Source organism: Callionymus lyra, chromosome 16 (assembly GCF_982586985.1).
Source record: "Callionymus lyra chromosome 16, fCalLyr1.hap1.1, whole genome shotgun sequence".
NCBI classification, from domain to species: domain Eukaryota; kingdom Metazoa; phylum Chordata; class Actinopteri; order Syngnathiformes; family Callionymidae; genus Callionymus; species Callionymus lyra.
In genome coordinates, this window is record NC_141833.1 from 4,411,401 (window position 1) to 4,548,186 (window position 136,786).

Sequence of the window (136,786 nt, forward strand, 5' to 3'; positions counted from 1 at the left end):
CGCTGCAATATCATGGACAATAATTGGCACATACCCCATGTAGATTTATTTATTTATAAAACATGATAAAGGCTCTTGTGTAAGTTTTTTTTTAAAGTCTCTTGTTCGGTGGCCATGTGTAACTTACAGACTTAAACATATAATAAACATTACTGCAACAAAAACGGTTTTAGGTGTATAGAAGTATAACCACATACCATTTATCTTTTTAAATATTGACCGTTAAAGAGTTTATGTCCAAAATAATTCGTACCAAGTATCTATTTTGGCCACATAGCCATCTCAAATGTCATTCAGAGGCGTGTTTGAAAAACTTTATGTACAAAACTGCCCTTGTGGTTGTGAGCGTGTATGCTGCACAGGTTTCAGTGAAAGGAAGTGTCTGCGGTTTTCTATTACTTTTTCTTTTCCACACCACGGACGTCAAGCTTTGTTGTGTTTGACATTACCAACATTAGGTGTGGCACAGTAGCAACATGTGTTCAAGAGTAAAGGCAGCATTTCTGCTCATCCTTCTCTACAGTCAAGGTAATGCTCACCTGTATGCCAACCTTGTAACAACACCTTCAGAGATGTCCACAGTTTACTTAAAACATTTTTATCTGACTAACTTAACATCAAGAGGCCTGGTTTAAAAATATATTTGGTCTTAACCCTGTTATTATGTTTGATTTTCTTTCCCATTTGGTAAAATTGTTGTAAAAAAAGCAATGTCTTTAATCAATATCTGTTCGATTCATATGATGTAATAGAAATACAACTTTAGTTGCTTTCAAAGTTAGTATCTAGAGTAACTGATAGCAGCTTTTCGAGTCACTTGTGGTATCAAAAGGGTTTGGAAAGTTACACTCTACTGTAACGGTGTGAAAACCGTAACCATGATTAATTTGGTGTCTTTTCCATAGTGGTTCACGGTCAGAATCAATTTGGTGGGAATTACAGTCCATCATCTGTGCTGCCAGCGGATCAACAGGGATGATCGGGTGCAACTTCACGTACCCAGAGAGTCCACCTCGGAGAGTTTTCCAGACCTTGTGGTTTCCTATTGATAGGCCAAACAACAATGTTGGTCTGGAGCTTCTGCCGGAGTACAAGGGTCGAGTGGAGCATCACTGCAGTGGAAACAGGTGCACATTGACCATCTCTGATGTGACTCGGGATAACGCCAAAGAATACAGGTTCAGGTTCATCACCAAAAGGAATAAATACACTGTCCCGCATGGAATCAAACTGTCTGTCACAGGTTAGTCACATGTCCTGCAGATGTTGCAGATAAACCATATTACTGGTTTTCAAAATGTGAGACTCTTAAGTGTTTTGAAAGAAAACTAATTCCATGTTGTTTTTTATAAAAGGGTGTGGAGGCAAATATAATGGAAATCTGTCATCACAGTTCTGGTTCAGTCCTCAATACAGTAAACACTTGGGGGATCCATTAGAGCCGGAGGACGTTTGTAAAGACCACCGCTACATCACTTTTGATGTCTACAAAGACAACGGAGAACAAATCTCCACTCTAAAATCACTGACCTGAGAGATAGTTATTGAACTCAGTTTCTATTCAAGTTCACAACTTCAGACTTTGATTGGAGAAGCATGTTACCTGGAATTTCTCTAACCGTGACAGATAAATCCAATGAGCTGATAAAGTTCCATCTTTCTGTACCTCATTCTAATCCGCTCTCATCCTTACAATAATGCCTTGATCCACCCAAATTCTTTCCTACCCATTCATACCAGTGCCATTTCCATTCTTTTTCAAATCTTTCCAATCTAAGACATTTTCCCATCTTTGACAAGAATAAATGCAAATAGTGTCAGTGCCAGTGTGCCAGCAATTTCGCAGCTCTAAACATCTGGGTTTCCTCATAGGCCACCCTAGAAACCCTGTTGGAATAATGTCTACTGATGTGGCTTCTTCTTTGTGGGGCATAGCTTTAAATTTTCTACCCCATTCCTGCAATTAAGCAGGCTCCTTAGGACTTGCCATTTTTGCTTGAAGTTGTATTAGTATTTGGCAGTTGCTGCTTTCTTTGTAGCCCCTTCATGGTTGCCATTTGCTTGTGATGTGCCAAAGTATTTGTAGCTCCTTCACATCCAAGACCAGTTTCATAAAGTGACCAATAGCTCACTCTCCCAGCTTCACTCTCAGAATAATCACTGGTGTGAGGTGACAAGAATTTAACCTAAAGAAAACTTCACTTCAATTACAGGTATGAATTATGTTCCTCAGATCTGCAGGTGCACGTGGAAGGTGTTCCTGACTACAGAAATACTTATACCATAGTGAGCCTGATGTGTCGCAGCAGCTGCAAACCCGCCCGCTGGCACTCGTACATCTGGTTCTTTAACGTATATAAAGTCAACTGGAAGGAACAGTATTATACAGCACATGTACTACCTGGGGATTATATCAAGTGTGGTTTTGAGGGTCACGATCTACACACATCTGCTCCGCGGTGTAAATTCTTATCATCACTCTCACTGAAAGAAACAATTATCACTAACATGTGTCCAAACCGTCACTCAAGACTTTCCATCAAGACCCTCAGTGGTGCAGAGTCCACCGGGTGAGGTCATTCAGGGTCATCCCGTTAATCTGATGTGCATCTTTGGATCAGGCATGGGTTTAAATTATACCTCGTACAAGAAGACAAATATCTCACAGCAGATTTCTGAGGGCGAGGACCTGCTTTTCAGTCCTAGAAAGTATTACTGCTCAGTTGATAATGTGATTGACACAATGAAGTCAATATAATATTAAGTATATTAAGAGTTCACCAAGACAGCATTTCTGCTTTGTACAATAAAACATTTTATGTCCAAAATAAACCTTACAAATTATCTTCTATTCTAAAAATGAAGTCAATACAAAAAAAGTAGTTGAAAAGTGATCACGCTTTTGTAATGAAAGAAACTTGCCTGGTGGTTGTGGATGCTGCACAGGTAACAGTTAAAGGAAGTGTCAGTGGTTTTCTACAGCTTTTTCTTTTCCCCTACACAGATAAGTAACAGTAGATGTACCGGAGCAGCAACATGAGTTCAAGAATCAAGCCAGAATTTCTACTCATCCTTCTCTATATCCAAGGTAACGCTCACATGTATTATTGTTTTAGGATAAAACTCACCTGATCTAGATGTCTTTTAGTAAAAGCGTGTTCTTATCTTTTGTTTCTATTGCCAACCTTTTAAAACCACCTTCACTTGTCTATCCAAAGTTCAATAAGGAAAAAAACAACCTAGATGTTACGTACAGCACCCATAATGCTTTTTAATCCCTCTGTCTATGTTTAAATACTTTACCTAATGCCGTTTCATTGTTTAGGACTTGCCTAAAAATGTGGGAAATCAATCTATCTAAAATGATCCTCATTTACTTCTGACACGTTCGGATCTAATAAATAGAGATCAGGAAGTTATGACTCTCATTCAGTTTCTATATATTCCTCATTCAATGCTTGCATTTTTATTCTCATTTTACTGTCAGTAAAACCTTGTTTTTTAGGGGAGCAGTCTGGTTTTTCGTCCTGGTTATTAACCAGCTTTGATCCACAGAATTGCTCTGAAAGTTCATAGACTCTTACTCAACAACGTTTTTCACAGTCTTTTCATCATTCCTGGAAATAGATGCTTTTTCAATGAGGGTGTACTCTACCAAGGTTGGGGATCTGAATGGTAAAAATATCAATTTGGATTAAAAAATCCAATGGTCAATGGTCAGTAACACCCTGAAGTTTACACTGACTGGTCTGGTGAATCATATACGTTTTCTTTCTCAAACAGCTGAATGTCAATGACTAGAAGAGTATATATGACTACTTGTCCGGATATTATGCTCATATCACTAAAGATATGTCTCAAGCATCTCGGATCTATGATCGTGATGCTCTTTTCAACATCAGAGAGTCGATGGAAGATTATAACCGCGAGCGTTACCAACGTCCGGTGAATATGTTTCCGGCTCCGCTTCTCATCGACTCGGACTCTGTGGAATATCGTTTGATCTCTCGGGTACCGGGCGATTTCCATTTTTTCATTTCCTCTCTTTAATTCGGCTTTTACTACCGAGTTGAACTTCAGTGACAGCTGGTACCCACGTGACCGCTGTTCGCTTCAAAAGATCCCGCTCTGCGCGCCTGTCAGTGACGCGGCGTCGTCAGTGACGTCATCGGTGCTGAATGTGGGACTTCTTAATGTTCGCTCCATTACTAATAAATCCTTTATTCTTAATGATCTTTTCACAAGAGTTAATTTGGATTTATTATGTCTTTCTGAGACTTGGCAGAGAGAGGAAGAGTTTATTCACCTGAACGAACTCTGTCCGGTAGGGAGCGCTGTCCTGGGGAAGCCTCGCCTCTCTGGTCGTGGAGGAGGTCTTGCTACTGTTTTTAGGGAGAGTTGTTCTTGCAAAGTGATTCAGACACAGGAATTCACTTCTTTTGAATCTCAGATGATCTTGGTTGGTTCTACAAGACCTTTCTATTGTGTGTCAATCTACCGTCCGCCTGGTCCGGCAGCGGTGTTCTTGAAAGACTTTAGTGACTTCTTATCTTCCATTATTCAAATGGAATCTGTCCTTATTCTTGGAGACTTTAATCTTCATGTTGATGACGTCACATCTTGTTCTGCTAAAGAACTTTTAACTTTAACAGAAGCCTTTAATTTTGAGCAACATGTTTCTGAACCCACTCATCAAAAAGGCCACATTTTAGACTTAGTTTTTACTCTTGGCCTGGACATTTCTAATGTATCTGTACATGATGTCCATCTGAGTGATCATTCTCTTGTATTGTTTAACCTGGACTTCATCCCTGAACCTAAGCCTTTGAAAGTTAGGTCTCAGAGGCGTGTCATCTCAGCCGATACCGCAGACAGTTTTTCTGCTATGTTTGACCGTCTTTCCTTTGATGACTGTCCAGACGTGGACAGTTTGATTCACTGTTTCACTGATCATTGTGTTGAAATACTGGATCAAGTGGCACCTGTTAAATCGAACTTGAAAATTCAGAAAAAACGGTGCCCTTGGACAAATGAAGATCTCCTGAGTCTGAAGAGACTTTGTCGAGTGTCTCTGGAAGTCCACAAAACTTGAGGTGCATAGACTTCACCTCAGGGACCTGATGACTTCTTACAATCCGATGGTAGAAACTGCTAGATCTGATTACATCAGAAAACTGGTAGCAGCAAATAGGAAAAACCCCAAAGTTTTGTTTGACACGATTAATTCTCTCGTGTCTCCTGCTCCTCAAATCACGCCTGTCTTCTGTGAAGCTGACAGCAATGCATTGTTGAGTTTTTTCATTGACAAAATTAAATTGATCAAAGAGAAAATCTCTGCCCCTTTGTTTGAAACCCCTACTGTCTCCGAGCCCCTCTCCTCCTCTGCTGTATCTTTGGGTGATATTTCGGCACTAGTGAACAAGATGAAACCCTCCTCTTGCTCAGATGACGTCCTTCCTTGTAGGCTTTTTATCAAAGTATTTGATGTAATTGGCCCCTGGGTTACCAATATGGTGAACCTCTCCCTTTCCACAGGGGTTTTTCCCAATGCATTTAAACATGCCATTGTGGAGCCTCTGCTCAAAAAACCAGGCTTAGACCCAACTGACCTCAGTAATTTCAGGCCTATTTCTAAGCTTCCTTTCTTGTCCAAGATCTTGGAGAAGGTGGTGTCTGAGCAGCTGTCTTTGTTCCTGGATCAGAGCGACATCCATGAGAAGTTTCAGTCTGGCTTCCGTAAACATCACTCTACGGAGACAGCCTTACTGAAAGTGTCCAATAACATCATGATGTCGGCTGACTCTGGTAAATTCACTGTTCTGGTTCTCTTGGATCTGTCCTCAGCCTTTGACACAGTTGATCACCAGATCCTGCTGGGAAAGACTGAGGGATGAAGTGGGACTGTCTGGGTCTGTGTTAGAATGGTTCTCATCTTACCTCTCTGGGCGCAGTTTTAGTGTATCTGCCAATCAAATGAGATCTGAATCGGCAGATGGTCAGGCTCCTCCTTACATCACTGATCTGATCCAGCCTTACACCCCAGCTCTGGCTCTGAGGTCTGTGGATCAGAATCTACTTATGGTTCCACGCACACGGTTCTGGACCAGAGGAGAGAAATCTTTTCAGGCTGTTGCTCCTAAGCTTTGGAACGATCTTCCTCTCTCTTTGCGCTTGATGGAGTCTACTGACTCCTTTAAGAAACATCTTAAGACGTTTCTATTTGTTCAGGCTTTTCCTTGAATTTCTCGAACTCCTGTGTTGTTCTCAGTATTATCTTGATCTTTAAAGTATGTACTTTTTTGAGTATTGTTTTGATTGTTTAAGCGCTTTGTGACCCTGGTCTCGAAAAGCGCTATATAAATAAATATTACTTACTTACTTACTTACTTACTTACAAACCACATCTTTTTTCTGTTTCTGTTCTCAGAAAACTAAGTAGGTGAAGTATTCAAGTCACAAAAGATAAATAGGTCAATTATAGAACAAGTTAATACATTCTGACTGAGAAATAAAACGGTTAAAACTGAGTCCGTTTCCATCGCTCCAACACGATGTACTTAATACTTAATACTTTGCTTTATGGAGAAAAGAGGTCAATGCAGAGTGTAACGGGTCGTTTATTCGCCGCTTCAAGTCAAACAAACTTTTAAGATCGATCGAACACACTCTTTGCTGGCAGCTCTATAGGTCAATAGCTCCGGGAAAGACAGTCCAGTATCTTAGAGCATCGCTATATTTAAGGGAAAGTTACCTGTCCAGGAGGTCATCTATTCCGGGGCAGATGGTTCTTTCAAGTTTATCCATGTCTCGGTCACCTGGAGAGAAACTTCCTTGCTACCCTGTTGCGTGGGCGGATGCCTTTGTCTTCCAGCCCCCCTTTTTTGGGTGTGTTCCGCTTCGCTCTTTGTTTCACGCCCCAAGGTGTGAAACGGGCAGACGAATCAGATGTTAAATTAATCGCTGTCATGACTCTAATTCTGTTCCAAGCTTTTCTTGAAACAGTGTATCAGTCTGGAGTGAAATGTTGATTGTGAATGTGTATTCAAACGTTTAAGCTCTTAGATGAAGCTAGTATTTTATACTTTATATTTTGATTATCTTTTAGCATTCATTTAAGTATGGTGTATACGTATAGTGTATAATAATTTTGAATCTAACAGAAACTAGACTGGGCTAAAAACATACTTGGTCTTTAAACTCTTGTAATGTTTGATTTTATTTCCCATCTGGTAAAATCTTTGCAAATTGTGGAAAAAAATGAATAATGTCTTCAATCAATATCTGTTTGCATCGGATTATGCAATAAAGATGCAACGTTTTTTTTTGTCTTTTCTGCAGCGGTTGACGGTCAAAATGTCTTCAGTGGGAGTTGCAGTCCAAACATGTATTGTGCATTAAGAGGATCAACTGTGAAAATGGAGTGCACCTTTACATACCCAGACACGCCACCTCAGACAGTTCTCGAGACCTTGTGGTTTCCTGGTGATCAAAGTAACAATGTTGGTCTGGAGATGATGCCAGAGTACAAGGGTCGAGTGGAGCATCACTGCAGTGGCAACAGGTGCACAATGAAGATTTCTGATGTGACTCAGGATGACGCCAAAGAATACATGTTTAGGTTCATCACCACAGAGGATAAATACACTGTCGGGTCTGGAATCAAACTGTCGGTCACAGGTTAGTTACATGTTCTTGCAAATGTCTTTCTCTTTCATGTTTCAGAAAACCCAGTAAGACAGACCTAGGCATGGTGTGGCCCGGGGGCCACATGCAGCCCTTTGACTGAATTTAAGTGGCCCCCATGAGGTCAAATATTATGTAGAAACTTTTATTTTGTAGGTATTTTAATTATTCATTGCTAGACCTTAGTAGGATTTAATAATATCTGCAAATTAAGATAAGATAAGATATTACTTTATTCCTCCCACAGTAGGAACATTTTTTGTTTTTAGAAGGAGCTTCAGCTTTCTTTCTGTGGTACAAGGGTTTCTCCACTGCTGATGGTTCCTCTAGTCTAGTACCTTCTCTGTTAGTTTCCATTGTATGAGATATTCACTTAGCCCTAGAAGCTAACTTCTTGTAGTAGTAATGGAGATTAGTTTCATGTACAGAAGTGGCTCTGATGCTAACTAATGCTCACTCCCCAACTTTGCACTTTGCTTAAAGTCACTGGATACGGGACTCTTGTGTAAACCCCCCATTGCATGGTGAGAACATTACAGGCTGTAACACCTTTTGACTACCGGCAGGGCTTTTCCTTCATCTTCTTCGTAGGGCATAGCTGAAAATTGCCTGGACTGTGTTTCTCATGTTGCTGGGATATGCCAACGTATTTGAAGCTCTCCTTCACATCTATAATTCTGCCTTCTTGGTGTGTATTGCAATCTGTGTAGACCATCTATCCTTTTATTTGTTACCATTCCTCCATACTTGATGTATCGCTCACTCTTGGAGTACACCCCGGTTCCCTTGACCTGAAAACCTTCACTGACAGGTCTCTAGCCTAGAAATTTTGATTATTGGTTTGAGAGTCTTTAAGACATTAAGATCGGGCAGACAAACTCACAGACACAAATATAAATATTTAATTTCCCACATTTTTACAGTTTCTGGCATCAATAAAATGTAACAGTTTCATATGGTGATCGAAATCCACCCCCTCCAATCTCAGATTAATTATTGATGTGAATTGACAAGCGTTTATTATAAACTTCACCTTATTGCTAAAGAATGATGTTCTTCAGATCTGCAGGTCCATGTGGAAGGTGTTCCAGATGACATTAGTAATTTAACCATAGTGAGTCTGATGTGTCGCAACAGCTGCAAACTTCCCAGCCAGCAGTTGTATGTCTGGTTCTTTAACGGATATAAAGTCAATTGGAAGGAACAGTCTTATAAAGCACATGTACTACCTGGGGACTATATCAAGTGTGGTTTTGAGGGTCAAGATCTACACACATCTGCTCCGCTGTGTAAGTTCTTATCATCACTCTGACTGAAAGAAACAATTATCACTAACATGTGTCCAAACCTTCCCTCCAGACTTTCCATCAAGACCCTCAGTGGTGCAGAGTCCACCGGGTGAGGTCATTCAGGGTCATCCGGTTAATCTGATGTGCATCTTTGGATCGGGCGTGGGTTTAAATTATACCTGGTACAAGAAGACAAATATCTCACAGCAAATTTCTGAGGGCAAAGACCTGCTTTTCAGTGCTGTCGAGTCGTCAGACTCTGGAGAGTATTACTGCTCAGTTGAAACCATGATTGGCACAATCAAAGTCAAAACAAAGTCAAAACCTGTCATCATTGATGTGCAATGTAAGTAAACTTCTTCACTGTCCTCTTAGCAACCTGTTAAATTTCCTGGCAGAAGAAATAGCATCTTTTACAGAGAGCAGGCCTATGGACATACATACATACAAACCTATAAATAGTTAAAAATTTTGATTGATATTCATTGACATTTGTTGGATTTAAAAGGTCTTCAAACATATTCTTCACCAGCCAACATCATTTTCAAACCAATAATAAAAGGAGAAAACAAATCAGGATGCTGCATCTGCAACATGCTTAAAGTTCAATATACAGATTTTTCGTCCAAATGTGAAATCTGGAAAAATCTTCCTCATCGGATTTGTTTCCTTCTCTATTTAGCTATTTTAATCCATTTTATGTCAATTCCCTCAGATGCTCCGATCCTTCTATCAGTGTCTGTGAACTCAAATAAAGTGATGGAGGGAGCCTCGATCAGTCTGACCTGTAGCAGTGATGCCAACCCACAAGCTTACTACACCTGGTTCATGAAAGGAGTAACGACAGCTGTAGCAACCGGAAAAATCTTCACCATCCATGGCATCAGATGTGACCAGGCAGGGAGTTATGTGTGTAGAGCCCAGAACCTCAGAGGACACAGTGAAGCTGTCATGCAGCTCAATGTTGTGTCAGGTATGTTTGAAATTCCATGATTGAAGAATATAATTGCTTCACCAAGATGTCCACACCTTCACCTGCAGAAAACCCAACAGGACCCTTGGTGGTACAAAGTCCTCCCGGTGACGTCATTGAGGGTCATCAAGTAAAGCTGACGTGCAGTTTTTGTCCTGGATTTAAGTTGAACTACACCTGGTACAAGTCGTCGGCGCTCTCACAGCAGATGTTTGTGGACAAAGACCTGCACTTCAGTCCTGTCCTCTCATCAGACTCTGGAGAGTATTCCTGCTCAGTTGATGAGATGTTTTGGAGGAAGAGTTCAGAGTCAGTCATCATTGATGTTCAGTGTGAGTTTACTTGTCTAGGCACATCAGGACTCTCTGGTCAGACTCAGAGGCAACTGTGATGTCACACCACATTCCTTCTGAGCTGTTCTGGAGAACATCAACATATTTTAAATAATGTCCAATTTGGATAAAAACATTTGATCGTGTGTTTTGTTGGAGTGTTCTAAAACGATCAAAACACGGAGTCGCTTCCGTCGCTCCAACACTACGTCATGTCCGTCCCGGGTCTTATACTTCGCTTCGTGGAGAAAGATGAACAATCAAGAGTGTGTCACAGGTCGTTTATTCGCCGCTCCAAGTCAAACAAAATACAAGCTTTACGATCGCGACCGGACACACTTTTTCCCGGCGACTGTACAGGTCAATAGTCCCGGGAGAAAAGGTCCCGATCTGTAGAAACATCGCTATATTTAAGGCAAATTTCCCCCATTGAGAGACATCCTAATTTGTTTTCTTGTAATCTAATCATTCCGTCTTTTAGCCCCCTTTTCCCGAGTGTGTCTTGCTTCTTGCTCTGTTCTTTGATCTAGGATTGAAGGTGTGATTGGCAGATAAACAGATGTTTTAAATTACCGGTGTCATATCTCTAATTCTGATCCAAGTTTGCCTCGAACCAGTGTGAATCAGTCTGAGTGGAATGTTAATTGTGAATGTGTAGTCACGTACCCACTCTTAGATCAGGCGAGTAATTTATACTTCAAATTTTAATTATCTTTTAGCATTAAATTTAAGTATGGCGTATACGTATAGTATATAATAATTTTAATCTAACAGTTCTGATGTGCACTGATGTCAATTATTTTCATCACCAGATGCTCCGAGGCCTCCATCAGTGTCTGTGAGCTCTGATGAAGTGATGGAGGGAGCCTCAGTCAATCTGACCTGTAGCAGTGATGCTAACCCACAAGCTAACTACACCTGGTACATTGAAGCAGACATGACCACTGTAGCAACCGGAGAGATCTTCAATATCACCAACGTCAAACTTGAACAGGCAGGGAGTTATGTGTGTAGAGCCCAGAACCTCAGAGGCCACAGTGAGGCTGTCGTTCAGCTCAATGTTGTGTCAGGTATGTCCGATGGTCTCTAGTAGAGTTTCACAGGACTTCAGTCATTCTGTAGCAACAAGTGCCACACCTCCTTCCATGATTTTGAAATTGCAGCAATGAACGGATGAATTTCATGATTGTTTTAATGAATTTAGCTGATTGCAGGTTCAATGAAAATACCATTTATTTCCATCACTGGTCTTCTCTTCCTGCTTCTACTTTTCACCGGTGTACACATTTTTGGGTAAATTCTCCTATTTTGATCTTGTTTGTATTCCAAATGCTGAATGTAACTATTGATTTGTTTTGATGATCCAGAAGACTCAAGTTCTTTAAACCATCTCCAGAACCTGCAGGGAGAGCTGAGTACCACGCCAAGGTAAAGCACATGTATTGATAATGAGAGGGAGAAACTTGAAGCAGACTCAGACCCATTGATAGTAAGTTTTGTTAGGTGGAGTTGAAAACAGTCTAAACCTAGGACAAATATCTAGTCTCAGGTCACATGTTTTGACACAGACCAGAACACACATCTAGACTTGATCCTTTGGTCTACATCAGTCTTGAACTGCTATTATCTTCATCCTCTAGTCATTTAACTAATACTTGTGATTTGTTTACAGCGAAAGTCGACTCGTGAGTGTAATGATGTAGTAGAGGAGGACGACCATGTATACACTTCCAACAGTTCCTAAAGGGATCTTGCCGTCATTCCGGGACTTCGAGAGGACACAGAGTACGATGTGGTTAAATTTGTGGAGATTTGACAGCATGGTTGTAAGAGTAGAGTTGCAGTAAAGCTTAAGTGCTTCTCCCACTCATTTATTTTCTTTATTTAGCTTTTGTGACAAAGGGATTGACTAATTGGCTCTACTTTTGATGCTGTAATCTTTTAAAATGTCTAGCTCACTTAAATTCTGCTCAGCTGTCTAAAAAAGTCATCTTAAAATAAGAAAATACTTTGAATACTTTGAACAATATCAACTTTTTTCAGGTAATACAAATTCAGCTGTAGCTTAAAACTTGAGTATTCTTTTGATAAAATGAATCCCTAAAGCACGAATTGAATTGTATTTTTTTTTTAAATGTATGACCGATATTGTGGCGTACTAAGATCAGAGTTGACAACAGACTGTTTTCTAGCAATACCTCTTTGAACAATAAAAAAAAAAATCAAACAAGGGTACGTGGATGGGCTCATATTTGAATAAGAAAAATGTTTATGATCTATGAGGTCCCGATCTCAAAAGTAGAGAAGCTGGAAAGAGGAGTCACAGCCTACATCAAAAAGTGTCTCGGAGTTCCACGCTGCCTCAAAACCATAGGCCTCTACTGAGACAGTGTCCTCACCTGCCCCTCAGCAGTCTCGAGGAAGGGTTCAAGCAAGTGCGTCAACACACGACTGTAGATGATACTCAAAAGATGTTGTGATGAGGGAAAATATACCAACCTTGGCCTATAGGCGCAAGTGGAAACCAGCAAAGGCAGTGGAGGAGACAACATCAGCTCTCAGACATGCTGACATCGTAGGGAATGTTCAGCAATGAGAGGAGGAGGCCTTGGGCTAGCAGCTAACCGCCCAGTCTGGAGGAAGGCCAGAAAGATTGTTCCAAAAGAGTCTCTTCACCAAGGAGAAAAGTGAAGTTCTGAAAACAACAGAGAGGAGCTTGAGAACAACACACTCCATGGCACTGTGAACATCTTAAGTTTAATTTGTCCAGAAAGCGGGCATATTGGGCTTCTCTGGATGCCTAGAACATGCCAGCACGATCTGGCATGAAGATCAAACCAGCTAAGTCTCGTAGCATTTCAGTAGTGAAAGGAGTGCTTGTTGACTTGAAGTTCTTCATCGATGATAACCCAATCCTCCCGGTATCAGAACAGCCTATCAAAAGCCTCAGAAGGTGCTATGACACAAGACTGAAAGACAAAGACCATGTGAAACAACTGCATAAGGACATCAATGCTGGTCTACAGGCTATCGACAACACCCATCTTCCTAGGAAGTTAAAGACCTTGTGTTTCCAGTTTGTTTCTACCCCGGGTGCTGTGGCCCCTTGCAATCTATGAGGTCCTACAGTAGAGAAGCTTTGTGACCCTGGTCTAGAGAGGTGCTTTAGAAATAACAATTGCTTACTAACTTACTTACAACAAAAAGTGGCTTGAAGTTCCACGCTGCCTCACAACAATAGACCTCTACAGAGACAGGATCTTCAAGATGCCCCTCACCTGTCTTACAGAGGAGTTTAAGTGCGTCAAAACACAACTACAGATGACACTGAACGAGTCCAAAGACGTCGTGATGAGGGAGAATGCACCAACCATCAGTGGAAGAGGGCTGGTGGCAACTGGCTTCAGGAGGGAGACATGAAAGGTTGGGTGTACCTTAAGTGAGGCTGGCAGTCTGAGTCAGATGCCAGAGGGGTTGATTATCCTTTCAAACTCGAAGTGCCTATTTCTAAGCTCCCTTTCTTGTCCAAGATCTTGGAGAAGGTGGTGTCCGAGCAGCTGTCTTTGTTCTTGGATCAGAGCGACATCCATGAGAAGTTTCAGTCTGGCTTCCGTAAACATCACTCTACGGAGACAGCTTTACTGAAAGTGTCCAGTGACATCATGATGTCGGCTGACTCTGGTAAATTCACTGTTCTGGTTCTCTTGGATCTGTCGTCAGCCTTTGACACAGTTGATCACCAGATCCTGCTGAGAAGACTAAGGGATGAAGTGGGACTGTCTGGGTCTGTGTTAGAATGGTTCTCATCTTACCTTTCTGGGCGCAGTTTTAGTGTATCTGCCAATCAAATGAGGTCTGAATCGGCAGATCTGTTGTGTGGAGTCCCTCAAGGTTCTGTTCTGGGTCCTTTATTGTTTTTGCTGTACTTGATTCCCCTTGGTAAAATCATTCAGAGATTTCCAGATGTTTCTTATCACATTTTTGCTGATGACATCCAGCTCTACTGCTCTTTTGACCCAACTGAGCCCCAAAGGCTGAACAGCTTAGTCAATTGTTTGCTAGAAATCAAACAATGGCTGAGTGAAAACACTTTACAGCTTAATGTGGACAAAACTGAAACTCTGGTGATTGCTCCTGATGATACGATTCCAGGGTTGAGTCAGTACTTGGGTGACTTAGGTCAGTCTGTCAAACTGAGCCTGAGAAACCTGGGTGTTGTATTTGATAAAGACATGTCTCTTGTTCAACACTGTAGAAAACTGACCAGAAACTGTTTCCTTCAACTGAAAAAAATCTCTAAACTTAGGAAAATGCTGTCACAACATGATCTGGAGCTTGTAATCCATGCGTTTGTTTCTTCTCGTCTGGACTATTGTAACAGTTTGTTTTCATGTCTTAACAAGAAGGATGTGTCTCGCCTGCAGTTGATTCAGAACTCTGCAGCGAGAATTCTCTCGAAAAGCGCTATATAAATATATATTACTTACTTACTTACTTACTTACCTTGAGGCGAGTTTCTTGGACTCCACCTGCAGGGTAGGTCTCTGGTGGATAGCCATACCCCATACCTTCTGGCCTGGTTTGTAGGCTGGGGCCGGTGACCGGTGTCTGTCCACCAACCGACGGTAGCGGGTGGCAGTTTGTGACAGGGCTAACCTGATTTGCCTCCAGATTGTGTGGCAGCGTCCTAGGTGGGACTTCACAGAGGGTACCGCGAACTCCCTTTCCTGGGAAGCAAACAGTGGAGTCTGGTATCCGTACGCTACCATAAAAGGGGACATACACAAAGCTGAGGAGATGAGGGAGTTGTGGGCGTATTCAACCCACGGCAGGTGCATACTCCAAGCAGTAGGATGGCGTGCAGAAACGCAACAGAGGGCGGCTTCCAGGTCTTGGTTCACCCGCTCAGACTATCCATTGCATTGCGGATGATACCCAGAGGTTAGACTGGTTGTCTGAGACAACGTCCACAGGGATGCCATGGAGCCTGAACACGTGGGTCACCAGAAGGTCCGCAGACTCCATCACTGATGGCAGTTTAGGAAGGGGAACGAAGTGCACCATCTTCGAGAATTGCTCCACAACAGTAAGAATTACCGTCATACCCTGGGATTGAGGCAAACCCGTGATAAAGTCAACGGAGAGGTGTGACCAGAGATGGCTGGGAACAGGCAGTGGTTGGAGGAGGCCGGCAGGAGGGCGATGCAAGGACTTTCCTCTTCAGCAGACGGAGCAGGCAGCAACAAAGTCTTTCAGATCTTTAGCCATTTCGGGCCACAAGAAACGCTGGCTAAGGAAGCTTAAGGTGCGGGTTATTCCAGGGTGGCATGTTACCTTGGAGGTGTGACCCCATTGAAGGAACTAGGAGCGTGCAGGGTCCGGGACAAAGAGTAGGTTGGTAGGTGAATCTTCCGGTGCCAGGTGATCCTTTTGGTCCTCCAGAACTACCCGTTCAATGTTCCACACGGCTGCCCGAATGAAGCAAGTCTTGGGGAGGATGGTCTCAGTAGAAACCTCTTCTTGCGTGGGTTCAAATTGCAGGGAAAGAGCGTCAGGCTTGATGTTCTTGTTTCCAGGTCTGTACGAAAGTGTAAAGTTGAAACGTGTTAAAAAAAGGGGCCCACCGAGCCTGGCCAGAGTTCAGGCGACGAGCATCCTTCAGGTATGTGAGGTTCTTGTGGTCCGTTAGAACCAGGAAGGGCACTTCCGATCCTTCGTGTCTCCAGTTTGTCTGCCTGCGTATGTTTGCGGGATTAGAAGGCACAGGGGTGTACTCTATTGTCATCGGGGTACCTCTGTGAGAGAACAGCTCCAAAGCCGGAGTCCTAGGCGTCCAACTCGACGATGAATTGTTAAGTAGTGTCAGGATGACTCAGAATGGGAGCTTAGTGGAGGTTAGTTGGGTGAGGGGAGCGGCGACTTTACTATAGTCCCTGATGAATCATCGGTAGAAGTTAGGCAACACAAGGAACTGCTGGAGTTGTTTACGGCTATTGGGGACCGGCCAATTAGCCACTGCCTCAATCTTTGAGGGATCTGGTTGGAGCTGACCCTGCCCTAATATAAAACCTAAAAAGCTAAACATGCTGACACTGAACTCACATTTCTCCGCTTTGACGAATAGTCTGTTCTCTAGCAGTCGCTGTAGTACTAGCCATGTTGAGTGTGTTCCTCAAGAACCTAGACCATAGACAAAAACATTTAGGAATTCAACGAAGCACGTCATTAATTAAAGCTTGGAAGATGGCAGGCACGTTCATAAGTCCAAAAGGCATCACTAAATACTCAAAGTGACCAAAGGGCGTCTTGAAGGCAGTTTTCCACTCATCGCTCTTCCTGATATGAAAAAGGTGATACATGTTGCGTAGGTCTAATTTGGAAAAAAAAAGGCTGCCTTTTTATAAGGCTCGAAGGAAGGGTCGATGAGTGGAAGGGGGTACCGATTCTTGGTAGTGATGTCGTTCAGGCTCCGGAAGTCAATACATGGCCTAAGGGTCTTGTCTTTCTTCTGGACAAAGAAGAAACCTGCCCCGAGTGAGGGCAGCTAGCGACTCCCGGATGTAGGTCTTCATAGCCTCCCTTTCGTGTCGAGCTAAGTTAAGAAAGGGGCTACCTGGGTAAATCGAGCCTGGGATAAGGTCGATAGCCAAGTCATAAGGGCGGTGAGGAGGGAGAGTGAGAGCCCGATCTTTGCTAAAGACCTCGACAAGGTCATGGTACTCCGGCGGAACTGAACCAGGAAGAGACACAGGTAGACGGGGGGTTGTGGAGTGAGCTACAGCAGAGTGAAGGCAGTGAGAGTGACAGAAAGAACTCCACCCAGAAAGAGGAATTAGCCCAGTCAAGGTGAGGGTTGTGACGCCGAAGCCAAGGAAGTCCTAAAACCGCAGGTAAAGATGGGGACTGAATAACTAAAATCCGAATAGTCTCTGAGTGATTACCTGACACCGTAAGTGATACTGAGACAGTTTGGTGAGTAATACTGGGCAAGGAACTACCAACAATAGCACTAATAAGTCTGTGAGAGTCAAGTACTACGAGTGGAATGTCAAGAGTCCGAGCAAAGTCGACGTCAATGAAGTTCTCATCTGCCCCAGAGTCCACTAGTATTTTAACAGGGTTCATAGTGCAGTTGAAGGTAATAAAGGCAGGTACATGAGTACGGTCAGTCGAATCAGCAGTAGTCGAGGTGTGATTTACCTAAGTAGGAGGAGTCTTTGGCCGTACTGGACAGGAGCTGAGGACGTGACGGGAACAACCACAATACAAGCAGAGACCCAGTCTCTGAGCTCTCTCTTCGTCAGTCAGAGGGGTCCTGCCCAGCTGCATGGGTTCGATAGTCTCTGAATCAGTGAGAGTAAGACTAATAGAAGGGTAAGTAGGTGACGGGGTGGTCCTCACCTCCCTAACTAAGGTTCTGGGAGGCTGTAGAAGGCTGTCGATGGAGCAGACGATGCTAAATCAACATCATCGGCATTGCGGGGAATGCTGCATCCTTCATTTCCACTGGGTCCACAGCGCTGATTATGACATCACCTACAGCCGGTGCTTCCCTGCCTCTGTCAAAACAAAACAGAACACAACGACGAACGGAAACAAGGTCTACAAAATAAGATACGAGGAACGAAATAATGACAATGCAGCCATCAAAATTGCATCAGATGCAGCAGATAGGATCAGCCAGTGGCTTTGGCTTTGGAACGACCCCTCTTGGGCCCGCAGCTAGCAAGCAATTCATCCCCGAAACGTTTGCCACATGACAACAAAGCAAGTTAGCTAACTGATTGGGCATGGAACGCAAGCTTGGGCCTGATCAGCCTGTAGCTGGCCGCCTCTGGTAAGGGGGGAATAGTGATAAAGGCTGAAACACCTAATGAGCCAGAGTACTACTAACTACTACTCTACTATTGACGATGTGTCCCACAATTTGATTTACCTACTTACTATCCACCGTCAAGTCCACAAGTTCTTTTTTTGTATGTGCTCACCGAGAAACTTACATCTCATCCTGTGTTCTTTTAATCTGTATTTTAACAATTTTTATACAAATAAATAGTTGTATTGTTGTCTATTACGACTCTTCTAGAATTCCATTTATAACCTTGATAACTAGACATTTTGTTCGGCCGAACACTAAGACAATGTTATTTGTTTTTTATTATTCAATAACACAAAGTTAGTTCAATCAAAAAAATAAAGACATCTATCAAAAATAGTTAATTACTTAAAAAAATGTTCCCCTTTATTTTAAAAAAGACTGAAGAAACTTCTTTGGGATTTAATTATTTAGACACAAGACACTTCTTTATTGGAAATACATTTTTTAGTTGAATTAACTTTTCTTTTTTGATTGAATAAAAAACAACTTATCTACTGCCATACATAAGCCAATGTGTTTGACATCCTTAAATTAAGGCGTCTGGATGTTTTTAAATATACGTTCACTAATATGACCGCCAAAGGTCAGTGTTCTGCAAATGTTGATTATTTAATTTAATTAATATTTCAGGTGTTTGAATCCAAAGCAATAATAAATATTTTGATTTACACGTGAAAAAAAGATTAGGAATTCTTCATCAGTCATCAGACTTCCAATTTAAGAGCTTAATTGAGTACTAGATGAGCCACAATTCATAATATTGATAAATAAACTAAAATATATTTCAGATATTTCTACAACACAAGTGTGTTATTCACCAAATGCATTAGAAGTGTGTGCGTGTGTTCTTAAGAAACTCTTCAGAGGCTGCTCTGTGAGGTAGAAAGAATCGGTTTTATTCTGGATGATTCTGTAAACCCACAGAGGTGGAAAAAACCAGCACTCCATCCCTTAAAGAGGAAAGTGGTCTCAGACATCATCTGGAGCCATTTTTGTATCAGTCCTTCCTAAAGTCAGAGATCTGGATCTACCATCATTGTAGAAGACAGCCGCGCTGGACTCACATGTCAGAATAGATAGATAGATAGATCATGTTGTACTTCCAGGTCGTGATTCTGTCTTCAGCAGCCATGTTGGCCTACTACTGTGAGTTCACCGACACATTCAGCCCAGCGGAGCAGGGCTTCATCTGCAGGGACCCGACACTGTCCAGACCAGATCCAGGACCGGAGCCGACCAGCAGCATCCACCCAGTGACACTGTACTCTGTGCTGAGCGGACTTCCTGTGGTACTGGTAAGTTAAATAAACATATTAGTTATATAAATATTTCAGCTAATAAATCTTACTTTTGATCCCTTACTAGTATTGAGTTATTGAGTTAATTCTTAATGATTGTCTATGAACCAATAGCTTTTTTTTAATCAAATGTATTAGAGTAGAGACATTAACTAAACTTAGAACAGAAAATGTCATTTAGTTTTAGTTTAGTTGTAAATAGAGCTTAACAAAAAACATTGATAACATTTGACTCTAGACTCTAGATTTTTTTTTTTGTTGACAATAAATGAAAGGACAAAATGGATGATTATGATAAAGATAAATTAAAGTGGTATTGGGATGAAAGGTTCTTTGTCACAAGAAGAAAATCAACTTAGTTTAAATGCAATAAAATGCTATGGCACTTCATTTTCTTCATCTGAGACTTTAGAATTGTGCATGGCTGAGCTAATAGACAGGCAGACAATTTATTGATCTCATTGAAACATTTAAGGTCTTATATTTGACAATAAAACGGTTTTATCATTATTTTATTTTTTTTAAGATCTCAGGTGTAGAGCTTTTGATCTTCCTCCTTCACTCTTCCTCCAATGCTTTCCAAGACCAAGAAAAGGTTGTGGTGTTGGCAGACTGTCTGTATGTGAATCCTATGATCCGCAGGACGTCACGATTCCTTGGTGAGTTCAGAATCACACAACCATTTTCAAAACTTTCAAAACTCAATGGCATAAAATCTACTTTTAAAACGAGTTTAAAACATAAGACATCCATGCCAGATTCTTGAATACAAATATGGAACTCTCTTCAGGTGTGTTCTTCTTTGGCTTTTTCACAACCGACATCTTCGTCAACATGGGTCAGCTGGTTTCTGGGAGTCTGGCTCCCTATTTTCTGTCCGTCTGTCGTCCCAATTACACGGCTCTGGGATGTGAGGACGTCATGCTTTTCGTCAACCGACCAGACGTCTGTACTGGTGACCCTGATGACATAATGAGGGCCAGGAAGACGTTCCCCTGCAAAGAGGCAGCTCTGAGTCTGTTCACAGCAGTTTACCTGTCGGTGAGTTTACAGCGAAGATGTCGACTTTAACCACAGGTGTGTAATTCAGTTGTTTGTCTGCAGGTATACGTCCTGTCATGTATCGGAATGAAGGGAGGTCTACTACCTATACCCCTCTTCTGCATCACCATGGTCGGTTCTGCTGCACTGACGGGCATGAATAGAGTCGCTGAGAATCGAAACACCTGGAGTGATGTAGTTACTGGAATGACCACTGGAGGCGCTATTGCTGTGTTTCTAGTAAGTGAACACTTTTTTAAAGACACGTGGAAAATATACATTCATCTGACAGGTTGATTTTATACTTTTCAAGGTTGCATTATTTGGAAATGTACTGTGAAGTTTAGTGCTTCGGTCGATGGACCAAAGGTTTTATTTGTTGGTTCGTTGCTTTATTTAAAGGGCACCTAAAGTCAAAACCCAACTTTCCTGTCCTCCCCACATGTTTCAAATGTTGAGTTCTTCCTCTCCAGGATTCAGGAAGTCCTTCATCATGACCATGTTATGAAATTATTCCTTTATAAAGTTCTCACCAGTCTGACATCTCAGCAAACTAATTGTTACAAGAGCAAAGCCCATTATGATGTAACAATGGGCGTCACTCTTTGTCTATACAATGAGTCTCGTGGAGATGAAGGTGGAGGTGGGTTGACGACATGTGATGACAAACTTAATGCTTGACCAATCACAGCAAAGTGGTTGTGGTTATGGTTAACCATATTTAATCTTCAGAAAAACAAAGAATTTTAAGAAGTCTACAAACTGTAGTTCCGATGATATTGTTAGTATGTTTACTATTGTACAGTGGCCCTGCTAAATTACTGCATGGGGATATTTGCAGTTTGCAATACAAAATAACGAGTTTGAGTACAGATGAAAAGAAACTAGAACTAAAAATATTTACTTTTTTAGTTCTCAGAACTTATTAATACTTTGTGATTCAAATTAATAATATCTCTAGAATTTCGTGAACAATTTCACAATTGACTATACAAAGTAAACAATAAACAATTTGTGATACAACTTACTATTGGTTAAAAAAAATTCACAATACAGATTTACAGCAGTGTTAGTGAAATGTTATTTGTATATTGAATTTTACACACAATTTTAAATTGTGAATGTGGTCACAGATGTCCATTTGTGAAGCAGTTTGTGAGTTTGTATATATGTGTGTGCAATTTCTTTCATTTATAATGTGAAAGGTGAGTATAGAAGAATTGTAAACGTATTTTACACTTCGTCTTTCTGAGCAATGGTGAGCACTAGTGGTCTCGTGTCTCAGGTGTAAAAGCTTTTAACAACTTTTCTGGCTTAAATAAATACATAAGCAGTAGCCGAGGTCAGTGCTGCTGAACCAGAAAAAACACAAGGGATACTACAAACACATTTGGGCAAGTGTTGAGCCTCCATCTGAGAGTAGATCTTTGGTAGATAAACTTGTTAGAAAACAAAATGGCCCAGACAGATAACTCAGTTCAAACTGCTACACAAGCACAAGGCTTCACTGTTATTTGACCGTTGAAAACTGGGTTAATGGACTGAAGAGCTGCAGGCTGTACCTACTCTGGCCCTGCCTCAGTGACTTTACATTTCCCTTCTGCGTGGCAGCCCGTGATGAGAGAGGAGAACCGCCATGTGTTTACGTCAGAAGTGCTTTGTTGGTAACACATCCGACATTAATCTGGATCTTTCGTCGTGAACAGGTGGTCTGTGTGGTGCGGAACTTTAAGAAGAGGCCGGTGATTCCTCGTAGCACCTCAGATGTGGCAACAGTCGACACCAACGAAATCTCCCCGAATATGAACCTGATCATGGCGGCCGGCGACAAATGTCTAACTGACGAGGTAAAAAAAAACAATTGCTACTGGAAATTGTAAAGTGAAGCATATCTGAGTCATTGACTTTTTTTTAACCAGACTCCTGGATCCTGCTCGGAAATCACATGACTATGACCGTCAACCATCTCCTCGTCTTACAGGAAATGGTTTCAAATGAACTTTAAGTAATTTTTGTTAATGCAGTACTATGTCATATCTTCCAAATTTATATCCTGCTATTGTTATCACTGCTGCCTAATGAAGCTGGAGAAGACAACATGAATGAAACTCTTGTTATGGACTGTAACCGTTTAGGTGGATATTTTAGTGTTGAATAACTAACAAGATGACAGACAACCTTTGATTTCCTGCCAGCTATAGAGAATTAAGAGTTGCAACTAAACATGCTAAATATAAGACAAGATTGTGTAACAGATGACAAAACAGAGAAATGGTGAACATTTATGGGGCCCTAAGCAAACGTTTCATTAGGGGTCCCTCATACCATCACTATAGCACCAGATGCTTCGTCATTCCAGAGGCTACACTGTTTTTGTGATGTATATCCGTTATATGTACGACACAACAAGTTAACCAATGCACTTTATTTCGTCGTTATTTCCCGAGAATTGTGCGAAAATTTTTCTCAGTCAACAAAACAAAATGGTTACCATCATGCAAAAATAAGGACAATAAAACAAAGTTAAAGTTAAACACAACAACAAAAGACATGTGGGGAGAAAAAAACTAAACTTTTGGACTTAAAAATATGCAACATCACCTGCCTTCATAACCGTTCTTGGTTGTTTTTTTTGGTCATTCACAGAGATATAATCAATTCAATGTGTTGAGTATATTAAAAAAACGAATTGTCAGAGGATTAAATATAACATTTCTCAAAGAACTGTTCATTAAACTAATTTTGATGTGTGTATCTGTTTAATGATGTGTGTGATTTAATAATAATGATGATGATGTTGCTGATAATAATGATGATGATGATAATAATAATAATAATAAATAAGGAGGTGAATAACACTGTGTTAAGGTGACATGGATGAAACAAATACATGATTAAAGTATTTGTTGCCAAAATATTTTCGATAGGGAAATCCACATATTAGTTTGGAAATCAATCGTTAAAAAATACATGTATTTATTTATTTTTGTTTACATTAAACTTTTCGCTCCGCCGCACTCGTCCTCCTATTGGACCAGAACATCACGTGGGATCGCACCTGCAGCGTTCGAGCTCGTGCCTTCAAGCAGGTCTCGCGCCAGAGCGGGGCGGGACACGCGCGCGGGCAGCTTCACGGTAGGAGACACATTGACACGCGCTCACACCATAGTTCTTCTAACGCAGCTAAAACCTTTAAAACAAAATCGTTTTCTTGAGTTAAAAGACGTGTAAAGTCAGCAGCTTCCTCCAGCGACGGAAGCAGAGAGAGGTGAAGATAATTCTTAATTCGACTTAAGCCTCAGTTTCTCCTCGGAGCTCCTGGTGTGAGCTGGACCTCGAGACTTTAACAAACCTTAGTATGAATCAGTGAGAACACAGTACTAATGCTAAAAACAATAACAATACCCATAAACACGACTTGACACTTGTGCAATACTTTTATATTCATATAAATAATTATATTTTAAAACATGGTACACGTTCCCTATTACTTGACTTGTAGCGTTATGTTTTTCTATTGCCTATTTTGTGTCTACTATAAAAAGTCTATGTTGTATTAATTGTATTAAAGTATATGATTGATATGTATTTAATGTAAATTTTAGGACACCAACCAAGTGTAAATGCAATTTATTTCTGCACTTACCTGATAAAACCTTAGACTTAGAATAGAATAACTTACAGTATTAAATGTAATTGCGTCTCATCAGAAGACCGGTATGTTAGATGGTTAATCACTTCTTAACTACTGACTATAACTTCAATATCCCTCCACATTTATCTCACATGGGTATGCTAGTGTTTCCCGAACACGCTGCTGGCAAGCAGATGGCAGATTACGTGTTAGCCGCATGAGAAGATTAGCACCATCTATTTACCGACTGATCCTTCCAGCTCCACTCGCCTCCTATCTCCATTGTTGTGATCGATCACTGACGGGCCAGTTAGCAATTGAGTTTCTGTGACAACCGAGTGGTTAAACACAGAAGCATGTGGCCGGAGGCGGTTAAACCCCCACATAAGACTGACTGAGTTCCTTAAAGGGACTACAAGTCGTCTCTAAACCTCGTGAGTGGATTGATATCTTTATGAAGAGGGACTTCTGGCCCCCTTTTTTTTTCCTCAATGGCTTCAGATTGCAGGTCAGACCTAGACGTGACCTCATTATTAATTTGCTATGAAGCGTGCCGCTGACCTCAGACTGCTCTGGATGTTTAATATCTACACTTCAACTGATGTCACACACTCCTTAAAGGCAAATTAGATCAAATAAATTGAATAAAATGAATTCTATTTTTCATTCCATGTCATGTGATTTTTTTTAGGATCATCATGGAGGAGCGAAGTCTGCTGAGGGAAAGACTTCAGGCCATCACTGTAAGATTTTTAATCATGTCTCAGAGCATGATCTTCTAAACGACTGATCAAGAAAGAAGTTTGTTTAGATATGTGAATTCTCACTACTGTAGCTTATATTATCGAAGCATATATTATTGTATCAACTCTGTTGATACAAAAGTGTGATTGATAACAATAGATGTTGGATACAGCAGGTGTTCGGCTGGAATGTGTTTACGTTGTGTTTGTTCAGGAGAAGCATCGTGTTCAGGAGGACATCAGACTGAAGAAGCAGAAGCTGGACCAGGAAAAGCTCAAGCTTCAGCATCTAAAGGTTTGAATATAATCACACTTTATCTTAACGGCATGAACATCATATGCCAGTTTTGCCATTTTTATTTCCTGTGAATCTCATTATAGTAAACTAAAGAGTTGACTTAAGTGTCTCTTTATATATTTTGACCTCTATTGTGCTCACCAGTATGTGTCTGTACAAAACTCTCTTTTCATTGAAACATTTATATTAAAAATAATGTGAATAAGCCCCGCCCACTGAAAATGTTTCCTTTTTCTGGAGATGAAATCTTGTTTACTATCACCACACCCACTCTGCTGTGATTGGTCAAGCTCTAATGTTTGAAATTTTGGTTTAATAGATCAAAAGACAAGTCTGTACTGGACCTTGAGTAAAGTTGGATTTTTAAAGTTTGATGTGATACTGTGTAATCCCTTTTTTTATTATTAAAACTAATCCAATTTATTAATTTTAAGATATTCTATTTGCATAAATATGAGGAATTATGAATATACATTTTCCTCATTACTATGTTTCTTCTGGAGCAACCTAAAGACCTTAAATATTATAAAGATATAGATCATACCTTGCTACTTGGTATTATTACTAAATAATATTTTAATTTAGTTATTATATTTATTTCTACTATTCATTAATAGTTTCTAAAAATGTTTTGTTGTGCGACTTTAGTCCTGTACTTTTGTCATTTTTGAGTATTAATTGCTACTCAAAAAGATTGATAAAGTGAGATATTTGGAGAAAAGGTGCTTATATATCAGATGTTTTAATATAAAATTTAGCATAAAATAATATTTTTTAGGACATTTGTCCTGTTTTGTTATTTTTTTAAGTATTGTTTGTCCCTCAAAACTGGTTAATTTGCTATGAAAAGATATTTGGAGTAAAAGGTACTTTTATATCAGTTTTATTTTTAATAAAAGTTCAATCAAACACAATAAAATAATAAGGACTTTTGTCATGTTATTTTTGTGAGTATTAATTGCCACTCAAAAAGTTTTAAAAGTCTGGCCCCGTGGCCCCTGAGATAAGTAATTATAGATTATAGTTTAATTTGCGGATCGACAGTTGCTCCAGATATGACTGAGTGTTGAAACAGTGTAAGTGAGTGACTCCCCTGATTCTGATCTCCACAGAAACGCTGTCTGAGAGAACAGTGGCTCCTCCAGGACGCCACCAATGGGTCGCCACGACAACAGAAACTTCTGTCGGACCAGCAGCAGGCGAGAGCTCTGGAGATGGACATCTTTAGGTGAACTCATGATTATCTGGAGACAAACCTCACTGGTCACAATGTTTTACAGTTTCACAGAGTGTCCAAGTCAAAAGGATCTACCTACTATATAATATACGTATTGGGAATCCTTTGTATGTACAATGTATGTATGTGATGATGTAGTTTGCCTTAACACTTTTAAAGTGGTTTAGTGTGTCGCCTCAATGGGTGGACCTTATGACAAAGAAAGCTGCCCATTGGTTCATTTCTTACTACTGTAGTACTGTAGTACAAACACAGTTTTCTAGGATCATATAGTGCTAATAAAGTTATATATGTCAAAGATTCATCTTGGGATGAGCAAGGACACATCAGTGATGTAACCTGAGGTCATTGGATGTTTCGGGTCTTTCGAAATGAGACTGTGAGTCCCAGCACTCTGAGAACTTTGCAGAGAGACTTGGCCTACAAGTCCTCGGCAGCTTTCCTCTGGAGGTTAGAAGCCTTGATTCCTTCACTCATAGATGTTATTCTGGCTGGAATCTTAAGCCGTTTGCCCAGGTCCACTGCCGATTGACAATCAGTGAGGAGGCCTGACCTTGTCTGTGGTCAAGTCTTGGACTTCTCCCCTGCTTGGTGGACTCTGATGGTCTTAGGGTAGTGTTATGTCTATGGCTTTTCTATCAGCAACTGCTTAAAGCAACTGGTCGTGGCTATATCCATAGAGTCCAGACAAGAATAGTGGGACTGTGATTATGGGTTACATGCCTCATCACTCTCTGGACAGAAAACCTTTACAGCGAGTCCAAGGTTAGTTTCGGAAAAAATGCTGTATCTGGCAACGGCTCAACGGAGACTTTATAGAATTGCGTGTACACTTTTCTGACACTGGAGGGAGTTAGTGGTTATGTTATGGATTTATACTGTAAGTGACCAACATTATGTTTCCAGAATCGAGAAAGATCTGGAGTGTCTGGAGAGGGAGGAGTCTCTCATCTCCACCAACGAGAGTTGCATCCTGAACAGACTGAAGGTGGTGGAGAAGAGTCCAGAGGACATCATCAAGGTCTGTTTACCACTATAGATAAAAAAAGCTGCATTATCTAAGTCATCGTCGTCATGTGTCTCACAGGAGGCCCAGAGCGGTCTTGTGGTGGGTAAGTCACCTTCACGTATCTAGATGTTTGATACCACAGATGATCCTTCAGTTTTGTATCTGTTTAAGATGCAGCACAGTCCAGCAGAGACACCTCACTGGAAAATGGTGATGAAAACTCTCCAGAGAAAGGTTATTTTTAAACATATAATCACTAATAAACATGCATATGAAGTGTTAATGTGTCTGACACTACCTTGTGACTCAGGTGTGGTTGCCATGGAGATCAGTGTTGCCAAAAACCTGCTGACAGGAGAGAGCACGGTGCTCTCTGCCACCAGGGTCGACCCTGAGGTCATTCACCAGAACGGTGGGCAGAAGGTTTATGAAGACTCCAAGAGCTGCGTCTACGCTCTGGACCACCAGGAGGTAAGAAGAGCGATCAGAGTCTGCATCACAGTCGCTGAAGAGAAACTCTCCGCAGGACCCTCCACGTCTGAGCCGGATGTCGGCGCTGTCGTGTGACGAGGTGCAGCAGCTGCTGAGAAATGCAGTGCAGAATAAAGTCAACCACCAACGTTCAGCCTACAGCCACCACAGGGGGGCGCCACATTGTTGTTGTTGCTGCAAGCACAGAGACCCCAGAGAGTTGCTAAACCTGAGCGCTCACAAGACGCCCGAGCGAGACGGCACAGGAAGCAGATCGGCGCTCCGGGTGGAGGAGCTGCGGAGGGCTCAGCAGGAACGACTGAAGGCCCGGGAAGAGAAGAGGAACTCGTGCTTCAGGTGTGGACTCAAGGAACGGCAGAGCAACCTCCAAGGAGGCCGCCATACATGCCGCATCACCAGGAGCTGCAGCGGCGTCAGCCAGTGCCCTCCTCCGAGGTCGCATGACCCCGAGGAGGTGTGCTGCGACCACCCCAGGCTCCGCTACACTCCGGCCAGCCACATCCCTCTCCAGGACTACGTGAGCGTGGACAGGGAGCAGGTCTACTGCTACAACAGAGCTCCCTCCCCGCTGTGTGAAGACGACGCCGCATACACCATCCTGAACTCCCTGGACACCTCGGAGCCCATCACAGCCGTCTTCATGGGCTTCCAGACCGCGGAAGACGACCGGAGCAGGGACTTCGAGGGGTCCCTTAAAGCCGAGCTGATCGTCATCGACGATGGCGCCGATAAAAAACTAGAGCAGCCCCCCCAGGGAGCCGCGGTGAGCAGTTCAATCAACGGAGAAGGTCCAACACAGAATGAGAGTGGGACCAGTGTCAGGAAGATCAAGAAGAAGCACAAAGCCTGTTGCTCTGTTTGCTGACTGCAGTGCGGGCAATATAACGTCTGGCCACTGGAGGTCGCCAAAATCACATCTAGTATTTATTTTCTGCACCGCTTTTTGTTTTCCTTAAGTGACCAGTTCATTATTTATTGTTTACCATAACTATCAGCTATAGTGTTAGCAAAAAAAAATGATTCAATGTTTCATTCTTACCTTGCAGCTTTTATATGACTATTGTTCTTGTAATCTATTTATAAACTTTTCTATGACCTCTTGCTGTGTCTTGGTGTGTGAAAAACAAAGCACAAGATGTTACCAGCGTCACTTTTATTCAGCTTTGCTCTGCAGGTACAGACAAAGTGAGATGTGCAAAGGTGCGACATGAAATCCCTTTTACAACGACCGGTTGAACAGTTGCAGACTAAAATCAACTTAAAAAAAAAAAATGAAAGTCAGCAGGACGAGAGTTAAAACTACAGCAGAACCATCGGCTACATCAGTGCGAGTGAAGAGGTCCGGACTTGTCGAAGCTGTGGTGACACAGTGGGTCGCCGGGGAAGACCAGGAGGAGAGTTACGGACGCCGTCAAGCTGCATCATGGGAGTGACGGCGGCCACAGCGAGAAGGAAGCACATGCTCAGAGACACATCACAACACTGCTGCATAGAGGAACACAAACTGCTGACCTCAGCATATCTTGAGATGCCGAGGGACGTACCAAGAGCCCAACAACTGGCAGCACGAAGGCATTCATAGTTAACTGCTTATTAATGAAGACGCGGACGTGGAGTTTTAATAGTCGTGAGGATCATTATAGCACCAACTGTTATTTTGCAACATTTAGCAATTATCACATCTCAGGGCAATTTCAAATATGCAGAGTGAAAATAACCTCTGTTATTTAAACTATATTATATGATAAAAATCATAATACTTTTGAACTTCTTTTAGGATTTGTCTCAAGTTAAAGTTAAATTGTCGAAGCCCTACAATCCAGACGTCATGCTTGTTCTCTTGTTTCCACCTAAGGTGAGCGTTGGAGGCGTGGCCTACAGGTCGTAGAGGACCTCCAGCACGGTGGCCAGAGACCACGCCTGCGTCTCACAGCTGAAGGGACAGAACTGACCGTTCTCGTTGGTCAGCTCCGGAAGACCCCTCCATGGAGACCTGAGAGAAACAGGATGGAGGTTTTAGATCAGGAATTTTTAAAATGATTGTAATAACAAAAAAGGAAAATGTGTACTTTAAACAAATAACTTTAACAATTTAATTTAAATATGAATAAATGTAAATATACAAATGCTCATGAGGGCCAAACAAAGGCTTCGCTTTGACAAGGCGTGACTGTAGATCAGATAAGGTCAAAGTGTGGCCCTCACAAGTTCATGATTATGAATGTAATAGTTCATTTAATTTCATTAAAGATCTTTGAAGGAGGATTTCCTTTCTTTTTTTTTTTCTTCTTCTTTCGTCTTTGGGCAAGTATTTGTTTTTAATAAAAATTTAAAAAAAAGATAATATATATGATAACTACATAATAAATAGATAAAAGCTTTTTTTTTCCCTCAGGATCTTTAATTAAAACCAGTGAACAATTAGATTAAATACCATTAAATTACATCTTAAGCTTATTTTATAATGTCCTTTTTCATTTTTTTGGTATAGTTTTTCCCATCAAATGAAAGATCCTTACTCTTTCTTATAGCTTGATGGCCCCTTAAAACACTCATAGTATAAAATGTGGCCCCTAAGTAAAAACCTAATTGCCATCCACTGGTGAAGCTGCTCAAATCCCACATTTCTTGAATCACCTCTCCAGATGTGTGTAGTGTCTGGACAGCACGTTCTTCACCAGCGTCACCGTCTTGGCAAACGCTTCAGCGCCCAACTTCTTGGCGAAGAAGAGTTTCGCTCGCAGGAAGTACCCGACGGGCCAGAGCCACTCCTGCAGGAACACACGGGTTAAGGTCAGTCCGGTGAGCGTCACGAACCCTCGTCAGTGACACACTCACCGGTCCTTGGTGGTAGTTGAACCCCCTCGCCAGGTTGTAGTTGTCGTTATCCAGAGCGTTGTCGTACACGCCACAGTACACCATGTCGCTGCAACAACGTCACAAACACCTCGTTATCCAGGGATAACAACATCTTCTTGTGAAAAACACGTTATCACATCTTTTTTAATCCTCCTCCTACTTGTTCACCAATATATAAATTGTACTTTTTACGGACTATAAGGTACACTGGACATACGCATATCGCCGTGTCAGACGTTTTGCGTCTAAAATCGTATTTACCATAACCACACTCACTCTGCTGCGATTGGTCAAGCATCAAGGTTGGTCACCTCACGTCATCAATCCCGGAAGTCTCCACCTCCAAGGGACGTGAATAAAGAAAGAAGCAGCGCATTCTTCGCTGCTGCAGGAGGCCTGAAGCCTATTATTACGTCATTATGGACTCTGCTCTTGTAACTCGTTCGCTGAGATTTCAGAAGTGGGAGAACTTCATAAAGTAATAACCTCAAGTGAGTCAGGAAAGTTGGGTTTTCACATTCGTAAGCCTTAAATATGTGAACTTAAGTTCTGTTAATAACGGCTATAATTCATGTTGATGTTGGTTATAATTCAGTAGATATTTGAAGTGGGTTTTTGTCTGATTACTACTGGAATGGCTCTGATATGATGGGATTGGGAGGTGTTTCTATGGAGGTAGAACTCTCCAGTGCTTATAAGTACATTATAGAAATAGAAAGAGGTCATAAATATCTGTATGCGTACTCTGGGTCGAGCGTTTTCATCCCCAGTGGTCCCAGTAGTTTCTCCTCCGCCACGTCCAGAGCTTTCCATGCTCTCTCTACAGTGAAGAGCTCAGGAGCCTGTCAAACAAACACAAACACGTGACGCCCCGCGGCCCGATCCCAGGCGACCAATCAGGGACAAGTACTGACCACCACCATGGCGATGGTGAAGTTGGGTCGGAGCTGGTAGTCGCACCAGGGGCTGGACGCTCCGTAACTGTCCTTGTAGATGCCCTTCTTGTGAACCAGCTCCGGGTGCTTCTCGTCGGGGTCCCCCGGCTCCCCGGACACCCAGAAGCCACGCTCAAAGGACTGCTGGAGCTGCTGGTTCCACTGGGAGTAGGCGATGAAGACCTCCAGCCCTGGAGCAGAAGTCAGAGTTATCACAAATAAAAGCATAAATACTGACGCTGGTCTGGATGACTCACCGTTTCTCTTGACCTTTGCCCCGTCATATGGAAACAGTCCTTTGGCGTGAAGCTCCACCACCCACCGGACCGCAGACTTGCTCAGACCCACGATCTCAACGGCAGCTCCATCCCTGCACACAAACACACACAAGCGTTACACACACCGCAACACACACTCTCCTCTCCGTTCACGTACCGGGGTGTCGCTGGCATGCCTTTGTTCCGGGCTCTCTCACTCTCCCCCATCTTGTCCATCCACGTCCCACAGTTGAAGCGGTTTCCTCCGCTGACGAAACCCGTCTCCGTGTCCACCTTGGTGGCCACGCTGAACCCTGGGGAGCCGGGACGAGACGGTGTTTTGTCAGTGGTCGCTGAAGACGAGGCAGACGCACTCGGTCCTACCTTCATCTCTCATGTTCATGTCGATCTTAGGCCCAGCGTTCCTCTCTCTGAAGGCGATGCCCTCCAGGTGGCGCTGCAGAGCCTCTTGGATGATGTCGTAGAGCGGTTGCTCCTGGAGACAATAATATGGAACACAACTCGAAATTATAGGTTTGTTATTTAATAGGAGATTTACATGATTTAGTTTCTAACCTTCAGAATATACAAGGATACAAATAGTTAAAGGATGGTAAATCCTAGTGTTAGTTTGGTGTCTCAATAGGGGGCGCACTAGTTTAAAAATGACGTGAAGTTTTAAACAGCTTCTCAAAGAAATAGTTTAAAGAGCAGAAAGCGCCATCTAGTGGGCTCTTAAGTACTTCCATCCTCAGGAAATTCACGTGCTTGAAACCTTGGCTGCTGCAAAAATAAAATTATAAAATAGAAGTAATAGAATTAAGTGTAGACATTTTAAAGTGAAACTGAGGAATTGTATTTTCACGCAAATAACTTTTTTTTTTACCTGGTGTACATTTTTGTTGCAATAAAAACACTTTTTCCTCTAGTTAATTTACAAAAGGAAGATATGGAATAATGGAAATATGTTGTTTGTTTGTAGTTGTTTATAAGTAGGACTTTTTGGAAATTTGCCTATTTTCAATAAAAGGGTGTGCATTTAAAATGACATTTGTATTGTATTTTGCACTTCACTACACTTTCTTTTCAACAATTTCAGGACCTTTTAAGCAGACATAAAATACACCAGTTCCATAGAATGACAAATGATAAATGTAGATAGGTATAAAAAATAAATATTTTCAGGAAATAAAAAACCCATGTTGTTGTTGCTGTGTCACTCACCACCTCTCCGGGTTTGGCCGGCTCACAGTTGTCACTGGGATACATGCGTGTGACGGGGCAGCGAAGGATGTTCTCGCCCTGTGGCACGTGGGTAGCATAGTCCTGGACAGGCAAAGACAAATTTCCAGAAACTGCCTTACAATATTTATATTTGCAGTTCTATAATTTCACCACTAAGGGGCGGTAATGCATAACTTCTACAATGGTTATATGACCAAACACAATCGATTGAAAACCTTACTCTCACATGATTTGCACACAAATATAGACCAATCCAAGTGAGAATAAGAAACACAAACATTACTTTTAAACATTTTTTTTTCTTGAAGTTTGAATCCAAATCCTTATTAAAGAATGCTGGCTAACTCCTGGTACCTGGATGCACTGCAGCCACCACCACACGGCGTCACGGCAGTTGAATCTGGCACATCGACCCTCCCCCAGGAGGTTTGGGATCAAACCATGACGCAGGGTCCCAGCGAAGGCCAGGATGATGTTGCTGTGGAACAACAGATCAGTTCCAGCTACTCATGGCACAAATGGTTTTTTACACTTACCGGGCTTCAATGTGTCTCCCTGTGAGCAGCATGAGTCCTCTCAGCGCAATGAAAGTGTCTCTTCCCCAGCAGCGGAAGATCCCAGAGGAGAAATGAGGGAGACCTGATGGGAACACAAGTTTAAAGCTGCATCCTGGAATCAATGTTCCTGCTCATTTATTTCACATCTGAGCAAACACACCATCTCCCTTGTACTACTGTGAGCAACATCAGGCAAACTGTAGTCGGGCCAGTATCACATCCATTCAATATTAACTTCTGATAATTATTCATTTATATCATGAACCAGTCAATATTATTATTTAATCATAAATTTCTCTAAATTCTACAATTAAATTATATATTTTGTGGGATAGTCCACAACTTCAAGAAGAGATCTTAGCAAGTGTTGATTTATCACATTTAAAATTTGCTATTTAAATGATTGGAAACCTATTAACTGGGTGACAGTTAAAAATTGGTTCTCAATAATAATTTGATAAATTCAAATAAGGAACTAGAAAAAATGATTGGATTATAAGGCAGGTGTAGCTGACGCGCTGCTCTTAATTTGAAAGCTGAAAGTTTATTTACGTCTAAATGACGTTTGGGGAATTTACTGTTAAGTTAATCGATGACACTAGATTAAAGTGCAACTCATGAATGGAGAAACTTGAACAATATATAGCTTGACCGTAGTACGATGTCAGCGCTGTTGTATTAAAATGTTGTTAAGTTACGATGACCAGATCACGCAGGTGTGTTATGAAACAAAGTTAGAGACGCCAGGTTGGATCTTTCTTTTTTGTGCAAAAGCAAGAAATATCTCTGCGCGGGGGGGCATGACTTAGAGGAGCCATTGCCTGGAACATTGTTAGCGTGAAGCGTCTGCTGTACCTGCAGCTAAAGAGACGCAGCACTGTTCCCTCTGACCGCTCACAGGGTTGAGTCGGTATGGAACATCATCCAGATCTGCAGAGAGAGGAGGGAGGGCAGAGAAGCGTCCGACGCCGCACATCTGAAGGGAGCCCAGCGCAAGATGGCGGACAAAGGTGGAACCATCCTGCACAAAGCTGTGGAAGAAATTTTTGAGGATTTCAAAAAGGATTTCACTGATGAACCCTTGAGGTGTTGCGTTACATTTAGAACTCATTGTTTATGAGAGTGAGTCACATATGTCTTTATTTTCACATTATAAGGACATTTTTAGGATTGTTGTGACGGGACATCAATAAGAGAATGAATTGAAGAAAATGAAGATGGGGGAGAAGAAAGTATCATTTGATATTTTATATGATATCAAGCAATACAGCTAAAAAGGAGGCGGGTACATTTATATTATTTAGTTTAATAAAAACATGTATTTGTTTTATAATTTTAGCGAACGAAAAAAAAGAAAAGAAGGATTACATGTTATGTTAGGAGTTTGACTAATACAAATAAGCAAATAATAATATGGATTTAAATAATAAGTACATCATTTTTTAAGGTAGTTGTCTTTATATTTTAAAGGCAGCATAGATGCACCACAGCTGTTTTGGAAAAGTTTAAAATAAACACTTCATTCTTAGTTCTAAAAAAACAAGCATAGGTTTAATTATATTAAAATACATAGACAGAGATAGATTTATGAAGATACTGAAAAGTATTCAAAGAAAATGAGAAATAAATAGACCAGAAATATATTGATTGGTAAAGAAATTTAAATATTGAGCAAAATCCAATATCTCGTTTTGTGAAACAAAATACATAACCTCACATTAAGAAGACCTGAAATGGTCAATCTACTTGTAATGGCCACACGATACAAGAGGGAGATAGACATTCCTCTTTTCAAATGGGAATTAAAACACATCAAGTTACCTGGACATGAGCTTGAAGGTTGCGTCCAGAGTGGTGGTGTACGTAGCCACCATGATGGCATCGAAGTACGAGGGGATGAGGTAGCGTGGGATGTGTTTCAGGTAGTCGAACATGGCCTTTAACCACAGACCCACCTGCACACAAGAAATATTTCAGTTTCATATTTTCACACTCAACTTATGTTGCCAACCCTCACCCGGGCCACACTCAGATCTGCATTAATGCATGTTTCAATTGTTACCACCAAGAGTTAAAAAAACTGCTCACGGAGGCCTCACCTCTGCCAGTGGCCCCTCTCTGTGCACCAGTCGGTTGGAGACAAATTCAATCAGCCAGTCTCCCTGCCTGAGGTTGGAACACACAGGATGACCCAGATCGTTGTTGGGACGGATATCAGCCAGAACCGACATCAAGCCTGCAATTAAACATTCAACACTTAGTCCTTTTTACTACTCAGCCTTAAATAGAAAAACTACTGGATCATGTTGGAAATGGTCATTTAAAATTGGTAAAATATGGAAGAAACATTGTGTCACATGTCATCATTGTTTAATTTAAGAAGGAATATGTGTTGAGGAGATCCCATACGTACCTTGCAGTCCTGCGTACTTGAAGCTCTCCCACCCAGGGATGTCGTAGCATCCTCCACCGTCCTCCTTCTCTTCAGCGTTGCAGCGAAACAGCAGGATGTTCATGTCGGCCAGTGTCAGTTTAGACATCAACCTAAAAGAAACAAAAACAACGCTTGACAGACTAGAGCATCATTTCACATAGATGGAACTTTTCTCTGATTTCCATACATTTCACTACATTATGGAAAAATGTTTAATTTTAAATAAAAAACATATTCCTTTTACTGTTTTGACTTATTGTTTATACATATTTACATTATAAAATGTGCATACAATATGTGTGTTGACAGTATTGATGATCAGAAACAGAATTATTAAGTTCCTTTCTTTGTTTCTGTTCAGGCAGAAGAGTGGAGACCTAGAGGAGTATGCATATGGACTTACTGAGCCAGTGGTTTTTGTAGAGCCTCAGGCGGTTTGTCGTCGGCCACACTTCCCTTTTTGTATTTAGGACTGAACTGGGACAGGTAATGCCTCAGTACACCGACCACCTTCTGGGCTGTGGCATCTAAACTGACCCTGAAGAAAACAAAAATGTATAATGACATTAGCAACAACAACAAATTTGCACGATTAAATCATTCTCATCATGAAGGTCGTGTGTGCTCACCTGAAAGCGATGACACTTCCTGGTGTCAACTTCTGGAAGCTGATTTCTTGCACAAACTCAGATGGGCCTTTCGAGGTCACACCAGCTTGCTTGACCAACGTGCTGTCCTGCAACTGTGTCGTGTAACAAGTTAGCTGCCGTCTTTAACCCCAACATCGTCGGAGGAGACTCACCGGTATGTGTTCCTTTATCTCCACTGTGTAGTTTGGCAGCCCGTTGATGTACTTCTCATCTTTTTTATAACTCCCAGCATTCCTTTCCACTGTCCTGGCTTCCAACACCACCTCCTCGATCTTCCCTGTGGACGGAGGGGGTATGTTTCCACATAAACTTTCCACAGAAATAACCCACCAGGATGTGTGAGCCTCACCAGGTATAAACATAGGGGGGACACTGTTGCTGTATTGGTGAGTTTTGGGGTTCCAGAAGGCTGTTCTACACACTGAAACCACTGACTGGTGAGTCGACGGGCAGTGACGAGTCACAGCTACGATGTCGGCATCAACCTGGTCTACATACACCTGTGAAGAACACATAACATGATAAATCTTTTGATTTATGAGCGTGTATTACCCTTTTCCTGACCAGCACATGGACAACGGTACCTGTATGAATCCTTGTGCAGCCAGTTCCTGGTGTAGCTTGTTGAGGGCCAGTTTTCCTGCCATGATACCGTTCTGGTAACCAACCTCACCGTGTGAGGAGGCTGCTGCGGACGCATTCCACTTGGGGTAAAAACGTTCCTCCTTCACTACAGAGATCTACAAACACACAAAGCATTTACAAAAGAGTATTAGTCAGCTGTCAGGACAAGACAGGAGACAACAATTTAATCCTCTTTGGTTGTTCATGCTTGGCTTCAGGGAGGTTTAATATCCGGCATAATATAAAATGCATTTGCAGAATACAGTGATTACTTAATAGAGTTAATATATCTCAACCTTTATTTAACCACTCAATCATTTTTTGAAATGATCAATGTCTAAAAATGATTCAAAAGAGACTTGCTGCAATACAGGATTACATTACAGTCTATGTGTGTTTTTCCTAATGACCTGATGTGGGACCATCTCGTCGTATCCTCTGGTGGACCCAGTCGCGCAGCAGGCCATTGACACAAGAGCAGAACTGGGCAGAGAGTCCAGGGCTGAACGTAGCTGGAGTACACAAATAAAAGGATGAAACCATCTTGTTCAGCTCAACAGAAATCATTGATTTAAGTCACAAAAAAGTCGACCTCGGATCCGTAAGCTTGTCAGACAACACCCTGGATATTTTAGCTTTTCAAAAAATTGAGTGGATTCATTTATTAAATATAACTTATGCAAGGAAACAACAAAACACCACAGTTCATAACATGACTTGACTGAAAAAGGGTCACGTTTCTAAGGTCTCTGACCTTTGTTTATTCCATCACGATAGGGAAGAATGTGGGAAAGCATCTCAGCAAGGAATAAGTTAAAAACTATATTATTTAATAGGTAGTGGACAAGAAAAAGAAGCATAAGGTTCAACAGTCATCAAGTTTTAGAATCATTGTAGAAAAAAACACACACACCTGTATTGGACACTCGTTGTCGTGCGTGACATCCAGGAACATGGCGTGGGCGATGGTAGGGATGAGCGGGCGCAGACTGGGCTGAACGAATGCTCCCACCGGCTCGCCCCCGTATCGATAGACCAGCCGGCCCTCCTCATGGCTGTCACCAGCTGACATGGCCTCTGACAGGTCAGATAGTAAAGGATGTCTTAATCGTGTCATCAGCTTCACATGAGTCGATTAGCAGGCACACATGCTGAAGCACAAACCGCTGGATATTAAAAATGAGATGCTTTTCATAATATATATCGATTGTTCTGATAAGGAGCTACACTCCTTATCAGAAGGTAAATATGTCTTCATTTTGGATGCAAGAATAAACCAGTAACCATGTAAACCAGAGAAAACAAATTGTATCTGTTTTATTTCTTACCAGGAAAGGCTGAGTATATTGAATAGTAGAGAAAAGTTTGAGTGTTTCTTGGACATAGTCTCTGCCGTACCTCGTATCAATGATGTGATTCCTAGCCTGGTTACGAAGACATTGTCCAGGTCTTCACTGCCGGTGAACAGTTCAGCCACCACATACAGGTTAGGACACACTTTCCTGGCCACATCCAGCAAAAACTGAGCAGCAAGACAAGTGGCCAGAAGCAACAAAGGGGTGATTAGAAGGTGAGGCAGAAGTGCAGATCAGGACGGAGCAGGAAAAGCAGGAGTGGTTGAGAAAAATGGGATGCAGAGAGAGACAAAAAAAGAAGGAAATCCACACAGTTAGTAGATGCTACATAGATGTACCTCGAACCAGACTGCTAATTCCAAGCCGGTTAACAAACACATTGTCAATCAGCTCGCTGCCAGTAAACAGCTCAGCGATCACGTATAGATTGGGTCGGATGCATCTGGCTGCATCCAACATAGCCTGGATGAGACAAACAAACCAACTGTTTACTTAAAGAACAATTAATACCACATTTTAAAGTTGGAGATAATTTCCGAAAAGGGCACAATGTCAAAGTTTGAGAAGAAGATGTTTCCCATGTGGAGGGGATATTCAGAGTCATTATTCACGAGTGGGCAAATAAATCAGCTTTATGTGTATATAATAAAGCCCATCTAATCGAATCTAATATCTTGGTGGAGAAAGAGCTGAGCCAAAAGGAGAAGATCTTAATTTAACTCGATTTATGTTCATACTGTTATTTATCAAGAACTTTAGCTGAGGGCCCAAAGAACTAGAAGTTTTGGTAGAGGAAAGTAGGACCTGTTGAACATTTATGTGAAAAAAATCATTGCAAAACCAACAATCACCACCGCTCAACAAATCGACTGAAAAACTCGGATTTTACATTTCTCACACAGCACACAGCATTGAGCTCACTAACCTCAGCAACATGTAGCGGTGTCGAGTGACAGTTGTCCAGGCGAACCCCGTGGAAGTATTTAGCCGTGATTTCAGTGTATTTCTGCATGTGGGCCCACAGGTACGGACAGTCCTCTGGTCCTTTACCATAGCGAAGCTTGACGCTGTCGCCCCAGCATATCAGCTCCCGGCGCAGGTAGACATTTGAACCTGAAATAGAACAGCAGAAACTGACAGTTAAAACACCATTTTTGTGAACATGTTAAATCTATTTATTTTTGTTTGGCCCGTTACCCACATGCTGGTTAACATACTGTTCTTGTGTCTACCTGGTTCTGCAAAGTTGCGTAGCGGATCGTCACCCATCACCCATCCATTGTGTGCCAGGAAATGGCACATCTTATCCGGCTCATTAAGTAGCAGCATCTCCTGCTCCAGAGTCATGTCCTTGTATGGGAAGGTGAAATACCTGCAGCAGTAATTACTTCAATCAGCTATTTTAAAACATTTATTATACTCACTTGGAGTATGTTTGCATTATTTATTTGAACATACAAGCGATGAGATTATTCTCTTGAGTCAAAATGTCAAACATTATCCAAAAACTAGTGCTTAACACCACTTACAAACTTACTAACAAAGGCTAAGAGTTGCTGACTCACTGTTGCCGCAGTCATGTGACCTTCCGCTCTTGAATAATTGAGGATATGAAGTTGTGAGAGGACGAAGTGTGCCCTAATTGTGATGTGATCTTAACGCCATCGTACATCAGGTGTAAAGGAGGACTGTATAGGGAGGAGTTTTTCACATTAAAAAGTACTATATGCTTACCTGGTAACAATAGGGTTTTTCCTATTAACAGGACCTAGTTTGGGGCCATGTTCAGCCAGACGCTCATATAGAACATTTGCTATTATGCAGTTGGCTGCCTGCAAAAAAAAAGCAGATAAAAAGGTGATGCCAACGATCACTCAGAAAACAAGGAACAAGGTTAAATGTTCTTTTAACATTATTATTTATTTGATCGCATAATTCGAAGGACCTGCTCCTGATGCTGGTGGACGATGTGGTGTTGCTCCTTGTTCAGCTCATTCAGTTTCTGTCTCAGCCAACCACAGCAGTCCTCTATGTGCTGAGGCGAGGAGCTGCACCAAGAGAGACATTCTGAGCATTTATATTCATTCTGAATGTTAGTCATCTTCAATTTCTTCCTCAAGTTTTTTTTTTTAACAAGATTATAGACAGAGGTGCAGAGAAGCTGAACAATTTAAGACCAGCAAAATTGTCAAATATTAATATATTTCTGTGGAATCAAAAATTGAATGCGTTGTAAACACATTGAATCTGCAAAGCCTTAAGAAATTTCATTTAAGGGTTTGCTCTCAAATGACTTGGTCCATGTCTATATGTTTCTATGTGACTATGTGCATTATAATTTTGTATTTGGTAAGTGAAGCTAGACCTGTGAGGTACAAATGTCTCCAGAGCAGAGTCCATGTCCACCGTGTTGCCATGGCGATGGTAGTTTGGGTCCTGAGTTATCTTCAGGCCCTTTTTTCCTCCAGTCTTCTGGTGGTCTGGTTTGCTGCCTAAAAGCAAACAAAGTAACTTCTCAAACAGTAGTCGCGAAGAAGGAAGGGATGTGTAACATGACATGAACAAGTATTTAATGTATCTTGTTAAAAATAAATCTACACAATCTGAGGTACGTATAGATATTGTTAAAATAGATGAACTTTAATCTCTAGCAATGGACTGACCACTTTGGAGAAGGGTTCTGAACTGGTCCACAGCCCTTTCTACTTGGACTTGGAAGAACTCCCACAGTTTGATTTGAGGAAACACATCCTGCCACAACACGCCCCGAATAGCCTGGCAAGCATAAAACAACAGGTTTAAATTCAATATACAATTGAAGAAAATGTATGAATGCCGTTTTTATGGCCGATACATAGTTTGTTGAAAGTTTCATTATAAGTGAAACTACAAGTGTATTAGTATACCATCAACTCGGTTTAAATCACTTAATACATATATATATTTTCTTCCATAGAAGTATAAATGTAGTTTTTCACAATGTTATTTGACAATTGATTTGACTTATATACTCACATTCAGATGGCTTTCATTACTGATATCAGCAGGAAGTCCTCTGTCTTTGTAGAGTCCATCTGAGACATCCTTAGTCAAATGACAGATAGCTCTGTCCAGCACCCAGGCTGGACGCAGGTGCGGAGAGTTGACCATGTTGTAGCCACACTCAGGATGCACTTTGATCCAAGGACTATTTGCAGCTGTCAAGGAAAGAACAATAATATATAAAATATTATATTTATGAGAAAAGCAGGGATTATTAATGTATATCATAACCATTTAATGCAATTATTTGATGAATCAGATATACTTTTCCATTTCTGTGCCCATTTTAAAGATTTTAATTCCAAAATATTATTATTATTATATTATGGAAAGTTTATTGGACATTGACAAATCTATAAATGTTTTCTATGACACATATATATACATTTTTGCATTATTTAATTATATTTTTCAGTCTGTCCCAAATGATTTCATTTTTATAGAAAACAGACATATATTTAATCATTCACATGCTACGAATGATTAAACATGTGGCAAGTTAACCCACATACGACCTGATTTTAGACTCATATTTCAAGTCTGTATGTTTTTCTCTCTACAGCCAGCAGATGGCGAACAACCATCTGTGCTGGTCAATGGTGAGAGATTAGATTTAAATAGCTTGGTGTAGTCTTTGATTCCTACTTGAACTTCAAGCAGCATGTCAAGAAAATTCAGCATATATTTAAATGTAATCTGTCCAATTTAAACATATTAGACCCTTTCTTACTACAGAGTCGGCAAATGCATGCCATTATGTTCAGCCACATAAACTACTGTTATCTCGGACTATCTCACTGATCGACCACAGTATGTCAGGCTGATAGACATCACATCTGACACTGTGCTGTACAGTACAGGAACACCTCAGGGGACATTACTAGCCCCTCTCCTCTTCACCAAATATACTTCAGACTTCTGCTACAACTCTGAGCTTTTAAAAGAAATGGCATATTATTTCAAGTACATTTTCCAGTAAAAAGGGTTGATGCCTCTAATTTCATAAAGGCAAAATTTGACTAGACCCGATTATTTTATTAGTCATGACATTAACTGGATCTATGTCTTTGTTGTTGGACATGATAATGACAGTGATGACCATCTTTAACCCTTGTGTTATCTCAGGGTCAAGGTGACCCGGAATAGTATAACAATTAAAACATCATATTTAAAGCACCAATCAACGTCCTACCTGTGTGATTGTAAACCACATCAGTGATACACAGCATGTTCCACTCTTTCCTCATCTTCTGCACTTGTGCCCCTACGTCTTCCCAGTTGTAGCTGCGTCCAGTAGGACTGAATTCTGGGTTGAAAGCCAGCTGATCGGCCAGGGAGTAGCATGACCGTGACTCTCCGAGAGTCTGCAGAGGCGTAAAGTGGATCATGTTGTAGCCTGGAAGGGGACAGAGCATGAAGAATGGAGGATCCAAAACGGCTGGTGACGGATGAGACACGATGAGACAGACCTGACTCCTTGGCTACCCTCAGACGGTCGGGCCAGTCGTCCAAAAGTCCCAGACATTTGGACAGGTAGGTTTGAATGGTGATGCAGTCTAATGGAAGAACGTGGTTGTCTTCTCCAACATGCAGGAGTGGATCCACAACAATGTAACCTCCACCAGACCTCTGTGTATCTTTGCTAGAAAGAAAATCAAGCTACAGTGTTAGTGAGAAATGTTTTTGATGTAACATTACAACCATTCGTCTGCTGTAACTATTATTTCAAGATGTTTATTCAATATATGACTAAGAATTCCCAACATGATCTTACCCTGATGCAAAGTAGTACTGATAAGATCCTGCAACTTTCAGATTCAGAAAGCAGAATTTGTCAGAGTCGTCTTCACTTCCTGTCGTGTGACTCCATTCCAGAGACCGGAAAGCGTCTCGTTTGAACTCCTTTCCCTCAGGTGGATAGTTAGTGTAGACCGTGACCTTCCTTCCTTGCAGACTTGGACCAAGGCGGAACTGGAGCTCAAAGCCTGCAGGTGGAAGATATATTCACAACTTTATTTAGGTATATATAACTTTCTTTGTTTTTGACTTCTTCAAAAATTCATTGAATGCTCGAACATCTAGTTGAAATTCACTAATCATCTGTGAATCGCAGGAGGTCACAGAAAAGTCATAAACCCCTGCTCAGAAGCCCCAGCACACGAGGGTTACTGTCATATAAATAGGACAGTTAAAGAGCAGGCAAAAAAAATCCATATCAGGTTCAGAGTGCTTTAAATGTCAAGTGGAACAGTTGAACTGTCTGCTCTTTTATCTAGCTCTCATCATCGACTGCATTTAAACAACACAACTTTATATATTTACTTGAAAAGCAATGACAATTCTGAATGCAGAGTCGGCACGATTTTAAATAGATCCCAAAACTATCCATCATGATATTAGTTAGACTGTGACATTTAATATTCCAATTATCAGAGAAAAACTTAAAACTTTGGATGCAAATGGTAGATAGATTACAAAAATGAACATTATCCGCAAATCCAATTGTATTCGATGTTAGCAAAAAGGTTGGTGGATTTATGCCCCTCTTTGTTTCCTAAAGCTTAGTCTGTACCTAAATTCTGTATTTCAAACATAAACAAATAAAATAGAAAGTTGAGTCAAATTCTTTGTGTGCAAACCAATATATTTGTTTTAGGTAAAAATAATTATTATTTCATGAATAAAAATGGAACAACTACTTTTGGTGGGTATCTGTTGCACCTTCAGAATAAAACAAATGAAAATGTTGGATTAAAAAGCATTTAGTAATTCTATGGAGTCTCATGTAAATATAATATGAACGCATACATTATACCTTATAAAGGGTTTATAGAACAAGTTATGGCAGTTTCTAATCAACTATAGCGACTTGTTCTATAACACACTTTATAAAGTATATAAGTGGTGGAATGAGACATTTTAACTGTTTTAACATCTTTATAATACCAAATAAATGTTCTATAATGTCTTCTTTTTATAATGCATACAGTAGACCTCCATAGAAAGTGTGACAGAACATTTTTATTGCATTTACTTTTTTTTTACTCTATAGTTCATTATGTTAAACTATCATTATGTTAGATAAATAATATACAATTTAAATGAATAATGTCATTATAGTATGTAATTACACTAATATCTGTATTCACAACATTGGATCTTTTTTTTTTCACTTATTTTAAGCAGATTTCCTAATCACATTTTTCTTTGTATTGCCCACCACTAGAGTGAACGCTGTTTCTGTGTTGAATGGGCGAGAACACACATGCATTCAAGCCAATTTCTTCCTTCTGATGCAACAGGTAGAAAGTAGAAAAATACAGGTTTAGCGCTATGTATGATGCAGAAATGAGGAACAACAGGCTTTATTTTGAGCAGAGACACAGCCTCAACAAGGATTGTTGTCATATAGTGAGTTTAAAACACTGGCAATACAATTTTCTGATTCTGATTTACAATTAAAGACTCAAATAATGATATACTTTAGTAGTATAAATGTTATGGCTTCGAGCGGGGTTACAATGATGTACCTTGATCAAGTCTGAATAAGGTCCTCTCCAGGTTCTCCTTTTCGTTGAGCATTAGGACTCGGATCTGCCTGAGGTGCTGCGGCAACATCTCTACGCAGAATCACACTTCAACTGATCCCTGATCTGGAAACAGGAAGACAGTGATAGTCACACAAACAGTTGCTCCTCTTGTGTAAGAACCTTTTGAAATGTGTCTGTTCCTTCATCCGTTTGTAGAGGTGTTAATGAGAGTCGCAGGATATTTCAAGGCATTTGAATAATTTGTGAAACGTGCAATGAGACCAAATGCAACTGAAGTCCAGGAACCTCTTTTTAAGATTTTAAACATGCAGAGAAAAGAACATGAGATACAAAAGAACGACAACAACACAATTAAGAGTGTTAATCACAGCAATGTGTCTGGCACAACACTGTTTAATCATATTAATCTGCTCCTCTTCACGTCTACTAACACTTCTGCTCCTGAGAAAATGTGAATACCGAGTCTTAATGTGACTTCACAAATTATGTCAAGTTAAATTTAGCTTGAGGGACTGTTGGATTCATTGTCAAAACAATAATAGTAAAACAAAAAGTAACAGCACATAAAGAAAAATGATCAAACATGGAATCCCACAGCAAACGACCACTTGTAAAATGATATCCTGAATTTTTAACAAAAAATCATGCATACGAGTGAATATCTGCATATAGAAATGCAATATGAAGGAAGCTCATGAATATAATTCACTAAATAATTTTGGGAAACACAAAGTTCTACCTGGGCAGAGCACTCTTTGATTATATGGAATCTTAATGAAGGGTTGAGGAAACAAGATGCAAAAGAGAGAAAAACAAAGCATATAAGGAGGTGGAATCCTCTTTAACATAAGAATTAAAGTTTGCATTATCTAAGTAGCTCTGAAACCCAAAAAAGGAACATTTACTAAAAAGGATATTGAAACACACAAAAAAAACACTTCTTAAGATGCAACATCCAGCATGACAAAAAACTGAAGCACAGAGACGATGCAAATAAAATGCAAAGCGGTCACTTACATATATATCTTAAAAAAAATGAACAATTACTCTGATCTAAACTGTAGCAATGTCAGTATAGTCTGTTCTATCACAGTTGAAAAGCAGGTCCAAAGGGAATATAACTACGTAGACTAGCCCAGCATAACACAGTAATATAATATAACAATATTAGTATTTTTCTTAATCTCCTTTAACTGCCTGTTGATGTCAGTATCTTATGTTTAACTGTTACATTTTTGAATGGTATAACAGAATACTATTTACGGCCCGCTCCCATTGTCAAAAACAATAGATTACTACAATGTAACTGCAACGATCTGGCTTTTCTGTAGCGCTGTTGCCACATATGGGATGTGCATTTGTTTACGAAACAAGATAAAGAATCTTGTTGTGTCAGTTTTATCTTGCAGCTTACTTCAAAGTTTCTCAGTAATTCATTATACCCACTGTAAAGCAGTTTGGTGGTCTTGTGGACACTCACAGACGTCCAGGCAAATGTACTTAGTGAAGAGCATTGTAAAAAAAAAAAAAAGGTAAATGGTATTTCATTACTGAATAAACATGGTTTATTTTCTCATCATTCATGTTTATTGAACAAAATGCAAGTATTCCCACCTATTTCAGAAAAAAAGGGAAAGTGATGGGATGCCAATCTGTAACAGAGTAGTTAATGAATTAATGGTATTAGGGGGCTGATCAAAAACACACAAAGAAATCCAAAAAATGTCATTGACAGTAGCAAGGGGTGAGAGATTTCCTCCAAAGGAAATCAAACATTTATTTATAATAAAACTGTCACTTTGTCTCAAAAGTAAATCCAAATTCCAGTTGTTATGATCAAAGGATGATGGAACTGTATTAACCTTAAGTAATGCCCATTAAAGATGAAGAATATTCTACTTTAAATGTAAAAAAGTCAAATGTGGAAACAAAAGCATTACAATTCTCAACTATGGTTAACAACTACAGATTTTGAAGTTGCAGCATTTAATGAATACTTTATTTAAGTAATGAACAAGTAAATACTGACGATTATTTTAAATCAATATCATTTTGTGTGTATTTAAAAACAAATGGACTTCTTTGCTACTGTCAACACTATTTTTGATGTATGGTCAAATGTGGTCACAGATTGGCATTCCTGAAGTAAGGCTTACTTACAGGACCAACTCATGAAGCCAATACTTCGAAGTGATATCTGCAAGAAGAAGAACCAGGAGGGTAATGCACCCAGAGTCAGTGAACCCCAAACACGCCCCCCACTGAGTCTGCGCACCACTACTCAGGGAGCAGGACAAGGTCAGGGATCTACTCCTTAATGTCACTTTATCTATTTATAAATCCCTTCCCAGTACCGATCAGCTGGCTTGGCATGTCCACTCCCTAACATCTATCAGACATAAACACACATGTTTGCATGTTGACAATGACAGTGAAGATCAGCGCAGAGCTCAGCGGCACAAACACCAGACTCCACTTGAAAAAAACGCATTTTGACAAAGCGTTATCAATATCAGCGCATCGGAACAATGTCGCAAAAATTAAACATGCGTTAAACAATAAACAAACTATATGTTTTCATTCGGAAATCTGTAAATACTTCTGAAAGCTTTCATATCAGAGTAACCCTTAAATGTTATTTATTGTTGGGGTGGCCTTTGCTTGGGGGGCGGTACCGCCAAGTTCAACATTTACTCAGAGTTGTGAATAATAATTGAATGAAACAGACATATAAAGTTCTTAAATGACAGCTCACCGGTTTGTGACGGTATTTAAAGTTAACTTTGTAGAATGTGCTGTCGCCCCCTCGGTCAGGCAAAATGTCTTTCATCTGGACGTACGTGACCACAGTCACGTAAGTGTCATTCCAAACACTGCTGCTAAGCTAGGTTAGCAAGAAGATGTTTTCGTTGTATTGCATCGCTATATTTCACGGTCGTGTGTTTATGTTAGTGTCGTGAAATGCATGAAATTGTGTGGTTCGGTCGCTGTCACCTGTCAATAGAGTCCTGGCCGGAGTCAGCAGAGGCTCCCCTCAGTCAGCAGCACAGGCAGCCTGGAGTGTCAGCTGTAGCCTGGCTAACACCGGGGGGGCGTGGCTTTAGAACTCTACCGTAATTACTCTGGTAAGCCGGCACGCCAATTATTATTTTATGCGTAATATAGATACAACTGGAATTAGAATCACTCTCTTTTTTGCTAGTGTTTTAAACACAAAGCAGAATAAAATAATGAAAACATAACCCTGCACCAAGGAGCCTTTGAAAGATGGATGGATGGATGGATGGTAAGTAAGTAAGTAAGTAATATTTATTTATATAGCGCTTTTCGAGACCAGGGTCACAAAGCGCTTTAACAATCAAAACAATACTCAAAACAGTACATACTTCAAAGATCAAGACAACACCGAGAACAACACAGGAGTTCGAGAAATTCAAGGAAAAGCCTGAACAAATAGAAACGTCTTAAGATGTTTCTTAAAGGAGTCAAACTTTAAGATAAAACTTTATTGATCCCTCTGGAGGTCTCCTTCGGGAAATTGTTTTTCCAGTCAGCACACAGCAACACAGAACAAGAACAAGAAGAAAGTTTCTATAAAAAGATAGTGCAAGATTACACAATCCAAGTCTCAAGATAAAAAAACATAGATCAAAGAAAAAATAACAAAGACAAAGGATACAAAGATTAACACAGAATATCATCATCTTTTCACTCCACTTCTGCCCCCCAAACTCAGAATTAAACACTTTAATAGCACGAGAAATGAATGAGTCCCTGAGTCTATTTGTTTTGCATCTGGGAAAAAACATTTGTCTAAAAGCGCCCAAACAATCAAAAACAATACACAGTTAAAATACATGCTTTAAAAGGCCTAGACACATACGACAAACTCAGCAGCTCCAAGAAAATCAAGAAAAAGCCTGAACAAATAAAAAGGCCTTAAGATGTTTCTTGAAGGAGCCAGTAGACTCCGTCAAACATTAAGGGACAAGGTTAAAGTTAAAGTTCAGCCAAAATTGAAAATCCACTAATTTATCCTCATGTCGATTTAAGGGTTGTGCTTTTTAATCTGTTCCTTATTTGAGTTATACGCAAAAATGTATGTTCATTTTAAACTAGCAACTGGAGCTAAATAAATCCACTTAAAAACATCCAAATACCTCCATGGTGCTCCTCTGTAACGTCCATCTTGTATTGAAGCCTCGACATGGGAGGAATTGTTCCGAAAATAAGTCTACATTAACATGGACATTTCTGTCAACAACTCTAAAAAGGAACAGATTACCCTGAAAATAATCCCAACCCTTAGTCGTCACAAGGGGTAAAAAATTAGTGAAATTTTAATTTCCCTTTAATCTTGACGTATAGCTCAGATGCAAATACAATCGAAAGTTCTTAGATAAACCAAGTGCCCCGCAAAAATGGTGTTGATCGGATAGATATATTACATACAGTGGGTTTAAAATATTCATCCAAACATTTAAATTGTCGTGTAATTCTCCCCAGTAATCGCTGTATTGCTAAGAAAACAGCTAATTTCCAATATGAGAATTTTTTGGGATATTATGTGTGATATTCGCTTATTTAGGGTGATAGAATTAAGGTTTTTCAAAATGCTTTGAAAGCCTTTTCAGAATGGAATGAAATTTCCTAAAGTCGTTTCAACATCAGGTCTCCAAATTGCATAATTCCTCCCGCGGCCCTTTATCTAATCTCTGTAGAAGAGGTGGGTGCAGACAAGCTGGACACATGCATAGAGACACACAGAGAGCGGACTTACATAACAGTGCCCTGCAGTCGACCTCTACACAAACACACACAATAGAACTGAACTGTATCATTACCATTATTACGTCATCTTTTGGCATCAATTGAAACAAAATATAAACTTACGGATTTTGCAGGGATTTTTGTTTGAAGTCAGATTTGCACTGAAATATTTTAACTGAGGAAAAATAAACATTTCATTTTGTCATCATGATGTCCTGATCATGATGTCTACTGTCCGCCTTTAGTGACTTCTTATCTTCCATTATTCAAATGAAATCTTTTCTTATTCTTGGAGTCTTTAATCTTCATGTTGATGATGTCAACCTGTTATTTAACCTGGAATTCATCCCTGAATCTAAGCCCTTAAAAGGTTAGGTCTCAGAAGCTTGTCATCTCAGCCAATACTGCAGACAGTTTTTCTGCTATGTTTGACCCTCTTTCCTTCAATGACTGCTTAAATGTGGACAATGTGATTCATTGTTTCACTAATCATTGTGGCACCTGTTTAATTGAACCTGACAATTCAGAAAAAACGGTGACCTTGGACAAATGAAGATCTCCTGATTCGGAAGAGACTTTGCCGAAAGACTGAGTGTCTCTGGAAGTCCACTAAAATTGAGGTGCACAGACTTCACCTCAGGGATCTGATGTCCTCATACAATGAGATAATGGAAATTGCCTGTTCTGATTACATCAGGAAACAGGTAGCAGCAAATAAGAAAATCCCCAAAGTGTTGTTTGACGCGATCAATTCTCTCGTGTCTCCTGCTCCTCAAATCACGCCTGTGAAGGCGTCTTTGAAGCTGACAGCAATGCATTGTTGAGAGTTTACACTGACCAAATTAAATTGATCAAAGAGAAAATCCCTTCCCCTTTCTGTGTAACCCCTGCCGTTACTGAGCCTGTCTCCTCCTCGTGGTCTTCCTTCAGTGCTGTATCTCTGGGTGACATTTTAGCACTGGTGAACAAGATGAAACCCTCCTCTTGCTCATCCGACGTCCTTCCTTGTAGGCTCTTTATCAAAGTGTTTGATGTAATTGGCACCTGGGTTACCAAAATGGTAAACCTTTCTCTTTCCACAGGGGTTTTTCCCAATGTATTTAAACATGTCATTGTGGAGCCTTTGCTCAAAAAGCCAGGTTTAGACGTGACTGACCTCAGTCATTTCAGGCCTATTTCTTAGCTTCCATTGTTGTCCAAGATCTTGGAGAAGATGGTGTCTGTGCAGCTGTCTTTGTTCCTGGATCAGAGCGACATCCATGAGAAGTTTAAGTCTGCCTTCCGCAAACATCACTCTTCGGAGACGGCCTTACTGAAAGTGTCCAGGGACATCATGATGTCGGCTGATCGGGTTAATACACTGTTCTGGTTCTCTTGGATCTGTCCTCAGCCTTTGACACAGTTGACCACCAGATCTTGCTGAGAAGACTGAGGGATGAAGTGGGACTGTCTGGGTCTGTGTTACAGTGGTTCTCGTCATACCTTTCTGGACGCAGTTTCAGTGTATCTGCCAATCAAATGAGCTCTCTATCGGTGGATCTGTTGTGCATAGTCCTCCAAGGTTCTGTTCTGGGTCATTTATTATTTTCTCTGTACTTGATTCCCCTCGGTAAAATCATTCAGAGATTTCCTGATGTTTCTTACTACATCTTTGCTGATGACATCCAGCTCTTTTGCTCATTTGATCCAACTGAGCCCCAGATGCTGAACAGCTTAGTCAATTGTTTGCTAGAAATCAAAGAATGGCTGAGTGAAATCACTTTGCAGCTAAATGTGGACAAAACTGAAACTCTGGTTATTGCACCTGGTGATAAGGTTCCAGGGTTGAGTCAGTACTTGGGTGACTTAGGTTAGTCTGTCAAACTGAGCCTGAGAAACCTGGGTGTTGTATTTGAGAAAGACATGTCTCTAGTTCAACACTGCAGAAAACTGACCGGAAACTGTTTCCTTCAACTGAGAAAAATCTCTAGGAAATGTTGTTACAACATGATCTGGACCTTATAATCAATGCATTTGTGTCTTCTCGTTTGGACTATTGTAACAGTTTGTTTTCATGTCTTAACAAGAAGGAGCTGTCTCGCCTGCAGTTGACACAGAACTCTCTTTCAGAACACTATCTCTTCACTGGCTGCCAGTTTCTTTCACGATCAACTTTAAAATTCTGGTTCTTACTTTCAGAGATTTCCATTGTCAGGTTTCTCCTTACATCACTGATCTGATCCAGCCTTACACCCCAGCTCGGTCCTTCAAGAAACATCTGAAGACACTTTTATTTGTTCAGGCTTTCCCTTGATTTTCTGAGACGTGTGTGTTTGTCTCTGTGGTGTCTTCACCTTTAAAGTATATATTTTATTGAGTATTGTTTTAATTGTTTAAGCACTTTGTGACCTGGTCTAGAAAAGCGCTATACAAATATTACTTACTTACTTACTTACTTACTTATAAGTAGTGGGTAGTAACAGTGTAACTATGGCCTTCATAGTTTTTGAGTATATTTTTCAATTATATACATTTGGTATGAACCAAGATGTAGTTTTGACACAGAACAACCCAAGATTAGACTTCAAGTGACATGAGAAGTGCATCTCCCAATTTTCCGTTTCAAGCACTTCCATGGAACAAAAAAACATTCAGCGATACAATTTTCTTTCTTTATCCCCTCCTTGATTCAAATGCACTATAAAATACCAGCATGGTGGTTTGTTCAAGCAGATGACGGAATTAGAAATAGTACATTTAGAAATGTCAACATTTCTGACACAAATGTCCTCCAATTAAGAGCTTGAAGCAAAAAAGAATCTCTACTTATTATTGTCCTAGTTGCTGGGTTCAAATGTTTTGAATTGAATTCCCTTTTTCTACCCTTGTCTACATTGACATAACATGAAGCAGCCAGCCGTCCTTAACAATAGTTAGCGTCACAGTCTCCGTAACAATGGATGGTGAAACATTAGGATTAAGAGTGACTTGAACTAATGCTGCTGGTTACTCTTGTCAATAAAGTTACATTTAAGGGGATACTTAAATCAGCACTGTCTCACTGCTTTGATTTGCAACAATGTGTCTTTTCATGTCACTCGATAGTTCAATAAACCACTAAAACAGATCATCAGATTTGATCACTTTAACATAGTGTCATTTCTTATGTACTTTGTAACACAAATATTTGTAGGTCAATTTTGAGCTAATTCACACATATCCTTAGTCAAATAAATGAATTCAAAAATGTTAAGTAACCAAAACCAAAAAAGTTTCCAACAAAAAAATGATAAATATTTTCGATTATTGTTAAAACGGTATGTGCTTTGCAAAACCTGAGCAGTGCCTACAATTGATTAGTGCATCCTATTGGTTCATTATAAACCTGCATTTTTTCGCTTTTTTACCCTTGCACTTTAGGAAGATTGTCCTTCAATATATACTTTTACAGTAAGACAACTAATGTTAAAACCCAACACTGTTTCAAATGTTGAAGTATTCCTTTCCAAGATGCACTAAGTCCCTCATCATGACGATGTTGTGAAGTTATAACTTTATAAAGTTACATTTTTATTCTATTATCACGTAATAATGAGCTTTACTTATCTTTCAGCCAGCTGTAATCACTCCCTCTTTGTCCCTTGGAGGTGGAGACTTCCTGGATTGTTAACGTTCAGTGAGAAACCTCGATGCTTGACACAGCAGAGTGGTTGTGGTTATGGTAAACAAGATTTAATCTCCATAAAAACAAAGTGTTTTCAGTAGGCGGGGCTTAAATTCAATTTAATTACAAGATAGTTTTGTACAAACATACTCATAATGATGAGTACAATAGAGGTCCAAGATCTATTTAAGAGACACTTGAATGAACACATTAGTTTCCCTTTAATAAAAAGCTATGCTTTGTATATTGATGAAAATTCTAGTTTTCTACTTTTAATTCTCTGCCTTCAGAGTCTTTAACTGCCTGCATCTTTGGTTACATTCTTTGTTTCTGCTCCATTTCTGTCATAATCTGCCCTGCTATGGATGTTAATTCTTCACTTCTGTCAGCGTCCTGGGGAGAAACAGCACACATGCAGCTGCTTCATCTACACTTATGTGAAAAGTCCAACAATAATAAGAATCCATCTGTCTCTATACAGCTGTGCACTGCACTGTAATTTACACCATAATTAATACCTACGAAACTACAAATTTCTGACCCATTACAGAACTCATCTTCAGTCTATATTTGACTCAAAGATTTAAACAGGATTTGACTTTGTTTTTAATGAACATGGAAAAAATGTGCATATTTACCATCATTTCAAAACAGGATTTATGTAGTTTACTTTCAGTTTTTTTCTTGTTAAACCCAAGGCCTGAGCTTCAAATTTCTCCCACCAAGACATTTAAGGTAGCCTTGGTCAGATTTGAAATTATATAGTTGGGTCTTAATATAATGGGGTCATAAACACATGTTATGAGGTCAAGTTGATGGTGAATTTTTCTCTTGTGTGACTGAGTTTGACACCATCGATCTACACAAAGAAAAAATAAAGGTTTTTTATCTATATTTATAAAATATTGTGACAAGAATATATCTGTAATATGTATTTAGCCTGCATTTGTACTAATCCAGTGGTGTCTGAACAGACTTGACGTTGAGGATATTAATCACATAAATGTCTATCAACAGCACACAGCTTTTAAATTCAAATTCAAGATCTAAATATATCACACACTTTATAACTCTATTTGTCCCTTTACACTCCTGCCTGTGTTTTGTGTATCATCTTAATTCAGGAAGTCTCAACATAATTTTTTTATCAATAGTGCCTGCCTGTCTGCCCTATCAAGCTGGGATTTGTTCCATTTTCCCAGCCTTTTATTTGAATCATTATTGATTGAATTGATTGCTTTTGTCCTTTTTTTAGAATCCTGCACAAGTTTGGGTCCAGGCCTATGCAACCTTGTGTCTTGACCACTTCAACCCTGCATGGCTGGTCCGCCTGCTTTTACCAAAAAGATCTCTGTGGATTATCCAAAATTCTGCAGTTTGTTTGGACCTCACATGCTTCCACATTGTTCCTCTCACTGAGAGGATCATCTCACTGTGAGAACTCACAGCAGTTAGCTTCATGGCCCCATGGTGCAGCTTCAGAAATGATCTGTTCAAACTTCCATTTATGTAAGACCTGTAGCCATTAGAGCAGGCATCTTGAACTCAATTGGCTTGGGGGCCACCAGAGGTAAATTCTTGCTCTTCAGAGCTGGCTGCAATAGCTAATGAAGTATTACCTATTTTAAAAAACAAACAAAAACAAACTGGTTTATCTTAACCCTTGTGTTATCTCAGGGTCAAATTGACCCGAAGACCTGAAAACAAATGTAATTGTTTTATCCCTCGTGTTGCTCTTGGGTCAAGAAGAACGACCTTCGCCTTCACCTTGACCCTGAGATAACACAAGGGTTAAATGTATAAGCCAGGGGCTGCAATTTTTCTTGCAAGCAGTTTAATATAGGCATGGCAGTTAAAAATAGACATAAAATAGCATGAACACCAAGAAAAGCAAACTTTGAAAAAATAAGTCTTGGATAAAACGGCAAATCAGCAGCAGTCCTGGACTCAATGTAGATTGCTTTTCAAATTTTGACTAGTTTACTTTAATACCTTTTTGTGAAATCTGACTGTATTAGCAAATATTAGTACCAATTTTAAGTCGAGAGAAGTTTTGTATCCATTTGTTTATCTTGTTTTATACTTCATGTACATGCCTAATTATATTTCTGTATAATATATGTATGATAAGAAAATAAAAAAACAGTGCTATGCAAAATGTTGGGCACCCCTGTAAATCTTTAGGATTTTCCTTTATAAATCATTGGTTGTTAGGATAAGAAATGTCAGTAAAATATTTTGTTTAGTAAAATAGTTTATATGCTTTACAGAAAGTGTGCACGATTTATTGAACAGAATAAGGTATGTGCAAAAAAAATTAAATTAATTTTTTGATTTGAATAACATTAGCACTAATTATTGGAACTCAAAGTTGGTTTGGTAACCTTTGGTGACCCTTGACCTCCATACACATCCTGAATCCTATCATGAGAAAATATATATAATGAGGCTTTTTGCATCTTCTCTGAAGAGAGGCAACATGGGAGCCTCAAAACAACTCTCAAATGACCTGAAAACAAAGATTGATCAAAGGGAATAATATAAAAAGATATCTCTGAGATTTAACTCATTGTTTCAACTGTGAGGAACATTTTGAGGAAATGGAAGACAACAGGCACAGTTTTAGTTAAGGCTTAATGTGGCGGACAAAGAAAGATTTCAGGCGAGCAGAGTGAGAACAGTGACTGTACAGTCGACCCACAGACCAGCTCCAAAGACCTTCAACATGATCTGGCTGCAGATGGTGTGACTGAGCGTCGTTCAACTATTCAGCCTACTTTACACAAGGAGATGCTGTATAGAAAAAAAGCCTTCTTTTGCCCCTGCCACAAACAGAGTCACTTGAAGTTTGCTAAAGCACATTTAGACAAGCCAGCTTCATTTGGGAATAAGGTGCTATGTACTATAATGTAGGTTTTTTTTGGGCACAACAAGGGGAGTTATGCCTGGATACCACTCAAGTAAGTAAGTAATTTGTAAAGCGCCTTTCTAGACCAGGGTCACGAAGCACTTTAACAATCAAAACAATACACAGTTAAAATATATACTTTAAAAGGTCAAGATACATAAGACAAACACAGGAGTCCAAAAAAATTGGGGGAAAGCCTGCACAAATAAGAATGTCTTAAGATGTTTCTTGAAGGAGTCAGTAGATCCATCAAGCTCAGAGAGAGAGGAAGATCGTTCCAAGAAGTGTGTTCAGGAACCATCAGTAGATTCTGATCCACAGACCTAAGAGCCCGAGCTGGGGTTTAAGGCTGGATCAGATCAGTGATGTAAGGAGGAGCCTGACCATGAATAGCTCTAAAGGTAAGAACCACAATTTTAAAGTTGACCCTGAAAGAAACTGGCAGCCAGTGAAGACTTTTAAGGATCGGAGAAATGTGAGTTTTTCTAGTAGAGCAGGTCAGATTTCTAACTGCAGAGTTTTGTATTAATTGCAGGCGAGACAGCTCCTTCCTCAAAATCTACTAAGGCCACCTCATTTCACCTGAATATTATTAAAATTTGTGGAGTGATTTTAAGTGGGTTGACCATGCTCGGAACGCATCAAACCTGACCGAACTAGTTTTAAAGAAGAATGGTCCAAAATACCTTCAGCCAGAATCCAAACTCTAATTGGAAGCTTTAGGAAGTGTTTAGAAGCTGCAAAAGTCAGATGCAAAATAATTAGAGTTAATGTTTCTTTGAGTGCCTACATTTATGCACATGCCTAGTTTTGTTTAAATAATTCTTGAACACTTTCTGTCAATCGTATAATCTTTATTTCACATCTCAAATATCACCGTGTTGGTCTCCCCTATTATATATTTAACTGAAATGTATTGTCCAAACAACCAATGTTTGACAGTAATCATAGAGTTGCACAACACTGTATGTCCTAATTACAAATCTTTTAAATGCATTTACAAAATGCTGAGAATGTGGGAGGAAACAGGAGTGCAGGAAATCTGTTATATTATTCTAGTTCAGGAAAGAACTTATTGATACACTTTACCACAATGCTGCCTCTAAGTTAATGGGCATTGTTAACAAACAGAATATTCTTGTTAAATAGCCAAAAATTCAGTCGATCACAACCTTTTTCTACAAAGAGCCAGGACTGGCACTTCATGTTTGTCCTTGGCACTGATTTGTTTATTTATTTATTTCTACTTCATCCTCTGCTGCTATATTTGGATTTCTTTGACTCTTTTTAAGCCCTCTGAATATAAAGAATGTCTTGTCAGATTTGTAAGCTAGAATGTAGAAGAAAAAAATCAGAGTTTACATCAGTGACATTACATAACAGCGCGCTGCATGGTAATGGCTGTGACATCACAGACAGAAGCAGATCCACCGTGTCGGATTGAAGCTGAGAATAACACTGAAGCCGTGAACATACGCAAGTTGACGTGTGACGTTTGTCTGGTTAAACTCTACAGCATTAACCTTCAATAGGTTCACGCACGACAGATGTGTTGTTGAGTTTGTGCGTTTTCTGTATGTGTCCTATAAGTGTGCCAGCATCAGAGCCTAAATATGTGTGTCACTAAAGCTGCAGTTTTCTCATTGGCTGCTCCCACACACTCAATAGTCATGCTGCAGGAACGGCGATGTGTGTGTGTGTGTGTGTGTGTGTGTGTGTGAGAGAGAACATAAAGGGGGAAGACAGAAATAATCCGACACTCGTGGCGGAAGAGAAACATGTTACAGTTTGATCAGTGAAGAGCAGCGGGAGTGACAGAGCGGCCACAGCTGGATGAGCAGGTAGGACTACAACAACTACACAACTCCAGAGTCGAGTCACACTGGGCACTCGTTTTTTCTTGTTTTTATCGTGGGTTTCATGATGACTTTTTCGATCAGACATTTGCAGATGTGCACATGGCTGATCTGGATTAGAGTCCCCACTAATCCATTCTGTGGTAAAAACATGGAGCACCTGCTTCATGAGGGTCGGGATGAGAGTTTAGAGTTTGCATGCTTTCAGTGAGTTCCTCCAATCGTTCTATACATGACAACCTCACTCTCACATCCAGCAGATACATCAGTCTGATTTCATGGTCACTTATCTTGCTGAAAATATGGTCATCGTAAGGCCCCCGGGGGCCACATACCGATGTTTGGACTGAGGACTATTTTTTAATACTTAAAAAAAAATCATATTATTGGTGACAATTCTATCCCCTCATTATCTCATGTTTTCTCAATGAGAGAATTAATATCCTCTCCATTTGTTTTACAGCCTTTAATTAGTGTCTTTGTTGAAAATAATCAACCAAGTGTTTTAAAATGTGTTTTATAGAACATTTTCAAAGTACTACTTTTACTTGTCTTTTATTAGACTTTAACTTCTTTGTTATTTACAAAGAAATGATGTAAAGAATAAGGTTAAAGATGTCTTAAGTATAATTTGCAAATGTCTAACATCCGAAGATCGGACAAGAAGTAGTATACCTTAGTTTAAAACGTATAGTACATATATTTTTCTTCAGTCTGAGTTCGAGCATATTTCATATTCCGCAATAAGTAAATTTTTTTAACATAGATACACTAAATGATACATGGTGCATATTATTTTTCTATGTTTATAATGTTTTAATAATTTGTTATTCAGTTATGTTAGAATGATATGGTTGTTTTTTCTAAATATGTCCCAACAAATATCTGCCGGGTTGTTTTTTATTTCTTGTTTTTTTTATGGTTTAATTTATATATTTATTTGCTAATATACACTTGAGTTAATTACTAGAACATTATAGAATATATATGAATACTTTCCTTTAATATTAAACTTTCAATTAATTTAAAATGGCTTTATATTTACTGAAAAATGTACTCAAATGTTTATATGTATTGTGTCCAAATGTATATGTTTTGATATATTTAGGTTTGTCTTTGATTAAATGTAATTCCACCCTATTTTTATTTAGATTTATTTTAACAAGACTCAACTACTTTTAATTATAAATCTTATTTTTCTTTCCTAGTTTATACCATGTATGTGCTTTAATTAAACAGTAAATATTGTCATTAGTGTCAAAGTGTTTTTTGAAAAATGTACTTTATGAAAAAATGCTTTTTAGCTGCATGAGACACTTATGTATGTATCGATTGAAATGATTTGATTCTAGACGATCAGAGTCTATAGAACGACGGTCGATTGATTCCCCTCTGTGTGACATGTCGGCCGTAGATCCGGCTGCACAAACTCATCCAGACGTGACCTTGACTCTGATCTATCTGAGCAGAGTAATGATCGCCACAGCTGGAAATCCCCTGACATGCTCGGTAATCAAGCGACGTTCAGGACGACGCGACGAAGCGAGTCGGGATTAGTGTGAATGGAAGTGCTTGATTAAAAAAGCAAATATGATCCGGTCCAGCTCCTGCTCTTATGTGATGATGTCACAGGCATTGATTTGAGCAGAACTCCTATGGAGGATTGACTTATTGAGCTTTGACCTCAATACTTTACTCAATACATAAACGTGCTGCAAGACTCTTGTTGTACTGGAATGTATGACTCTGAGACTTAAAAAAAAAATATATATAATTTCAATGATTCCCATTGATTTGAATTGTGTTAATATAGAATGAATGAAGTGGTCATAAATCAATCCTTTTTTAAACTAAATTGTGTCAATATCATTTATTTAACCATCAACAACAGGCTTCAAAAAAGAAAACAAGCCTTCTCTAAATGTGCTAGGAAAGTGGAAAATAAGTGAAAAAGGATTTTTAATTTCATTTAAAAGTGTATTTAGCCCAAAGAATATTCAGATAAATAAATGTAGATTGTGTATGGGTCTGTTTTATTCTAAGCTCTTCTCGTTTGATCTGAGAAAGTTGCTTATACAGGGTCTTTGACATTTTTATTTAATAGTTTCTCTATCTATGATACACTAAGGGGTGTCAAGGTTAAGCTTAACAGACCCTGTCTACAACCAAACAGAGCAAACTAATGATAAATTGTGTAGGAACTTGTCCACTTGAGACCTTGGCTCCTGTAAGCGTTTGAGTGATGTCTTCTGCTGTTTCTGTTGTCACTAAAGAAGCAGCCGGTAAAATTGCAGGATGAGAATTAAGCATTGTATATAAGAAAATATAATGTTAATTTAAAAAACAAAACAATCATATAAAGAAAACATATAATTAAAATGATCATATTAAATCTGTTGGACTTTCTAGACAAACATTTTTGTGAAATCGTGAACCAAAAGACCTGCTTTGTATTATTTTATGATAATATATGACAGAACCTCCCCTTTATACAATGTATATGTTCACCAATAAACTTAAACATGGCAACATTTGATGTGTTGTATGTACATATTGGCTTGATTAGGTGTGTAGTAGCTGTTAGCACTATGGTAGTAAACTATTTCAAACCAAAGTATTATTATTATGAAACACAAAAATGAGCCAGACCCGATCACTGAACGTGAGGAGTTAAGTTGAATTTATTGTTTCTCTGGTCAGTTGTCTGTCACGCTTACACTTGTGTTGTTAAATGTCAGCGGCAGCAGAAGTGTCCTTTTCATCTTATCGGTCAGTTAGAATCCATCACAAGAGCATCCTTAAGTCCCTCATTAAAACTTGGTGATGACACACCGTCAGGGCTGATTTCATATTCTTAATTGAGTTAAATGCTCAGTAAAAAGCATATCCTCAACCTCTTGTCAGTCAGCTCTGACTGGAAAGATGCTTTAAATCTAATTTTACTTCCTGCAGGAAATACTGTGAAAAACCACACAGATCCTTGTGTGATGACGTCAGGGTCAAAAACTTGACCCAAAAAAAACAACAATATTATGTTTGCGCTCAAGAGGAATTTTCTCCAGTGTCTGGAGACACGTTGAAACTACACATCAAGCGAAGCTGCTTGAGGTGGCTTGACACACATACATGATCATATGACACACATAATGTTCATCTGACAAACAATGTTCACATGACACACAAATGTTCAAATGGCACACGTGATGTTCACACAACACACTGATGTTCACATGACACACGTAATGATCACATAATGATCACATTCAACACTTTATGTTCACACAACACACATAAATATTCACATGACATACATAAATGTTCAAATGACAAATATAATGTTCACATGACACACATAATGATCACATGACACATAATACATGACACATATGTTGTTTGCATGGCATCTATACATGTTCACATGACAAACATAATGTTCATCTGACAAACATAATGTTCACATGACACACATAAATAACAACATGACACCCATAATCTCATTACACATATGTTCTTTGCATGGCATCTATAATGTTCACATGACAAACATAATGTTCACATGACAAACATAATGTTCATCTGACAAACATAATGTTCAAGTGAGACACATGATGTTCACATGACACACAGGTGTTCACATGACACAGATAATGTTCACACATCACACTTAATGTTCACATGACATACATAAATAATAACATGACACCCATAATCTCATGACACATATGTTGTTTGCATGACACCTAAATGATCACATGAAAAATAATGTTCATCTGACAAACATAATGTTCACATGACGAATATAAATGATCACATGACAAACATAATGTTCATCTGAAACACACAACAAAAAGCTCATGACACACATTTTTACTGTACATGACACTATGTGACAAAAATATCAAACCCCAAAAATGACAAAAAATATAAATGATCAAAAGTAAATACATCTAATATAAATAAACAAAACATCATTTGAGTATGAAGTTTAAATTCCGCTCAGTGAAATAAAAAAATGTGATTATGGGGCCGAAACAATAACTTTTTTTATGTATAATGTATACAAAACCAAAAGTGTGGATCATTCGAAATGTATACTTTTTTTTAATGTATAAATATACTGTGATCCGATGTAAAGGAAATATTAGACTGAAAATGAGAAAGTTATTAAAATAAAGTTATTGGTATCTGAGATCCAGCCACTGTGACGTAGGAGTGTTGCTAAACAACAACATTTCCTGAACCCACAAGAGAAACACCACCATGACATAAGAGCTCTTCATGTAACATTGTAATATCAAAAGCAGGATGATACAGATACTAAAAGTAACTTGTCACCACTACAGTATTGTTTTTAAACTGTTGCAGTACTATCAGAGAAAGTGTCTGATGAAGTGTCAAACACACACGTCACCATGATTATGAATTCCGGCTGAATTTAGCGAGGAGTCCCAGTGGGCTGCGGCTCCTTCTATAAAAGGCCAGAGCCTGGCGACCGGATGCAACAAGCAGGTGGAGGAGCGTGTGCGCGGAGAGAGAGAGAGACTTTTAACGCGCTGCCAATATCAATTCCTCACTCATGCTCCAATTCACCAGCATCACCACCATCATCGCTGCGGGTTGACGTGTCCGCCGCGCGCACGCTCTCTCCATCCCTGGCTCTCTCTCTCCCAGCAGCAGCAGCAGCAGCCAGGCGGCTCACATGCGTCCATCTCCGCAGCGGCGGGCGGTTGCCTCGCTGCTGGCTCTGCGGTCAGGACGAGGCCGACTGGAGATGATCTCCTTCTGGCTGCTGTGCTGGAAGCTGCTGGTAGGTACACACATCCGCGACCCACCGCACACACCGAGCGTAATCCTCCCGAGTGAAGGGATGCTGAAGCTGACACAGCCTGTGTGTGTTTGGTGTGTGTGTTGCCAGACCTGCATTATATAACTCAAATCCGCCTGAATATTGAAATATATGACAGTGCAGAATATCAGAGTTTGTCTTCACTGACATAATCTGCGTGATAAATGTTTTGAGATGAAGGAGTTTTCAGACCATCTTCCAGCAGGTCTGTGGATCATATCCACAGACCGGCAGTGATCAGGATTATAGCTTGAGAGCCACAAACTATTAAACTCCACAATCCGTCCTCCATATGCCGGGAATGCTTTGAGAAAATGGGACACTTGCTATTTTGAGGCATATAGTGATTAAATGGCCGTGTAAGTGGCTGACAGATGATGATGCTCTGCTCCCTCGTGAATGTATATAAGCCTGAGTGACAGCAGCGTCACATTCTCTCAGGCCTTCTTAGATCCATGTTGTACTCCACGCCACCCACGGATAAATGACTCAGCGTATTAAGCGTTTTATGATTTTGGCAGAGGATGAATTTAAACAAGGCACCGTGGCATCTCGAAAGAGAGATCAAGGGGTCTTACATAACGACTGGATTTTCTTTTGTGTATATTATTTATAATGTGAAGTGTCTTTGCTCAATACTATATGGATATATCCTTACGCTCTTGTGTTAGTTCAGAGTAGATTAGTTTCTTTATATATTCTAGCGAGAAAACAAAGTCAAGATTACTCAACGGTACACTTAACTTATTTAGTTATTGCTAAACTTTATTAGGTGAAATGTTGATCCCCTGACTGTGACGTAGTTTTGTCTAAACCTCATTACATATTCAACTGGACTTGTAATGTTATTTAGCCTCAATAAATCAAAATATGTTCTTGTCATTTCCTTTGTAGTTACAGTTGCATTCAAAGACACCATTCAGTTAAGAAGCAAATCAAGCAAAGTCATTTTTCTCTGCATGTTTAACTGGCTATGCTAAATGTTGGGGGAATTGTCGTCCCTCTTTGCAACTTATTGAAGACATTTTATTTTGGGATAGTTTGTGTTTGCATCGTGCACATAGTGTTCGAATGTTTTTGGAAAATGGTCATATTTGATGACACAAATACAAGCAAAAACCAAACGTTCAAAATAAAAGCTTCCAAATCGTAATCAGGTTATTAAGATTCATTTTAAATTAATTTCAAAAATGTATTTTAAAAATTGTATATGTATTTTACATGTTCTCGTTCATCACACATATTATATCCAAAGGTCTTAACAAGTGCCCTTTACACATACAAGAGAATATGAAAGTTTTTCTGTTCTGAAAAAATATATATATAGAGAGATTTATATAGAATAGAACAAGTAAGAAAAAGATGGACTGATGAGGAAGAGAACTACAGATAATGGTTGGCTGGAAATAGTTGGGGTTCGTGAGACCATTGGTTTGTTTTTTCTTAGGTCCCTGAATGAATGGGTAGTGAAAAAGTGTGGCTTGGATATAGACATCTACAGCAAGAATTAATTGCAACAGAAGTCAAAGATGAACAATGTTAGGATAAGTAAAAGAAAAATTGGATATACCAGAATGGAAATTCATATCGACTTGAACCAAACAAGCCCTTTGACTTGTCAAGTTCTAATGCTTCAGAGAAAATCAGTTATTTTATAAAAAAAAAAAATAATTAAAAAACCCTTCAGACATTATTACAAAATTTTAATGATTTCTTTGTTTTATTTATTTTTGTCCTGGTACCTGGACAGATGTCAGGGATGGCTGATGAAGGTTAAACCATAACTCTTACATGTACAAGGTTTAAAAGTGATTGTTGCATTGAAGCTTTTATTAGCATTTGTTATTGAAGTTTGTCGTGTGCTTGCTTTGAGAGGTTTATAATAAGAGGACACTTAAATCACTCACTTTATGGTTGGAAAAATCTTTGAATCCTTTGCTGGAATCTTACTAAAGAAAAGCTCATAAGCATTCTAGTAATAAAGATCATTATGCACAATTTTAATCTAACTATTATTTCCTAAGAAGATCAGATGATCTTAGCAACCACCACGAAACTAAAAACTGCACTACTTATTTTGCCGCCTACAAGGACAGGTTGGTAGAAACATGTGCAGCCATGTGGTGTATCAGTCCAGTGCTGAGAGAATCACCCACCCCCACAGTTAGAATGAACAAAACAATCTCTCTACAAGTTTGTGGCTGAATAGAGGCGGCCATTTGAAATGACATACACAAATAAGTCCAAAGGCATAGGGTTCATTAGCGGCCCTTGATCATATTTCATGCGGCCCTCATTAGCCTGGTTGATCGAAGAAAACATATCATTCCTGAAATTGGGACTTAAAGTGGGATATAAAGTTCTGCTTCTTATATAATGCTTTAATACCACTTATTTGATGTGTTCAAACAGCTGCAAATGTCACACATACATGCTGAGGTCACAGCTGGATCTCTATGGTTCCTCCAGGACAAATTATCATCTGTCTTAGACTCACAAACAAATTCAATGAACCAACAGAAGCAGCAACAAATGTTATTTTAGTAGGACTCCTGTATCTGAAACCTGAACCTAACTGAGAGAATCATTCTTATCCCTCTCTTAATGGCCTGTAAACAGATTTGCAGGGAGGATTTTCCAGCAGCCGTTATGATGTCAGGAAACGATGGATCATTTCCTAGAAGTTTTTTGGCGGACATTGAATATGTAAAAGCTCTTACCGGTCTTTAATCAGATCTGAACTCTTGCATTTGACACTATGAGAAAATAGAATATATCGTTCATGTTTATTTTAGCTGAAGTTGTAAACTCTTAGTGACATATAGTTTTATCCAAATGTAGCAGACATCAAATTTGTATTGCACAGTTGCCATGGAAACCTTCATAACAACATCCTATTTTCCAATTTGAATTTCCTATTCCAATATCTTTTATCTCACTTATTAACTTTCTTATCAAAGACACTTAGAATACACATGTGTCTGAGGCTCCTCAGCACTCTTCTTTGGATGGGTTTAATGCAGAGCTGGCACTGCTGATCAGGCTTTGGCTGTCTTTTGAAACATATCCACATCATTTTCCTACTGCAGGCTAGATATGTGTAGCGTGAGATTTGATTTACAAATTGATTTAGCCTGGCCAAGTGTCACAAGGGGTCGATGAGTTATGTCAGTTTGTCACACAGAGGAAGCCAGAGTTCAATTCCACTGATGGAGTCCTGCCAACCCTGAACACGAACCCTGGTGTTACAGCAGAGTTCAGTGTAGCATCACGAGTGAATAGTGTCTCAGTTTTTAATTCTTATTAGCATCCTGCCTCCCAGGAATATGTGCCCCTGGGAAATAAAAACGTTTTAATATAGGGTTGATATTGTTGCCAATCTACCACAATTTGTTTTACATATTTGTGAAATATTTTCCGCATTTGTGGACTGCAGTACAGGTACACTTACACATTTGTAAAACCTCTCACACATTTGTTTACAGAGGTACCGTTACACTTACACTTTTATAAAATAATTCACAAATTTGTAGACCGGGGTACAGATAGCCCCAAAAATTAAAACCCCTTACACATATTTCGACCAAAGTACAGATACACTTGCACATTTGTAAAACCTTTTAGACATTTGTGGACTGAGGTACAGATACACTTGCACATATGTAAAAATATTTTAAATATTTGTGGACTGAGGTACAGATTCACTTGCACATTTATAAAAATCTTTTAAATATTTGTGGACTGAGGTACAGATTCACTTGCACATTTGTAAAACCTTTTACACATTTGTGGACTGAGGTACAGATATACTTGCACATTTGTAAAAATCTTTTAAATATTTGTGGACTGAGGTACAGATTCACTTGAACATTTGTAAAACCGTTTACACATTTGTGGACTGAGGTACAGATATACTTGCACATTTGTAAAACCTTTTAAACATTTGTGGACTGAGGTACAGATACACTTGCACATATGTAAAAATCTTTTAAATATTTGTGGACTGAGGTAGAGATTCACTTGCACATTTGTAAAACCTTTTACACATTTGTGGACTGAGGTACAGATATACTTGCACATTTGTAAAACCTTTTACACATTTGTGGACCGAAGTACAGATACACTTACACATGTGTTAAACCTTTCCACATTTGTGGACTGAGGTACAGATACAAGTGCACATTTGTAAAAACCTTTTACACATTTGTGGACTGGGATAAACTACACTTGCACATTTCTGAAACCTTTATATATTTGTGGCCTGAGACATTGGTGAAACTTTTACACATCTTTGGACTGAGGTACAGATACATGTTTGTGACAGTTTGGCCAAAATAATAATAACCAAGCCTCAAACCCTCATTATTCACTGTAAATAATTTTCAGTTTAATAAAAGTTATTACTGTTTTTTGAATAGTGCTTCAGTGTTGCAGATCCTTTGTACTCATCATCATAAAGAAAGCCAACACAAGGTAGAGTAATTCATTATTTAAAGATATTTACCTTGTTTCTTCTTTAATAGAAAATTCCAGTTTGTCCTACTTTGATAGCTATTCTATTTTTAAATCAACATCACTGAGCTGTAAAATACTGTCTTTGTACCAACTTTAGTAACTTGAAGATGCTCCTGCCTCCCACCTCGGTGTGTTTCTATAGCAACAACCTCTGTCTGTCACTTGCACATGCCCTCAATGATAGACCATAATAACCTCCTAACCCACTCATAGGAGTTACCGTGGTAACGGTGGAATGGGTTTCGCTTGGCCCACATTAGTAGGTCATATATGCTACTTTAATCTGCTGCTGGCTGACTTCATCACTTCATCTGTATGTGCGACTAAAAATAAAACACAAGGTGAACATGCTACTGTGGCTGACTATCTGATGGTAAGACTTTTGTGATCACTATTATTCAGAGGAGATTTGTGTAAAATCTCTATTGTGTTCATTTTGTTAATATTTGAAATCATTATTTTAATCTTGTATAATATTTCAAATGTTATAATCATGAAAACATAACAAATTATAATTATTTCTCTAGATTTACAGATTAATATTGACATAAAAACACATTATTCCATCATAATAAATGTATATAACAGATTTTATAAGGGGATTACTTATCTCTTTTTTTTTGTAAGTTCATTTTGCTGCAATAAGTGAAAGTTGGCTTTTTTCAAGCAGCTGACATATATTTAAGTTTCCCATTTATTCAAATACACAAACTTATTTGACTGTAAAATAGTAATTTATCAGCTTTTCGCTCGTTTAATCTGTATTGCCTAAACTGAAGAACAGGGACCCCAATCCTGCCCACTGAGTCACGTGACTTGTTTGAAATGATTGCAAGTTAAATTTAGCCCACAATATATCCCATAGGAGAGAGGTTTTATTTAGGTTAGATTTGATGTTTCCTGCTATAGTTGTGCCAACCATAGACAATAGTTGTGTTTCAGGTAAAATCAAGAACACAAGCAGAGCTGGACATTGAAGTACAGATGGCAAAAATGTCGTAAGATATTTTAGTCACTTTGACATGGACGATCTTGACATTTGTCACCAGTAACTTTCCACTCTTATGAAGTACAAACAAGTAGAACATCTTTGTTGCTCATCAGATGGCACTTATCTTTCTTCCCACAGAGAGCCACGACCGGACTGAGAAGAACAACCGCTGAGCTAACAGACGGTAACCAGGACGACAGTAGCTCAGGCAACAACGACCCTGTCGACAGTTCTCCGTCCCCAACACCGCCAGCAGGTCCAGAAACCATGGAGATCAGCTCGTCGCCACCTGTCCCCGACCTGGAGGGAGATAACTTGGTTGGCCTATGCCAGAATGAGGAATTTTACCCAGAGGCCTGCAGAGTGATGCAAACAATGGAGGATGACAAGGAGGGAGGAAACGGACAAACAAATGGCCTTGAGAGTGTTAATTTAATTCTTCAGAAAGATAACGAAGAAGAGGAAAGAGAAAATGAAAGCGAGAGATTAGAAGAGGAAGATACAGAAATAGACAAGCGAGGAGATGAAGTAGTAGAAAAGCGGGATGAGGAAATAGCGGAGATGACTCAAGACGTCAAGGATGAATATGAAGGAAACAAGGAATCATTGGCAGAAGATGAAGATGACTGGAGGGCAGAGACAATAGAAGAGGTCATAAGTGATGTTCTGTCAGACTCCATCTTGATCCCTCTCAGCTCATCATCCGTCGCGGACCTGCTTCCTCCAGAACAACCTGCTGAGGTGGGCTCTCAGGACGCCTGGTGCCACGATGACACCGACGACTTCAGCAACGATCACCTCAGCGACTGCCTCCAGGCGGAGCTGGCGATCGTCTACTCCGACAGTGACGCCGCCGAGGACCCGTGGGCCTCTTTCACCCAGGGCAACCTCCAGGAGAAGGAAGTCCAAGACGGAGGGTGTGAAGATAAGGAGGAGTCGGACATGGGCCTGAAGGAGCGGACAATAGAGGACATTAACGATGATCACCTGAGAAGAAAGAGAGTCGATGAAGAAGAGGAGATGAGGAAAAGGCGGGATCTTTTCTTAAGCTCCCCCTCTGAGAGTTTTAGCTCCAGCTGTGCAGACTCTGACAGAAAGGTAAGAAGAAATGAATTGTCAATTTAGATGTTGGTAGTTTCAGCCTTGTTGCTTGTGATCCAAGGTACCTGAAGATTACTCCATCACGCAGGACACACAGAGTGAAAATGTCTCCTCTGAGCATTTGGACTTCATGTTGGCTCGGCAACAGTGGAAGAAGATGGAGGAACAGGCCAAGGGCAAACCCATTCCCACACCTGGACTAAGAGTTCAGGAGGGCTTTCAGGGCACTCACTCGTCTCTGTATCCACCGACTCGCAGCCCCAGACTTAAGCGAAAGTAAGTTTTACAAGAGCTTGTCAACATTTCAAGAATATTTGGGGGGAACCTTTGAAGGTGGAAAAAGGGCTTTGCTCAAGTATCTAAGGGGGGGAGGCTTTTCACAAATGTTTTGGTGAAAGTTGCGTAACATAACGTTAATTATGTATGAATCTCTAGCTGTATTTTCATGGTCCTCTTTACTACACAAGTTTCCAGAAAGATAAAATAGTAAACCAACTCAAAAAAAGCAACTTTGCAATGGTAGCAGTGGTGGATTTTTTTTTTACAGTTTAGTAAACTTTAGATCGTCAGCTACTAAAATTGTGGTTATAGAAGATGTAAACTTAAAAATGTTTTTCATGTCAGCCCTCGTAGCAGGACGTGAGAAGGGTAGACATGTTGACATGTTCAAAAGTATGAGGGAGACAGAGTATAAAGTAAGAGGCATGCGGAATATGAGGACATAAATAAGATAGGTGTGACCCGAGGCCATGATCACGATACCTAAAGCTTCTCCATTATCGCCCTTTGCCCCTAAAGGGAAAACCATTCTCGTGGATCCAGGGAAACTCCTCTGTCCTCCATCTTGTCTCCGAGTTCTGAAGACTCAGGCTTGGATGAATTGTCGTTTCGCAGCACACTGGAGGAACCGGAGACGGCAGTCGAAAGAGAGATCCGACTGACATTGGAACGAGAAGCACAGCACCGCAGGGAGACGGGGCTCGGCACACAAAGCTTTGTGCAATCCCGGTAAGTAACCCCTGAACTGTAACTCAGTAGAAAAAATGATGAGGTTAGTTTGTTTGTGGGTAGAGGGGAAGAACGTCTGCAGGAACTGTAACTTAAAAGTGAGTCCGATAAATGTCTTTATAGTGGACAAGTAAAGGTCTAAAGGTTACTTTGGGAATGGAATTGGAAAGTAATGATTGTAGGTTGGTTCATATCGATCTTAAACTCTGGGCCGTAATTATGTTTGACCTAAATTTACGATGAAAACTGGATGAAACAGGACATCAGTTTGGCCTAGATAGGATATAGGCTGCCGATAGAGGCTTGCTTTTTGGTTTGAAACCTATTGTCATCACTGAGAAACTCTGACATTGATGGACAGATCAGTAGTTTAATCTTATCTCTGAATGTTTGCAAACCTAATTTTAACCTCTTTAGACATGAGTTTGTCGGGTTTGTATTTCTTTCTTTCAATGAGTAATTTTATAAGTATTATATGTACCAATACTAACAAACCTACATGTTTTGAAACTAAACTAGGAACTAACATCTATAGAAAGCAAAGTGCAAACATTACTGTGTAAGCATCAAAGTGGGACAGTTGTACATAAATAGACACATTTTCTTCTGAAAGTTCAGATGGAGTTCCAGTATTTGATTGTCTTTTGCTGGTGCTACTGCCATTTTATTTTCAGTGAAAAGTGTAGTGTTTTGATATCACTAGATGGTGTCGGTACTGTCCTTAAGGGTAGTGACCAATAGAATCCATTCTAGGTCATTTTGTTGTTGGCTGTCTTTTGGTAAACGTTTCAATGTGTCTGACTTCTTTTTCTTATCATTCAGTCCGTCCAGCCTGCTAACAGGACAATCGCCGCCTCGCCCCCCCGCCTGTCGTACCCCCACCCTGTCCATCTCTCCCTCCCCGACCTGCTCCTCCTCTCTTCCTCGATCTGCCTACCACGAAATGACGGCTAACAACGTGATCATCCTGGAGCCTGACTCCTCCAGCAACACCTCCAGGAACTGCCTGCTCTCCAACGCCATCGGTGGTCTTCCAGAGTGGTCCACCAACGTAGACGCCAAGCCCTCGGCCAACATCATAGTGGTAGAAACTTCTAATCTGATCATCCGGAGCGCCTCCGAGTTCTGCTTGAGCTCGGCTCCTCTGAGCGTGGAGACCCAGGAGAGCACGTTCACGTCCAATCCCTTCTTCAAGCTGCGCTCCCTGAGCAGCCAGTCGCTGGTGGAGCAGGAGATCCGAGTGGTGAGGCAGAGGGAGGAGGAGTGGAGGCGGCAGAGGGAGGAGATGTGGAGGAGGAAGAGAGAGGAGGAGTGGAGGAGAGGGAGGGAGAGCTACGACACTGTGCTCGTGTCCCCGGGGCTGAATGACAGCAGCCACATAGGTAGGTGTTGCTCACAGGTGGTGTGGGCTTATCGGCCTTTTAAGATTGGAGACTCATTTTTTGGGCTCAGTTAAGAACGACTGCTTCATAGCATCAGAGCAGAACCTGAGGCCATTGAAGACAAAATATTTTTGACTTCATTCTTCTGCATTTTACATTTTTCCAGCGGCAGAGATTCCGGATAAGAGTGTGTCCTCCCCTTCATCACCATCTAGAACCCGCAAAATGGAGCGGTCCAGTATGTCCTGTGATCACAAGGTTGGTGAACATTTCACCATGAGGTCAACGCGATGTGTCGCCTGAACTTCTCCTCATCGTCATGAGTCGACCCAAACATCCATTACATAGTTTTATTATTAACATTAGCAACTGGAGATATGTTATAGTGTTTTCTTGTTAATGATAATTTAAGAAAAAGATGAGAGAAGAGGATCTTTGCCGTAATGAGAAAACAAGTCACATGCTGAGAGGCAATGGGCTGCAGCATTATCATTAAAGACCGAAATAGCAGTAACCATGGTAACCCACAGCATGTTGTACATCGAGTATGGGTCATGTGACTTCAAAGATTTATGTAATGGACTTTTGTTCATTAATGTTTTCATCTGATCATGGTAAGATAATGGTGGTTGTTGATGTTGTTCTACTCATCCGTCTCCTCATTTTTATTATTGTAATATTTAACTGTAAATTATTTTTCAACATTCAACAAACATCCATCCATTTTCTTTTTTTCCATCCAACTAACCAACCTTTTTTCATCTTGTTACCCGTCATTCATCCATCCATCCTTTTTTCAACTTTTTACCCATCAATTGTCCATCCATCTTACTTTTAACTTGTTACCCGTGATAAACCCATTATTTTTTCAACTTGTTACCTTTCATTCATCCATTCATCCTTTTTTCCAACTTGTTAACTGTCAATCATTTATCCTTTTTTTAACTTGTTACCCATCAATTATCCATCCATCTTACTTTCAACTTGTTAACCGTCATTCATCATCCATCTTTTTTCAACTTATTATGCATTGTTCATCCGTCCAACTTTCTTTTTGAACTTGTTACCATCATTCAACCATCCATCCATCTTACTTTCAATTTGTTCCCCATCATTCATTTATCCATCTTTCATATTTAACTTGTTACCCATCATTCATCCATCCTTCATTTTTCAAATTGTTATCCATCATTCATCCGTTAATTTAACTTTCAATTTGGTACCCTTTGTTCATCCTTCCATCCTTTTTTTAAACGTGTTTCCCTATCAACCATCCATCCATATTTCTTTTGTTACCCATCGTTCATCCATCCATGCTTTTATCAAATCTTTACCCATTGTTCATCCGTCCAACCTTCTTCTTTCACTGTGGTACCCATCTTTCATCCATCCATTCACTGTCCTGGCTGTTGCTATCAGAGGTTCATTTAAATCTCCCACCCCCTCTAGTTCCCCCCCTCCTTCTCTTGTTTGCCAAGACGACAGAATGCTATGGCCCAGCGATGGGAGGCGTCTCTACTGGCCAATCAGAAGAAAGAATGAGCCACGCTACCACAACCTCCTGGCTGCTCTAACCCTGAATCACTCATCCAGATGTCTGCGATTCTTGGTCTTACAGATCCACATTGACTTTTGGACACACTGATCGGTCTTGGATGTAACCTTGGAGTCTATGTTTTAAACTCCTATTTAGTCCTGCTATGATGCTCACACAGTAATCTCCCTCATCCTCACTATTCAGCCTTTTACACTTTGCTTTCTATAGATGTAAGTGTAACTATTTATTCATATTTATTGTTTCAAGTATTGTAGTGACATTATGGATTGGTTATATTAATGTGTTTTGGTAGCTATGCAGATCCAGGACATTCTTTTTTTCAAATAGTTAAAGAATCTTGTATTTTGACAACAACCGCTTTTAAAATGAGACAGTGACTTAAGGGATCTCTTATAGACGCGTTCTTACAAGCAAGTCAAAAATAAGTGACAAACAGAATGAAATATAATTCAATATTTTTACATTTTTGTGTCTGTAAGATTCCTGAAAGAAGAGATGTATTGTATTTTTGCTGCCTAAGATATTATAAATCAAGCTTCAAGAGTTTTTGAGCAATAGACAGGAGATCTGCTGGAGATGTTTTATAGGAATAGATTGAATTGTGTGGATGTGCATGTGTGAGTGGTACTTAAGAGGAACATGGCATTACTCTGTCTACAATTAAGCATGTCAGTGCAATAAAGATGTACTTAAGTCTTTTCAGGAACAACTGGATTTATTTTCTGCTCATGACATTATGACCGGTGGACACCTGCTGGTCAATCACTCACATGGCAATTGTTGTACTTTTAGTGGAGGAACTTCCCCAATAAAAAAATAAATAGGATGTTGCGCATGAACTGAACTGATGACCTGAATTTCAACTGTAAACTGTAATCTTTTTACCTGCAAAAAATAGGAATAAAACAATATTTTATAATCATGGCCAAGTCAGAAATGAAACTTTGGAAAAATGCAATTAAAAAGCATGATTTAAGAGACTTAGCCACCCCAAAAATGATGCGATTAATTGACCATTGATGGGTACTGATCCCTGCGGTCTGGTCAGATCCCTGAATCAGCATGTGCCCCACTAGTTCTTTACTCTGAACCAACTAGCTCCTGCGGACTCCCCCTGAAAAATCCAGCCTGCTAGAGCACACGAAGTCAGTTCAAAGAACTATCTTTCCTTCATCAATGTCCAGCAATCCTTGCTACCAGTCCAGAGCATCCTCCGATGGAGGCAAAGGATTCAGCAGATCAAGGACTTGTCCATCCTTAAGTTTTAGAACCGCCTGATTCAAACTCCATCTGCAGCAAAAGAAAATTGTCTCAGCAACAGAAAATAAATATTTATGTGCTCATTTAGTGGTAGTGTTGGTGTTAAACGTGTGTAGCAATCTTAGACTTGCTGTGTGTATTAAGGAGTAACAAGTAGTCTTACATGATGATTATTTTATTTTTATATGCATTTTTACTTTTCACTGATAAACATTGGGAAATTAGCAAAATAATGTTCAAAGTGAATTTTTGAGTTTTTAAATACATAAAAAAGACAAATACAGCTTTCTCTACCCACGTTTTTGTATCAGCATCTCTGGTGGAGGTCGTATACAGATAAGCTCCAGTCTTTGAACCAGTCACAGGAATCTTCAACTGCAACCCAAAAAATAGACCATATATACAACGTATATTGTAAAGGAAAATACTAATAAAGAAAAACAAACAGAAAATAATACCTGTGCAGTTTGTGTATCAACCCGGTTGTAGGGATCAGTCAGTCGTATATTGTAGATTTTTAAAGGGGGTGCTCCGAGCATCTCCATGGCAACCGAGCAAGATTCTAGTTTCTCAATTGCAAATCTGTGGTAGTCTGATCTGACGAAGGCTTCTGGAGACAACAACACATAACAAACGATAAGACCCTCTTAGATTTATTGTAATACAAGCAAGTATTTATTAAGGCATGTTAAGTATTACGATGCTTACTATGCTGAAGATAGTACATGGTTCCAATACCCGTGCCTGTCATCAGAGTTGTGAAGATCGCCAGCTGTCCCAGTTTATGAGTGGAGATCCTCATCACTGCAGTCTGTGATCTGTAACATAGTTCAAGTGCACACAAATGCTTGGTTCCACAAATACAAGACAGCCTGAAAATAAGAATTTAAAAACAAATATGATCAAAACTACAATGACCTTCAACATATATGGTACATTATAAAATATGTTTACTGCTTTTCATAATGAGCACGTGGCTATCACAATGCTGTTTATTTTGTAAGAATATTGAATAAAAAAGCTGAAATTAAAAAATCCTCGATGTATTTACCAAACACCGGTGTTTGCTTCTGTCACTGCTCGCTCTCGTACTTCCGGATACGTCATAGTCGCAGTGAGCCTATCAACTGCGTGTGCGTTTCTTTTAAACAGTGTGTGCGCGGTGTGATGAGGGCGGGCGGAGACTTACGAGAATGCAGGGACGCTCGTTTTCTTCTATTGTTTCTCTTTTTAAACAAGTTTATTGGATTGTTCAAGAAAAAATATGTTTAACGAAAACAATAAATTGCAGAAATAATACTAAAACAAGTACGTTATTGAAGTGTAATGTATTTATACATAAAGAACGTTATACATGTATAACGTATTGTTAAAGAGGCATGAGGAAAATGAAGCGGACCCCTATCTGTTCACTTATCAGTGTGTTACACCCGCTGGGGTGGAACTACTGACCAACTGTCACCGTTTGAAAGAAAGTTTCTCAACTAATATTTATTATCTTTCATAATAATATTGTTAATATAAATTTTATATGTGTGGTAAAAAATGACCCTCTTAAATCCTTAAGTGGACGTTTCGTTCTCTCATAATAAAGCTATTAAAAAGTTGAACTGGGTGTGACGTCATTACGTAGGACGTGTCCGGTGGTTATGACCCTTTGACGAGAGCTCGCTGCTGAAGAGGTTCCCCGGAGATTGATAGAGACGAAGGTAAATTAAATATTTCCTTTCACTCAATGTTATGGTGTTTACGATCCACATTGATAACTTGTCACCTTCGTTATTTTAACAATTAATACATTTGATTATGATCGTCTCTTATGTGATCGTAAGCAGTGTTGCGTAAGTTACTTCAAAATTGTAAAGCATTATCTATTATTCTCATTTAAAATGAAATTATTTACATTACTGTCATGATGCAATATTATTGTATTATTTTAAAGTAAGTATTTAATTTTATTTTTTTTTTTTACATTTAATTTAATTTTTTTAATTATTTAATATCGCTTTCTGTTATATTTCTTTATGTGCACTTTATGTCCTAATATAGTGTGTTTAATCTTTATCGTGTGACTGCTAAAATATTCCTAATGGGGGACGAATAAAGGTATATCGATCAAATAACCCATTTAAATTGTGTTACAGTACTTTTATGTTACTTTTGCATTACTTTCACAAAAAGTATTTTAATGTTTGCTTTCAATTCAGCAATAAGATGCTGCATTTATGGCTCACTGTACAATAAGTGTGACCGAGATACTGTACCTCTGAGAAACAACAAATTAAATTCATCATCAAAGATTTATCATTAGCTACTGAAGAAAAGTGTAAATAAAGATCAAACGAAAACATTTGATCAATACAGACCAGAACATCCTAGTTCAAGAAAGTTCTACCCATCTGCTGTCCAGATCATGAATATTGTTTAATTCAATTTGAATATATTTATTTCAATTATTCATTGTTTAGTTATATGTCATTTTATGTCGACATCTTTTATTTAATTTATATTTATTGTGTTTTATTTTATAAATCTCTTTTTAATGTATATAATTACATTTTTATATTATTTCACATTCTGTAATGTACGCACAAAAAGTCCAGTGTCTGCTTTAAAAGTTTCTAATTCTGATATCTCAACGAGTAAAGAAAAAGGACATGAAGTTCTTTAAATAAAATTATAAAAATGATTTAGTCTCCTGGTGGATTTTAAACAAATATATACATGCAGCCTAACAGCGTCTTCAGATACACTGCAATAAAACTCCTGGAGGCACATAACAAATAACTTCCTTCATCTCTAAAAGGTGCAGGGATTTTGTCGTGGGTCAGAGAAAATGTTCCAGGATGCATTACAGAAGTACATTCATTTAAGTTGCTTTCCCAACACTGATCATCAGTTTTTACTGACTAGGAAAAAAGTCCACTTGTGAAATATGTTGTTCCTTTTCTCTAAAAGTGAACAAGAAGAGGAGAAGCGAAATTGCCAAAAATATCTGTAAACTGTTACAAATCACGGTACTGTAGATAAAATGCTTATCTCAGCCATTTACATTATTTTTTTTTACTGTATTTTACTTAATCGTAAGATAGCACTATCCCCGCATTTAGTTCAAATAAGTTCTAAATGAAATCCTAAATTATGTAAATGTTTTTTTAGTTTCATAATAAATGTTTGTTAACTTAAAACTGAATTGTTTGAATATAATTTTGTTCCTTTTTATTGTGTCCCTATGATGATTAAACACTGGCCCGTACTTCACTATTCTCCACTATCTTTTGTTGCACTATTGAGATAAGAACTCACAAAGACTGCCATGCATCACTCTGACCAGTGAGTGGCGCAAGTTGACACAGAGGTTTGAGTAGAATCCCACGAAGAAGCCTTGCCATTCATAACAGCGTTATGTCATCTGCTTTACAGCTGCATCGACAGTAACACGCTTCTGTCAGGTGAGAGCTACACGTCCTTTATTTGCTCTAAAAGTCAAGGATTCTGCTCACTTCGTTTGGTTTGCATGTTTTTTACTGAGGAGTTGCAGATGTTCGGCTCCCAGCGCAGAAACGTGTCATCCCACCTGGTCCAGACACAATGCTTGTGTAAACTGGATGCATTGAATTTCGATTATATATTCTCTTATGGATTTAAATGGCGTCAAAATTATCAATGTGGCTTCTGATCATCATGCTGCCATGACAAAAATATATATTTTAACATCTTTCAATTTAAAAATGTTTTCTCAATAGCAAATTAAAATGACGTATAAGAGTTATTATATTGTGCTGTCTGGAATTCTGTCCAACTAAAAATAGTTTTAAACTGAGAATAAAATGTTTCCATCTTAATATGACCTTTTTTTTTATTTTATTGATTTGACTAAGTTTACTGATGGCAAAGATAAACATCATTTAAGATAGTAGTCAGCCTGTCAAAGTCCAGCTGGTTCATGACATATAGAATCTATATTTCTCTGTAATATTTTGTTCATGTTGAAAAGTAATTAATAACAACAATTATTAAACAATATTTTCAAATTCTGCTCAGGTCTTACAAGACATATCTTTGTTACCAATGGATTTAAATGTATCCATAGTCTTGTTTTCTGTTCTTTTTTATCCTGCAGGTGGTTTCAGGTTCGAACACGTCTTCGGAGTTTGATCTCAGCAGAATGTTGGGCGCAGTGGTGGTTGGCATCGGAACTGCAGGGTGGGTCAGGATCAGGGACATGCTGGCGCCCTTGCCTGGCAGCTCGGCTGAGAAACTGTCCGTCAAAGGATTCATATCCAGGTGACATTATGAAAAAAATTGAAGCATTTTGTGTCATGTTTTCAAAAACGCATCACTTTTCTATTAGAGTAACTTCGAAGCGTTTGTGTGAAAATGGCTCCATCTAGTGGCAGTAGAATGCAACGTCCGAGTTCCTCCAACATCAGAATCAAACACCTTTATTGCCACAATGTTTTTTTCGTGCTGTCAGTACAGAATAAAAGAAAGAAATAAGATACACACAAAATAGGCAACAAAAGAAAAACAGAATTAAGCACAAAGGCAGCCCTTCTCTGGCGCCTATGTCCATAAGAGTGTCATGTACTATACATTTTCAATTCATCTTTATTTTATTCAAATATAATTCTATAGGAAAAGAACAAAACCATTAGATATTCAATAAAATAACACACTTTTCTTGTAATACATTTTCAGGGACAAACAACCATTTTCGCAAATTAGATTCACTTTGAAAAAAGCGAGAATTTAATCACATTAATGTTGCATATATATTTGCGACTATCATTGATTTGTTCTTAGACATGTGTTTGACACCTAACTAGCAAATTATTTTCCTTTTTATTTTTTAAATTAAGTTACACAACTCTATATATGACATTGAAGTTCTTTGTTTTAGAATTATCATTTTTAATCATTTTTTTCATATCATATCTAGATGTTTGATTTTGATTTATATTTAAATAAAAATCAAAAGAGCTCAGAAACGATGCATTAACAGATACGGTGTTAGTAACAGTGTCATCTGAACGTCCACAGGAGGCAGCTGGACAGCCAACAAGGCGTCACTCAGATATCAACGGAGGAGGCTGTGAGTCGAGACGACATTCACGCGGCGTTGATCTGCACTGAAAACATCTCCCACGAGGAGACCATCAGGTGGAAAACCTTGTGACGACTTCCTTTGACACTGACAATTATGACTCATCCATCTTTCGAGCAGATTCTTTTTGTCAATTCATTTGAGAGCGCCACCTGTGTCATCAGAACGTTCCTGCAGGCGGGGAAGCACGTGTGCGTTGAGTATCCGATGACTCTGGGCTACAAAGCTGCGGAGGAGCTGTGTTCTCTGGCGGAGGACAGAGGTCAGCTCTCAGATACAGATCTCTAAATGCTTCTGTGGTGTGACTGGACGCTGCTCGCAGGTTTGACTCTGCATGAGGAGCACATCGAGCTGCTGACGGAGGAATACAAGGTGTTGAAGAAAGAAGTGGAGGGGAAGACGCTGCAGGAGGGAACGCTTCATTTCACCGGTGCGACTGCATTACTTGGACTTTTTTTTTCATTTGAGCCGCAAGAAGTTTCTAACTCAAGTCTTCTTCCTCCTGAAGGCGGCCCACTGAAGCCTGGATTCGGGTTCTTGGCGTTCAGTGGAATCGCCCGCCTCACCTGGCTGGTGGATCTGTTTGGTGAACTCACGGTCACGGGCGCATCCATGGAGGAGGACGACAACTACAGCAAGTTGACCGCCAAACTGCTCACAGCTGACAGCAGGTGAGAGCCAATCAAATTGAGTCTCGGGCGAGTGGATAAGCCACATATTCATAGAACTGTATGTTATGTTGGGTAACCATTATTTGTGCCGTTTTTTTTTAGTTAATACTTGGGTAAAGTGTGTCCACAGGGCCACAAACACCTACTTGAATGTGTTTGTGTCCCTCATTAATCATTTAGAAATGTTTTCCCTGCCAAAATAGCAGGAAGTTTTAGTTTTTTCTGTAAATTATTTCTAATCCTGTCGAAGAAAGTGTTTTTACCTCATTTTCACATATTTTTTATTCATTATATTTAAGTATAATGTATATAAATGCATATAATATATATTAAAATAAGCATTTATAAGAGCTTGGTTTTATGACGTATGGACTTCGAAGCTAACCCGTCCGTCTCTTGCTAGATCCCTGACATGGATCGAGGAACGTGGCCCGGATCTCCCCAGAACCAAAAACATCAATTTTCGCTTTGATTCCTGCGTTCTGACTCAGTTACCTCCGGCCCCTCGCGGGACTGTGGGCCTCTTCATGCAGGACCTGGTCTGCTTCTGCGACAAGCTGTCGGGCCAGGTGGGTCCCGAGGAGCTCCAGAGAGAGAAGAGGCGAGTGCTGCACTGCCTGGCGCTGGCCCAGAAGATACAGGACGTGTGTCAGAGATAATCGGAGCAGCCGGAACGTGCCGCTTATTCCTACTTGAAATGTTACATGCCTTAATGTCGGGTCAGAACGCTGGAAAGATTCTGCTCTGTTTAACCATGCTTGTGTAAGATTAGGGTCAGTGTCTGTCAGTTTTGGCAGGAGATAACAAGGCTTGACTTTTTATTACACATGCTTTCCACATCTTTTTTGTTTGTTCATTTGCTCTGCTATGAAATAAAAAAATGTTGAACTCTGTTTTGTTTTTTTTATTTATAATGAAACTTAATTAAATTCACTCTTTAAAAAAATCCCTCCTGCTTTAAACACTCATTATCTGGAACTCCTGTGTTGTTCTTATTGACTCACCTTGACTTTTAAAGTTTATATTTTATTGAGTATTGTTTTGATTGTTTAAGCGCTCTGTGACCCTGGTCTGGAAAAGTGCATTATAAATACAAATTTCTTACTTACTTACATGTGCCATAGAGATAAAAAAAACAAAGTTTAATTCAGAATTCTTAATAATATTTTTCAAATATGAAGACAATATTTTGAATGTTTCTTAATGAAAACCTAATGTAGTTGAGCGGAAACAAGATTTTCTCATTCACGTTATGTATTAGAAAACATAAAAGTAAGGCATAAGTAGAATTACGTGACCGTTTGGTATCCGGATAAACTCACTTCATATTATATTTATCCTCTCTTTAAAATGTCTCTATGGCAACATGATGCACATCCAAATATTGCCTTTTTTATTAACAACTCTATCATCATTATTATGTAAAGATACAGCGATAAAAATTTACATTTTGGATTTTAATTACATGGGAAAATTCACCCTTGAGTTTAAGGGGCAACTAATGTCTATACCCAAAGTTTCCTGACTCCCTCAGGACATGCTTTAAATGTTGACGTCTTCATCTCCAAGATGCAGTAAGTCCCTCATCATGACCATGTTTTGAAGTTATTACTTTATAAATGTCTTCCTTGTCTGAAATCTGAGCGAACCCGAGGTCAGTGCAGACTTCTGGGACTGATGACGCGCGGTGACAAACCTTGCTGCTTGACCAATCACAGCAGAGTGGGCGTGGTTATGATAAACAAGATTTCATTTAGGGGCAGGGCTAAATAATATTTTCCAATTTAAATACTTTACTTAAAGCATGTGATTTTTAGTCGCGTGTCGCCAGTGGACTAAAGTGGAAGTGTTTAGTCCGACGGGAGACCAAATTTCCCATGAGCACTTTCTAAACGTCACAAAAGTTGCCATGTCCAGGTTTGCAGACAAACTTTCTGTTTCCAGACTTCCATTGTCTGAATGAAGGATGAATACCAATGAGGTAATGAATCAGATTGTGGATAATGAGATATGATACGACGGCTTTGTAAATAACCTTAACTTTGTTTTTGTACTATAGTTCCAATATCTATTTAAAAGACACTTAAATCAACATATTAGTTGATCTTGAAGCATTAATGTGCAAAAAAATGAAATAAAAACAAAGACATCATTTTTTTGGGTCAAATTTATTCAGTCATTACATAACAAATTTAACATATTTTCAATCTAATAACTAAGTACAAATAACAGATAGCATTGTAGAATGGGCTGACTGAATGTTTGTGTTTATATCTCCTACATAAATGTGAATGACAAAAGATTATGATACTTAAGCAAAGGATCCAATGAATAAAAGAGTTTATTCTTATACACAGCGACGTCAGATAAGCTGATCTCTCCGCTGCTGCCACCTGTTACTGTTAAATGTAATTTTTTTTTTCTTTTTTTTTTTTATTGAAGAGGGATTCAAGGTGGTTTATAGGAATTAAACAAAACCATCCTTTTTGTGAAAATCCGCTAAATAACTAAAGATGAACTCAAAATCCCTGTGTGAATGTCATCGCCACTCACTGGCCTCGAGGGGTGACTGCTGTAGCCAAGGCATTGACTAAGTACACTCTGGTGTCGCACCAGGACCTCAGGACCACCTGGCACGTGTAGTGACCGACGGCGTCCGCCTTGAATTTTATCGGCACTTCAGTGCAGCCACGATCTGTGTGACACACGGAGAAGACATGTCACCAGAGTCATTTGAGGGAAAATTGGTGGTTCACCTTGACCCAGAGACAACAAAAGGGATACCACAAACACATTCGTTTTCAATATTTTACTAAAGCAACATTTTTTTTTTAAATAACCAACGTATAAGATTGTTATCATGAATAACTGTCATACCTTGGTTTTTGTCCCATATCACCTTGGTGTCTTCTTTCACAGGGATTACGACCTTTTTGGGAAAAGTGAAGTATTTTGGTGATGAAACCTCCACGTCGTAGACAATCTCCTTGCTTATGGCGAAGTATTTCATCGTCCCCTCCTGTAAAACAAGTGATCAGGTGTGACGACAGGAAACCTCCTCCCTCTGATCTCCAATGTGTGTGTGTGTGTGTGTGTGTGTTTACATGCTTGTGGAGCTTGCATAAGGCAGTTGACGCCCTCAACGAGCTGCTGTGCAAAGTGTGGGTCAACATCCTCCTCTGATATTCCTCGGAACTCATCTGGAGTTGGCCCCACATGGACAGAGCATGCTCCCACTCCAAGTTGACGTAGGGAACCGACAGGATGTCCTCGCAGATTTCACCGGCCTTGCAGTGCAGGTGCAGAACTGACGGTAGAAAACAAGAAGCCGTAAGTCCAAAGATTTATATCTGACATAATGGATTGTTTTATTCCTTATCGAACCCATCCTCTCATTAAATAAATAAAAAACTATTTTAGTATTAAAGTAGCTCGTGAGTTAGAAAGTTCTCTTTCATTTGTCTCACCTGTAATGTCGTTTGAAGACAACCGGTTTGATCCGTGCCTCAGAGGGATGTAAGACGGAGCCGGCAGATTGACAGTGGCCTTGATCAGGAAGACCATGTCACCGACCTGCACGAAACAAACGCTTGACATGAATTTCACGAAATGAGGAATGTGACTGCGTTCCTCCAAAATATGGCTGTAAAATAACAAATGTGTGTTCAAAGTTATTTATTTTGACCTGAATGTCCAAAGCATGTGTGATGGTTCACAATTACTGACTAAAAACTTCAACTGAGAAAAATCTCAAAATTAAGGAAAAATTGGTGCCGCAACACCATCTGGAGCTTATAATCCATGCGTTTGTGTCTTCTCGTTTAGACTGTTGTAACAGTTTATTCTCGTGTCTAAACAAGAAGGAGCTCTGCAAAACTCTGCAGCGAGAATTCTGACCTGCTCCAGTAGAAGAACTCACATTTCCTATATCCTTAAAACTCTTCACTGGCTGCCAGTTTCTTTCAGGATGAACTTTAAAATTCTGGCTCTTACTTTCAGAGCTATACATGGTCAGGCTCCTCCTTACATCAGTGATCTGATTTGTGCAGGTTTCTTCCGAATTTTCTGGGACTCCTGTGTCTTATGTCTTGGCCATTAAGACTTTTTAAATTTGTAGGTATTTTGCTTTTGATTGTTTAAGCGCTTTTTGAACCTTGTCTAGAAAGGCGCATTATAAATAACTGTTACTTACTTACTTACTTCATTAATCCATCATCATCATTATTCTGGTGGAAACCAAATGAAAACATTTGAATTGACTAGATATCATAAGACAAAATAATGCTTGTTTTAGGATGCGGGTCTTCAGGGGTTACGATACAGATGTGGTTGTTACTCTTTGAGAGTATGTTCTCACAAAATGATCTGAATTGAAGAGGGTGTGAAGAGGTGATGATCAGAGTACCTGTGGGCACAGCAGCAGCACCGAGCAGTACTTTATCCCAGGGGAGAAGGGCAGGAAGTAAATGGGGATTGTTTCCTCTCTGGTTGACCTCATAAACAGACAGCGGACGCTGCTGATGAACTCACTGTCGTCACCTCCTGCAAGCATACAGAAGACCGGCGACATTGGAGAAATGATCAATTTGCCTGAGAGCACGTACCTGGATAGTCGCAGTCATCCTGGCACTCCTGCTCACGACTCTGTGCTGACGCGGCACTGAAATCAAACCCAAAGGCCTCTGATTAATCATCAAATCTCAGTGATGGGCGAAGCGTGTTTTGAGACGAGCATTTGGAATCATCCAAAGGTGAAGAGGAGAGTGCAGGCTGGGTGGAAGCGGTGTTTCATTTATGACAGATACATTGAAATAAACTATGGAGGTTCACAGATGCAGTAACGGAGGAAATGAAGATGAAAGGATGACCCAGTTGATCTGTCGTAACTTTCTAAATGGATACTTACTTATTGGAAGAGGCTCTTTGCTCGTCTTTTATGGCGTCGGGCTCGAGAGGGTTGAAGGTGGACTCCACCAGTAGGACCCTTGGAGACACGTAAACACAGAGTGACCGCTCAACCCTACTTTATAGGAATTCTCGGATTTCGCTAATGCACTCACTTGAACATGGATTCTTTCTTCAGGTGGTTGACGACTGGCAGATGAATCACGTTCATTGCGTAACAAGAGGACTCGTGAGTCAGGATATTCTGAAGAGAGAAAACAAAACTTAAAATATTGATTCCTAAACACCTCCTTAAAACCAGTGGTTGTTAAACTGGTCTTTGAGAAGCAATGACGTCGTAGTTAAGGATCAAAGAAGCTTCATGAATCAATAGCCTTCTTTTCAGAGTCCTCAATCAATCAATCATCCAATCAACCATCAAATCAATCAACCATCCAATCAATCATCCAATCAATCAACCATCCAATCAATCAATCATCCAATCAATCAATCAATCATTCAATCAATCAATCATTCAATCAATCAATCAATCAATCATCCAATCTATCTATCAATCAATCACCCAATCAATCAACCATCCAATCAATCAATGATTCAATCAATCAATGATTCAATCAATCAATCAATCTATCTATCAATCAATCATCCAATCATGAATAAATCAATCAATTATCCAATCAATCATCCAATCAATCAATCATTCAATCAATCATTCAATCAATCAATCATCCAATCAACCATCAAATCAATCAATCAATCAATTATCCAACCAATCATCCAACCAATCATTCAACCAATCATTCAAATCAATAAATCATCCAATCAATCAACCATCAAATCAATCAATCAAGCAATCGATCAATCAATCATCCAATAAATCAACCATCAAATCAATCAATAAATCGACCATCAAATCAACCATCCAATCAATCAATCAATCATACAATCAATCAATCAATCATCCAATCAATCAATCAATCATCCAATCAATCAATCATCCAATCAATCCATCAATCTTTCAATCCATCCAGCTATCTATCTTTCTGAACATCTATCTACCTTTATAAACTGAGGGCGCCACCTACTGGCCATAATGAATTAGGACACTGTTTTAAGAAGCGTCACAAACATGTCACTAGCTTAAAGGTATGTGCAGCCATTTTGAATGAGGTTTATGTTATAGTAAGTTACAGGACAACAACAATCAAACCAAATACCTTCAAAACAAAAACATATCTACATGAATAAATATTCCAGATTAAACTTTCATTTATTCTGCCTATTCCAGCTAATGGGAAAAATTCGGGGACCCGATATATTAATATATTAATAAGACTTTCTACAACTTTTAGAATGATGACATGGTTCCTCTCGTGGCATGCGGGACTCACCGAGGGCGTGACCCTAGTGACACAGGTGATCAGGTTGCAGACCAAGGTCGCGGCAGTGGCACCAGTAGTGGAGGTGGACAACATCACCAGGACGGCCTCCTTTGGCTGCAGGAAGGATTGGATGAACTGGACAGCCATGCTAGCTCTCCCTCTGGATTAAAAGAAATAAGAAAAATGAACAGTTAAAACACCTGAAGGTATAGACATTTATTTAACTCATTGTTGGATTCTTACCCTGGAGGAATGGAGACATCGCATCCATCAGGAAGAGAGAAAAGTTTGGCATCTTCCCCCAACAGCTTGGCTTTGTATTTGATAGTTTTTCTGGACGGGTTTGTTAAATCAACCTGCAGCACAAAAAAGATGAAAAAACATCATCTTCAAAACAATTGATAGAAAATTGTACTTTGATTTTCATCAAAATAGTATTATGATGATAAAAAAAACAACAAAGTATTACATTAAACGAAGAAAATAAAATGCATCTTTACATTAATAAGTTTGAATTTTACATATAATTAAAAAAAATTGCATTAAAAGTAAAAAACAGGTTTGATATTTTAAGTATGAAACTGAGGGTGACTGAGGGCTATTAAGAGATTATGGATTCAATAGGTTTCACGCTGACCTGCTTGGTCAAGGAGCTGTGCAGGGCTCCGGAGAGTCTGATGGTTTTCTGAGGCACGTACTGAGGCAGCCTCTCGTACAGGTGGAAGCAGAGTATCAGCATCTGGATCGGGTTCGGGTCTGACAACTCGGTCGCCTTAAAACAAAGCACACACCGATTCAGCTTCTAGACCCGGTGAACACTGTCGTTGGTCCTGAGGAGATTCGGATCGCTCACTTGTATGTCCATGTTGAGGTGGAGTATTTTCAGGGCCTGCACGACGATGATGTTGTTGTGCAGGACCTGCTCCTGGTTTTCGGGATCGGTGTACATCCTCTGGAAGTGGCTTTTGATCTAGAAAGAATGACAAACTTTAACATGATGAAATGTTTTTTGAAACACCAAACATTTAAAATGGTTTGATTATAGTTGAAAATTGTTTAATTATAGTTGAAAATGGTTTAATTACAGTTGAAAATGGTTTGATTATAGTTGAAAATGGTTTGATTATAGTTGAAAATGGTTTGATTACAGTTGAAAATGGTTTAAATTATAGTTTAAAATGGTTTGATTACAGCTGAAAATGGTTTGATTACAGTTGAAAATGGTTTGATTATAGTTGAAAATGGTTTGATTATAGTTGAAAATGGTTTGATTACAGTCGAAAATGGTTTGATTACAGTCGAAAATGGTTTGATTACAGTTGAAAATGGTTTGATTATAGTTGAAAATGGTTTGATTATAGATGAAAATGGTTTGATTACAGTTGAAAATGGTTTGATTACAGTTGAAAATGGTTTGATTATAGTTGAAAATGGTTTGATTATAGTTTAAAATGGTTTGATTACAGTTGAAAATGGTTTGATTATAGTTGAACATGGTTTGATTATAGTTGAAAATGGTTTGATTACAGTTGAAAATGGTTTGATTATAGTTGAACATGGTTTGATTATAGTTGAAAATGGTTTGATTATAGTTGAAAATGGTTTGATTATAGTTGAAAATGGTTTGATTATAGTTTAAAATGGTTTGATTATAGTTGAAAATGGTTTGATTATAGATGAAAATGGTTTGATTACAGTTGAAAATGGTTTGATTACAGTTGAAAATGGTTTGATTATAGTTGAAAATGGTTTGATTATAGTTGAAAATGGTTTGATTACAGTTGAAAATGGTTTAATTATAGTTGAAAATGGTTTGATTACAGTTGAAAATGGTTTGATTATAGATGAAAATGGTTTGATTACAGTTGAAAATGGTTTGATTACAGTTGAAAATGGTTTGATTATAGTTGAAAATGGTTTGATTATAGTTTAAAATGGTTTGATTACAGTTGAAAATGGTTTGATTATAGTTGAACATGGTTTGATTATAGTTGAAAATGGTTTGATTATAGATGAAAATGGTTTGATTACAGTTGAAAATGGTTTGATTACAGTTGAAAATGGTTTGATTACAGTTGAAAATGGTTTAATTATAGTTGAAAATGGTTTGATTACAGTTGAAAATGGTTTGATTATAGTTGAAAATTGTTTGATTACAGTTGAAAATGGTTTGATTACAGTTGAAAATTGTTTGATTACAGTTGAAAATTGTTTGATTACAGTTGAAAATTGTTTGATTAAAGTTGAAAATGGTTTGATTACAGTTGAAAATGGTTTGATTATAGTTGAAAATGGTTTGATTATAGTTGAAAATGGTTTGATTACAGTTGAAAATGGTTTAATTATAGTTGAAAATGGTTTGATTACAGTTGAAAATGGTTTGATTACAGTTGAAAATGGTTTGATTATAGTTGAAAATTGTTTGATTACAGTTGAAAATTGTTTGATTTTAGTTGAAAATTGCTTGATTACAGTTGAAAATTGTTTGATTACAGTTGAAAATTGTTTGATTACAGTTGAAAATTGTTTGATTAAAGTTGAAAATGGTTTGATTATAGATGAAAATTGTTTGATTACAGTTGAAAATGGTTTGATTACAGTTGAAAATGGTTTGACTATAGATGAAAATTGTTTGATTACAGTTGAAAATGGTTTGATTATAGATGAAAATTGTTTGATTACAGTTGAAAATGGTTTGATTACAGTTGAAAATGGTTTGATTATGGATGAAAATTGTTTGATTACAGTTGAAAATGGTTTGATTACAGTTGAAAATGATTTGATTACAGTTGAAAATTGTTTGATTAAAGTTTAAATTGGTTTGATTACAGTTGAAAATGGTTTGATTATAGATGAAATGATTTGATTACAGTTGAAAATGGTTTGATTATAGTTGAAAATAGTTTGATTACAGTTGAAAATGGTTTGATTACAGTTGTAAATGATTTGATTACAGTTGAAAATGGTTTGATTACAGTTGTAAATGATTTGATTACAGTTGAAAATGGTTTGATTACAGTTGTAAATGATTTGATTACAGTTGAAAATGGTTTGATTACAGTTGAAAATTGTTTGATTACAGTTGAAAATGGTTTGATTACAGTTGAAAATGGTTTGATTACAGTTGAAAATGGTTTGATTATAGTTAAAAACGGTTCGATAAAAAGGTTATTTTTCTCAATTAGGGGTGGTGGTAAACAATAAAACAACAATAAAAAACTATTTCGTAAAATGACTCATCATGTAAACACCAAACATCCTGTTCTTTCTATTCTGCACACCGCTCAAAATCAAAAGCTCCCTGGTGTCGTTCTGACATACTGACCATGTATGGGCAGTAAGCAGCGATCACAGATGCTATCACAAGTCCATCTGCCAAGTCCCTGTCAAAGCTCACTATCCAGCGCAGCCATGGGGTGTTTTCTGATCAACAGAAGTTAAACATAACAATATGTAATTATTTGCAGACAAGCTGTTAATGGTGGAATTGAATTTTAAAAAATGGAATCCGACCTGGGGGCCACACCATCTCCCTCACGCTCTTGTAGGTCAAGTTGAGCCAGGAGAGCAACTTGAGCTCATGGGGGGTGTAGACGTTGCTGATGAGCGGCTTGGGGGTGACGCCTATCAGGCCTATATCCTCAATAGTGGTTTCTTTGTTCTTTGCCACACGGTGGAGCACCAGCACCTGGACCGGGAGCAGGAGATGTTTTTATATGATATACTGTAAATATATACGTGAGTTCTTTCAAATAATTTTCTTTTTTTTTCAATTTCACCTTAAATATTTGAATCATCAAGTCGGTCCATGATCTCTTGCTCAGAGACTCGTAGAGATTTTTATCGTAGTCCAGGCCGTCTTCAGCATATGACTTCAACGAGAGCAAAGCAAACTTGTTACTCACACATTAAAAACAAAATGATATTAGCTTACAGTTACACATCTCAAAGTTGTCATCATACAGTGTTGTAGCACTTTTTGGCTCCTATATTGGGTGCTATAATTTGCCATGGGGGAAAAGCCATGGATGACCTAAAGATTCCAGAGTCTTGCAAGTGGTCTGACAATTATTTTTCCAAACTATTATGATTTTTGTGGTTTCTTTTATTATTTGTACCTGTATCTTGGATACATGGTACTTGGAGAAATAGAAGTTAGCTAGGAGGTAAATCCTTAAAATACATTCTATCGTCTATAATTGTCTCTAGTGCCAAACATCTAGTACCTACAAGCTCCTCCGTTACGAAACATTAAAAAGAAAGTAAAAAGATAAATGGGGGTCTTAGTAGATTCTATTATATTAAATTGGGATTTTTACATTTGGAAATGAATATAATATGATTAATTAAAGCTACTTCTATTCATCAAACGTGTGCTCACAGTTGTAGTTATTTACCTGGAGAGACCACCAGTACTTGAACTCCTCTTCATCCAGTAAGTACTCCGGGCGGATGTGGGACAAAGATGCTCCTTGAACCCTTAAGAGAAAAGAATAGCATCATTCATTGAAATATTCATAAGAAAAAGACTTGTGTTACTTCAGAAACTCGATCGTAGTTTTGTGCTGTTTCAGCAGCTGCTGGGTGAGTTGCTTGGTGTCCTTGGAGAAAGTTGGCCAGTGAGGAACACCAGGAATCAATTGTCCCACCAGGTGATTGATGATGTCCACGACGGACCTGATCGTGTAACCACGTAGAAGTAGCGTCAGTGTTTTTGAGAAGTGAAATGATAAGTTATATCAACAAACCTGGTTTCTTTGTTCTGTCTGACAGGATAGTTACGGACACCCAAGTCCTGTATCTGAGCCTTCAGCACGACTCTGATGGTCAAGAAACATCAAGTTACAAGAATGTCACGGTGTTGATGATTTTAGAAATTACCTTCTCAGCGTGTGGGGGATGGAGATGGGCTGTGGCCCGCCGGGACAGCCAAAAAAGCCAAACCACCTCTCCAATGCCAGCACCACATTTTGGCTGAAGCTTCCTTTGGGAAATTGTGGCCTGGAAGGATCAACTGGTATTTCAGCCTGAGCTGCATCTTCCTCACTAACTTGGGCGGGATCCTCTGTAAGAAGAAGGAATAAACCTACTTATAAAAAGGCTTGATCAAATTTCAAGATATAACAGTGATGATAATCGCATCATTACTATTGTGAGTCAAAATGACCTTGATCAGCGTATAAACAGTATATGTACAGTTGAAAATTGTTTAATATAGTTGAAAATGGTTTATTACAGTTGAAAATGGTTTATTACAGTTGAAAATTGTTTAATATAGTTGGAAATGGTTTATTACAGTTGAAAATGGTTTATTACAGTTGAAAATGGTTTAATATAGTTGGAAATGGTTTATTGCAGTTGAAAATGGTTTATTACAGTTGAAAATGGTTTATTACAGTTGAAAATTGTTTAATATAGTTGGAAATGGTTTGATTACAGTTGAAAATTGTTTAATATAGTTGGAAATGGTTTATTACAGTTAAAAATGGTTTATTACAGTTGAAAATGGTTTATTACAGTTGAAAATTGTTTAATATAGTTGAAAATTGTTTATTACAGTTGGAAATTGTTTGATTACAGTAAAAAAGAGTTTGATTACAGTTTAAAATAGCTTGATTATGGTAAAAAAAAATGTTTGATTATAGTTGAAAATGTATAGTTGATTATAGTTGAAACATTATTTAATTTAAGTTAAAAAAAAAAGTTTGATCATAGTTTTAAAAAAAAGGTTTGATTATAGTTGAACATGTGTTTGATTACAGTTAATAATTGTTTTATTACGGTTGAAACTTGTTGGAAAATAGTTGAGACTTCTGTGCATGTAAGATGTACAGAAAACACATATTGTATATTAGATTATAATTGTAAAAAATGTACAGGTAAACCAATATAAAGGAAATATACAAAGAACCACTAGAAATATTTCTTGTTTTGAGTCACATATCAGATGAAACAAGTTTCTGTTATTAATTAATTCATGAGTAAATAAATGTTTCGCTTTGATATACGAAATTAAGTCAAGTTCATCTGCTACTAAAGAGTAACTTGACCCAGCACTTGGGTTTGGATGAAACTGAAATGATTTATTGCACCTTTTTTTTTTTTATTGCACTTCCATAAATACTGAGAGAAAGTTTTCAGAAAATGACATTTTTAGCTCATCTGGTTATCAGTAGTCTCGTATTATAGTAACTATTATTAATCTTATGACTCAAAACAATACACTTAAAAAAACATCAGGATGACTAGATCACTCTAATAATGAAGGATATGTATGCATAGATTTTTGTTTGTTTGCTTATTACAAACCAAAAATACAATTTACATTTGTAGAAAACCCTGAACATCCTTCTAAAATGTATATTTTCTGACCTGGGAAGGGGATTACGCCTGGTGAGGGGAACCGATCTATGTCAGCAGATGAATAGTGGCTTGGACCATAACCTGGAGACTGGGGGACTTGAATGTTTGCCTCAACATTGACAGGTCCTAGAACACAACGAATAAGATCCGTCAGGATTCAAATAACTAAAATACTTTTTTTTCTTTTATCTTATGTGATTTATTTCACCGTCTATGAAAAGGATCTCTTGTTTTCGGCGATGCTCCGCCAAGAAAGGCCACAGAGTCAACAAGCAGTTGTCACTTGTTGCACACACTTTCACCTTAAAGCTGAAAAAATATATATTATTAACAAGCAAATCACGTTCAATTTACTATTAACAAAATGTATTCTAAAGATTAAAAAAAAATGAAAATCCGCTGTTATATTATTGGATACCTGTTGTTGAGATGGTCAGTGAAAGTGATGGTGACGCAAATGGATTGAGACACAGAGGAGCTGAACACAACCTGGCATTTGAGACAGGACTGGCTTGGACTGCCTGGAGGAGATGCCTGAGGTTGAAAGAAAAATAAATCAAAACAGCATAAACACATATTAATAAACATCTCATAAACAGAATGATCTTTATATCATTCAGAACACCAGGGTAAGCAATTAAATCTCCTATAGGGATACACTATACCATGTAATGTGATGAAAAAAAATGTGTCACTGTTGGCAAACTGAAAATGAAGTCCTAAAACAAAGATAAGATATATAGAATTAAGATTTGGTCAAACACAAAGAAAAAGTATAAAATGATGATCAAGTCCAGGCTACAAGGGGTTGACAGTGAGTCTAATGTGGTTTTAAGCAACTTTTTGTATTCAGTCGTGTGAATTAACCTGCTGACTCGGAGGAATAGTGTTTCCCTCAAGAAAATTGACAGACACCGGCTGGACACGTGTTCCGTCTTCTAACATGTGGTCCTCAACCTCTGCCGATAGAGTCGTTCCGCTGAAAGAAGCAATTGTCATCAGATATATGAGAAGAACTGACTTTATAACTGACATGAAACTCACTCTCCGTATCCAGAGGCCAGAAGGCTCAGCTCAGCAAATGCGGAGGTTCCTGGCGGGATAGCGTCGAACTGAAGCTGGGGAGGAGAGATGGTGATGCTCGGCAGCTGCAGAGCAATCTCGATGGACAGGTCGCGATAGGGCTGCTCTTCGATTGATCCTTTTTCTCCCAGGTACAGGAAAATTGTGAGACGCTTCAGCCGGTCTGCACCAGAAGAATCTGATGTTATCATGTGTCAACCATTACATACAATATTTTCAAGTCAAAACACATGAAATCAATTGTGACTTTAGTTATGTACAGGTGTTCAGAGTTTGGTTGTGTTAATCTCTTTCTATAGAAATACAAATAATAAAAGTAATAATAATAATAATAATAATAGCAATTAGTATTATAGTTCTCAGGATTGATCATGATGGTCTCAAAACCGAACCTGTCCAATCTTTCTGGGCGAGGGACACGTTTGATTAGGATTTAGTTATCAAACGTGTCTATTACGTGACTTATAAAAGGTTTTGTTTAATAAAAATTAAAAAATCGTATTATTTTTGCATTATTTAGTATAATGAAGACAGCAGGCCGCTTCACCTCTAAGTAAGTTTTGATTCCAAATATAGATGGTCTTGGTATTGTCTTCGTTTTGGTCTTATAGGTTCTATGGTACTGTCATTGTCTTGGTGGTGACAGTTTATGATTTTGGTCTTGATCTTTAGCGTCTATGGTCTTGGTGTTGTCTTTATCTTTAGTGTCTAAGGTCTTGGTGTTTTCTTTATCTTTAGTTTCTATGGTCTTGGTGTTTTCTTTATCTTTAGTTTCTATGGTCTTGGTGTTGTCTTTATCTTTAGTGTCTAAGGTCTTGGTGTTGTCTTTATCTTTAGTGTCTAAGGTCTTTAATTTTTAGTGTCTAAGGTCTTGGTGTTTTCTTTATCTTTAGTTTCTATGGTCTTGGTGTTGTCTTTTTTCTTTAGTGTCTGTGGTCTTGGTGTTGTCTTTTTTCTTTAGTTTCTATGGTCTTGGTGTTGTCTTTATCTTAAGTGTCTATGGTCTTAGTGTTGTCTTTATCTTTAGTGTCTAAGGTCTTGGTGTTATCTTTATCTCAAGTGTCTATGGTCTTAGTGTTGTCTTTATCTTTAGTGTCTAAGGTCTTGGTGTTATCTTTATCTCAAGTGTCTATGGTCTTGGTGTTGTCTTTATATTTAGTGTTTATGGTCTTGGTGTTGTCTTTATCTTTAGTGTTTATGGTCTTGGTGTTGTCTTTATCTTTAGTATCTATGGTCTTGGGTTTGTCTTTATATTTAGTGTTTATGGTCTTGGTGTTGTCTTTATATTTAGTGTTTATGGTCTTGGTGTTGTCTTTATCTTTAGTGTTTATGGTCTTGGTGTTGTCTTTATCTTTAGTATCTATGGTCTTGGTGTTGTCTTTATATTTAGTGTTTATGGTCTTGGTGTTGTCTTTATCTTTAGTATCTATGGTCTTGGTGTTATCTTTATCTTAAGTGTCTATGGTCTTGGTGTTGTCTTTATCTTTAGTGTTTATGGTCTTGGGGTTGTCTTTATCTTTAGTGTCTATGGTCTTGGTGTTCTTTATTTTTAGTGTCTATGGTCCTGGTGTTGTCTTTATCTTTAGTGTCTATGGTCTTGGTGTTGTCTTTATCTTTAGTGTCTAAGGTCTAGTTCTTGTCTTGATCTCCAATGGCTTTGGTGTGGGCCTTGTCTGGATTTCTTGAGCTCCACAGTATGGTCTAGTCTTTAACTCGACAGCATATGGTCTTGCTCTAATCTGGAGTTCCTCATTCAAGGTTCTTGGTGTTGTCTTGGGTCTTGGGTTCCCACTAGTATGCCTATTCTCAGTTTATTGTTTTTGATGTGTTTAGGGTCCTTTTGGCTTTGGCCTGGTTTAATGCCTTTGTATCTTTAGGACATGTTCAAGACCCTCAATGTTTTTAGTTTATTGGTCTTGGCTGAGGTATTCTCGTCTACAAGTCTAGTAATTTAAACACATTTTGACTTTTGACTTAACGTTAGCTGTTTGCTACATAAGTGTGGCCCGATTCACATCAAATACATTTCATAACTCTTAATCCAGAATCAACCTGAGGGGGTTTTTAGTCTGTCCTTACTTGATACGATGACATTAGGCTTGATGCTGACCACGAATATTGAAGACTCTCCACGGCGTAGAACACCAGATGATTGGGATACAACACAAGGCTCCTCGCAGTCTTGCACAATTTTAGGTTCGGTCAATATTTTGCTGTGGATCCACCATTTAACCTCGTCGCCAATTACATCCCAACACACATTGTCGCTCTGGCTCGCAATCAGTAGCACTTCCTGTTAAGTACATGGCAGTGATGATAAATGATGGCAAGTAAATCCCCATTGTGCTTGGAAGTGAAGACGATACCTGAGTGTACAGCTTGGGCTCTTGAGAAGAATGTGATGCAACGTGGAAATGTAGTTTGGATGGGAATATTTTCAAAGGAGGATTTAACACCAGTGCTACAAGAAAACATTGAAAAAAAAGATCATGAAAACATTATGACACCTTAATGATACTGGTCTTACAACTGACCAGTCAATTTCATAGGTAGGGATGATGGGTGGCTATAGAGGGCGGAATAAAGTTCGCCATTTTCTATCGGGGTTTCTTCTATCGGGGTGTGTTGAAGGAAAGAACTGGGCCATTTGATTCCATTGACGAACAGTGGAAGATAGAATTCATAGCTGGCTGCCTGCAGAGACACATTTCGAGACTGTCAATCCTTTTGGACTATATCGATTCAGAGATTTTTTGATTTTTTTTCTAAAAATGAGCTGGATTCATTTAGTAACACCAAGAATGCAGACATGGTTCACCTGAGTGGGGGTAAAGACAAGCATGCCACATATTGTCTGGTGACCGTCAACCTCCACTTGAGACCTACTAAGATCTGGCGTCTTGTTCTCTGCAAAAAATGATAACCGACATCATTGTCTGTATCATCTACAAGTCAAGACGGTGTGGGTAGGAGGACGTACTTGCTGAGGGAAAGTGCAGTGAGAAATCCATATATTCGCTCAAACGCCAGTTGATAAATGCTGCTGCAGGTGAGTTGTTTTTCAGAGAGAAAAACAGCTTTTTACGAGAACCGACATGGGCATCGAAGTGGAAATCCATCTAGACATTGAGGGGGAAAAGAACAGGAGAACAATGAATCAGCAGTTCTTAATGAAGCAACTGCTCGTCTGACAATCTGAAAGTGAAGCCCAATTGGAATCCAATTGATGACTCCCTAAAAAGTCCAACAACTAATGAACTGATCCTTGCTGCTTCTCAACTGGACAGATCCAGCCGTGCGATTGAAACGTACCACACTGATGTCTACATCTGGTGGCTCCACCGAGCCCCCGATCCTAAGCTCCAGAGGCTTCATGTTTCTAAAAGATATCTATGGAACAAACGATCGTTAATACATGAAGAATCTTCAACCTGACCATCGCTCTTCTTCTCTCACATCAATGGTTGTGTCAAACTTGATAACTGAATCGGGTTGGAACTCGATTTTCAGATGAGTTTGACCTGCAGCTGGCACCACGCCACTGGTTGGACTCACAGTCATCCCCGGCAGAGGTTTGTCATCCAGCACCTTAAAGTAGGCGTGGTTCTGTCCATTATTGTAGATGACTGCGGTTCTGGTTGAGAGCATGTTGAGAGGCACTGAGCCAAATATCACTCGATAGTCTCCCAGCTGCACGTCGCTGGATCCAACCTGATGGGGATGAAAACATTCAGAAACACATTCATAGGTGCGTAAAGGTACGTGGTTCTAAGCAATATAACATTTTACAATATCACCTTGGCAGTACAGTGAAGGCGTTGTGTCTTGCCTTTGGCAACGCAAAGGTCAAACATTCCTTCATTGTGTGAATTGAAGGATGGATGCCATACCACCTCACAGTTCAATTCTCGATGTGGGCCCACAATTCCTGTAGCAAAAGGGCGAGACAAGCTTTAATAAAAGCAGATGTTTTGGCCGTCACAATTGTGCAACTGTTTCATTCTTGATAGCTAATGACCTTTGGCTGGTCTGATGGTGAAAAGGAGCCCAGGGTCTGTGACCACGGGTTTCCATGTGAACTCCGCCGGTTGGCTATTGTGGTTTCGCAGAGTTACAGAGCTACGGTATCCAGAGGCAGCTAGCAGATTGGAGGTTGGACGCAGCTGCAGCAAAGTAGTTGACAGCTCAAGACTGCCGTGGACAACGTCAGCCTGGACCACTAGCGGGTATGGTCGATGCTTGTTGATGATACACGTCGACATCGCTGGAACACTGTGATCTTCTTCAACTTCCAACTTTGAAAAATAAAATACACAGCTGTATTCCTTATAATAGACCAAGATGAGTAGACCTCTTACCTCCTCTTCCTCCGGATCCAAGTTGGCGTTGTAAAGGCTTCTGGAATGCTCAACGGTTTGCTTTAAAAGTAAGTAATACAGTGACGTCTTAGTGGACTGAAGGTCTTTGATGCCAAGCTTTGGCGGGGTAAGACCATTGTACAAAACAGTCTCGATATCTTCAACAACCTCCGATCTTTCAGCTTGCCTGGTTATATGAAAACAATCAGTCTTTATCAATAATAAAAAGAAAACATTTTAATTTCCAATACCCTCTTTGGCTTTTCTTCTGCCGAGACACTCTGAGACGATTTATGAAGTCTCTGAACTTCTGGTGGTTCCTGTCTCTTTGCTCAACTTCCTCCTCGGTTAGTGCATACTCAGTGTCTAAATAATTATAGCGACGGATGCCAGTGAAGATGGTCCTGTGAACCAGATGCACAGTTCTACTAGTACCATGGATAGAACTTAATATGTAGATAATAGTTACTGATAGTCTTTGTCTGAAGAGCCTGGTCTGATGCTTGATGCACGGTCATTAGGAAATGCCACTAACACCGCTTGCTTGGAGTCCTTCTTGGCATGCCTATGGAGATTTGTCTTGTGGGCATTGAGCACTGCAACTTGCACCACGTCACGGCAGGCAGACAAATCCTTGGCACGCACGTCAGGCCGTAGTCCTGTCGGATTGTTCACGGACCTACTGATCACTGCACAGACGATTCAAGAGATCATTGCTCTGACATACGGCATTGAAAGAGTTATACGCAACACAATATGTAAGCAAGTACATGTCTCAAACTCTGGCCCAGGAGCTGCTTCCTGTTTTCGTATGTGACCCACTTTGAAACTAGTTCACTTTTATAGTATATTATATTATAACGCGTGAGATGGATTTAACTTGTCAACGATGAATCTAGAAAAAAAAAAGGTTGTTAAACTTGTGTTTTGTTTTAGTCTTCCTGTGCTTGAGCAATATTCAGGCCTAATGGTGAAAAGTAAAGGATGCAGGAAACACTTGTGAAACAACACATATACTGCAGATTGCAATTTACTAGAACTGTAAGAATCTTTTTTTCAAATCAAAACAACAAATACTTTATGAAACCTTTTTTTATATATATTAATCAATATCATCTGCCAAAATAATTAATTAAAATAAAATAAATGACAGAAACATATGTAATTAATTAAAATGAAATAAATGACAGACCTTCGATTAAAACATATTTTTAGTTCAAATCAAAATAAAATATTTTATTTAATAAATATTTGTTTAGATAATATTTGTTCCAATAAGCCCTCTTATTTTTAAATCTCAATCTCCCCCATACCTTATTCTTTAACCCTTGTGCTATCTCAGGGTCAAGGTGACCCAAAGGGCCGAAAACAAATGTTATTGACCTTGACCCAGAGGCAATCTAAGGGATACCTCAAACACCTTTTTTTTGGGCTTCCGGGTCACCTTGACCCCTGGATAACACAAGGGTTTAACCAACATGTAACTGCTGAAGTTACTGTTGAAGTGTAGTAGCATGATAACAGGAATACTAAATAAGTAAGTAAGTAATAGTTATTTGTAAAGCGCCTTTCTAGACCAGGGTCACAAAGTGCTTGAACTATCAAAAGCAATACAGGGCTTTAATGCTAAAAAAGTTCAAATACTAAGATTTAAAATGTGATGACAAAGCTCATGTCGTGCAGCTGTTACCTGGCAGGGTCACTTCACTGTTGCAAACAGCAGAGAGATTAAGACAAATAGAGTCGAAGGCTTTCAGGTCCACAATAGGAACATCCATATCGCTGGTCCTGCAGAACATGTAGCCCATAACATCAATGATCTGCTGAATCTGGAATTTGCCTTGCTGTCGCGCAGTGAATTTCACTTCAACCTCCTAAACAAACAATCAGGAAAACTTCCTTTAGTACAGCGTATCTCGATCAGAAACCATAATCACTCCGACCTTGTTTTGTCCGGCGGGGATGGTGCCTGCAGCAGGAGTCACGATGAAATGCGCTAGCTTGCGGAAGCGGAAATTGATGGGAAGCTGAGAGCAAAGGTTCTGCAGTATACAGGGGACGGCTTTGCTCTTGCCCAACACACAGTCAAATTCAAACTTCTCAGACGGACTTGGCACCAGAGTGACCGGTAGAGCGGAGAGTGTCACGGCCAGCTCCACAACGCCGGTGCTTTCTGAGTGTAGAGTACAATTGATTTACTGCAGCAAGACATCCTGATGAAGTGTGAGTGTTTATTGTGCGAGAACATACCAGTGTAAATTAAGGTTTCAGGATCCATTCTCAGCGACTCAAATCGCAGGAAAATGCAGTAGTCTCGCTGCCCGGAAGAATACGGGCGGTCCTTGTAACGATAAGGACTTCAAGAAAACACAAAATGACACTTCTTACTTGATATACAGGTCAACATCATTGTATGAATGTGTAAATATTTACGGTTTAAACACAGGGTTGAAGCACATTGTGAGCTTGGTTTTCTCGTAAGGTTCCAGAATTCCTTGTTTAGGGGTGAGATGAAACTCCTCATATATGTTGTTGTCAGATTGGTTGAAGCGCTGAAGATCCTCCAACAAGGCGGAACTGCTGCTCTTCTGCAGTTCACACGCCTAACAACACACACGTCATTTGACTTTGTGTTCAAGGGCTGCACTGATGTCTAGTGTCTACTCACCACCTCGGTCCCAGCAGTAGTGATCATAAGACGGCAGAACCACTCGCAACTTTCCTCTGAGTTGTTTGTTAACAGAAAACTTTCCACGCAAGAAGTGCCAAAATACATGGGCTTAAGCCACATACATGTTACTGGCTTTCCCTGTATCAAGACAGATGGCGATGAATTAGGACTAGGGAAGGACCTACATATGGTTTCTCTGCTGTTACCCTTTTGTCTGAGATCTGAAGGTTAGGCTGAATCACTTCTGCCTTTATACTCAGAACAAAATCCGAGTGGTTCTCAAGTTTCACTCTGAAAGAGGGAACAACTTATCAACGTCAACCTGGATACAGTTTAAAGTACATTAAATATTTTAGGTTTGCACACAAGATGCAGGACTAACCAACACGTAATGTAATTTAAGAGGAAATGCATAAAAGGTTGGGACAAGAAGGAAAATATTTGAAAATAGAAGCGAGTGAGTCTTCTTGGCAGAAGTATTGTTAAATGACAGAACTGAAATTGGCATAATTCACATTAGCTTGTATTAAGGATGTTCTGTAAGGGTGTCAGGGAGAAGTTACTTGGTAACTATGGTGTGTGATTCACTGATTCAAGTGTAACTCAGATGTGACCATCTTTATTCAGTAGTTTTTGGCTTAAACACTGAGAGGCATTGAGAGTAATGTTGTGTAATGTGGATGCTTTTATTGGTCGTGAATGCAGAACTGATGGTTTCTAACAGATTTGGTTGGGTTTCTTAACCCTTGTGTTATCAAGGTGACACGGATGCCCGAAAACGAATGTGTTTGTTTTCCAGGCCCTAGAGACAACACAAGGGTTAACATTTCTTAAGAGCGGCTACTGCACTGTGTAGAGATTTGTAAAAACGTAACACCTCTCGTCCAAGACGCTTCTGCAGTTCCCAATAACTGGTCTGGTATTTGTATTACTAGGAGAACTACTGGCAGAATAAATGTATAGATAATGGAAACCAATCATGGAGATTCCCCTTTTGAAGGTCTTAGGACCATGAATGGGTTGCTGTTTTATTTCTTACTGAAGACAGAGAAATGTTTAGCATCGTTAGACTGTAAAGTTATCGATATGGAACATGAATAAGTACCATCAAGCCATCCCTAACTTCTATACTATATACTATACTATATTAAGTGAGATGAGAACTACGATGACTCAAAAGACCCACTTCCACGTTTCTAAACATTAAGGAGCCAGTTCCATTGTTGGGGAAAACAAATGATGTCATTTTAAAGTCAATACCAAAAGAAAGTTTTCAAATGATTTTTGACCATATTTGTTAAAGATGAAACTAAAGTTCTGTTAAAGAAAAACATAGCAATCAAAGCAAGTGCTGAACTTACACAGCCTCTTCATGTATCCGCTTTGGTTCGCCAGTCTGTAGTTCCACTTTGATCCACCGGGTGCATCCTGCTCCGATGACTCCCTTGAGGGGCGAGAACTTCACTGTGGGGTCTCCAGCGTACAACACCTCGAATATGACTACAACACGGAGCAGGGGATGAATTAAGGTTAGAAACAAGGCCTAACTTGTTTAGGCAATGGAGTTGCTTCACCTGATTCCGATCCATGATTGGTCACAGGAAGGTGCTTGCTGACCTCCTTACAACCCACGGAAAAGGAGCCAAAGTTCAATTCCGAATCCATTAGTCAAAAAAAGACTATAGAAACCTGAAGAGACAAACGGCCGTTCGGTTAGTTGTCATGAGGCCAGTCTTGGTCTCTATAATTCGTGGTCTCTGTCTTGTCTAAAGGGTCTATTTTCTTAGTGTTAGGCAGTAACAGTGGATGAACATAAACTCCAATATTATACATATATTCTTGGAACAATTACTGCTATTAATTTACCAGCATCTCTGGTTTAGATGATGTGTGTGTATTTACCTGGTAGGTTTCTGAAAGTCCATATACTTCGATTCTTTTCTGGTCGTATGGTTTTTGATTTCAGATGCAAGTCAAAACTGGCCTGTATTGTTGGACTGTGAAGTCAATTATATTTTTAATGAGTCTGTGATGTCTTTGAAATTCAACTTTAGTTCAAAAATAAAGACAAACAAGTAAAACAATCAAAGCCACGAGCCTGAACATTAGGACGTCTGTATTATATCATAGTGATGTGCAGTGATGTATGAAGGATGATAAATGACAACCAATTGTATAAATACCTAAATAAATAGAAAAAGAAATGTCTTCAGAGAGCATGAAAGGTTTTTCAACTTTATTGATAATGCTGATCAGGCTATTGTGCCATAGACAATGCCAAAAAACAGTGAACACACACTCCCTCATCTCGAAGAAAGGCCAAAAAACAGTGAACACACACTCCCTCATCTCAAACGACAACAACTGTCAGGTTCTCTGATCACAACTTAGTTAACTGGACACAAAACTTACTTACAAACATAAACGCAGCACAACTATATACATTAAACACTGGCCTGTGATCTTATCTAATTCACATCTATATCAGATCATAAATTATTAGCTATAGCATGGACACATGTACAAAATGTATAAATACCTAAATAAATAGAAGAGAAAATGTATAAATGTAGTAGTAGTATGTAGTGGAGTAGATTTATGCAGTTAAGTGCCCATTTTTTTCGGCTGAATTGTCTTATTTAAATAATTCATCAATGCTGAGGCAACAGACACAGACTTAATTTTAACACTCTGGAAAACGAGTATCCTCATTTATAAAAAAACTCATTTAAATGATCACCATATAATACATGTTTAAATTTTTTATTGACTGTATAAATATCTTAGCTATTTTAAATTCAATGAAGATATGAAATAACACAATATAAAATACAATGACTTGTGTATATATATACTTGGTCATAAAATCAGAGTTGGTTGAGCCTGTCAACCAGATTTTTAATCTCTAGTGATGGGTCGATGAGGCGTCATGAAGCGTTTCAACACATAGCTCATAGCAACATGTAGTGATACTGTGTCACTTAATACTGACACCTGCTGGAAATCCCTTTATTATTATATTATCTTTATTATTACTATAATTTGGTAATTTTTTTTAAATATGGTTGAAAGGTTTTCAATTTAAATCATTAAATGTGTAAAAAATATATATATATATATATATATATATATTAGAATCCGAAACTATTCCATATTCCCAGTGTTTTAAAAACAACATTTTTGGTGTCAGTAGAGAATAAAATAATAAAATAAAAAAACAGCACCAAGGCAGACATTCTGCAACCAAAGTGAATCAAGGCCCCTAAACAACCCCATTAAGATTTAGGTGGCAGAAAATAAATGAATAAAGAAATAAATCAAAATGAAAGAAAATAAAATGTGAATAAATGTGGAAATAAAGTACAATAACAAGTAACAATTCAGAGCACGCAAACATAAAAATAATACATTTCAAACAGGAAACACATTCTACCCAGAATGTCAAAACAATAATGTATAAATGATTGCATAGTAAAACAACAACTGTAGCCACTGCTGTGATCACATCTATTAGTTTAGATGCTTTATGTTTATTTACCTGGTATGTTTCTGAAGGTCCATATACTTGATTCTTTTCGGGTCGTATGTTTTTGATTGCAGATTTAAGTCAAAAACTAGCTTGTATTGTTGGACCGTGGAGTTAGTTATATGTTTTTGTTGATTTGATGTCTTTGAAATTCAACTTTTATTGAATAATAAAGACAAACAAAGGCCATGAAAGTGAAAGTAAGGAAGTCTGTGTTTAAAGTTCTACAACCTAGAAACATGGTTTATGACAGAATACTGGGGAACATTTGCTTCCATTATAAAATATATATTTCAACCATTATCTTATCTAAAATCAGGAGGGCTTGGGCCAATTTGGACCAACACACAACTGGTTAATGATTGATATTGACATTTCTTTATCTGTGTATAATTAATATTATTATAACAATAACTTGTTTTATACTGTTCATGTTTATAATCTTGTATTTAAATGTTGTTACACATTTGTCGATTTACATGAGAAACTAAGAACATGTCTGAACAAATTATTATAGAGAAAAATTTGTAAATATAAATATAAATATAAAATGAAATGTAAATATATACATATAAATAGTATTTAAATAATAATAATTTAATTCATATTTGGACACTGACCTGATTCTGAGCATGTAAACATATTACTAATGTATTTCAAACTGGAAGCACAATATGTAAAACATAGTTAATCACCAGAACAAGCCCAGCTTGTTTTTTCCCAACTTGATAATCTTACGACCTTAACATTTGATTGAGGGTCAGATCAAGAGCAGATGGATGGAAAGTCATGTGAACTAAACTATAGATGACATGTGAACGCAGCCTATATTAACTTTAAAGTTCCTCTTAATTACTGCTGGCAGGAAACACCAAAAATTAAGATGTTGATAAATATTATAAATACTACAATACAACTGTTGCCACTGCTGTTATTAATACTATTAATTTAACAGTATATCTAGTTAAGATGCTCTGTGTATATTTACCTGGTAGGTTTCTGAAAGTCCATATACTTTTCTGTTTGTATGTTTTTAACTGCAGGTGAAAGTAAAAACAGGCTTGTACTGTTGGACTGTGAAGTTATTTATATTTTTCACGAGTCTGTGATGTCTTTGAAATTCAACTTTTATTGAATAATAAAGACAAAGAAAAACAATCAAAGCCACGAGGTTGAGCGTTAGGATGTCTTGTGATGTGTTTAAAATCTAAACACTACAAACATGGTTGATAAAAAAGCATATTGTGGAACATGAACTTCCTTTTTTAAAATGTATTATTTTGACGTTTGTATGCTTGCAATAAGGTAAATGTAAAATTTGCCCAGACATCGGAATCATGTTGACATTGACATGTTCGTAATTTTTCCCCCTTTCGACCATTATCTTATCTAAAATCAGGGGGGCTTGGGCCAATTTGGACCAACACACAACTGGTTAATGATTGATATTGACATTTCTTTATCTGTGTATAATTAATATTATTATAACAATAACTTGTTTTATACTGTTCATGTTTATAATCTTGTATTTAATTGTTGTTACACATTTGTCGATTTACATGAGAAACTAAGAACATGTCTGAACAAATTATTATAGAGAAAAATTTGTAAATATAAATATAAATATAAAATGAAATGTAAATATATACATATAAATAGTATTTAAATAATAATAATTTAATTCATATTTGGACACTGACCTGATTCTGAGCATGTAAACATATTACTAATGTATTTCAAACTGGAAGCACAATATGTAAAACATAGTTAATCACCAGAACAAGCCCAGCTTGTTTTTTCCCAACTTGATAATCTTACGACCTTAACATTTGATTGAGGGTCAGATCAAGAGCAGATGGATGGAAAGTCATGTGAACTAAACTATAGATGACATGTGAACGCAGCCTATATTAACTTTAAAGTTCCTCTTAATTACTGCTGGCAGGAAACACCAAAAATTAAGATGTTGATAAATATTATAAATACTACAATACAACTGTTGCCACTGCTGTTATTAATACTATTAATTTAACAGTATATCTAGTTAAGATGCTTTGTGTATATTTACCTGGTAGGTTTCTGAAAGTCCATATACTTTTCTGTTTGTATGTTTTTAACTGCAGGTGAAAGTAAAAACAGGCTTGTACTGTTGGACTGTGAAGTTATTTATATTTTTCACGAGTCTGTGATGTCTTTGAAATTCAACTTTTATTGAATAATAAAGACAAAGAAAAACAATCAAAGCCACGAGGTTGAGCGTTAGGATGTCTTGTGATGTGTTTAAAATCTAAACACTACAAACATGGTTGATAAAAAAGCATATTGTGGAACATGAACTTCCTTTTTTAAAATGTATTATTTTGACGTTTGTATGCTTGCAATAAGGTAAATGTAAAATTTGCCCAGACATCGGAATCATGTTGACATTGACATGTTCGTAATTTTTCCCCCTTTCGACCATTATCTTATCTAAAATCAGGAGGGCTTGGGCCAATTTGGACCAACACACAACTGGTTAATGATTGATATTGACATTTCTTTATCTGTGTATAATTAATATTATTATAACAATAACTTGTTTTATACTGTTCATGTTTATAATCTTGTATTTAATTGTTGTTACACATTTGTCGATTTACATGAGAAACTAAGAACATGTCTGAACAAATTATTATAGAGAAAAATTTGTAAATATAAATATAAATATAAAATGAAATGTAAATATATACATATAAATAGTATTTAAATAATAATAATTTAATTCATATTTGGACACTGACCTGATTCTGAGCATGTAAACATATTACTAATGTATTTCAAACTGGAAGCACAATATGTAAAACATAGTTAATCACCAGAACAAGCCCAGCTTGTTTTTTCCCAACTTGATAATCTTACGACCTTAACATTTGATTGAGGGTCAGATCAAGAGCAGATGGATGGAAAGTCATGTGAACTAAACTATAGATGACATGTGAACGCAGCCTATATTAACTTTAAAGTTCCTCTTAATTACTGCTGGCAGGAAACACCAAAAATTAAGATGTTGATAAATATTATAAATACTACAATACAACTGTTGCCACTGCTGTTATTAATACTATTAATTTAACAGTATATCTAGTTAAGATGCTTTGTGTATATTTACCTGGTAGGTTTCTGAAAGTCCATATACTTTTCTGTTTGTATGTTTTTAACTGCAGGTGAAAGTAAAAACAGGCTTGTACTGTTGGACTGTGAAGTTATTTATATTTTTCACGAGTCTGTGATGTCTTTGAAATTCAACTTTTATTGAATAATAAAGACAAAGAAAAACAATCAAAGCCACGAGGTTGAGCGTTAGGATGTATTGTGATGTGTTTAAAATCTAAACACTACAAACATGGTTGATAAAAAAGCATATTGTGGAACATGAACTTCCTTTTTTAAAATGTATTATTTTGACGTTTGTATGCTTACAATAAGGTAAATGTAAAATTTGCCCAGACATCGGAATCATGTTGACATTGACATGTTCGTAATTTTTCCCCCTTTCGACCATTATCTTATCTAAAATCAGGAGGGCATGGGCCAATTTGGATGGATGGATGGATGGATGGATGGATGGATGGATGGATGGATGGATGGATGGATGGATGGATGGATGGATGGATGGATGGATGGATGGATGGATGGATGGATGGATGGATGGATGGATGGATGGATGGATGGATGGATGGATGGATGGATGGATGGATGGATGGATGGATGGATGGATGGATGGATGGATGGATGGATGGATGGATGGATGGATGGATGGATGGATGGATGGAGGTTGCATTGTTGCCTATGCAAGCAAGAGCACAGGAAGCCATTCATTCCGTTCATTATTATGTCATTATTATTAGTATTATTGGTTTAAAATATTTTCACACACTTCTTGATAAATATTCACTGCTGTGTTTACCACTATTACTTTACCAGCATCTCTGGTTTAGATGCTTTGTGTGTATTTACCTGGTAGGTTTCTGGAAGTCCATATACTTCTGAATATTTTCTGGTCGCTTGTTTTTGATTGCTGATTTAGTTCAACTACTTGACTGTGTTTTTATTTGTACTTTTTTATGAGTCCTTGATGTCTTTGAAATTCTAAAAATAATGTAAGAATAAAGACAAACAAAGTAAAACAAGCAAATCCATGAGTCTGTTTAGAATATCTATTTATTTATTTTCTAAAGTCTTAATAAGATTTATTTTTTTATAACAATTATTATTATAAGTATTAATATTCTGATTATTATTATTTAAAATAAAAGATTCATTTTAAGATTAGTAATAATAATAACTGGTTTCATAATGTTCTTGTAATGAGTGTTGTCAGTGAGCTTTATATTTCTTGTTCTACTTATTGTTTATAGCGCTGACAATTCAAGATTTGTCTTATAGCGTCCTCCAGCGGTTGTATAATAGATTACAACCACCTTGCTATTTCTATATAGCAACATAATTTTACTTATTTAATGTTCCTCCTCCGAGTTCTGTGTCTCCTGAGTATTTTTCCAACTGAACATATTTTTAATCTGAAAAAAAAAAGAAACAAACAAAAAAGGAAAACATTAGCTAGATGATCATCAGAACAAGCCATTACTGAAATGATAATCATATAAAAATTAGATTTGATAAGATTCAAAACCAAATAATTAAATAAATAGATGAAAATTATGCGTTAAAAAGACTTTATTTGAAAAAAAATGAGGCACAAAACAAAGGTGGTGTAATAAAGTTACTACATCATTTTATCAGCAAGGAAACTGTTACATGTTGAGAATAAAAGAGTTTGATTGAAGGCGAGCAGAGTAACAGTGAGTATGTAACGCTACAACGTTCATCTTTGTTGTGTGAAGTTTGTTTCTGGTGCTGCGGGTCAACTGGTTCAGCACAGTGTCCACAGGAAGCGTTAGTTAGTTTGCTGACAGGAGAGGAAACTGCAGGCCTTCTCCAGATCTGTTCCATTTGAAAGAAAAAATCATGTGATCAGTTGGACATGAACTTTAAAGGAAGAAAGTAAAAGTTGATGCTACAAACCTGAGGCTGAATCAGTGCACTGCCTCAGGGAGGTCATGGCAGTCATGTATCCAGCTCCCAAAAACTGCTGGTATGTTAGACCAGCTGGGATCTCCTGGAGGCACTTGGTGGAGTCCTTAAAAAGCAGATTCTGCCCTGACTGGAACATGTTGAAGTTGTCATCATTCTTGGCCTGTCAAATAAAGCAAACCTGGATTAGAATGCAAAATAACATGAAGTATTTACATTAAAATGACAATATTTGTTTTATATTTTTGAAACAGTTTATAGACATTTGAAGGAATAATAAACGACAGATTTAAAGGTGAATTTAATTCTAAAAGTAGAAGCCCCAGCTAAAGCAGTGTGCCTATAAACATGGTTCAGCAGGAGGAAGCCAAGGTGCAGATCCAGAGGAGATTGAAAAGATAATTTACTTTGATTCAGGAATGTGTTCTTCAGCCGAAATTGATGGTGAGAGTCACTGACCTGCTGCTGCTTGAGGAACTCGACAACCTTGTTGCGAACGTCCGGACGAGTGACAACAGCGTGCGCAGGAACGACAGCGAGGTTACAGGCAGCATATTCCGTGACGGGAACTGGACCCTTCCCGGGACAGATCAGTTCATAGTCCTCGGCTTTCACGTTCTTCGCCCATTCTGGTCCGATGCCTGACAGCCAATCAAGAACACTCGAAGATCAGATATGCTTTTTTTTTTATTTGCTCCTTGACAGAGAAAAGCAAGTTTCTTACCGTCACTGTTCTCTGAAACTATTGTGTGTTTGATGAAGGCAACATCTCCTCCTCCCTCAACGAGACACCTGAACCCACAACACACTTTATTAAATTGATATCAAGGTCAAGATAACACAGAGAACAACACAGGAGTTCCAGAAAGACTGGAAAAGCGCTCTTTAAATATAAATTACTTACTTACTTACTTACAGTTCGACACAGCTGTTCATGCCTTGTGATCAATTTTTTAATTTATTGATAATTAAGTTGACAAGTTACTGAGAAGACTGAAAAAATATGAACTTTTATACTTAAGGATACTATAGGGATTAAGTGAAATAAAATTAATTATTTATATGCACTTTTAGCCTTTTTTTATGAAAAAAAAAGGACCAAACAAGGTTTTTTTCCATGAAATGAAATAATTAATTGTGATTTAATTTGTAGCAAAACCAAATAATTTGAGTATTTTCCTTTTTCCCCTCAAATAAAAGTAAATGTTGTCCATAAAAACCTCCAATCAACATTTTTATGTACATTTTAACATGAATTAAAATATTCTGTGAACATTTTATCTGTCTTTTTAAATAAAATATGTTATGGAATAGAATTTCATTATTGTAAGTACAACATTGTTAGGATAGCATTAACAATTTCCTATGAAATCGATTGAGATCAGATAAAAATAGCAAAGAAACAGATGAAAATTAGAATATAAAATTAAATTATGGAGGGCATATTAAAGTAAATTAAAGTTTTATATAATAGTGAGTACATTTTTCCAAATAATGACACAAATAAAATAATAATAATCTAATTAAAGATGACAAATAGCAATCAATGCAAAGATAAAAAGTAATTTTAAGTCTGTAATTGATCAACATATAGTGTTGATTATTATATTTATTTATTTATTATATATATTTATTTATTGACTTCTTGTGACAGGTGACTGACCTGAAGGCGCCGGCGTAGCCGTAGTAACGCTCCTCCGAGCTAGCCTTGCACTTGAAGGGGTCCCCGACATCTGCGTTACTGCCGGCACATTGTGTACAGAAGGGAGAGCCCGGTTCTGATCCGGGAGCGCAGCCGCTGCTGAAGAACTTAGCTGAGGAGACGAGAAACGCGACGCTCCAGAGAGAGAACTTTTGAAATGTAATTCAGCTCAGTCGGATACTCACTGAAGTCACAGTCATTGGTCTCTTTGTGGATCAGACCCATGGGGATGTTCCAGCCTGCGGTTCTGCCCAGTCCGGTGTGGCAGGATTTCTTTCCCTTCAGTTTGTCCCAAGTCAGGCCCGTGCCCTTCTTCACCACGGCGACGGCGTAGTAGGAGGAGGCGGGAGCTGCAAGAGGAGACAAGATTGTTCACACAAACTCAATCTGGACTCTCAACAGCGTGCCTCGCTGATGGACGCTTCTCTTACCTCCAGGTGAGTTGCATTGACCTGAGGACGAAACAGATCCAGGTGTTAGTTAAGTAGAAATGTTGAGAGGATGATCTGTCAAATCTAACGACATGTTAACTGTCATTCAGTTTGATTCCACTAGTTTCTTGGAAAGAGGGAAAAGTCATTTAGAATACATATGATAATTATTTATTTTTAGTTTTCTGAGTCTGAAGATGGACAAATATTTGTGGATATGGATATATTATTCCTATTTTAGGAACCCTCCTTAAAGAGCAACTAATGTGTTGATTTAAGTGTCTCTTAAATAGATCTTGGACCTTTATTGTACTCATCAGTATGTGTCTGTTTGTACAAAACTCTCTTTTAATAAAGATATTTACATTAAAATATGTGCCTAAGCCCCGCCCATCAATCCCAGAAGTCTCCACCTCCAAGAGACTCGTTGTATAAACAAAGCGGGGTGTGATTGCAGCTGGACGGGGGAGGAGGAGTGCATAATGAACTCTGCTCTCGTAACCTCTCGTTCGCCAAGATTTCAGTCGAGGGAGAACTTTATAAAGTAATAATAACATCATAAGGGACTTACTGCATCTTGAGGAGGAAGACTTCAACTTTTGAAACACGTGAATGATTCTAGAGACTTGGGTTTTCACATTAGTTGCCCTCATTTAGAACAGAAAAATCGGATTAATTTGCGATTAATAATTGAGTAAACTTTGAGCTGTAATGCGATTAGTTTATGTTATATTTGGTTGTTGCAATATAAAAATATTTGTATGAAGAAATCATTCTTGGCCACTCTTATATGAATACAACTCTCACTATTTAGGTAAGACTTCCATAAGTTACAATTAGAAAGGATTCAAAGGCTGTAATTAATTTGCGATTAATCTTCAGTTAACTATGAACAATGATGAAATTGTGTATCTTATATTGGTTTGCAATGAACAAATATTTGTATAAAACATTCTGGCCACTCTTATGAGGATACAACTCTCACTATTTAGGTAAGTCTTCCTTTAAGTTACATTTATAAAGGATTCAAAAGCTGTAATTAATTTGCGATTAATCTTGAGTTAACTATGAGCTGTAGTGCACCTAATAACGGTTCCAAAAAATGAACATGTGCTTACTTTGATCGTACTGCTCCACCATGGCAGGAACCAAACCACACTTGCCAGCTGTGAACACTTCACCTCCGTCCACTGCGATGGCGTCGGCCTCTCCTCGCTAGAGCGAAAGCAAAAAAAACGTGAGAAGAAGAAACATTAACTCAATCTTTGAGTTTTTTACCAAAATCTTTTTCAGGCAGTCTTTCACTGTGGGAGCGGCCTGGCACTCGAGCACATCGCGATCCGTGAAACTTGCGGTGCTCCACAGGTCACACTTGTCCTTCTCGGGTCCACCCACAGCACACCACTTGACGGCCGAGGACGCAGCAGCTACGTTGTTCTCTGGAGGTCGAGAGGGGGGGTCATGGGGTCGTGCTCTTTATGTTAGCTTCGATATGACAGACCTTTGTTCAGGGCGCGGACGATGCTGATGTACTTGGCCCCCAGGTAGAGGAAGGAGTCTGTGATGGTGGAGAGACGCACCAGCTGCACGGTGGAGTCCTTGAACATCAGGTTCTTGGCGGTAGGGTAGTCGGAGGAGGAGAACAGCTTGAATCCCGACAGGCTCTGGAAAATATGCACCAGGGTGACTGCATTAAATGAAATGTTGTTAAGCCGACGTTACTTCAGCGAACACTTGCACAACAGACCCAAGATGGTCACCTGTAAATAAACCTTCTGCACAGTTGATCTGTACTCTTACCTGGGCCGCCTCAAGGCTAGTCCAGATCCGCTCGGTCATCTGGGGGTCTTTACGGGAGACCACAGCATGAGCGGGGACTTTGGCCAGGTTACAGCTCTTGTAACTGTCGATCGGAGCTCTGCTGTTGTCCAAGCACAGAAGCTCGTAGTCGGCCTTGACAGAGTCTGAAAGTGAAAGATTTAAAAATGTGATACAGAAAATACTATATACCACAGTTTACTATTATTTATTTTCTATCATATGTCACTATATATATATATATATATATATATATATATATATATATAAACTCGTTCTTTTTAAATGTATGTATATATTTTTTCTAATAAAGAAATATATTATAAAATATAATAAAAAAATATATATATATAATAAAATAATACTAATAATAGTAATTAATTAATTTTATATTTATACTTTTTTTTAATTACTATTATTAGTATAATTTTATTACATTTATTTAATATAAATTTATGTGCGTGTGTGTGTATGTTCTTTTTAGTTAATGTTTACATCATTTCGCAGTCCAATCATTTTGGCAATGCTTTTGAAACCACCTTACATTTAAACTGTATCAAAAGAAACCGATCAAGATTTTATATTAGATTTCTTTATTTAAGTCATTTGTTTCTACACACCCTTCAACAATTTAAGTATATATTAATGAGAACTACCTCATTTATTGGCCTGAAAAACTATCTCTCCTGCTAAACATCTTATTAAGAATGTATTTGTTTCCATGTACGTTACTAAGTTCTGACTTTGTTGATGCGTCTTTACTAAGTCATCATTTCAATTCTTCCAATAAAAATATGAAAAAGTGAATTCTTAAATTGCTGCTTTTTCTTATATATATTTTATATTTTCTATGTCAAAGTTTCATAACCCTTATATAGATTTCTCATTCAAACTGATGTATACAGCTCCAGTTTTTGCTTGAGTGAAAGTCAAAATATATGACCTTGAATTTTGGTAAAAATGATGAGCATGTGTTTGACGATACAATCAATATTCCATCACACATATCTGACCTGGTACAGTGAGGTGTTTCACGAACGCCACGTCTCCTGCTCCGTCTTCCAGACACCTGTTGCCATCAATGGTTTCATTAGTTTGCTGACACAAATGTTTCAAAACTGAGGCACAGCAATGTGGTACTGACTTGAAGGCACCGGCGTAATCGTAGTAGGGCTCGCTGTGGGACCTGGAGCAGTCGTTCTTGCACAGCTGACACAGTTTGGGGTAGTTGGACTTTGCTCCTGGTGCACAGCTGGCTTGGAAGAAGTTGCTGACCGCTGCAAAAAAAAACAACAACATGTTTGTGGTGAGGACAGAGAATAATATCAAGCGTTATATCAGTACGGTTGAGCTTTAGCTATCATTTTAAGAATGTGTTTACATAAATTGAGGTCCAGTACCTTCCTCGATCGGACTGTCTTCCATGCCGTTCCACTTCAATATATCCTGTGACACCAGCGTTCCCACAGGAATGTTCCAGCCGGCAGACTTCCCAACACCCGTGTGACACGACTTCTTATTCTGCAGATCTCTGAGGCCGAACGTGTTTCCTTTCTTCACCACAGCGACGGCATAGTAGCAACTTGACGAATCTGATTGAAGAGTGAGGTCGTGATGAGTTTGATGACGATTGGATTATGTGTTGTTTTTTTTGCTTGGTCCCTTCAGGGTGTCTCCTGCCTCTCGCTAGGGTAGCTGGGACACCCAGAAAAGGGAATATGCGGTCTAAAAAAAATGAAGGAGCTGTGGCAAAACATTTTCTTTAAATTTTTGTTTTTGATTTTTATAAATTCTACAGTTGTGCATTTCAGTTTCAATAATACTTCCTTTTTAGTCGACTACTTTTTTTTCTAGCGACACTTATTTTCACTTCCTCTCATTTAATCGTTTGCACTTTTTAACTTTATGACCTTTAAATAACAATATTTGGTAGATTTTCTTTCACTCGTGTCCTTCTTTTTTTTCGTAATTAATAAATATTCTTCTTCTTTAAATGTTTTCTAGAAAACAACAGCTGTATTTGTCATATTTTCCTCGAATTTTAAGTTTGCAACATTAATTAACTTTTGCTATAACCCTAGAAACCCTAGTCTGATTTATCAATCATTCCTCAAAATGATTTTTTTAGATGGTAAGAATCTGTAGTGTAGACATTGGCAAAGTGTATTCAGGGGGTCATCATGAGTTCAAAGAAAACTAATAATATTATTTTGTATTATTATTTCTCATTATTAATTAATAGTCCTTTAATTCGATGATAGTTTGTTTGAGTGTGTAACGGGTCTCACAAAGATTTAAGTTAATAAATAAACACATTTGCACTTGATGGATCTACTGACTCCTGCAAGAAACATCTGAAGACATTTTTATTCGTGCAGGCTTTTCCTTGAGACTCCTGTGTTTGTCTCGGTGTTATCTTGATCTTTTAAGTATACATTTTATTGAGTATTGTTTTGACTGTTTAAGCGCTTTGTGACCCTGGCCTGGGAAAGCGCTCTATAAATTTAAATGACTTACTTACTTACTTATTTGGGGGGGAATGTGCTTTTATATTCGATATCAATTAAGTTTAAATAATAAATACCCTAATAAAATACATTTTTGTGTGGCCCCACACAAGTCACTGTAGGAAAAAATTTGGCCCCTGAGGAAATGTCATTTTCCACGACTATATATGTGTGAACGTACCAGAACCATAGTCTTCAGCCATGATGGGGTGCAGGTTGTGGGGGTGCAGCCCAGCTGTGTAGACGTCCCCTCCGTCCAACGTGATGGCGTCCGCATTACCACCCTTGAGAAACACGCAAATGTAACTTCAAAAAAAACAATTAAACAACCACACATATCTGTGTTTTTTTTGTTTTTTTTTAATAATTGTTTCTCACCGCGATCGCAGTGATGCAGTCCATGGTGTTGATCGCCTGCATGCAGGAGAAAACTGGCATTTTGGCTTCAAGTTTCTTGCATTTCTGATACTCTTGTTCAGACTTGACGCACCATCTCACTTTGTCTGCGGGAGCAGCGAACACCGCGGCTGTGAAAAGAATGAAATTGTAACTTTTGAGAAATAATCATAATAAGAAGAAATAAGAAAACACGATTTTGAATCGACGGTGTTTACCGAAGTAGCAGAACAGAGCCACGATCACGAGGGACTTCATGATGCTGGAGTCTCCTGGTCAGAGCAGAGAATCCGAAAATCTCTCGCCCTTTTATAGACAGTATTGGAAGAAAAAAAAAAAAAAGTTTACTTAAGTTTCAAAATGAGCGCGTCCATGTGCGCGTGCCCGCGGGTGTACTTTTGGATGCCAGGAACGCGGATGATGAAATTCTGGAAATTTTTTAAATAAAAATCTCTTCCTTCTCCGGCACAAACAAGTAAAGTGCTTTATATTTACTTTTACTTAGTGCAACAATGGTGCTACTCATGTATCCTCGACAATGGATACATTATCATGAACTTTTTAAATGTCTACCACATTTCCTTAAGGGTTGGTCATGAACGCCGTGTTTTTTTAATAGTCACATTCAAATATAATACATTTGTTAAAGTTTAATGTAAATTACAAAGTAAATATTAGTTTTCTATTCATTTATTTATTAAATTACATTTAAAAAAAATGAATAACCTCTTATTGCTTTTATTAAAAAAACATTTCATCCTAAAGTTAAAGAGCACCATTGCAGTGAAATTAAATTACTAACACTATTTGAGTTAATGATTATTGTGTCTGTAAATACTCTCTGCTCATCCATCTTTAACCTGTGACAGCAAGATTGTTGGTAAGGCTTAAGTTCAATTTATTCAATGGGTCATTGCTAGTCATGGCACACTGATGGATTATGCCCGGAAAAGAAAAATGGAGGAAATAAGTGTGTTTTTTTTTCCCAGGCCTTCGTACAATGAGTTTCACATTTCTTAAAGAATATCTTTTTAAGCCTTTTATTGATCAAATATTCCGTCATGTTCCCCAAACTTTGGCAGCATAGATCATTTGAGCCACTTGTTATGATTTCTTAAAATAATGTTTTTAAGATTAGATTTGGGAACAGATTTTAATGAATAAATCCAAATAATTTGATAATAACTGTTCTATTAGGTATTAAGTCTGAGTGTGATTCTTTCATATCAAACTAAATGTGTATTTTTGAAAGACTGCTGCATGAATTTCCCCCTTCTTTTTTTTTTTTCGTAAATACTGTGTAAAACACATTTCTTGAAATACCATCCCAAGAATCTTTGATCGTCTTAGACGTGAGGAAAAATGAAACACTTCATGGTTTGCTGGACAGATTCCAATAGAATGTGAGCGTTTACAGTGTCAACATTACTCAACACATGAGCTTAAGGTTCATGTTGTACTTGCAGACCTCCAATACATCTATCTCCGATCAAATTAGCCAAATAATGAAAACCCCCTTCATACATTTCTCAACTCCAGACTCAATTGCACAACTCCAGATGTAGAAAACTCCAGAAATATAAATCTAGCACCTCGTCTATCCTACATCCTTATACAGAATCATCCTTTAACTGGGTACAAATGTAATCTAAAAGTGGCTAAGAATCCCTTAGACTTAAAGGAGCATGAAGGTGCAAATATCCAGCAGTCAAACATTCTATTTCACAGGAAAGTGATCATATGAAGTAGATTTCTCAAAGTATGTTTCAAGTAATGAGGGGATAATACGTTTGATAATTTCAATGAAGTCATTTGATTTTAAGAAACATATTTGCCGCAAATATTCTATTTTAAAACACTGTCAGGCAGCAAACACGACGTGTGACGGGGCTGATGTTGGACGTTGACTGTGGTTCATAGGGCGAGCTTGACTAAGCAGAATCTACAGAGATAAGCTCCAAATCAATGACCAGTTCACTGAAACACGCAGAGATCAGATATTAGTAGTGTGGATATCCAACATTAATCGTGTACGCTGTTGCATAAATATGGCATTTGGGTTCAACTGTAGAAATCATGTGCTCCACAGAGCTGGAGATCTGGTTGATCAATGAACATCTTGAGGTCAACAAAGGTGATGTGTCATCGTACATGTCCTCCTCCACAAAGTGCATTGATTGTACATTAACTTTCATTGATATTGTTTCAGAGAACACGATGATACTGGAGTGGGGTAAACTCTCTGTTATACAACAGAGCCATCTACCTTGTCTAAAAGACAATGGCCTGATGAAGATTATTTCATGCTAGAATGGGTTCAGGCTGATATTAAAAAGGCAGCAAGTTCTTTTATGCAGAAATGACCCCCATTATATGCCTTTGTATTTAACAATTCATCTTTTTAATGTAGGTAGGTATCTTTTTTCAATTTGTCATTTGTGTCTGGATTTGACTTTGCAGTGACAAGAAACAACTGTCAACTGTCCATACAAATGCTATTAAATGATGTCAGTGTCACTTGTTTATGTAAAATCAAAGGCTCTTTGTACTTACCTGGAAAGTATGATTGCTATTATTTTTAACATGTTTAATTAACAAATGTTCTCTCCCAACTGGAATAGCTTGGACAGGACAAATTGAATAAACTTCTATTGCTACAACAACATCGATCAACATTTCCCTCATTTGTTACAGAATCTCCTGTAAAAGATATCTTCACCGTGTGTTGCTTCTCCATTTTGATTGACTGGATTTAGTTATACTAAGATAAAAATACACATTTTTCTTGATACATTACTGCCATCTAGCGTCAAAAATGGGGAAGACTTCTAACGCTTTATTATGCATTTTTTTGTATTTATATAGAGATAACATCGCGGTCTAATTTATAGGATTCGTGGTAATCCAGATAAAGCTCTTATTGGTCAGAGAGAAAACATTTACCAGTCGTGAACAGCCAGCGATGCATATTTCTATATCAAATGCAATGTAGACTCTGTATTTATTGAAGTGTTTCTTGAGAAAGACAAAAACAAGCAATCCCTTGAATTTGGTGGTTATATTTCACATCAGCCTTGGTTCTTGGCAGCATATAAAAAAAAGGAAGGAAACCAAAGGGCCACCTACTCTCAAAGCCACCCTCGTACAGTAGTAGGTCCGAAATGACGAGATGCACATCCTTCATTTATATCAAAAGTTGAAATCCCTCAAAAACAGCCTTCGATCACTCGTCAATAGAAACTTGAGTAAAATGTGCAAATCCATCCCCTCTTGTTGGATTTATAATCACAGATATTCAACACATTGACTTGTTGTGTAATGTGTGAATCGTTCCTCTTTGTATCCTAGATGTCACTAGTAAGTTACATTTGTTCGTAAAATGACAATGTGAAACAAGAAATTGGGTTCCATAGAGAAGAAAAAAAAGAAGGTCTCAGTTTACCCAATTTCGGGTAGAAAAATAATAATATCAACAGAAAATAAACTCTGGTATTCAATGTTCTTTCAGGAAAGTTAAAATCTTTACAACTCCCTCCTCGTAATTAAATAGCAGTCAGACAAGTTTGGGCTGATTTGCTTAAATATAAGATATTATTTCAGTACAAGAAACCTGAAAATAAATGGAACCTGCTGAAGACCAATATCACGAAGTACAAAAATGTAAAGAGTAATGGCATCCACAACCCGTTACTGGCCGGATCACGGGGCATCAATGGATTGGGCTGCCAGCACAGTAATCTGCACTCAGAGACGTTGACTGACGGAGAAAGAGAGAGAGAGAGACAGAGAGAGAGAGAGAGAGAGAGAGAGGTCCATCGCAGACGGTTGAGAGATGAGAATGAGGCCATAGCCGGGGTTTGTGAAGCGATGAGGTCCACCAGAAAGACACATGAGAAACAGTGTTTTGAAGGTCTAGTTCCTCTCCTGCACAAATACAGTCTCTTGTGGGCAAAGTCCTGCTTCCTGCAGCGTGATCTCATAGTCCAAGTGGGTAAGTTTTCTTCTGGGAAAGTTGGTGACTAGTTCAAATTGTTCATTGGGGTAACCCTTGGATTGGACATGCCTGACCAGCGCCTAGTGGGAGAAAATAGGATGTTATTAGTCTCAGCAACAGCAAGCTTACATGATTTATATTATGTTCACTGATGCCAGTGTTTGTCCAGGAAACTGTTCCAGGTTGAAAATTGAGTTCAAGACCATTTTCTTACCATAAGCTTTGCTTGTGAAGAAAGGGATATTTGCTCTCTTTGTCCATCAGGATAACGCAGCATCAATCTGGCCTTGGGACCTTGAGGACAAAAAAAAACAATTACTTATTATAGAAGCCCTAGAAAAATATTCTGTCATAATGTTTTGCTGATGCTTTGATTGTTGTTAAAAAAACAAAAATAATTTCAACATAGATTTGAGATAATATGAAAGAGTAAACATTGGTGTAGTTTGAAATATGTTAACCCTATATTTTCAGATATATAAACTTGACGCTCGATGATCAGAAAAAAGAAAAAAAAGAAAAGGGGTTTGCGTTGTAGTTGCAGTCCAAAAAACTATATAGATAGAAAGTTTATCCATCTATCTATCTATATCTATATATAGTCACCATCTCCTCTCAATCTACCCACCTCATCTTTAAGACTCTACAAATGTTATTCTGCAAATATCAAGACTTTGAACTTAAGTGATAATCAATGAGATTTATTTTTCTTTAATTTGCTGTGTGTAGGCGTACCATTGTCATCAGGGCAGTGAAGCTCACACGTGTTGGCAGTGATGGACGTTGAAGGTCTTTCAGTTGCAGGTGGACAAGAATTGCCTTGGGATTCTGCTACAGGCTCTGGATGGTGAGTGGCAGCGGTGGGCTCCAGATGGTTCTTTTTGCTCTCCTCCTTCTTATAACTGTGGTTGTTTTCTTTAAACGGAGACTTTCTATGACAAGACGACGAACTGTCGGGGTGAAGCCGCTGCTGAGCTGCCGAGGCCGCAGAGGCCACCGGATGCTTTTTCTCTTCCAAGGGTTCTGGCGATTCGCTGTCGGAGCCTTCGACCGAGATGGGTCCTTCACTGTCAGAGAACGGCTCTGCATCCGAGTCCTCTTCGGATCGAGGGGAATCGGGAATTTCAGGGAGGTTTGAGGACTCATAGTGCGTTTCCTGTAGCGAGGCTCTGATAGCTGCCTCCAGCTGACTGTCTTCACTGGCATCAATCAGACTCTCCTATGAACACATAGTGTTTAAAGAGACAAATAAAGCCAATTCAAAATGAAACTAAAAACCTACAGATCGAGCTCTCTTGGCGGGGGGTGCATGACAGGACGGTCCATCCAGCTGCCCGTGCTCCGCCAGGAAGCCAGATACTTGCTCCAAAAAGGACGACACATCCAACTGGTTCCACTCCACCATCTTCTGTCCTGAAGACGGCAAACATTTTGACGAATAAATAGATTACAACCCTTTTGTCATACAATCAATATGAAATTAGGTTGTATTCATCTTGGTTTACAATTGAAAACACAAACCTGTTCGAGGATCCAGGATGGAAATGTATGGAAACTTGTTCAGCTTATAGAACTGAATGTATCGTTGTCCTTCTTCACTGTCATGGTAAACCTATCATCATAAATATACAATGAATGAAAAAGTTTAAAATAAACTATAATCAATTGATTGTCAGCTAGACATCTGATTGGTTTAACTGTGCACCAGGCCTGCCATGTTACCATTTATTTAAGGTTGTATTCATTGGCATTATTAGGGCTGAATGATTTTTGAAAAAAATATAATTGAGATTATTTATGCGATTATTTTTCAATGTACTTTTTTTAATGCAATACAATAAATGATTACCTTTACAGTAAAACGTATTTTTGCGATTGTTAAGATAAAGTTATTAAGCCATTTTTATGATAAAGGAAAATTAAACAAAAAAAAATAGAGAAGGTTAATTTAATTACACTTGTAAACAAACATAACATATTCACTGCAAATACTAAAACCTCCTGCCAAACGTGCTAAAAGTGTAATGTAAGCATTTATATTAGTCAACAATAAATCACACTAACTTTAGTGCAGAGTAAAGAAAAGTCATTCAGTTATTCTACTTTTTTACTGCACATTTGCACAGTTTCTCTTGTATTTGTATAATTTACACAATTTAAAATGTGTGATTGTACAAGGTAACTTTCATGAGCACACACAAAAACGCTGGTGGCGCTTGGCGGGCGCAAGCACAGGCAAAGATGAGAGCAGTGTGACAAACAGACATGTCGGCAGACTCACGTCTTCGATTTAAATGTACAAACCGATGTCAGGATGAAAAGTTGTTGAAAACACATTATTCTGTTTCTTACTGCTGCTCTTCAGCTTCTGTCACTGATCAACTTCTTAAAACTTCTCTCTCCGCTTCTACTCGGCTGCGCTAAGCGCCACTCGCAAGTTATTTTGGCGGCTGAAAAATTAAATGATTATATTAAATAAAATCGCAACCTTTGCGTTATAATAATCGCATTTTTTTTTTCGCGATTATAGCGCAAATGCGATAAATCGTTCAGCCCTAATTGGCATCTTGAAAGTTCAAGTTCAACAGCTCATATTGCTAGGACTGAGAGCGCACAGACAGGGGAGGGTAATTGAATGGCAAGTAAGTATCAAAGACAAATCACAATCAAGGATTTCGACTCATTTAAATGTTTTACAGAACTGTATGTTCCATGGGTGACTAAAAATGTCTGTTTTGGATCATTTGTAAAAAAGTATTCCAAGTAGTTTTGCCAAATGATCCAAGAAAACATTTGCCTATATCAACACAAGACTTTTTGTAATCCCAAATGTCAACATAAACACAGAATGTAAAGCATCAAATTTGATTCATTTCCTACCTGCCAAAAAATAAAGTGTTCCCTGATGATGTTCTTAACGCCATCGTTGCTCCACACATCTCTGTTCAGGCATTGGCAGGCAAAGTCTTGAACGTTTTGAATATTGATCATTAGCCACTTGTTTTCCATTTGGCCACAGTCTTTTGCCTGAAATTAAATATTTTAAAAACTGTTAATAACTGGAAAAAAAAATACAAGTGTACAGTTTTTGACCAATTAAGTCATTTATTCTCAACATAATGGTTGGCAAGTCTTTCTTCTATTGCTATCAGGGGATAAATGGAAATAAAATTTAAAAAAAAGGCGTGTGTCAAATGTCTGCAACTAGTTTATTCTTTGTTTTGAGATTATGTACGAGCATACCATTAGTCTTTTTCATCCACTTCACATACCTATATTATAAAGATCTATGTTTCAAAAATTAAGGCAGAAAACCTTTTTTTTCACTTCACATTTTGAGAAACAGGAATTTCTGCTTTCGCATCTCTAGCTCCATCTGGGTTAATATCATTGACTGTGAGTCATGATGTGATGTTTCTTTCAGAGCTCAGCTGGTGTAAAACCGGAGTAGACACAAGTGGTCCTAAGTGACTTCTCACCGTTTCAAAGCTGCCTTTGTGCATGAGTTCAATCGGAGGCCGAAATAGATCTGCAAGAGTACTTAGTTTTTTATCCACTGCACCTCCATTCCGCAGCTCCTGTTCTTGACGGACTAGGAAGAGAAAATGAGGAGATTCATATTTGTAATCAGAAATGATCAATTTAACACACCTTCTATGCATTAAATATTGTTTTTAAGTATAGGTCTTACTTGTCTCGGTTTGGAAGTCTCTAAAGCCATCAAATATTGATCTAGCTGGTCTTCTCCGTTTAGGCACTTCATGTAAAACAGAAATGAAAACAATCACATTATGAATAAACCATATTGAGAAAACAAATAAGCAGAAGTCAATCATACCTCCAAACATAGGTTCTGGCTCGACAAGTATCTCTTGCTTCTGAGGAATTGGTGCTCGAACTTCACTGCACAAGATTAGTTTGAGCTTCACAACTTCTCTAATAAAAACGAATGACGAATAGAAAACATTTTTTTAAGGTATAACTTACTCTTCAGGGGGAGCTCTGCTGCTGGAAGCCACAGAACTGGAACTGGTACTGGGCTCTTCTGCAATCCCACCTCCGTCCAGGAACATGGTGACTGCCATTTCCAGGTTGTTGTTGCATGCTTCTAGCATATGTTTTCCTACACTTTCTGTGACTCCTATCAGAGGGACATTAGAATTCATGTTGAATAGTTGTCTTGGAAAATAACCTTGCGTCACAGATGCATAGGTTCAGTACGTACGTATCATGACATTCTATTCTATTTTAATCTTTGTGTCCTTTGTATTTGTCATTTTTCTTTTATTTATGTTCTTTATCTTTAGACTTAGATTGTGACATCTTGTTCTTTCTTTTTATAGAAACTTTGTTCTTGTTCTTATTTTTATGAATTATCGAATAATTGGAAAAACAATATCAAAAAGTTCTATCTATCAAACAGCTAATGTGGGTTATAGCATGTCTGACTTATTACGATATATGCAATGGAACAATTTATAGGAAATCCAACATATTCATACATATATCAAACTCCTTCTGGAAATTGTTTTTCAGCCAGCACACAGACGATAGATTAAACAAAAAAAAAATAAGAACAAGAACAAAATGTTTCCATAAAAGAAAGAACAAGATGACACAATCTGAGTCTAAAGATAAAGAACATAGATCAAAGAAAAATAACAAAGACAAAGGATACAAGGATTAACATAGAATACCATCATCTTTTTGCTCCAGTCCTGCCCCCAAACTCAGAATTAAACAATCTTAATAGCCACTTAATATCAATATTATATTATTATAAAATATAATATTAATATAGCCTGCCAATCTAATAGAATGAATGAGTCCCTGAGTCTATTCGTTTTGCATCATGGGAAGAAGCATTCATGCACATCATCTGCTTCTCTGCTCTCTGATGACAGTGTTCAGAGGATGACTGTCATCATCCATGATGGACAGTAGTTTGTCCAGTGATCTCATCTCTGCAACTGTCACCAGTGAGTCCAGCTTCATGCCAACCACAGACTGGTAGAACATGCAGAGGAGTTTCCTGCAGATGTTAAATGATCACAGCCTCCTCAGAAAGTATACTCTGAACTTTCTTATACACATGGTCTGTGTTGCAGGACCAGTCCAGTTTACTGTCCAGCCACACACTGAGGTACTTATAGTTGTCAACTATCTCTACTGTCTTTAATTTAACCACAAAAGCTGGAAACAATTTATCAATCTACTCATCAATGACTCCTATAAGTGCGTCATGGGCATATCAGCAAACCGTGAAAGTTATCAGGCTCTACGTATATTTAGAACAGTTAGTGAGACATGTTAACTAATCTGGTTCCGCCGTTGTCGAGCACGGATAAAAGATGACGTAGAAGTGTCCGTTATTACGTGGTAATCTTCTGTCAAGATATTTCAGCCTCGTGGTTTCCCTACTCTCGATCATTGATAATAAAAAAAACAAAAACAAATGATGCATTTATAACGCGACACTATACTGTTGTTATACTAGTTATTATCGTGGAGTAAAAAGCTAAAACCGAACATGTACTTCTTGATGAACTTTTGAATTGTGGTTGGACCGTGTGCAAACTTGCTCGTCCGTCTACTGCGCATGCTCACCTCACTTTGTGAGTCTGAGCAACAACCCCGGAATTTTTTTTTTTTCCCGTATCGTAGCGAAATAACTTCAAAGTAACATTTCAAAACATGCTTAAACATTTAAACACATAATTCCAAAACAGTGGCCAGATGTCAACTGCATCCTGTGAGTACTAACAAGTGTTAACGAAACCGCTTGTGCTGAACATGACAGAAAGAGCAGAATCCTGGCTGGTGATGAAGACGATGGCCGTCCATTGCACATTATTAGACAACAGGCGATGCAACACGGAGTTAATGACACATTTGATGGGGAATTGCGAATACTTAGGACCATGTCGGCATCTACACACGTTTCTGTAAAGCATCAACACACAACACTGAATTCTAAAGGCCCTAGGATCCACCGTTATCCATTTTTTTCTTGACTGTAGCAGTTAAAAGGCTCTTCTTCTAGCACACCACAGACAGTTTTCTTTTCTGCGCAGTGATTTCCTGTTTTAATAAGTACCACGCCATTACACGCACAATACCCCCAAACTACACTTTATTCCCAAACGTTGTATAAAATATTATTTTACCTGTTATTGCTGTAAATTGTTGTATTAACCCATTCCCCCCCGTAGCCGAGGTGTCTCCGAGCGCCGCCATCTTACCGCCACAAACAACAACATAAAATTGGCGCATGCGCGACGTCGTCCTTTTTTTGACTGACTGGCGCGATTCGAACTACGCACGTCAAATGGCCTTCTGGGTGTTGAAGTCTTCTACGTCACAGACGCTACTCGCAATTCTATTTGCATTTGGAGAGCTTATATAGTACTGTCTCAAATCGTTTATGTATTAAAGGTTACCTTTGATTGAATTAAAAATTGAACATTTATTATTACGTCAAAGGGCAAATCGAACCTGCAGAATACACCCTTTGTCAGAAATAATAAAACAATACAATTCTGTCCATGAATGGCTTATTCTAATGTAATAACCTTGCCCCTGTTTTCCCGTGTTTCTGTAACACGGCCTTTTAAATGACAACTATTAAAAACACAGAATTTCTTTATATTTTATTCTTTTGTAAGATACAATGTTTTAAACCAAGACCATACTTATTTTGATTTTAAAAAAACAAAAAAACAATCAAAGCACTCGCTCTTTAAACAACTGCTGTAATTTAATTCATCAAATTATTCCGTATATTACATTGGAAGGAAAATAATGCAAATGGTTTACTTTTACTGGAAATACCATATGTAATTATGACACCTGACTTTCACATCATCAAATAGTTTACAACTGATTAAAGGTTACATTTTCTAAATTGTTAAGTAAATCAATAACACATTAAACAAATTAGAATCAGCCTATTGCATTAGATGAAACTATGCAAATAAAATGTTCAATATTTCAACACATTTTGTAAAATATAAAAACAAATTTTCAGATTCTTTCAAAAGGGGAAGTCAAATATAAAATCAATACTTTTAAAGAGTATTTGAGAACGTTCGTCAATGAATAAAAAGCAAAAAAGGAAACAGCTGGACATAGCACATATATTAAAAAAAAAGCTTTTTGTCAACATGTGACATTCAGCCCTGAGGACAGAGCCAGATTCAAAATAATGCATATTCTGTTTTACTGTACAGAAAATATCATTCCCCAGTACGGCATCTGGATGGTATATAGGTAAAAGCATATCAAGGAGCAAAAAACACATTTTCGGGGGATTTAAGTTTACAATAAAAGCATAAAAACGGCATCCTTGAATAAAACTTACTTACAGCAAATGGGCTTAAACAAATCTGAAAAACAATAAATTCCATCATTTATAAAAACCCAAATATAAGCTTTACACCCCAATGAGCTTTATTTTACTGCAAAACTTCATCAAGTAAAATGAGGTGGCTGTGAACTGCACCTGCTCATATGTCTCTTGTTTATTGTAAACATACAGTTTGGAGTGAGTAGTTGACTTCAAACCTTTTATATCCCCTCTAAAAAGGGCATGCAAGTGAAGCCAAATTGAGCAATGTTGAAAGTATGAAAGGTGAAAACCATGGGCTATGACTTATTTTTTGGAGATGAGAACTTTTTGAGAATTCTTTTAATAGACACTATGTGACTAGCATGGATTTTGTGTTCATCACGGTAAAAAACAGTCCTTCAAATAGTACATCCCTGCTTCCCTTCTTAGAACAGTGCCTATTAAATATGATATGTGTCACATATTACACTTTCCCCACATGCAAAATCATAAAAAACTGTGAAAGAAAGGTGACAATGAGTGATGTTTTATACTTTATATCCAGCCTTATAAATAAATAAGCTAAGATACAATCGCATAGATCCAACATGTGAATGAGTGCATACATGCATACATGTATGTTGAGTGCGGCGTTTGTTTGGATGTTGGAATGCATTTCTCAATGTGTCCAAAGTGAAGTCTTGTTAGTCACTGCGCAGGCGAGCGGGAACACCGTGTCGGGTATTTTACAGCAGTGCTGCCGTTTAGAAGCGGATGTAGGTAGCATCGATTTGGCGTACAGTGGGCAGCGCGAGCATGATCTTCCGCCGGTACTGTGGATCCTTTTGCAGGGGGTTTCTTTCCAAGTACACCGTCTCCAAGGACTTGGAATTCTTCAACTCGTCCAGATCGGTCCAATTCTCTATCTGGTTGTCGTTCATCTGTAGGGATTTTGATTTATTGTAAACAACAGTACTGAAACTTTAGAAATACAAAAAAAAAAATCGGTTGCTTAAAGGTTCCATCATCATAACGATAGAAAATGATAACCCGTCCGCTACTAGTTCAGTTATTTTAAGTTTTATGCCTCAAAGAAAGCTGGTTCCACAGTTCCTCTTATTTTAACCCTTGTGTTATCTATGCAGTGGCAGAGGTTGTTCCCCTTGACGCAGAAGCAACACAAGATATACCACAAACACATTTGTTTAAGGGCCTCCGAGTCACCTTGACCTGAGACACACAACTTAGTGTGTGATTTCAGTTGACGGTTAGATAGATAGATAGATAGATAGATAGAACTTTATTCATCCCTTAGGAGGTCTCCTTAGGGAAATTGTTTTTCCAATTAGCAATACACAGCAATACAAACGATAATTCATAAAAATAAAAATAAGAACAAGAACAAAGTTTCTAGAAAAATAAAGTACAACAGATGAAACAATCTAAGTCTAAAGATGAAGAACATAGATCAAAGACAAAGGATACAAAGATTAACATAGAATAGAATGTCATGATACTTACATGATACCCCAAACTCAGAATTATACAATCTAATAGTACGAGGAATGAATGAGTCCCTTAGTCTATTAAGCTAAGATACTGAGTCAGGTTGTGCTCCAAATTACATTCAAACCAAGGTCGGTGTGATTGATAAGTCAATAAAATTAGTGGTGAATTTTTACTGAGCAGTACAGGTAGGTTCGTCCATATAAGGGCATCAACAACGCCGACCAAGAGCAAACCTTTGTACCCTTGGTTAGGGACACTATACACGACCAAATAGGGCGCCAGCTTATGCTGATTGGCCCGGAGTGAGTGCACAAATCTATGTGGAGTTAAATAAAATATGTAAGTAAGCAAGTAAGTTTTATTTGTAAAGTGTCTTTCACAGACCAGGGTCACAATGTGCTTCAACAACAAAACTATACAAAGTTAAAAATACACACAATATGAAAAAAATCAATTCAAATTATTAGACCATGGACGAGGAATCATTTCTTTCTCTCCTCAGAGACGATATGTCCAGAAGCAGCTAGACGGGATGTAAGGACCTACCATGACAACTAATGGGATCGTGTTGACGTTCTTGAAAACACAGCTTAGGCTCTTCTAAATCATACTACAGTGTGGCAGTGATACATGTAAAGGGATACAATATATACCAATTTATCAGGTAATGAACATTATTTAAAAATTAAGTAATTTTTGATATGTTAACTTACCCAGAACTCCTGCAGGTCTGTCAAGTGGTTAATGTTTTCAATTTTCTTCACTCTATTTGCTGCAATGTCCAGAGTTGTGAGCTTTTTCTGAGAGCAAGAACAAGTGTGCTAAGACAAACGCAGTCTTGAACATACAACATTTTGTGAATGATATAGAAACTCACGTTGTTTTGCAAACCCTCAATGACCTCTATGCCATTGTGACTGAGATAGAGCTCTCTCAGGTTTACCAGATTGTCTAGCCCCTCGATCCTTGTTAGACGATTACTCTAGGAAAAAGAAACATGTAGTTGAAAAAATTTTAATTTTCATATTTATGTTTGAGAGACTTCTTATGACCACATACCTGGATGCTTAGAACTGTCAAGTTATGCAAACCATCCAGATTCTGAAGCTTTGTTATTTTATTCGTGCCAAGGTATAAACTTTGCAAAGATGAAAGTGCGTCAAGGTTCTCGATTACCTGTGGCAGAAAAAATAGTTATAAATATGCAGTTAAATCAAAGAGGAAGATTCATCAAACTAGTTCAAGAGTATACCCTGATTCGGTTGGAACCCAGCTCCAGCATTTCCAAAATTGTTAGGTGGTCCAAGTTTGCGATGGAACCAATTTTGTTGTGAAGCAAAAATAATTTCTTCATCTGAGGCATCTGCTCCAAACCTTCCACCTTCCTCAGGATGTTAAAGGAAACATCCAGCTGCCTGGTAAGCAGTCAAAAGTCCCATTAAAACAAGGGTTTTAGTGTTTAAATGAAATATTTTCTTCCTCACTGTATTGTGAAATTAAAACATTAAATATTAAACAAATGAATGTAAATGCGTTCAACTTACTCCATCTGTGTCAGCATTTGCAGGTTCTCAAGTTTCCGGATCTGATTGTCGTAAAGATCTAATTCTCGCAGGGTACTTAAACTTTCAAGGTTCTCTATCTTTTTTATTAGATTCTGTCGTAAGGAGAGGGTCTGGAAAGAAGGATTTTGCGATTATCATAATAAATTGAACATTTCAACCTCAGCAAGGAAATCTGTAATCATGACATATCTAATGAAAATGCATATATTCACTGATAAAGATGTACTTACTTTAGCTTTCTGTAGCACCTCCAAACCTTCAATCTTTCCGATACGACAATGAACTAAATCAACATCCTGAGAAAAATAAATAAATAAGATTACACATATTTTGCACAAACAAAACTAAATGTAAAATATAATATTAAAGCGGGACTAAGCTAAGCAAGTTCAATTATATTTTTTCTGGCTCTGTCCAGTGTCAGGAAAGTGTAACTGCAATGTTAAAAATCTCTGTGCCAGAGTGCCAGATGTAGCATTTATTGTTTCTAGAAAGGCTCTTATTTGGTCTACAGCAAGACTTCAAAAGGAGTTTGGCAATTGTTTGTATATGTGATTTAGCTTGAAAAATATTTCCATGAAACCAACAGGACAGTGAGAATTGTCTAATTTTAATTTTAATGACATAAATTATTCACATTTTTATATAACTTTGATTTTATTCTTTATTAACATGGTTTAAAGAGAACAGAGATAAAAAGGACAAGGGAAAGCTACAGGTCAACAGGTTGGACAGGTTGATCAGAAAGGCTGGCTCTGTGGTTGAAGCTGGACTCACTGGTGACAGTTGCAGAGAAGAGATCACTGGACAAACTACTGTCCATCATGGATGATGACAATCATCCTCTGAACACTGTCATCAGTGAGTAGAGAAGCAGATGGAGCATGAATGCTCCTTCCATGATGCAAAACGAATAGACTCAGCGACTCATTCATTTCTCTTTCTATTAGTTTGCATAATTCTGAGTTTGGGGGCAGAAGTGGAGCGAAAGTATCTTGACATTCTGTTCTATGTTAATCTTTGTATCCTTTGTCTTTGTTATTTTTCTTTGATCTATGTTCTTTATCTTTAGATTGTGGCATCTTGTTCTTTCTTTTTATAGAAACTTTGTTCTTGTTCTTATTTTTACTTTTATGAATAATCGTCTGTATTTCTGTGTGCTAATTGGAAAAACAACAGATCAATAAAGTTCTAACTATCTATCTATCTATCTATCTATCTACAGTGCCAACAGTCGCTGGGTGTAACATCCACGTGCTATATATTTGCAGTGAGCAATACACTATTTGAATTATGGAAGCTGTAATATTTATTGATTTAATTTTGATTTAATGCCATATTAAATAGGGCCACTGGCAGGTGTGCTTCGTCTCTGTACTTTTCTGGATAAACAATCTTCCATATCTACTAAAAAGGCATTGTACCTCTTCTTCGGGGTCCAAAGTTATTGTGTCCATGTCAACAGGGGACTCTTCTTTACCTTAAAATGAGACAAAAATCAAAGCAATGACATAATTTAAATAAATCGTCACATTTCTTTTAAAATATTAACATATAGAAATGAACAATGAAGCTTTGATTATTGAGCTATATAGCCATCCTTAGAGGTTGTCATACTTGCGGAGGTAGCTTGATTGGGATCCATGTCGCCATTGATACTCTTCCTCCTTGCTTCATCATCCCCAGACTCTTCAGACTCACCCCTCCGATCCACTGCAGCAGAGGAGAGAGGCTGATTATTGTCATTGACAAAGCAACAAGTTAAGCTGATGCTTGTGTAAGATGATACCAAGCACTGAGCTCAACAAGACAATGTCAAAGGTGGCATCCGGTCCATTAGTGCTCACAACCATCACAAAACGGTTGGTATTATCATAAATAACTATTGAATAGTAAGAGGTTTTTATAATTCAGGTTTGAACATCTTCAATTTACTTCATGCTTCTTGTAGTCATTATATTTTGATCACAGTGACTACTTCCTCCATACAACTTTTTAGCTCATACATACATTTCCCGAAGGAGACCTCCTAAGGGATCAATAAAGTTCTACCTATTTGGGCCCAGTAAGTAAGGATCATTATTCAGTAGTTTAAAATATTATACAGAGTTGCTTGGTGATGTATTCCTTTTATTCATATTTTACATTACTTTACTTTTCAATATTTACTAAAATATTTAGTAAATATTTTTCAGTTGCAATTAAAACTGACAGAAATGACAAAATCCTCCACTTTTGAACTTAATTACTAGTTTCTACATGATCTTCAACCTCAAGGGCTGGATAAATACAGTCAAAGTGCCGCATGTGGTCCCTTTATTAGATATTTTCAGATTATGTAACTCAAATATAATTGACTATTCTGTTTTCATCAATCTTGTAAAAAAATATTCAGTGAAAAAGATTTCAGCCTTTTCCAATGTGGAACCTAGTTTAAACAACAAGTTGTTACTTGTTCATGATTTTTAAAGCAAGCTGTATACAATATATAGTGTGCGAATGTTCGGTTTGTAATTGACTAGACTAGCCCTTAAATTGTCTATAGCGATGTCACAGTCATAGAAGTTTACTTCCCAGGTTGAGTAATACTTTCATAGAATAAATAGGCTTAAATCTACCACGTTCACACACTTTTATCATTGAAATCTGGACAAATGAGGCTGAATACGTGACCTGTCCTTTATTATTTTCTTTCTTTCACTTGGTATTATGACATTAACCAGCCACTGCTAGCACCACTTTCACTGCCTCTAAAGAACCCCCGAATATTCTGGGCTGTAGACAATAAAGGCGACAATAATAACAGGAACACGCGTTCAAAGATCTATTCTACTGAACTCATCACAACAGTATCGTCATGGTTGCTATTAGCTAGTTAGCTTATCAAGTCGCAAGCGCATGTCTGCTTAGTAACAGAAGGTAGCAGTCGGTGCAAACACGTACGACCATACAAACACATTCTCCATTATGGCCACTACACGAGCCACCGTTACGAATACGCGGGCACCTTGTGTTTACAAATGCACCCACCTTCCATTTCTTGGAGCTCTCCAACAGTAAGGGAAGCCATGTTAGCTGTAAACACTCCTGGCAACCGCTCGGCCAATCGCGTGGAAGCACGTACCGCCGTCAACCACTAGGTAGAGTCGCAAACACAAATGTCAGAAGCGTTAGGAGAACTAAAACTGCTCGTCATGAACAATGATTTCAATGTTGTGATTATTAAAATATAATAAAAAAATTAACAAGTATTTTACAAAATACTTGCCTATAGATCTATAGTTACTTTAATTATTGGAAAATAAACCTTCTACCCTGTAGAACTATTGAATTAGACTCAATTAAATCAGTTGATAGTTATTGTTTTTCTAATTAACTAAACACCGATCATGATCTGGTTTATATCTTTGTGGAGATTCCCATTGTCCTGCACTTATTTCGCCTTTATCCCTTTTAAAAGTGAAGTTGAATATTTAACAAGAAGAAATCCTACAAACTAGATTCTTGGATTTAAAAAGTCCAATATAATCATAGTGATTTAAAAGTGCTGGAATTAATTTAGTCTTTTAACTTTTCTAAACATTCAAGCTTGCCTAATTTTTTTTTTAATATGAATAAGTACCAATATTTTGTGAACGTTTTATTCAAAATGATTTTTACCTTTTTATTTTGTCTTATTTTTGTATTTATAGATTGTAAAATGTCTTCCAGAATTTTTTTTAATTAATATGAAATAAACGAAATATCTGTCACACATTTGGGGAACTTATTGGGGAATTGAAGTTTATACTTCAAAATATTTTATATCAGTTAAGAAATGCCACAACGATAAATCATAAACATTTGATATCAGTGTAAAGCAAAGTATAATCTGTTCCAAGTGTTATCTTTTAAACAGATGACATCATCATCAAGTCATATCATTAGTGATAAAATGTTGTCACATTAAGCTACGTATCAAGGGAACGCTAAATTCTTGCATGACGTTAGAAGTAAATGTAAGTAAGTAATTCGTTTTTATAGAGCGCTGTTCCAGACCAGGGTCACAAAGCGCTTAAACAATAATAATTAAAAAATAAATAAAATAAATACTTAAAAGGTCAAAACAAAACCGAAAAAAAAACAAGAGTCTCAGAATATCAAGGAAAAGCCTGCAAGAATAAAATTGTCTTGGGATGTTTCTTGAAGGAGTCAGTAGATCCATCAAACACAGAGGGAGAGGATGATCGTTCCAAAGCTTAGGAGCAACAGCCTGGAAGGATATCTCACCTCTGGTCCTGAAACATGTTCCACAATTCAACAAACCATTTAAGCTCATGGCACTCTGGGGCCCCCAATACATCCATCACATGGGACTCCACAGCCTCTTTCAGTGGGACATTTATCTTATCTTATATTACAATGTGTGATTGTGGTATTTGCATTCTTGACTTTTCCAGACTTGTACAATATCTGTAATCATGCAGTTTATGTAAATTGTATATAAAAAAAACTTCTCTTTTATTTTTCCTTTTCATTATCAATACTTTTTAAAACCTTATTTTCCCATGGCAGTATTAAAAAAATGAATTGATGTTTTTTGTGTTATACTTTGTTTTCTCTACAAAATGTATTTATTGTTTTAACTATTCTTAATTTTTAATTATTATGAAATTATAGTTTGCTATATTTATTTATTCACACATTTTTCTCATTTATTTAATCTGTATTCATTCCCTTTTTTTTTTAATAAATGCATATAATTGAGTTCAATGATAAATATCTGCAAGTTATTGTATGAATTTTTATTCATTATGCTTGTCATTGTTTTTTCTGTTGATTTTATTGTTATTCTTATTTCAGAGCCAAAATTTCCTCCAACTGTGCCTCCACCAGACTGATCATCATTAAACGTTAAATATGTTCGGGATCATTTCCGGACGTCTTTTGCTCCAATAGCTTCTGTTGGAAATAACTTATTAAAAGCTTTAACAAACACACAATCGCTGTCTTTAAAGACAAAAAAACCCAACTCTTAACATAATGGAATGGCACAGACATGCTGACATTTTGTTAAAGAGTAACTTTTTTAACAAGTTAAAAAAAGATATAGGGTTACAATTTTAAACCTGACATAGTAACAGATTGACTGACATAAACCAAA

The 136,786-nt window shown here is 38.3% G+C and overlaps 11 protein-coding genes across 21 annotated transcripts; 5 read left to right on the forward strand and 6 right to left on the reverse strand.

Annotated features, from left to right (window-relative positions):
• The first annotated feature begins 3,008 nt into the window (after positions 1-3,008).
• LOC148063306 (B-cell receptor CD22-like) lies at positions 3,009-12,441 on the forward strand. Its single transcript, XM_087811026.1, has 10 exons — positions 3,009-3,088; positions 7,339-7,677; positions 8,745-8,972; positions 9,043-9,318; positions 9,688-9,945; positions 10,014-10,277; positions 11,090-11,347; positions 11,492-11,570; positions 11,645-11,705; positions 11,950-12,441. Exons 1-10 carry the CDS (start codon positions 3,019-3,021, stop codon positions 12,019-12,021), a joined length of 1,905 nt encoding a protein of 634 aa, XP_087667152.1. The 5' UTR covers positions 3,009-3,018; the 3' UTR covers positions 12,022-12,441.
• Positions 12,442-19,247: 6,806 nt separating this feature from the next.
• Positions 19,248-22,580, forward strand: LOC148063307 (phospholipid phosphatase-related protein type 5-like). The gene is made up of 6 exons (XM_087811059.1): positions 19,248-19,451; positions 19,981-20,113; positions 20,245-20,495; positions 20,559-20,735; positions 22,202-22,342; positions 22,415-22,580. Exons 1-6 carry the CDS (start codon positions 19,248-19,250, stop codon positions 22,442-22,444), a joined length of 936 nt encoding a protein of 311 aa, XP_087667185.1. The 3' UTR covers positions 22,445-22,580.
• Positions 22,581-24,824: 2,244 nt separating this feature from the next.
• Positions 24,825-29,007, forward strand: LOC148063308 (palmdelphin-like). The gene is made up of 8 exons (XM_087811750.1): positions 24,825-24,872; positions 25,087-25,167; positions 26,283-26,398; positions 27,314-27,428; positions 27,495-27,519; positions 27,588-27,650; positions 27,727-27,887; positions 27,943-29,007. The coding sequence occupies exons 1-8, from the start codon at positions 24,828-24,830 to the stop codon at positions 28,771-28,773; spliced, it is 1,437 nt and encodes a 478-aa protein (XP_087667876.1). The 5' UTR covers positions 24,825-24,827; the 3' UTR covers positions 28,774-29,007.
• Positions 29,008-29,046: 39 nt separating this feature from the next.
• Positions 29,047-50,405, reverse strand: LOC148063309 (glycogen debranching enzyme-like). 4 transcript variants are annotated; one of them, XM_087810421.1, is made up of 36 exons: positions 48,412-48,426; positions 47,578-47,614; positions 45,397-45,519; positions 43,641-43,851; positions 43,336-43,508; positions 43,059-43,262; positions 41,840-42,021; positions 41,488-41,599; positions 41,190-41,316; positions 40,770-40,872; positions 40,559-40,656; positions 40,057-40,196; positions 39,750-39,937; positions 38,868-38,991; positions 38,383-38,546; positions 37,880-37,981; positions 37,430-37,585; positions 37,195-37,345; positions 36,998-37,122; positions 36,825-36,937; positions 36,599-36,733; positions 36,175-36,305; positions 35,861-35,997; positions 35,583-35,716; positions 34,617-34,792; positions 33,741-33,843; positions 33,559-33,682; positions 33,184-33,285; positions 32,344-32,455; positions 32,138-32,273; positions 31,960-32,072; positions 31,682-31,893; positions 31,512-31,609; positions 30,747-30,834; positions 30,546-30,679; positions 29,047-29,901 (listed from the first exon to the last, which is right to left on the reverse strand). In XM_087810421.1, the coding sequence occupies exons 3-36, from the start codon at positions 45,482-45,484 to the stop codon at positions 29,784-29,786; spliced, it is 4,614 nt and encodes a 1,537-aa protein (XP_087666547.1). In that variant the 5' UTR covers positions 45,485-45,519; positions 47,578-47,614; positions 48,412-48,426; the 3' UTR covers positions 29,047-29,783. The 4 variants fall into 4 exon arrangements, with proteins under 4 accessions (XP_087666547.1, XP_087666545.1, XP_087666548.1 ...); XM_087810419.1 differs by lacking the exons at positions 47,578-47,614; positions 48,412-48,426 and adding an exon at positions 50,311-50,405; XM_087810422.1 differs by lacking the exons at positions 38,868-38,991; positions 47,578-47,614; positions 48,412-48,426 and adding exons at positions 39,163-39,286; positions 50,311-50,405.
• An 8,041-nt stretch (positions 50,406-58,446) lies between these two features.
• Positions 58,447-74,693, forward strand: LOC148063310 (uncharacterized). 3 transcript variants are annotated; one of them, XM_087811472.1, is made up of 7 exons: positions 58,447-58,579; positions 69,085-70,044; positions 70,109-70,323; positions 70,846-71,055; positions 71,878-72,437; positions 72,604-72,695; positions 73,887-74,693. In XM_087811472.1, the coding sequence occupies exons 2-7, from the start codon at positions 69,214-69,216 to the stop codon at positions 73,977-73,979; spliced, it is 2,001 nt and encodes a 666-aa protein (XP_087667598.1). In that variant the 5' UTR covers positions 58,447-58,579; positions 69,085-69,213; the 3' UTR covers positions 73,980-74,693. The 3 variants fall into 3 exon arrangements, with proteins under 3 accessions (XP_087667598.1, XP_087667596.1, XP_087667597.1); XM_087811470.1 differs by lacking the exon at positions 58,447-58,579 and adding an exon at positions 63,154-63,401; XM_087811471.1 differs by lacking the exon at positions 58,447-58,579 and adding an exon at positions 63,154-63,401 and having other exon boundaries at positions 73,857-73,986.
• Positions 74,694-74,767: 74 nt separating this feature from the next.
• Positions 74,768-76,350, reverse strand: coa1 (cytochrome C oxidase assembly factor 1). Of its 2 annotated transcripts, none has more exons than XM_087811474.1 (5): positions 76,307-76,350; positions 75,994-76,073; positions 75,714-75,865; positions 75,554-75,630; positions 74,768-75,285 (listed from the first exon to the last, which is right to left on the reverse strand). In XM_087811474.1, the coding sequence occupies exons 2-5, from the start codon at positions 76,055-76,057 to the stop codon at positions 75,189-75,191; spliced, it is 390 nt and encodes a 129-aa protein (XP_087667600.1). In that variant the 5' UTR covers positions 76,058-76,073; positions 76,307-76,350; the 3' UTR covers positions 74,768-75,188. The 2 variants fall into 2 exon arrangements, with proteins under 2 accessions (XP_087667600.1, XP_087667599.1); XM_087811473.1 differs by having other exon boundaries at positions 75,964-76,073.
• A 548-nt stretch (positions 76,351-76,898) lies between these two features.
• blvra (biliverdin reductase A) lies at positions 76,899-81,926 on the forward strand. 2 transcript variants are annotated; one of them, XM_087811476.1, is made up of 8 exons: positions 76,911-76,964; positions 78,679-78,707; positions 79,379-79,542; positions 80,299-80,418; positions 80,527-80,624; positions 80,685-80,792; positions 80,871-81,033; positions 81,437-81,926. In XM_087811476.1, exons 3-8 carry the CDS (start codon positions 79,424-79,426, stop codon positions 81,690-81,692), a joined length of 864 nt encoding a protein of 287 aa, XP_087667602.1. In that variant the 5' UTR covers positions 76,911-76,964; positions 78,679-78,707; positions 79,379-79,423; the 3' UTR covers positions 81,693-81,926. The 2 variants fall into 2 exon arrangements, with proteins under 2 accessions (XP_087667603.1, XP_087667602.1); XM_087811477.1 differs by lacking the exon at positions 78,679-78,707 and having other exon boundaries at positions 76,899-76,964.
• Positions 81,927-83,190: 1,264 nt separating this feature from the next.
• On the reverse strand, positions 83,191-109,927 carry LOC148063313 (cilia- and flagella-associated protein 47-like). 4 transcript variants are annotated; one of them, XM_087811478.1, is made up of 46 exons: positions 106,310-106,371; positions 103,698-103,792; positions 103,370-103,484; positions 103,157-103,295; positions 102,002-102,086; positions 101,793-101,933; positions 101,558-101,727; positions 101,375-101,481; positions 101,068-101,297; positions 100,815-100,998; positions 99,594-99,813; positions 99,376-99,528; positions 99,125-99,311; positions 98,785-99,061; positions 98,564-98,694; positions 98,223-98,477; positions 98,079-98,156; positions 97,747-97,885; positions 97,585-97,673; positions 97,301-97,460; positions 97,133-97,227; positions 96,846-97,059; positions 94,728-94,929; positions 94,551-94,662; positions 94,102-94,217; positions 93,892-93,992; positions 93,693-93,809; positions 92,202-92,385; positions 92,069-92,140; positions 91,860-91,997; positions 91,718-91,799; positions 91,100-91,192; positions 90,834-91,008; positions 90,646-90,743; positions 88,174-88,290; positions 87,958-88,092; positions 87,564-87,676; positions 87,330-87,480; positions 86,094-86,182; positions 85,940-86,017; positions 85,638-85,693; positions 85,439-85,575; positions 84,501-84,606; positions 84,138-84,340; positions 83,911-84,052; positions 83,191-83,728 (listed from the first exon to the last, which is right to left on the reverse strand). In XM_087811478.1, the coding sequence occupies exons 3-46, from the start codon at positions 103,458-103,460 to the stop codon at positions 83,583-83,585; spliced, it is 6,108 nt and encodes a 2,035-aa protein (XP_087667604.1). In that variant the 5' UTR covers positions 103,461-103,484; positions 103,698-103,792; positions 106,310-106,371; the 3' UTR covers positions 83,191-83,582. The 4 variants fall into 4 exon arrangements, with proteins under 4 accessions (XP_087667604.1, XP_087667606.1, XP_087667605.1 ...); XM_087811480.1 differs by lacking the exons at positions 103,698-103,792; positions 106,310-106,371 and adding an exon at positions 109,318-109,927; XM_087811479.1 differs by lacking the exon at positions 103,698-103,792 and having other exon boundaries at positions 106,310-106,392.
• A 92-nt stretch (positions 109,928-110,019) lies between these two features.
• tfa (transferrin-a) lies at positions 110,020-117,619 on the reverse strand. The gene is made up of 17 exons (XM_087811482.1): positions 117,467-117,619; positions 117,231-117,379; positions 117,034-117,136; positions 115,746-115,937; positions 115,490-115,622; positions 115,359-115,414; positions 114,328-114,491; positions 114,029-114,191; positions 113,806-113,966; positions 113,646-113,742; positions 112,528-112,548; positions 112,282-112,446; positions 112,058-112,208; positions 111,119-111,186; positions 110,854-111,035; positions 110,386-110,557; positions 110,020-110,304 (listed from the first exon to the last, which is right to left on the reverse strand). The coding sequence occupies exons 1-17, from the start codon at positions 117,504-117,506 to the stop codon at positions 110,258-110,260; spliced, it is 2,064 nt and encodes a 687-aa protein (XP_087667608.1). The 5' UTR covers positions 117,507-117,619; the 3' UTR covers positions 110,020-110,257.
• A 2,611-nt stretch (positions 117,620-120,230) lies between these two features.
• Positions 120,231-127,530, reverse strand: ubxn7 (UBX domain protein 7). The gene is made up of 11 exons (XM_087811387.1): positions 127,410-127,530; positions 125,230-125,383; positions 125,081-125,145; positions 124,934-124,999; positions 124,722-124,834; positions 124,123-124,269; positions 122,764-122,854; positions 122,525-122,655; positions 121,978-122,461; positions 121,457-121,536; positions 120,231-121,322 (listed from the first exon to the last, which is right to left on the reverse strand). The coding sequence occupies exons 1-11, from the start codon at positions 127,513-127,515 to the stop codon at positions 121,161-121,163; spliced, it is 1,599 nt and encodes a 532-aa protein (XP_087667513.1). The 5' UTR covers positions 127,516-127,530; the 3' UTR covers positions 120,231-121,160.
• Positions 127,531-129,110: 1,580 nt separating this feature from the next.
• Positions 129,111-134,766, reverse strand: ppp1r7 (protein phosphatase 1, regulatory (inhibitor) subunit 7). The gene is made up of 10 exons (XM_087811605.1): positions 134,674-134,766; positions 133,261-133,356; positions 133,068-133,123; positions 131,874-131,939; positions 131,623-131,753; positions 131,331-131,493; positions 131,138-131,254; positions 130,956-131,060; positions 130,792-130,878; positions 129,111-129,510 (listed from the first exon to the last, which is right to left on the reverse strand). The coding sequence occupies exons 1-10, from the start codon at positions 134,711-134,713 to the stop codon at positions 129,334-129,336; spliced, it is 1,038 nt and encodes a 345-aa protein (XP_087667731.1). The 5' UTR covers positions 134,714-134,766; the 3' UTR covers positions 129,111-129,333.
• Between the last annotated feature and the right edge of the window lie 2,020 nt (positions 134,767-136,786).

Excerpts from the sequence above, each read along its gene's own strand:
- LOC148063306 (XM_087811026.1), top strand. The coding sequence starts at position 3,019 with ATGTACCGGAGCAGCAACATGAGTTCAAGAATCAAGCCAGAATTTCTA. Across the intron at positions 11,348-11,491 it reads TCAGCTCAATGTTGTGTCAG|GTTCAATGAAAATACCATTT; the intron begins GTATGTCCGATG and ends AGCTGATTGCAG. Across the intron at positions 11,571-11,644 it reads ACCGGTGTACACATTTTTGG|AAGACTCAAGTTCTTTAAAC; the intron begins GTAAATTCTCCT and ends TTGATGATCCAG.
- LOC148063307 (XM_087811059.1), top strand. The coding sequence starts at position 19,248 with ATGTTGTACTTCCAGGTCGTGATTCTGTCTTCAGCAGCCATGTTGGCC. Across the intron at positions 20,496-20,558 it reads TCACAGCAGTTTACCTGTCG|GTATACGTCCTGTCATGTAT; the intron begins GTGAGTTTACAG and ends GTTTGTCTGCAG. Across the intron at positions 22,343-22,414 it reads ACAAATGTCTAACTGACGAG|ACTCCTGGATCCTGCTCGGA; the intron begins GTAAAAAAAAAC and ends TTTTTTAACCAG.
- LOC148063308 (XM_087811750.1), top strand. The coding sequence starts at position 24,828 with ATGGAGGAGCGAAGTCTGCTGAGGGAAAGACTTCAGGCCATCACT. Across the intron at positions 26,399-27,313 it reads CTGGAGATGGACATCTTTAG|AATCGAGAAAGATCTGGAGT; the intron begins GTGAACTCATGA and ends TTATGTTTCCAG. Across the intron at positions 27,520-27,587 it reads CCAGAGCGGTCTTGTGGTGG|ATGCAGCACAGTCCAGCAGA; the intron begins GTAAGTCACCTT and ends TATCTGTTTAAG.
- LOC148063309 (XM_087810419.1), bottom strand. The coding sequence starts at position 45,484 with ATGTTGCCGCAGCACCTCAGGCAGATCCGAGTCCTAATGCTCAACGAA. Across the intron at positions 33,844-34,616 it reads CTGCGTCTCTTTAGCTGCAG|GTCTCCCTCATTTCTCCTCT; the intron begins GTACAGCAGACG and ends TGTTCCCATCAG. Across the intron at positions 29,902-30,545 it reads CACTACACACATCTGGAGAG|GTCTCCATGGAGGGGTCTTC; the intron begins GTGATTCAAGAA and ends TGTTTCTCTCAG.
- LOC148063310 (XM_087811470.1), top strand. The coding sequence starts at position 63,294 with ATGCGTCCATCTCCGCAGCGGCGGGCGGTTGCCTCGCTGCTGGCTCTG. Across the intron at positions 63,402-69,084 it reads TGCTGTGCTGGAAGCTGCTG|AGAGCCACGACCGGACTGAG; the intron begins GTAGGTACACAC and ends TTCTTCCCACAG. Across the intron at positions 70,045-70,108 it reads GTGCAGACTCTGACAGAAAG|GTACCTGAAGATTACTCCAT; the intron begins GTAAGAAGAAAT and ends TTGTGATCCAAG.
- coa1 (XM_087811473.1), bottom strand. The coding sequence starts at position 76,057 with ATGAGGATCTCCACTCATAAACTGGGACAGCTGGCGATCTTCACAACT. Across the intron at positions 75,631-75,713 it reads TTGATACACAAACTGCACAG|TTGAAGATTCCTGTGACTGG; the intron begins GTATTATTTTCT and ends TTTGGGTTGCAG. Across the intron at positions 75,286-75,553 it reads AGAGATGCTGATACAAAAAC|ATGGAGTTTGAATCAGGCGG; the intron begins GTGGGTAGAGAA and ends CTTTTGCTGCAG.
- blvra (XM_087811477.1), top strand. The coding sequence starts at position 79,424 with ATGTTGGGCGCAGTGGTGGTTGGCATCGGAACTGCAGGGTGGGTCAGG. Across the intron at positions 79,543-80,298 it reads GTCAAAGGATTCATATCCAG|GAGGCAGCTGGACAGCCAAC; the intron begins GTGACATTATGA and ends GAACGTCCACAG. Across the intron at positions 80,793-80,870 it reads GGGAACGCTTCATTTCACCG|GCGGCCCACTGAAGCCTGGA; the intron begins GTGCGACTGCAT and ends TTCCTCCTGAAG.
- LOC148063313 (XM_087811480.1), bottom strand. The coding sequence starts at position 103,460 with ATGGATTCGGAATTGAACTTTGGCTCCTTTTCCGTGGGTTGTAAGGAG. Across the intron at positions 102,087-103,156 it reads CGGATACATGAAGAGGCTGT|AGTGAAACTTGAGAACCACT; the intron begins GTAAGTTCAGCA and ends TCCCTCTTTCAG. Across the intron at positions 97,674-97,746 it reads ACTGCACTTTCCCTCAGCAA|AGAACAAGACGCCAGATCTT; the intron begins GTACGTCCTCCT and ends CATTTTTTGCAG.
- tfa (XM_087811482.1), bottom strand. The coding sequence starts at position 117,506 with ATGAAGTCCCTCGTGATCGTGGCTCTGTTCTGCTACTTCG. Across the intron at positions 113,967-114,028 it reads CGTCCGCGCCCTGAACAAAG|AGAACAACGTAGCTGCTGCG; the intron begins GTCTGTCATATC and ends CTCGACCTCCAG. Across the intron at positions 110,558-110,853 it reads AGTTCCTCAAGCAGCAGCAG|GCCAAGAATGATGACAACTT; the intron begins GTCAGTGACTCT and ends TTTATTTGACAG.
- ubxn7 (XM_087811387.1), bottom strand. The coding sequence starts at position 127,515 with ATGCGCCAATTTTATGTTGTTGTTTGTGGCGGTAAGATGGCGGCGCTC. Across the intron at positions 125,000-125,080 it reads GCCAGAACCTATGTTTGGAG|TGCCTAAACGGAGAAGACCA; the intron begins GTATGATTGACT and ends TTTTACATGAAG. Across the intron at positions 124,835-124,933 it reads AGACTTCCAAACCGAGACAA|TCCGTCAAGAACAGGAGCTG; the intron begins GTAAGACCTATA and ends TTCTCTTCCTAG.
- ppp1r7 (XM_087811605.1), bottom strand. The coding sequence starts at position 134,713 with ATGGCTTCCCTTACTGTTGGAGAGCTCCAAGAAATGGAAG. Across the intron at positions 130,879-130,955 it reads TTGAGGGTTTGCAAAACAAC|AAAAAGCTCACAACTCTGGA; the intron begins GTGAGTTTCTAT and ends TCTTGCTCTCAG. Across the intron at positions 129,511-130,791 it reads CAGACCTGCAGGAGTTCTGG|ATGAACGACAACCAGATAGA; the intron begins GTAAGTTAACAT and ends AAATCCCTACAG.